Source organism: Arachis stenosperma, chromosome 9 (genome assembly GCF_014773155.1).
Source record: "Arachis stenosperma cultivar V10309 chromosome 9, arast.V10309.gnm1.PFL2, whole genome shotgun sequence".
Classification (NCBI taxonomy): Eukaryota; Viridiplantae; Streptophyta; class Magnoliopsida; order Fabales; family Fabaceae; genus Arachis; species Arachis stenosperma.
In genome coordinates this window covers 16,181,862-16,326,040 of record NC_080385.1, presented here as the reverse complement: position 1 = coordinate 16,326,040, position 144,179 = coordinate 16,181,862, and the positions used below count along the sequence as shown (strand labels likewise).

The 144,179-nt window shown below is 32.0% G+C and overlaps 3 protein-coding genes, 1 long non-coding RNA gene, 1 other non-coding gene and 2 pseudogenes across 6 annotated transcripts; 4 read left to right on the top strand and 3 right to left on the bottom strand.

The window, feature by feature from the left end:
• The first annotated feature begins 24,153 nt into the window (after nt 1-24,153).
• On the top strand, nt 24,154-25,170 carry LOC130949153 (serine/threonine-protein phosphatase 7 long form homolog). The gene is made up of 3 exons (XM_057877955.1): nt 24,154-24,824; nt 24,918-24,999; nt 25,078-25,170. Exons 1-3 carry the CDS (start codon nt 24,154-24,156, stop codon nt 25,168-25,170), a joined length of 846 nt encoding a protein of 281 aa, XP_057733938.1.
• Nucleotides 25,171-52,992: 27,822 nt separating this feature from the next.
• LOC130950753 (myb family transcription factor PHL5-like) lies at nt 52,993-56,292 on the top strand. Of its 2 annotated transcripts, none has more exons than XM_057879333.1 (6): nt 52,993-53,849; nt 54,107-54,302; nt 54,391-54,507; nt 55,154-55,205; nt 55,525-55,594; nt 55,742-56,292. In XM_057879333.1, exons 1-6 carry the CDS (start codon nt 53,199-53,201, stop codon nt 55,919-55,921), a joined length of 1,266 nt encoding a protein of 421 aa, XP_057735316.1. In that variant the 5' UTR covers nt 52,993-53,198; the 3' UTR covers nt 55,922-56,292. The 2 variants fall into 2 exon arrangements, with proteins under 2 accessions (XP_057735316.1, XP_057735315.1); XM_057879332.1 differs by having other exon boundaries at nt 55,112-55,205.
• A 7,016-nt stretch (nt 56,293-63,308) lies between these two features.
• Nucleotides 63,309-72,912, top strand: LOC130949152 (pentatricopeptide repeat-containing protein At1g03540-like; annotated as a pseudogene).
• Nucleotides 72,913-85,786: 12,874 nt separating this feature from the next.
• On the bottom strand, nt 85,787-85,890 carry LOC130952346 (small nucleolar RNA R71). The gene has a single exon (XR_009074526.1). It is a non-coding gene; the product is annotated as a small nucleolar RNA R71 (small nucleolar RNA).
• Nucleotides 85,891-109,109: 23,219 nt separating this feature from the next.
• LOC130948802 (uncharacterized) lies at nt 109,110-113,952 on the bottom strand. The gene is made up of 5 exons (XR_009073270.1): nt 111,784-113,952; nt 111,169-111,255; nt 110,828-110,914; nt 110,495-110,574; nt 109,110-109,878 (listed from the first exon to the last, which is right to left on the bottom strand). It is a non-coding gene; the product is annotated as an uncharacterized LOC130948802 (long non-coding RNA).
• Nucleotides 113,953-114,591: 639 nt separating this feature from the next.
• Nucleotides 114,592-116,314, bottom strand: LOC130949151 (uncharacterized). The gene is made up of 4 exons (XM_057877954.1): nt 116,026-116,314; nt 115,871-115,955; nt 115,482-115,549; nt 114,592-114,784 (listed from the first exon to the last, which is right to left on the bottom strand). The coding sequence occupies exons 1-4, from the start codon at nt 116,199-116,201 to the stop codon at nt 114,592-114,594; spliced, it is 522 nt and encodes a 173-aa protein (XP_057733937.1). The 5' UTR covers nt 116,202-116,314.
• A 10,892-nt stretch (nt 116,315-127,206) lies between these two features.
• On the top strand, nt 127,207-129,876 carry LOC130949150 (uncharacterized; annotated as a pseudogene).
• Nucleotides 129,877-144,179: the final 14,303 nt, after the last annotated feature.

Sequence of the window (144,179 nt, the reverse complement as noted above, 5' to 3'; positions counted from 1 at the left end):
CGATAATTAAAAAATAAATCTAAAAATAAAAAATGATAATCAATAATTAAGATAAGTTATGATTAAAGTAACCAACTAACATATCAATATAGTTGAGTGAATACACTTATCTCAATCTCAGTTTTATACATGATATATATACACACTAACACTAAGTAGAAACTATTAACAGAATTGTTCCACAGACATGAAAGCAATACAATTCAGACTCTGCCAGGACAGATTATTTCTGATATTGCTATTCTTCCTTCTCAATGCTCGAAAACTTTTGTTTCAACCACTTTACCATATGAAAGCTCAGCACCTACTTCATTAACATGCAAAACAAAGTCACATTAGACATAAACACTTACATTTATTTTTCTTCAACTTAGGAAAAAATATATCATCAAAACATATATACATTACACATATACTAAAAATTAAAAACTTTTGAAAGTTTAGACAAGTATTTAAAAATTAAAAAAAATTGTAAAATTTTATAATTCTTTTGAAAGTTTAAATGTCCTTCAAGCTAAGAATTACTCTAAATTAGTATTTGGAAAAATAAAGTATCAAAACACAAAATTCGTTATTAAACCATAAACTCAACTACATTTTTCTTTTCTTTCATGGTCATAATATATAAAGTAATAATACTTATGTATTCTTTTTTGTCTTGTATGATTCACAACACATTTTAAACTCTAGATGAAGTATCACAAGAATAAAACCTAATATAAGAAAAACAAAGAGTTTGAAATGAACTACTATATCAATAGTTAAAGGATGGTGGGAGTGACAAAAATGGTAAAGCAAATATAAAACCCAAACTAAAATAACTAATTCACATGTTAGTATTCAAAGCACAAGGTTTCTTCTTTCCCTTTAACACAAAAAGTGCACAAGAAAGCCAAAAGCCACTCATAATAACACACAAACGATTCCAAACCCAACCTTAGTTTCATGACAACATAAAAATAAAAAGAAAAATAAAAAAGAAGCAGAAAAGTTAAGCTAACCTGTGAAGGGAAAGCTTATTTATTGCAAATTAGGAACATATGTCACTGAAGCAATTGTGAAAGAAAGCCAGCTCCATTTGCTACAAAAAAATTCTGTTTTACTGTAATTGAAATACATAAACAGAACAAGTCAACGTATAGATAAAGTTGACTTTTATTAAATTAACTCTTATTATACTAAATTTCTCATATTAAGTTAACTCTTATTAGTTTAATGTACTTTTTTTGTACTTATTCTCTTTATTTAATATAAAATTAATTCTACAAAAACTTAAATTTATATTACCAAAAATAATATAAGACCAAAAATCAACAGAAAAGAATTTGCTGCTGATTTAGTAGTTACTTTTTCAATCATGTGTACTTGAAAAATTATTTCTATTCAAAACAATTGAAATTACTGCACTAAAAAAATTATTTCAATCATGCTTACGACTTATGAATGAGATAAGTTAACTACACACAATATGGCACTAACAACCAATGTACATGTGGTAGAGGGTTAATAAGAGTATAAGACATCGCACCTATACATTCAAAAATAAAATTAGTTGTGGTAGAGGGTTAATAAAAGTATAAGACATCGTGTCATAAAATACCAATAATCATCAAAATTCACTAAAATTTGCTGCAGATTTGCTTCGTTAAGATCATCACCTTACAATAACAATGCAATAACAATTCATCCACCTTTTCTCAACAATTACCAAATAGGAGATTCTTAATCAATCAGAAAATTCACAATTCGCAATATTTAACAATTCAATCATAACCCGCAATTTCCATACAATCCATCAATTCAACTTCCATCTTATCAATTCATAACTAATTTTCACTTATCATAGAATTCTTTCAAAATTAAACTCAATCAACTAGTATTTCGAAAATCAGCCTTCCATATTTTTAAGTCGTTTATTTATTAGCAACGTTACTATTTTAGTATAAAAATCAGATTTCAAGAAAATAATTCAGTAATCAAACTTCAATCTTTTAGCAGTTCTCAAACTTAATTCTAATTAATCATGATTAACATTAACAACCATCAAAACCAATTCCAACCAATTCCAAGTCAGTTTTACAGCTATTCCGATACATCAAATATCTAAAATCACAACAACAAGCACTTATTCTCAATAATCAGAATACAGCCACAACTCAACCAATTCAGCATAATCAAATAAAGTTAGGATTTTTAGCAATTACAAAACAATCTGAAAACCAATAAGAATCACAGTCTCCAACCAAAATCAATCTCATTAGTTAATCACTCACAGCAACAAAACCAGTCACAATCACAGCCATAATCTAAACTCAATTTATCAATTATCCATACGATAGCTTTCCAATAATTAACTCAGTGTATTTCAATTTAATAAACCACACTAAATTAATTATTATTCACAACCGCATCTAATTCCAGCCACAACCCAGAATAATCACAACAACTAACTATTTTCAAATGCATTTCAAGTCGTTCATATCGACTAAATAAATTTTAACTATTATTAACCATTTGCACTTGTCCAATTAACTTTGTAGGCATTCTAGAATTTAAACCATTAAATTTTAAAAATAAATCTCCTACCTCAATGATGCATTAACAATGAACTCAAGATAGCAGCAGCGACATCAATCGAACAGCAGCAGGAGCATTAACTGGAATAACAACAGTCTCAATTTCTTAAGGTAGCGACGATGGTTGCAATAGGACAAAGGATTTGAATCGAATAGGAAGCAAGAGCAAACACAACTCTGAAAAATTCAGGACAACGAATATACTAAAAATCAAATCATATGGCAATGACAAAGGAAGTGTGTAAATGGAACAGGATCAAATAAAATAATAGACCAGAGCCAAAACAACAACTCCGGTGGTCTTCTTTAGCAACAAGGACGACGGTTTGGCTTACCATCTTCAGCAGCGACGTGGATTGACGGCGATGGACCTTCGGTGGCAGCGAGACAGCAACACCCGTGGCAGCTTCGTCGTGACTGGCGCTTCGACGGTGAGGCGTGGCAGCGATAGCTCTTCCCTCTAGTTCAACGACCACGCAACGGCGGCTCAATCCCTACCGGCGATGCGCCACCCTCTCTCGGTCTCTTTCTCTTTGTTTTCTGTTTCATTTATGCTGTTGGGTTTGGGGATGGGATTTCGGTGGCTGGGTTAAGGGTTTGAGGGTTAGGATTTCTATTTCTCAATTTGGGAATTAGGGTTTCTGATTCAATTTGGGAATTAGGATTAGAAATTAAGGATTTTATAAAAGAATATGGATAGATATGAATATATATTTTGATAAAATTGAAGGGTAGAGTAATTTTAAAATCAAATATACTCTATAAAAAATATTTAAGAGCATTATTTATCAACATATTACTAAATTTAATTAATTATTTCTAATTTAAGTTATAAAATAAACATATTAATCACATTTTTATAAAATATAGTTTAAACTCAATATTAATTATTCAAATTAAATGATATAACTTTTAATTATTTTTCTATCACCGAAAATTTAATTTCAAATTATAAAATTACCAATTATAATAAAAATTGTATATAAATAGTAATTAACTTAAACTTAAGGTATTTATAAAAATCATTTTTAAATCACTGATGGTGGGTTAGTTTTTCATTCGTTATTAAGTTATTAAATCATTTTTATATTATTAAGTTCTAAATCATTTTTTAATTTTAAATTAATAATATTTAACTTAATTTTTTATTTATAAAATTAGATTTAAAATTTTAATATTTAAAGTAAATTATATAAAATTATTATTAGTTTTTAATTATTAAAATGTTAAAATTTTAAAAAGATAAAATATTTAAAATTATAAAAAATACATAAAAATCTTAATTAATTAAAACTCAAATGATTAAAACTGTGACCATAGATCCTTTTAGGTTACCCCCCAAAATTGTGACTATAGATTCCTTTAGATCACCCCCCAAAACCGTGACCATAGACCCTTTTAGGTCACCCTTTTGAAAAACCGTGACCATAAACTCTTTTTGGTCACTATAAAAAATCATGACCATAGACCCCTTTAAGTCACCCCCTAAAACCGTGACCATAGACCCTTTTAGGACACCCCCCAAAACCGTGACCATAGACTCTTTTAAGTTACCCTCCAAAACCGTGACCATAGACCCTTTTAGGTCACCCTTCCGAAAAACCATGACCATAGACCCTTTTTGGTCACTATAAAAAACCATGACCATAAACACCTTTAGGTCACCCCCAAAACCGTGACCATAGACCCTTTTAGGCCACCCCCAAAACCGTGACCATAGACCCTTTTAGGTCACCCTTCCGAAAAATCGTGACCATAGACCCTTTTTGGTCATTGTAAAAAACTGTGACCATAGATACCTTTAGGTCACCTCCAAAACCGTGACCATAGATCCTTTTAGGCCACCCACAAAATCGTGACCATAGCCCCTTTTTGGTCATTGGAAAAAATCGTGACTATAGACCCTTTTAGGTCATCCCAAAACCGTGACCATAGACCCTTTTAGGCCATCCCCCAAAACCGTGACCATATACTACAAGAAAATAAGCTTTTTGCCACCCTTGAAAAGCATGCCGAAAAGTGCTAAAAAGCGTGCCGATAGCTTTTCGCCACGCTTTTTGAGCTAACGGTACGCTTTTGAAAGGGTAACATCTGCTAGCGTACCGGTTGCTCTATCACCACGAAAAAAAGCGTGGCCAAATCACAAATCAGTGGCCACCCTCGCAAAAGCGTGGCCATAGACCACTTTTGGGCACGCTTTAAAAGCGTGACAAGAAAAAAGTGTGCCGATAGACCTTTTTTCTTGTAGTGATAGACCCCTTTAGGTCATCCCCCAAAATCGTGACCATAGACCTTTTTAGGTCACCCTTTTTTGAAAAATCGTGACCATAGACCCTTTTTGGTCACTGTAAAAAACCGTGACCATAGACCCCATTAGGTCACCCTTTAAAACCGTGACTATAGACCCTTTTAGGTCACACTTTTTTAAAAAACCATGACCATAGGTACTCTATGGTCACCCTTTCCAAAAAAACCGTGACTATAACTTTTTTTGTCACCCTAAAAAACCATGACCATAGAGGGTCTATGGTCACGATTTTTTACCGTGACCAATAAAATTGTGGCCATAGATCCAAAATGTTGTAGTGTATTATCAAATTTCATATCAAACTTAGCTAGTTTGTGCCATGTATTTTCTTTTATAAAATATTTCAAAATCTATATTTACAAACTCACCATCATAATCAGATTTTATGGTTAAGATTGTAAGATTCTCTTAACAAAAAACTTTCTTAACATATTTAGCATTGTCCAAAAGTCTCATCCTTAGAAATTAAGAAAATAACTCTTGTATCTTGAGTAATCATCAACAACCATAAAAGGAAAGGCATATCATTTACCATTTAGACTTATAGTCATAGATAGTTGGATAAAATAAATTAAAATGTAATAGTTTAAGATGCTTTAATATGTGTTTCGAGAGAATACTTGAAACTAATATGACATGGGTCTGTTAATGTTGCAAGTGTGAGAAGTGTATGAAGTTAGTCTCACATCAAAGGAAGCAAGGAAGAGTGAGGAGTTTATAAGATGAGAAACCCATTAACTTCCTATCTTAAGGTTTTGAGTTGAATGTGGTGTCATCTCATCATATGTTCTCTCGTTTCGGTTGGCCCAAGTTGAGTCCGTGTCCCGAGCAGATCTATTGAATTTTTGCTCTATTTATTTATTTAAACTTTGATTTTTATCTTTAGGTTAGGATATGAATAATATGTTTTCTTATTTTTACAAAAATCACAAGGTAAATATATTTTAAAAGAGACTTTAAAAAAATATTTCACAATTTTTTTTAAAATGACTTAAAAATAACCTCGTAAGACGAGCTTTATTTAAAGGTTTGTTGCATGCATAAGACAAGAATCAATCTCCTGACACTTGGTTAAGCATCAAATGAGTGAACTGACTATTCGACTAAGCCAAATAGGTTCATTTGTAAACTTAACTAAGCCACTACTTTTGGACTGATGAATTGAATTAGATTATGAGAGAGTAGTTTTGATATATGTTAATGTAAACATTTATATTTAATCAGATATTCTTCTAAAACTAGTAGTTTGTAGTTAATTAATTAATTAGGTCAAATAAAAGTATAAATCTGATTAGGGGTGTTCAAAACCGATCCGGACCAAACTAAATCAACGAACCAAACTGAAAAAACCAAAAATCAAATAAAACCGAAGAAAATGTGTTTTGCTATTTTTTGCGGTTCGGTTCGATTTTCGATTCTGGCTATGAAAACTCAAATCGAACCGAACCAAATTGGAGAAGTAAAAGCCATAAAAAAACTAACCTAACCCCACCACCAATTCCCCAAATGAGCGCTGCGGCTGCGCGACCTAGCCCCCACCCCCAATTGAAACCTAGCGCTCTCTTGAATCACTTCTACAATCTCGCTCTCTGCGCCCAGTCACCCAGACCCAGTCACCCACGTTCTTGAGTCTTGAGGTCGACGGCGAGAGACCATTCTTCCTAGGCTCCCACCACCTCGAAACCTTCCTCTCAACGCCAAAGCTGTTTCACCCACTGCTCCTAGGACCTTTTCACCCACCAGTGCACCACAATCCATGAAGCTCCAACCACAGCCAGCACCACCATCACAGGCTCGCACCCAGCAATTGCACTTGCGCAACACCACCTAGCGGACAAAGCACCGTTTCTAGCCACTGACGTAGCAGTAGCACAGCACGACGCCACCATCCACTTATCCAGCAGGCCAGTATAGCACCACGTCAGTGACGCCACTAGCCAGCATTGTTTCTGGCTACCACTCAGCAGCGTTTCATAGTCCTCCACCCAGCCATTGATTCAAGTCATTTAAAGTCAATATGGAGCCCGAGCCACCCAGCCAGGTATGTAATTAAACTAATTTTTGTTCAATAATCATTGATTCATTGTTGCGGTTTGTTGGCATTGTTTACTTTATTGTTGGTATTGTTGTTGTTGATTCATTGTTGCTGACTTGTTGTTTGTTGATTCATTGTTTACCAATTGCTGTTTATTGATTCATTATTGTCATACAGTTTTGATTTGATACTATTGCATTGGGAGGAGAAAGGTTCCAAGGTAATCAAAATGGCTAAAATAGGAGAAATGTTAGAATTAACTAATTGATTTTGTATGATAACATGGGTTAGATTTGAGAAGCTAAGAAAAGATTCAGTATCTATCTGAAATTTTAATTTAATTTCAAATTGTATATTTGTTTGTTTTGTAGATCTCAATTAACTTAGAACAATTTGATTGTTTGCTTCTTTCACCTATGCTTAATGGTTCCACCCTGGTGAGTTTCAAAAATTCGATGCCAATTATATTGTTGTTTTAATTTCAATGTTATTTCTTAGGTAATTGAAATTCTGCAAGCCTTCATGAGCTCCCTGATTAGTTAATGTCTCTCGCTTCAGATATTTGTGGCTTTATTAATCTGTTTGCAGATTTTATGCATTCAGTTAAAAAGAGTTCATATGAATAACTTTGGAGAACCTATCAAATTTCAAGTATTTTTATTGGTCAGTGAATCATGATGTTTATGGGCTGGAAATATCCTTTCTGATTTGTTTAAATTTGCAGAAATTTATAGGATACGAAAAAATAGCATATAAATGATCATGAAAGAATTTTTGTGTTATGATGATGGATTGAATCTACAAGCATAAGATCTCCGACTGCATTGCTTGTTGCGCTAGCTCCTCGTAGAAACACTGGAAATTTATATTTATTTTTGTTGTATTGACTATTGAACTTTTAAACTTCTTTAATTGTCGTATGTTAATTTCTTTTGTTGTTAAATTTCATTAGATCAAGACTTTGTTATTGTGTATTTGTGTTCGTTGATTTCAAGATTATGACTTTGTGAAATAGTATGGTAGTATTTTTTTTGAATTGATTGAAAAACCGAACAAACCGAATTTAATTGGTTTGGTTTGGTTCGGATGGTCTTGGTAAACAATCGAACCAAACCGAACTGCATACTAATTAAACGATTGGATTGGATGACTTTTTTCTAAAATACCGAACCAAATCGCACCGCAAACACCTCTAGATCTGATATAGAAATATATTAAAAATAAATTTTAAAAATATTTAATCACATATTCTTCTAAAACTAGTAGTTTATATAAAGTTTTTACCACCAACAATGAGAATGTATTAATATTAAATTTTTAAAATTGATAACTTCAAAATTAAATATTAATAGTTATGTAATTACATTAGAAATTGTTTCTATCATTATTTTTAATTAATGTTGAAAGGCAATAAAATAACCTTTGTCAAGAATTTCACAAAAGAAAATTGTAAACAAATAATTAAATTGAGTACCGTATATATGTTCCTTGTCTAATATAATACAAAGTAAACAAATAATATAAAGTAGTGGGGTTTGTTACTGACTTGAAGGGATGAATAACTGCATAAGTAAAAAAATCAAAGTAAGAAACACACAATTGAACGATAAACATGACCTTAGTTCTTTTTGGTGTAAATTAAAAACATTGACCTTAATCTAACCTTATCGGAAAAATATCGTGCTATTACTTATTATTAGTACCAGAAAACAAGAAAGGTTGGACTTTGAGCGACAAGAAATTGACTAAAAGTTAATGGTACAAAAAAGGTTGACTGGTTAAACACCATATAAAATACATCATGACGATATGCGAAAGCAATAGATAAATGATGCCTTCACCTTATATGCATCAAAGGTGTACTATTTTTATATGTATAGTTGTCTTCTCTTATTATTAGTTACTTTTTGGTCCAAGATAATGCTGACTAAGCTGCCTTTAGAGATTATCTAAACCCCCTTAGAAAGAAATTACAAAGAAACACAACTCGCTTGGCAAACAATAGAATTTTTTTTGAACAAATAAAGTTCAATACAATAAAATGGAGCATGAAAAAGTACAAATTACAACTCAAAATACAAGACAATAAGGACAGATGAAAGGTATTATCCGTCGTTATTTTCGGCATAACAATCAACAACCAAACAGATCAATACAACACCATTTTCTGTTGTTCAAAAACGACCTATTTATTATATCATTAACACATGTCTCTGATTTTTGGAAAATTCTATTGTTCCATTCCAACCAAATGTTCTAAATAATCGTAAAGAAACCTACCAGCCATTTCTTATGCTCAGAGTTACGATCAGGAACTCCAATCCAACTCTCAAAAAATCCTTTGACAGTCCCCGGAATAACCCACGCTCTATTAGCACACATAAACCATGCGCACCACACCTGTCACGTAAACTCACAGCCAAGAACTAAATGATACACAAATTCGACATCCTTTTTGCACAAAACACAAATATTATCACTCTGGTGAATTATCCCTAGCCTACTCAATCTCTCTTTCGTGTTAACCCTCTCTACTAAGACGAACCAAGCAAATAGTTTCACTCTTGGAGGAACCAATCCTCTCCATATGGTACTAGTAAAGCTATAACTTGTGATATTCTCTGAGATAGTCTCTTTCTGCATTACCTGCATAAATGAGTTAGTAGAAAAAATAACTGTTCGGTCAAATTTTCATATAATTGTATCCTCTCTATCAGACGATAAATTAACTAGCCTTAACTGGTCATAAAGTTGATTGAGGAGCTCTAATTCCCATTGAAATAAATTTCTCCTCCACTGAAAGTTTCATACCCATTCTAACCCATCCCAAAATCCATAGTCCCTTATGACAGATCCTTATTGATTTAAGACAGAGAAGAGCCTCGAAAAATTTACTTTCAGAGAGCCACCTTGTCCCAAATCATCCTCCCAAAAACGAATATGTCTTCCATTTCTGACTTCCATAGACAGACCACTGATAATCTTATCTCTCACCTGTTGATCCTGAATATTAAGCTGGCAAATATCTTTTCACGGGTCACCTCTTGTCGATAATGACTGTTTTGATAACATTACATTCGGGTTCAACTGATTACAACAACATACAATCTTCTTCCACAGCGGGCAGTCCTACTTTGAAAAGCGCTACCAACACTTGAACAGAAGCGATGTATTTCTGATCAATGCATGTAAGACCCAAAGATTTCAAAAAAAAAAATTATTATGAGCTGATTTCAAATTTTATTTATTTATTTATTAGAGATTTTATTTTCATAAATTATTTCATTGAAATTAATTAAAGCAGGTTTTGATAATTAAATTAGATTTTTATCTTATATGTAATTATTGGATAATTTTCATATTTAAATTATAAAATTTGGTAATTGTGAAATAATAAAAATTTTACACGATCTAGTTTAAATAATTGAGATTTGGAATTTAAAACTTTTTTTTTTATGAACAAAGAAAATTACGCATATTATCTTGTGTTTTAAATTAGACTACTTATTTAAAAATAATTTGTAATTCTGATAAATAAACAATATTTTTATATATGATTATTGTTTGATTAAATTGGTTTTCAATTACTAAATTATCCTTAGTTTTATATAAAAGAAATATATATCTATATATACAAAATTAGCCAAACGATAAATCCCCAAATCAACCTACACTAACCCTAATTTCAAGCACCCACGGTCTCTTATGTTTCCATCAGCGCCGCCACTCATTTTCCCTTTTTCCCCTCTTCATTGAGTTCACATACATCATCGAGAGAGGAAGAGAGATCAGCGAGAAAGAAGAAGACGCGCAGTTATGCCACGCCCAACCGCGTCACTGGTTGCTGGCTGCGCTTGCTGTTCGCGCCATGCCGCTGCCCAATCGCCAAACTGCTGCATGTGAGAAGCTTTTCCATCGTTGCTGTTGCAGTCCCATCCATGGATCCCGAGCCCGCACCTTGCCGCCGCGTTGTTGTCAGTGGAAAAGGGAGACACGATGATAAGGAAAGGGAGGAGCTACAGCCGCCGTGCCTGGTCTCTGTTTTGTTGCTGAGCTTCGACCGCTACCGTTTCTGCCGCCGTTAAAGCCACGGTCGCCGTCGTATTTGAGTGCCAGAGAAAGAAAGAGAGCTCGAGGAAGAGAAGGACGCGATAGAGGTGAAGAACGTTGTTTTGCCATGCATCGTCGCCGTTCTGGGCTGTACCGCCGTGGATGTGGCCGCCGGAAACTGCCGCAAGAGCCTTTGTGTTCTGGGTAAGCATTTTTTTTTTGTTTTCGGAAGCTTTGAAATCAGTATTCCTATATAAGTTGTCACAAGTTCTAAGTTGTTGGTATTGCAGGGTTGCGTTCCGATGATTTCATGTCAAAATTAAGGTTGCCAATGAACCACCGGAGTTTTTGGCCGCTGTCGGAGCTGCTGCCAGCCCGGGAATTGCGGCTGCTCTATTCTGCTATTACTATAAGTGTACCTTATTTCAAACCATCGCCGCTAGTTTTCCATTATATGTTATTATGGTTTCCACAATATTTATGTTTTAGGATTGAGCTATCGAGATTTTCTATTGCGATTAAAGTTGTTTCTGCTGTTGCGGAAGTGAATAGACCCGTAGTTGAATCTGCAGTTGATTTCGAACTGAGAGAAAGGGTTCTTGTGATGCATTTAGTTAATGGGTTCAACTTTTTGATGTAGGAATTTTTCTTAAAATCTATTTTACATTACAGAGTTGTGATAAATAGATATTGATGCAAAAAGATATATTTCTGTGATTATATTTGTCTTGTGGATGTGATGGTTTGATGGACTGGATTATTGGGTGTTTGATTGCGTGAGTGGTGTGTGGTTGTTGATAAAAACCGGTTTGAGCTGTTATTTACTTGATTATTATGAAAGGTGGATTTTCTTGGTTTTGGAGTTTACTTAGTAATATAAATGAATCGATTTTGGAAATAATTTGAGATATGAAAATAAATTGATTTTGGGAGTGGTTTGATTTTGAGTTTGTCTGATTTTATAAATGATTTAATATTTGAGTTGATTTTATTTTAAAAAGAGTTTTATTGTTGGAATTGGTTTGATTTGAAAATAATTTGATATTGAAACTGGTTCAACTCTAGAAAATGTTTGAGATTTGGAAATAGTTGAGAAAAGGTTTGAGAAATGTTTGGATGAAACCCGAAAAGAGTGGCATTGTCTGAGTTTTAGAGGAGATGTTGCTGAAATTTTATTAAATTGGAAGTTTTATTTGAAGTAATTAATTAAAAAAATTTATTTTTAAACATTATATGCTTTAAGATTGATTTACGTATCAAAGAAAAAATTATGTTTTGAATTGGGATTGTTAATGGACGGAATGGAAAGAAGTATGATGAGAATTTTTTTTGAAATATGGTTTTTTGAATGAATTTGGAAATGAGATTTGGATTGATGAATGATTATGATGTTGAGAATGTTGAGATATCGATTGAAAATGTTGAGATATGATCTTTGAATTATTCATATGGCTTATGTATTTGAATTATCTGAGATACGAGGTTCCCTGGATAAAGTTCCATGACTTGCCACCACGTGTACCAGGTTGAAAACTCGATACTCTGTTGACCCTACGACGTAAGTGTGACCGGACACTATATAAATTTTCGGGAATGTAACCCCCATTGAGCAATATTGATTATTTGAGAAAAAAACTATGCATAGACTCTTGGGATGCACGTCGGGGGACAGTCTAAGTATTTTCAGACTTATCGGGTTGGCTGGATAACCGACAGATGAGCCTCATCAGCCATAGGACAGGCATGCATCATATGCATATTACTTGAACTACTTGCTTGTGTTTTAATTGGGTGTGCCACTGTGCCTATATGTACTTGCCATGTTAAATGCGTATCTGCTACCTGTAGTAATTGTAACCTTCTTTTGTTTGCCTTTATCTGTCTATTTGTCTGTGTAAATCTTGTACCCAATCCTTAAAGTCTTCTGCAGAAGCCGGTAAAGTAATAGTGCCTTTCCTTTCTTCTAATCGTAGTATCTCATTAAAGTCACCCATAAAGCAAAACAGAACCTAACATAAACTCACAATATAGCTTAACTCTTCCCACATCACCAGTTTTTCATTCCGTACATGAGTTCCATAAACCAAACAGAATGCACATTTAAAGTTATTTTTTGTCAACAAACCTTCAACGCACAGCCATCCATCCCCCTTATAGCAATTCGAACGTTTAAACAATAAGTCATCCCACATTAACAATAAACCTCCAGAGGCACCTGCCGATTCTACATAATTCCAGCCCAACGTGTCACAACTCCACAATCGTGCTACATCAAACTTAGTCATAGGGCTGCACATGGATCGGATAATATCCGCATATCCGCGGTAATTATCCGCATCCGATCCGAATTTTGCGGATATTATCCGATCCGCAGAGTCATCGGATCGGATTGGATCCGATCCGCACTATGGTCGGATCGGATTGCGGATTCGGCAGTGATATCCGCGGATCCGATCCGCAAATCCGCATATCCGCACATCACATATAAATAACATAGTTTAAGACAGTAACCCCTAATGTGATATGAATTTTAGTATGTTATTTTATGAATTTTATGATATTTTGTTTTTAATTTTTTATGTTGTACTTCAACTTAGAATAATTAAATTTAAATCTTGTGTTATTATTTTGTTTTTGTTATTCAAAAGAACTATTATTGATAATATTCTAGGAGTAGATAGGTTTAAACAGATAAAAAATGAATTTTCTGAATATTTTTTTGTAAAAAGGCCAAACAAAATCTTAAAATAAATTTTTTTAATTATGCGGATATACCCGATATCCGATCCGATCCGATCCGCAATTATGCGGATCGGATCGGATCGGATCCGGCCTAAAAAATTGCGGATATTGTATCCGATCCGATCCGATGAATGCAGTGCGGATCGGATAGAATTTTTGGCCATATCCGATCCGATCCGATCCGTGTGCAGCCCTACTTAGTCACAACCTCTCACTTCGTTTCAATAAGACCTAGCATATTCAACTTATATTTTTTCTTCAATTCTTTTACCATTCTCAACTTTCCAACCCCCTCCTAAACCTCTAATATTCCAACAACTATAAATCATTTTAATAAAGCTTTACACACCTTGGTCTGTTTCTTGGGCCTGCTCCTCCTGGCTTTCTCTTTCTGTTTCGCCAATCTTCTTTTTGCCGCAATAACTTCGTTTTGACTTTATAAAATTGCCATAATATCTACATCTTCATCATACAAAACTGCACCAAACTCCTCTTTTTAAAATTGTATTGATAATAATAATCTCTTTTATGAAATAATATTATAAGAATATCAATTTTTTTAAAATTGTATTGATTTTATTCTTATATTATAGATTATGGCAGAGAATATTTATAAAATTAAACTATTTTATGAAAAAGTCGTAGGTAATAAAAATTTTTGTCGAATAAGAAAATCAGGATTTCTATAAATAAAAAAATAAATAATAAATTTTTAGTTATTATTTTCATGTGAAAGAGATTAATTTTTTACTAAAAATTAATTTTAACATTTATTATCTAAAATTTGAATATATATTTCACTAATTTTATAACTAAAAATATGCCACATATATATCACTTTCTCTCTCTTTCTCTCTCTCTTTCTTTCTCTATCTCTCTCATTTTTTCACCTACTATACCTCTCTTATGTATTATTATAAATGACTAGCTAATTATAAATTAACAATCAAAATGTGCAATATGACATTCTTTAATTGTAATTAAAATTAAAATTAAAATTTAACTATATTATATTACCAACTTAACAATCAAAATATGCACATGATGTCGCTTTCTCATTAAAATTGAGATGAAATATTTCCTTTCAAAATTAATAAACTTTCTTCTTCTATCCTCTTATCTATTTATCCCCTTTTCTATTTCTCTCTACTCTCTCCACTCTATATATAACTTATAATTTATATTTTAATTTACTAATTTGACAAACCAAAATGTGTCACGAAATATATTTTTTCATTACAATTAAAATAAAATTTTTCTCTCCAAAATTAACAACCTCTCTCTTTCCTTCTTCATCTTTCTTTCTTAAATAAATTCATATTTTTATAAAAAATACATTAAATTTATAATTAAATACAATTAAAAATATTTTATTATTATATGCATATTTTATTTAGTTTTAATTTTACGCTATTTATATTTTTATTTTTTTTAAGTATTTATTATATATAATTTAGAGAGAATACTAATATTATGATTAATAATTAGAATTAACATTTAATTATTTCAAAAAAATTGAGCAAATTTTATAACTATCAATATAATTTTTTTATACTAATATCTAATAATATTTTTATATATAGAGAGAAATAAATATTTTTTAAATTAAATATAAAAATTAATTATTTTTATTTAAGCAGCAAACTTAACAGCTGATTAAATGTAAAAGTATAAGTAATAAATTCTTTCAAGTTTTACAATGTTAGCATTAATTTTTAGTAAAAAATTAAACTCTTTCACATGAAAATAATAACTAAAAAATAAACTCTTTTACATTACCGGTGGATTCTTCCGACGATATTGTTAGCGCTAAAAAATATTGTTTTGCGCATTATTACCGTCAAATTATTTCTACGGTAATTTCGACGATAATGTCAACTTTTTTTTTAATTTGAAATATATGATCAATTTTAATTTTAAATTTAAAATTTTTTCACACAATTAGTGGTCCATTCATAAATAATAAAAAAATTTTATTTAAAATAAATAATACAATGTGAAAATAAATTAAAAGTCAAGTACATCAAATAAATACAATGAAATAATAAAACAAAAAACTAATAACTACATATCTAGGTAGTTGTCGTCGTCATCAATCCCATGGTCCTGAGTTACCGGCGCAGAAAGTAGTAATTTCCATATGCCACCAGCAAGGTCAATGCTGGCGACGCGTATTTGGGCCTAGTACACCTCTATCTGAGTTTTCATACACTGCATCCGCTCCAGCAACTCCCTCCACTCCAGCTTGAGCTCAACAGTAGACGTCACGCGATTGAGGATCTCCTAATTCCTCTCCCGATAATCATTAAGCTCTTGAGCCTGCTGCTGAAGGTTGCGTTGGAGTTTCTGCATCTGCAGTCTCAAATCCAATCTTTTCTCGGACTCGATAACTCGACTAGTGGCAGAGCCTGACGACGGCCTCAATTTGGATGTGTGGAGGCTGCTGGCGAAGAACGATCCTATTCTGTATACACGATTCTTGTACGGCGCTGAGGTGGTCCTGCGCCAAACCGCATCAGGATCGACGACTGCAACTGCAGAGCCATCGGCGGTATACTCCCCACCTTGTTGAGACGTGGCCTCTAGTCTCTTTGTGTAGGACTCCTATGTAATTAACACAAGTTATTATGATTAGTACGCCGACAGATATACAATTAATCTCTAATAATTTAATAGCATAAGATAATCAGATGTATGTTTACTCACATAATGGTCCTGAGACTGCTGATCAGCAAATATCTCTTTATTCTCCTTCAGTGTGTGGGAGTACTTGAACGTCTCCGCCAAGGTCGCCTCGCGATCCAATAATTTTGAATACACATGTTGCATTGAATCAATATGATTAGGATGTTAAGTATTGATACGCGGAAGAATATAACTAAGTTATTAACAAAATTTAAGTCACTTTACATACCAGCCTGTCCTTCGTTTTCATGAAGGTCGCTGAGCTACCAATATACTTGGACGACCTAGCCGAGACTCTGTTAGCTTTGTTGGTGAAACGTCAATGCCGGAACCCCTCATCAGACTCTCAATGAACAAATAGAGCCTTCTTTATGTCCGGTCAGAGCCACTGTGTTTGGTGGTCCTGCCCTTGACAAACATCATCCAGCATCTGTTGGAGCCAACCATTCTATGGTCAAACATCTTCCTGGTTGTAAAGTCGCACTCAGCATCCCACCTAAAGTGCAGCTGCAACAATGAAACTTTAAAATTATTTAAGCAAGACAGAAGATAAACTAGTTAAAAATGTTTGAACATAAAAAAATATTAATTACTGCCTATTTCTTAAACCATCGCTCCTTGGTCTCAACAGGGATCTTCGTGTAACTGGGCCAGGGATGGTTGTACATCAACTTGATGACATTGGTCATCTCCTAAATACACGCATTGTTGTTTGGCGCAAAGCCGCAAACCTAACAACCCACAAACAAGAATCAACCTAAATCTACTAGACATGAATCAATTAGCAAAAACTTTCATCAATAAAGTTAATCACAATCATTGAAACTTAAAAACACATGACAGCCAATCAAATCAACCTAAATCCATTGAAAAATAATCTATTTTCAGGAATTTTCAGTAACAACCATAATTATTGAAACATGAAACAATAAACAGGCAACCAAATAAATCTAAATCCACAAGATAGGAATCAATTATCAGGAACTTTCATCCATAAAGTTAATCACAATCATTGAAACTTAAAACCACAAGCCAGACAACCAAATCAACCTAAATTCACTACAAAAGAATCTATTTTCAAGAACTTTCATCAACAACCATAATCATTGAAACAGAAAATACTAAACAGACAACCAAATAAACCTAAATCCACTAGAAATGAATCAATTATTAGAAACTTTTAGCAACAAAGTTAACCATAATCATTGAAACATAAAAATACTAACCAGCATTCAAACCTAAATCTACTAAACTAGAATCAATTTTCAGGCACTTTCAGCAATAACCATAAACAGAAATTACATGAGACTCAACTTGATACTTACCCCGTGCTGGCATCAGTCAATCTTCAACTGTACGATGGGAGATGGTGGTGGGACATCAGTTGCTGGCTCATAGCCATGGCTAGACTCCGGGGTCGTGGCATCCATCATTGGAGGCGGCATCGACGTGGATGCCGGCTGTTGAGTGGTAGGAGGCGGCGGCGTCGTCGTAGACGGAGGCACGTAGTTGGGGTTAAGGATCATGATGAACAACTGGTTCGCTAAACCCACAACCTATGGTGCCAACAGGGTGGTCGGAGTAGAGGGAGAGGATCCATAAGTCCCAGGGATATCGGAAGACACCCTCCCTCTACCCCGACCACAGCTACGATCATGACTAGTAGCCTGATCTGCAACACCTCTACCTATCGATATGTCTGTGAATATCAAATTATCAAACAATCTCAGCAATAATTTCTCAGCAAAATAGTCATCAACGCAGTAATTAACACAATTAGACAATTCCAAACACTTCAAGAATTCAAAATTGAAAACTAAATCCGTTAAGATTAGAAAACTAAACTGAAATAACTTTGAAACTGATTGAAATTTAAAATTAAAATTCTAATCAAACTTAAACTAAATTAAACTAAAATTATACAAATCAAATTCCATAGGGTAAAGTATATCAAACTTGCAATATTAGATAAGAAATATCGAATATTCAAAATTCAGAAACATCGGTCAATGAAAAAAACAAATCAAATTCCATCAACGTAAATAGTTAAAACAAGAGGAGAACAAGCAATCATTTAAAGAGATTGACCAAAATTTTCAATAAAAAGCTTTTTAAGGCATATTTACAAATATTTGGCATCCAAAGTCATAAACAAAGTAACTTAGCATTAACAAGTAATCTGTGCAACACCAATTCACAAAATTCAATATCAATAACACAAAAAAAAAGCCAGCAGAATTGACCATAAATTCATTAGAAAGTAATCTAATTAATTCAAAATAGCAAAATAACAAAACAACAATTAATATAGTGAATGAGCACAATGAAACAATGAACTAAATAAACTTAACAGCAATTTTTTCATTAATTTAATCAGCAAACTCAGAATAGTTCTAGACACTTTCAGCAACAATTCAGAACTTATAAATTTAAATTAAACTATCCTAACAACTTAAATCTACTAAAATAGAAAATTAAACTAACTAAACTAATTAAACCAATCTAATGAACTAAAACTAACTAACATAATTTGAAAAAAAAAAGTTAAAAAAAACCTTGAATGCAACGTGCAGAAAGCAACGAAGAAAGAGCTAGGAGGAATGCAATGACACTGGGTTATTGTTAGTGCTAGAGGTGGCAGCCGTGAGCCGTGAGAGTAGGGAGCTGCAGGCTATGGGCTGAGATGGGCGAAAGGAGAAGGAGGAAATGACTACAACGGTGCTAAAGAGGGAGGAAAATAAGGAAAAGAAGGAGGCGTCGGCAGTGGGAGTTGACGGCTACGGAAAGGGGGTGGCGACGGTAGTGGTCTCGGCGGCGGCGGCTGGAATGCGAGAGAGAGAGTAGGTGGTGATGGTGATGAGGGTTTGAATGAAAAGGAAGGGGTTCGTGATTTGAATTTCCGCCACTTTACCATCGGATTTACCGTTGGAATTTTCCAACAATAAATCATTGCGGATCACCAAAACGCATTGTTTCACTAAATTGAGTTAATCCGACAGTAAATTCAATGTTAAAGGATGCGCCAATTTAATTTATTTTTCCTCCAAAAATTACTAGCATATTTACTGTCAGAAAATAGAATCTGCCGGTAATTAAAAAACTTTACGAATTCGACGTGGTTACTGTTGATAATCTGACGGTAAATCTGTCGCTACTTTACGACACAAAATCCAATGGTATTTAGCATTCTTGTGGTAAATGATATATAAAAGAGGTAGAGTGAGTAAAGGAATGAGAGAGATAGAGAAAGGGAGAGAGAAGAGGAGAGAACTCATTAATTTTGGAGGAAAAAATTTAACTTTAATTGCAATTGAAAAATGACATGTGACACATTTTAGTTGTAAAATTAATAATATATAATAGAGGAGTATTTTTCATTACCTTGGTTACTTTATTCTTTCTTATTTCTCTATGTTTCATATTTATAAGCAATCCCTCTATGTTTCCTATTTATAAGCAATCCTCAATGAAAGATTTAAATAAACTTTATAACCATGAAAGATTTACTCTATTTGATATTTCTAACCAAATGTCAAATTGTGTGATGCATTGTTAGTTTGGGTTCCCACGTGGTAAGTACTCTTTCAACTTGGCGTAATGCACATCCTAACGTGACATTATCTCTTGATTTTATCATAACGACCTTATGTGCTTCTTCTTCATAAGTGTGTGTGTGTTCTTCGAAGATTTGAAATCCTAGACATCGAAGTCTAAGAAAACTGTTTTGAAGCAGCTAGTTGGAAAAATGTCTAGGCGTCGAATCACAAACCTAGTAACATCTAATACGAGTTGCAACAGTTCTAAAAGTGCTGGATCAAAGGGGAAGAAGGCTAAAAATCTGGATGGGAGATGTTACTGTGGGAAAGTAGTATTACTAGAATCTAGTACCGTGACAAACCCTGGAATAAGCTTCATCCATTGTCTAAGGCGGGCGGTAAGTAAAATCCGATTTTAAAAGTTTTGTTAGAAGTGGAGATTTTTTCATGTTTTTGTGCATATATTCACTACTTCTTGTTATTCGTATATTAAAGGGATAAGACTGCAAGTATTTTACTCGAATGGATAAAATTGAAGGTGAATGGGAAGTTTTGGCGAGATCTGTGATTGGGATAAACAATGAACCTTATTTTATCGACACTATGACTATAACTGAGTTGTTGAAAGAATCTAACTTGAAAGTAGTTATGAAAATAGAGAAGATTAAGGGAAAATTTAAAGAAATTAGGATATAAATTTTGCCAATAAATATAGGACTTGTGTTATGTTTTTCTTATAATTATGTTCCTAGCATTTAAATATAGAATTGAGATTTGATTTGGTCCCGGAATTGAGATGAATTGAAATGAAAGTGGAATTTTACGTTCGAATGATTTGTGTATGTTTTGCTATTTTTTTTGACAAAAATAACCTAACAAGTTTGCATATGTCGACAAATCTAACCTTTAAAAATAGAAAATTTGACAAAAATAATCTTAAAAAAATTGAAATTTGACATAATTACTTATATTTCAAAAAACAAACACTGATCCAACAATGACTAGCAATATATATGAATATTTTATATTTATCTTTTTTAACTATTTATATCAAATTCAAGTATCAAAATTTAGTCACCTCGTAGATATGAGATCCATCCACATGAATGCATTTATTTATAAGAATAGGACATTGAGACAGGAACTTAGAAACATAAAATTATGTTTAGTAGATGAGATATGAACAGAAAAACATTATATCTAAAAATACTAAATTTGTATATATTTTATGTCCATCTTAATGAAAAAAATTGAAATACTAATAAGAGATATAATTTATTTTTTATTATTTTTATTATTTTTATTAATTTTTTAATTATATTTTTTATTATTATATATTTTTTTAATTTTTTAAATAAAAAAATAAAAATAAATTAAATTTTTATAATTTATTTTAATTTATTACTAAATAAAATATAAAAATATTATATTTTAGATTTTTATTCTTTATATTTTATTTTCGATGTCAAATTTTATCTTATTTTCAAAACCAAGGGCAACCTATAAAATTGGTGTCTTCGTGGACATCGAAGGAGCTTATGTCTTTCCATTTACTGAACCAATAATTTCATGGAAACTGCACAGTACATCTACACATTTTTCTTTAAGACATAAATACCCATTTTGTCTTATATAAAAATAAACGAACTGCTAATAATCATGGACATTTTTTAAATTTTATTTTATTTGAATTTACTAATTTTATAATTAATATTTTTATTATCTATTAATATTTTTTCTTATAATAACTTTATTAGATAATTAATTAGAGTATCAGTTAAGTCTACCAATTTTAATATAGGATTCAAAAAATTCATTAACACACAAAACCATTCCATCACTTTCAACCACACTAATCTTAACTTATTTTTTCACCTTCAGAAACAGTAAAAAATGCGATTCAACCACACATTACTTTCCTCCCACTCCCAACTACGTACTGTTAGAGTCTATTCAGACGTGCCGCCATCTCCCAGCTAGTTTCGACGACACCGCTGCCACACCAAGAAACCACGTGCCAACTCGACAGCGCCGCAAACGTAGCCCCCGTGAAGGCACCCGTCGCCTGCCGCGCTGCCTTCGCCGAGTCCATCTCGCGCGCTGTTGCTGCCTCACCGAACCAGACTCCTTGAGTCGTCGTTGTCCCCGCACATTCCATTCCTCGCGCCATCGCTACCCCTGCGCGACCCGACCCTGTAACGTCAACCTGGTGCCGAACGTGCTCTTCACGAAGCCATTGCCCGTATTGTATTGTAGTTGAATGTTTCTTAATATAGGTTTGCGGATGTTTCTTTTTTATTAATAAAGGTTTCTTTACTCTTTAGATGGATGTTTTTTGTTATAGGATTGCTTCTTTACTCTGAGTTGGATGTATAAGATTTAGAATGTTCTTTTTTGTAGTTACTAGATGTTTCTTTTTTATATATTAGTAGATGTTTCTCCGATAACCTACAGCTGCGACCATGGTGCCAATACTACGAATGGCGACGCAGCAACAACAACTCCACAGGAGCGACTAATCGCGACGAGGAAATACACGCGGAGCTCAACGTGAAGAATCTGCAGGTGCCACTCACACAAGAACAACCTACAACGGTGACGATGCCGCTCACTCCGGAGACACGGCGACAGCACACCACTTGCGCAACGGCTCGAAGACGTTAACGGCCTGACGATGCGATGAGAGAGCTCCTAACGTCTACGCAGCAATTACGTTGTTAAGTTTTTTAATACGTGTTTAAAGAAGAGTTATATTACTTAATCAAAATCTTATTTTTTCAAAATTATTTTTTTAATTAGTTATTTAGGTTAGCTGGTAAATGAGTTGGCCTCTATATTTTCACTTATAGTAATTATCACTTCTATTTCTCTCTCTTGCTTGCACACATGGCAAACATTTTTCCCCCATTTTTTTTATATAACCATATATATAACGGAAATTATTTTTTGTATGGAAACATTGTTGGTGTATTAGTCCAATATGGGTGAGATGGGTGTTTTGCGTGGGGGTGGTGTCAGGGACAACACGCCGGAGGCGTGATGGCCATGCAAAGCCGGCGACGTGGCGGAACCCCTGCAACACGCGGGGGGCGTGATGAAGTGGCGAGACTGACAACACGGGGGGGCGAGAAGCGTTGAAGACCGTGAAGCTTGCTGAGTTCCGAGGAAGGGCAGAATCACGCGGGGGGCGTGTTGCAGGCCTGCCTGCATGCAGGGAACACCCCCTTCCCCGGTAACCAGTGGCCAGCCCTATAAATTCATCTTCTTCTTCCATTGAAGATGGGAGACTGAGGCATGAAGTTTTGAAGGAAGAAAGGGAAATACAAAAAAAAGAAGGCAGTGTGGGTCGGTTGAGTGAGTGAGTGTTAAATTAGAAAGTGGGTAGTTTGAGTAATAGTAGTAGTAGTGAAGGTGTAATTAGTTAGGGTGTTTGTAGGAAAAAAGAAATTATAAAAATTTAAAAAAATGGTACGTAATTATGCGGCGGCTGAAGAACATATTATCAACTATTTGGAGCATCCAATTTATGTAAGTTGATAAATTTTAATTTTTTATATGCTGAAATTTTTTAAATATTGTTGTTGTTATTATTTTATAAATATATAGAAAAAGGCCCATTTATTTTTTTATATACTGTGTTAGAATAAAATTTGAATCTGTAAAATATAATTATATTTTTTTGTATATAAATTTTTTTAGTATTATCATAATTTTTTTTGAATATATAAATTTTGTTGTGGTTATTAACAAAGTAATGCATAAATAATAATTTTCAGTATTTATAAAAATTAATTAAAATAAATAGATAAATAAATATGTATGAAGTCGGCTCTGTGAACTATCTATGAAAAAAGAAATATTCTTACAAATACGTATTTTGACAAATAAATAAATAAAATAAAAAATATTATTTGTTTATGTTAAAAAAAAAGAATTATATATTTATTTATTTTTAAAAATAATGTTTGGCAGTAAACAAAGAAAATTAGTAGTTCAGTGAATTGTTTAATTTAATTTATTTATTAATATTTATTTATTTATTTATTTATTTTACAGTAGGTAAGTAAAGAAATAGATAAATGTTAATATATAATTTATTTAATTATTTTTCTTAATATTAATAATTTGAATATTAATAATTATTAATAACAAATTTTTTTTATGCAGCCTAACAGAAATTTATTGGTGTGTAAACTGGATCCGCCACAGACGTGGAATCCGATGGTAGAAAACTACCTACGCGCCACGGGATTCTACCACGTCTCTAAGATTGGGATAATACGTGGATTTCACCCATTATTAGCTGCTCTGGTCGAAAGGTGGAGGCCAGAGACTCACACCTTCGTGATGCCTGTGGGTGAGATTACAGTGACGTTGGAAGATGTCGCTTATATATTTGGCCTACCCATTGACGGAGAGGCTGTGAGTGGATGGACAGACAGTAGTGCCGACTTCGTGCGAAGCCAGAGCTACGCCATATTCGGTCGGGAGCCAGAAGTCAGTAGTTCTTCAAAATCCTATATAAAGCTGGCTTGGGTAAGACGTGTCAGAGATGCGGAGCCGTTAGACACTGAGGATTCCATTAGGCGATATGTCAGATGTCATATCTTCTACTTGTTGGGGTCGACCTTATTCGCGGATAAGTCGACCGCATACGCCCATGCGAAGTATCTACCTTTGCTTCGAGATTTCGATCGGATCCATACTTACAGTTGGGGTTCAGCATGTCTTGCACATCTTTATAGAGCATTGTGCCGTGCATCACGATTTGATACAAAGGAGATGGATGGACCTCTCAATTTGTTGTTTGTTTGGGCTTGGGAGCGAATGCTATGTCTTGCGCCCGTACCGAGGAACACCCTTCCACCCGCTGAGATACCAGTTGCAAAGAGGTAATAATTCTTATTTTAGTCTTGTGTTATATTCACGTTGCATGTTTGATTTAGGGTTACATATGTAAATCTTTTCAATGAATCATGTTTCAGGTGGAGTCATTCGGCGCGCCCCACAGCGTGGTCATCGAATACTGTAGTGACATTTAGGCATCATATAGACTACATGCAGGAGGTAAACATTTATGTTTCTTGTGAATCCTATTTCCAAATAGTAAAGTTAGGGTTCTGACATACGAATTATGATTGGCAGTTTGAGTGGCGGCCGTACGCCGGATTGATCGTGCCCGACGCCCCCCGTGCTGAGTCAACACGCCCCCAGCGTGATTCCTTCTCCAGCCAATGACATTGCGCCACGACAGCACGCCTTTTCCGTGCTGTGGCAACACGCCCCCGGCGTGATTCGGGCTTCAACCAACGAAGTTCCGTCACGTTTCTTTATGCCCCTGCGTGTAGCAGGCAACACGCCCCCCACATGTTGACTTTACATTACACATGTCCACAATACAGTAATACACATAGTTCTCCCATTTCTAGCCAAATCACCACCAACTTTTTCATATCCAAATTATTGAGCCCATATATAACACGAACTATTATTTGAGGAGGATAAGAAAATAATGCTGTCATAAATCACCAGCCAAAAGGGGCAAGTGAGTATTTTATTAGGTCCTTTAATCACCTGGATGGCATATACTAATCATTCTTTTGAATAGAGAGCTACATGGCAGACACACCTGGATGGCATATACTAATCATTCTTTTGAATAGAGAGCTACATGGCAGACACATTTGGATATATATATATATATATATATATATATATAATTGAATATTATTAAAAGTTATATCTTGATTGGTGTAGAATTTATAATAGAATTTTTTTAAGAGAGAATTAGAAATGAGAACAAAAATATTGATTAGGCGAGAAAAAAAATTAAAATATGTAGTTATTATTACTTTATTATTAAAGAGCGTAAAATAAAGGGCAATTTACTTAAATAAATAGAATAGAAAAAACGTTTACCCAAATGTGCAAAACTGATTCTTGTTATCTGCATGTGCAAAAAGCCATTTCTATGTAATCCGTGGCAACCTACCACGGTTTCAAAACGTGCATAAACCGTGGCAGGTCCTAGCGGATTATGGCCAAAAGATATAGAGTGTAAACCGTGGTAGGTCACCACGGTTTACTAAGGAGAGATGGCGTGCATAAACCGTGGAGAGTCACCACGGTTTATGAAGAAACTTGTTTGCACATAAAACCTTGTGGGTCACCACGGTTTATGTGTAATAATGGCCAGAAAACCTTGTTAATTTTATGTCCAAGAGACACAACTTATTTTTTATTTTTTTTTTATTATTCTTGTTAATTTTTTATAATTATATTTTTTATTATTATATTTTTCATCTCAAATTTTTTAATGAAAAAATGAGAATAAATTAGATTTTCATAATTTGTTCTAGTTTATCACCAAACAGAATTACAAGAACACAAAATTTTGTGTCTCTATCCATCAGTGTCTTGTCCTGTCCTATTTTCAGTGTCTTATCCTATTTTGTTGTTGAAAACAAAGGCAGCCTAATAAATACACACTATATAGTACATTTTATAAAGAAAAAAAAATCATCTATTTCTATTGAATATTTATAATAAAATTTTTTCGTTCTCTTTATGTATTATTGACTAATATACTATAAAATTTTTACATGTATTATCAATTAGTTTTTCATTATGTTTATCCCTATTTTTCATTTTACACTATATTTAAATATTTATTATACTATAAAAAATATTAATGAACATAATAAAATAATTACTTATTAATATTTTTTAGAGTACTCATTAATATTCTTATAATATAATAAATATTTTTATTTTAAATTTAACAAATACTAATGTATCAATATACACTTATATGTGAATTTATTAAATCTATATAAAAGATTTAATCAATAAGCATGTTAATGAATATTAATATACCAATATTAACAAGTAATTATTTTATTGTACTCATTAATATGTTATAGTGTAATAAATCTTTATTTTATAAATGAAAAAATAAAGATGAATATAATGAGAGAGGTCACCTTAAGCTTAAACGAACTTTTGAGTAGTTTTTATAAGTTCGCCTAAGATTTTGAAAACTTCATAAAAACTCAAAATAAAAAATAAAAACACAGATTCCAAACATTAATGTTAGTGTAATTTATTTTTAAAAATATTTTTTTATTTTATAATAGAAAAAAATCCAAAAATTTCATGGTGTTTATTATTAGAGTCTAATTTTTTTCTAATTTATTTTACATAACAAATTTTAAATATTTTAAATTTATTAAATTTCATCATTTTAAATTAAATATTAATTTTTTATTTTTTAGTAAATAGACATCAATTTTTTAAACACTATAAAAATCATTTTCTTAGTATTATCTGATTTTTTTTTATTGTACTCTTTCTATTATAAAAAGCTGTTGTTGATAAGACATAATTTAAGATTCTGCTAATAAATTTATTGTGCTAATAAATTTATTTTCTATTGGACATAAAATTAACAAGGTTTTCTGGCCATTATTTACCACACATAAACCGTGGTGACCCACAAGGTTTTATGTGCAAACAAGTTTCTTCATAAACCGTGGTGACTCTCCACGGTTTATGCACGCCATCTCTCCTTAGTAAACCGTGGTGACCTACCACGGTTTACATTCTATATCTTTTGGCCATAATCCGCTAGGACCTGCCACTGTTTATGCACGTTTTGAAACCGTGGTGGGTTGCCACGGATTATATAAAAATGGCTTTTTGCATATGTAGGTAACAAGAATCAGTTTTGCACATTTGGATAAACGTTTTCTCTATTCTATTTATTTAAGTAACTTGCCCTAAAATAAAATTAGAAAATTACTCCCAATTATTAGTAGGTTCGGATAAGACAACGGTGGGTATTTATGTTAGGTATCTCCGATAAGTAGAATGTCAGATCAATGTACTATATAATAATTAATAACCCGATCAATTATTTGATTATTCCTGTCCGTGAAGAATTTTTAATGGTCTCGTTTTCAAACCCTCATTTTCTTTATTAAAAATATTATTTGTATATCAAAATTACTATTAAAATTTGTTATTATATATATTTATATATAAATATATATAATTTAATTTATTTTTAAGTATATATTTTATATTTTATTATTTTATACTAATAGTTAATTTTAATATATATCTAATATGATTATTTTTTTATTTACTTTTTTCTGTGGCGCCTTTCAATAACCACATTTTGAACTTGACATGAATAATGAACTTGTTAAGAAAATGCTTCATCAATATACTTATTAATGATAATTTTCTGGAGACCTAACGAACATATTTTGACATTGGTAAATTCTTGGGTTTGAGGGTGGTGTTTTGGGTTGTGAAAGTGAAAATTCTGAAACTAAGGGTATCAAAATGAAATTTATCAAACTTGAGAGGCTATTATGTAGAGCTGAATCTGGTAGCGATGGGTATAATAATACAAGTAAAACTTAAAAGAGTTCATGCGGCAAATATTTTGCTTGGAAATCGAATTTGTTTCAATATTAACGAAGTGAAATATTTTTCTAAGAAAAAAAAAGAAAGCAATAAAATTATATTTCAGATCTTTTAGAAAATATTGTATCTTACTAGATATAGAATATGTCAATTGCTACTTGTTTGGTAGCTAAACATTGAAGCCAAATATCAGCATTTAAGTTAGGTGCTTGGAGATTAACCATTGGCATGGTGTGTTTAATGGGAGCCGCTTAGGTAAAATGTCAAAAATGTCTTTTTTTTTAAATATTTTTTAATAATTAAAATTTAATATATATAATAAGTTAAATTGTGTTATTTTTATTAAAATTAGACAGAACAAATCAGTTTTCTAACAATTTTTGAAGATAATAAATTGTAAAATAAACAATAAATAAATTTTTGACTTTTTATCTAAAAAATAAATAAATTATTGATTAATTAAAAATATAAAAATATTTTTTATTTTTTAAAATACGAGATATTTAAGTTATTCTATCTAAAATATTTTTTTATTTTTTATTTTTTGACTTTTTTTTAAAATCGATTTATTTTTATATATTTTGGACAGAATAACTTAAATGTCTCGTATTTTAAAAAATAAAAAATATGTTTATATTTTTAATTAATTAAAAAATTTACGTATATTCAAATTAATTTTTTTTAATTTATTTATTTATTTATTTCTCTAAATTATATTTCCATCGGTCACTTCTCCACACAAGTTAACTGAAGTGGTTAATGACTTTAGATCAAGTCAACCCATCTCTTCTCTTCACTACCCCATTAAAATTAAAAAGAATAAATAATTATCGTCGTTTCTAGCTACAATACAATGTAACTTTAGCAACAGAGACAAAGTGCATTTATAAGGAGGGTTGTTTTTGTCCCCTAGTCATTTTATTTTTATTTGTTAAAATATGAAGTCATCTTAAGATGACTAGGAACAGTTTGAAACGTTTGATAAGATAAAGATTTATAATAATAATAATAATAATAATAATAATAATAATAATAATAATAATAATAATATATAATAATGGACGTACTATATTTTCGTATAATCTTTTATTATAAATAAAGAGGTAGCACATCTTTTTTTTCTCTCATTATAAATCTAGAAATTGGATTTTAATATTTAAAATAATAAAAATGAAAATATATTTTACAAATATTTATTTTTGTTTCAATTTAATGTTTTAATAAAATTTTTATTAGTCAATTTTTGTCCGTCAATCTTATTCTCCTTGCCGAGCGGAAGTCTCAGACACACCTACCTACATTTATTTTCAGTTAAAGATTATTAACTTTACGGTTTTGTTTGGATGTAGAAAAGAAGATGAAAGAAAAGAAAATGAAAGAAAAAAAATAAGTGAAAAAAATAAAGAAAAAGTAGAGTTATTTGTATATTGTTTGGATTAAGAGAAAATAGATGAAAAGAAAATAGAAAAAAAATTTTGTTTAGATGAAAAAAAAATGAAAAAAAAATTATAATAGTATAAAATTATATTAATACCCTTATATATATTATATGTAAATTATAATTTATTAATAATAAAGGATAAATATGTAATTTTATTCATATTGCCTCCATTTCTCTGCATTTTCTTTTGTAAGTAAAATATCCACACTTAATTGGCCATAGGATCACTCACTCATATAAACGACGCTATTATATTTTTCATCTCTCAAACTCATCACTAACACTCATAATAATAAGGAGAGAATTTTTTTGAAACAAACACTGAGTATTTTTGATTCATGGAGAGATAATTAACAACATACATATGAAGCCTTTATATACGCAAACCTTCATAATAAAATAGTAATTTTTATAACAACTAAGCACTAATTGTAATTATTCAAGAAACAAGTAGAAATTTTACTAGTCAAATTTCTTGTTCAATTTTGTTTCAAATTCTTAGTCATCAATCTTGAAGCTTCCAATTCATGATTCATCATTCTTCTAGTATGGAGGTGATGAGTACAACTTGTTCATGATTCTTCCAACTTGATTTATAGCCTTTAATTTTGACTAGGAGATAAAGTTTGATTTGTGATTCTTCTAGCTTCTAATTTCATCACTTATAATTCTTGTAACTTCTAATTTCATGATAATTCTAGTATGGTATAGTTATACTACTCTCTTGAATATTCTTGATTTAATTATCTAACATCTTTTCATTTGTGAAAAAAAAAATTTAACAGATTCCATACTATTTTTTTTTCTATTTTCTCTTTTCATCCAAACAACAAAAATTTATTTTTTCATTCATTTTCTTTCCTTTTAAAATTCCTCAATCCAAATAATGTGTACATGAAAATAAGTAGACTTAAATTTCCACGCACCTTCCTTCCTTTCAAGTTCCCTCTCACACCAAACAGTCATGGTGACCATGCATGTTGACATCGGGCTCCAACGAGGTCAACATAATGGAGAGCCTCTCTGCTCATATGCATTACTCTAGTTTGTTTTCTATGTCATTCATCCAACAAAGGCGTTATTGATATAGAGCTATCAATATAATAAGTCATTCTCATCATTATGTCACTTGGTGGAATGTTGTGTAATTTAATTAGCTAATTAATTATTTCGTGGAAAAGTCATCACCACGTGGTTTAAGCTTTTGGTTCTACTTCTCTCAAGTATATGAACGTTAAAATTAAAATGTTCCCATAATTAAATAAATAATCGAAAAATATCTATCAACGTAGCGAAAGTAGTTAAAAATATATATTTGTAATTACAGTTAGAAAAATACTAGAAAGCGATCAGAATTTATTATTTTATTTTGACTATTAATTTTAAAAATATAAAAAAAATATGTTGTTGAATTAGTATATTAAAAAATTTAAACTAAAAAAATTAAATTAATAATAAATAATAACAAAAAAATAATAAATTTTAATGACTCCCTAATATTTTTTATTTTGGGCTGTTTGCCATTATGTCAAAAAACGCACTAAGCAGAGGCCAAACTAAATCTTCAACTTCTTCATGCGTGAACGTAGTTTTAGTATAAATTTATTTATTTTTACTTTTTAAACAATAATTTTATGATATTTGCTTCGGTACGACAATAAATTTATACATACCAGTACAATAAAAATATGAACAAATTAAAACGTGACATATAAATTATGTTTTTTACGTCAATAATTAATTTTTTTAAATACATATCGTATCAATAATTTTACTAAATCACCCTTATACTTTAATAAAAATAAAAATAAAAAAAATTTATTTAATTTTTACAAAAAAAATTAAAAAAAATTTTTGTATTGGACAAAAACAACCCTTATTCTTTAATTTAATCAAAATTCAATTAACTTTAGTTTTATAATTTTAAATTTAAATCAATTTAAAATCAAAATCAAAATACATTTTATTATTCATATACACTAAAAAATTGTTTGATTTATCATGAACTCTAAAATCCTAAATCCCCAACGCAGTCCATTCCCACTCCTAACTCCTCTCCTCTCGGAAACTGAAAAGTGAGAAGGGAACAAAAAACTCTAACACCACCAGTCTCCTGCAGCCCCACAACCACCGCAACTCCCGCAGCCACCGGAGCCCCCGCAGTCACCGCAGCTCCCGCAGCTCCCGCAGCCCCACTTCGTTGTCACCAAGGTAATTAATTTGTCACCAATTCCAACATGCATGCTTACTGTTATATAATGTTATTGTTGGTTAATTGATGATTATATGGTAAAGCAATTATATGATGTCGGAACAAAAAAAGTGTGGGTTCTGAGTATATTGCCATTGGAGTGTTTTACCTGGAGGTAGAACTGCAGCAGGAAAACCTTTAAGATTGTGTTATGATATTGTCAATGAAGAGAAGTCAGGGGCTACGGTGGCTGCGGGGCTGCGGGAGGTCGGGGTGCTAGAGTTCTTTGTTCCTTTCTCATTTCTCAATTTTCGAGAGGAGAAGAGTCAGGAGTGGGATTTGACTGCGTTGAGAGATTTAAGATTTTAAGGTTTATGATAAATCAAACAATTTTTTAGTGTATATAAATAATGAAATGTATTTTATTTTTTATTTTTAAATTGATTTAGATTTAAAATTATAAAACTAAAGTTAATTGAATTTTGATTAAATTAAAGAATTAGGGTTATTTTTGTTCAATATAAAAAAAATATTTAAATTTTTTTGTAAAAATTAAATAAAATTTATTTTTATTTTTATTAAAGTATAAGGATGATTTAGTAAAATTATTGATATGATATATATTTTAAATAAAAAATTAATTATTGATATAGAAATCATAATTCATATGTCATGTTTTAATTTGTCTATATTTTTATTGTACTAACAGTATATATAAATTTATTGTCGTATCAAAACAAACACCTAATTTTATAGATATTAATAAGTTAATTATAATAAAAAAGCTAAAGCTAACGCTAAAAACACTACTGTAGATTTTGAAAAAGACATTAAAATTATTTATAATAATAATTTAGTCTCCGTAATGTTAGAATTTGCACTCTTTTAAGACGCAATGGGATGTGATAGGATTGGTCTTATAGCCAGTGTTGAGAATGTTGAATGTATATATATATATATATATATATATATATATTTGAGTCTATATCGAAATATTTAATAGTTCAATTCTTGTTATCTCTATTATTAATCTTTTGAATAAAGATAAAATCTCACTACAAGACAAAAAAAAGATCTTTGAATAATAATAATAATAAAAATAAAAAAGGCTATCTTATGTAAAAGAAAAAAGCGTGTTAAGTACATGCTCATTTTTTGGGAGCTATTTAAATAAAAAGATTAAAAATATTTTTTTTAAAGATATTTTTTAAAAATTAAAATTTAATATATATAATTAATTAAATTATATTATTTTATTAAAATTAGATCGGACAAATTAATTTAGCAAAAAAATTAATAAATTAAATTTTGAATCGATATAAATTAATATTTTTTATAAAAAAATTATTACAATATCCCTATTATAAAATACAATTAAAATATTCTTATTAATTTTAAAAACTTTAAATTCTAACTCTATAACGACAAAGAAAAAAATGACTAGAATTTAGGATTTTCAAAATTAATATATATAATAAGAGTATTTTAGTTATTTTATATAATAGGGGTATTATAGTCATTTAAAAAATAATATTAATTTAGATCAATTCAAAATTTGATTTACTATTTTTCAGTCAATTTAATTTATCTTGTCTAATTTTAACAAAAATAATACAATTTAAATGATTATATATATTAAATTTTAATAATTAAAAATATTTTAAAAAAAATATTTTATACATCTTTATAGGAACGTCCTCCTCATTTCTTTATCTCTACCTAAATTTTAGCTTTCAAAAGGGATAGTTTTCATGATAGAATGAAGAGGTGTTTCCTTGTACCAACATATTGTCAAAGAGGGTGAATATGACGAGCGAGGGTAACACTTATTGCAAAAACGAATGGTGTATGTGTCTATAAAGTGATATTTAAGTGGTTGGGGGAACAAGATGTTTAAGATGGAGAAACCAAAAGTAGTAGCATGAATCCTTTTGCATGCTTGTGGTTGAATCCATACCCAAGTTTAATGATTTACAAAGCTGGCCCATGCGAATATCAAATTACATTTTAGGAATTGATGAGTGGCCAAAATTAGATTAGTATGCGTTAATGGGAAACTTTTTTTTATTATTATTAGACCATGGGCTGGACGCCTGGACATGTTATTAAAAAACATATGGCGGAAAATAAACCCAAAAATTATTGTGGAGAAGCAACAATCCTGCCCTACTTGAGCTTGTTGACAATGATGATATACATACATTGCTACATAACAAAAACAGTTTTGTTTTGGGCTTAGGCCCCGGAATTTTACCCAAAAAAAAAACACTATAAGTTAATGTCACAACAAAATTAGTTTATTGTTGTCTATATTTTTTTTTGGTGTCTCGTATTTTCAATCCGGGAGATTAAAGACTACTCTGCCGTGGTATATATATATAAAAAGACTAATTTATTACGGATCTGAATTCTATTTAACGATTTATTGGTCAATGAATTGTTGCATGTACAAGGCGAAATTCAAACTCTCAACATTTATTTAAACCGTAAGCTAACTAATCAGGTAATCAACCAACCCAAGTTCATTTATTTTGTTAGTTTATTTTCTACTGTGTTTCCTAATTATCAAATCCCTTGGAAAAAAAGATCAGACTCCAAATTATCAAGAGGTTGATCCTGAGAAGATGTGTTAATAGGAAAGATGTGGTAGGAAGCATCATGGATCTTAAAGAAAACTTCTTCTTAGTGTGTTTCAGCAACAGGGAAGACTATGTTCATTTATTATGGTTTCTACAATTGATATTGAGACATTCGGGTAATTCTTAATATAATTTTTCTGTATTTTTATTATATTTCAGAATACCGTTTACCTTTGCTATCTTAGTAATTAATTGTTCTTGATTGAGAGGTCATTTGCCATGACATGCACTGTGTTTAATTTATAGCTAGAACTAGATTCAAAGGCTATTCCGAATTTCCGATTGCTATATTCTTTGTTCCCGCCTAGAGTTAGTTGCTTGACACATGGCAAAAGTTATTTTATCGAAGTATGTAACTTTAAAGTAAGGGAGATTTTACAATGAGCATTTTTAGAAAACACTCGTGAACATATTAAACTTGTACATATAGAGAGGGATACTCGATGAAGATCTAGATAGGTCTTTAAAAAAATTTTAATCAAATATTTTTATTTTTTAAAAAATTTTATTATGTTAATTTTTTTTTAATTTTATAAGAGTAAGACATATAAATCTCTATATTAGTCAGATTTATTATTTTCACGTGAACAAATAACCTATCAAAAATGTGATACTTATGTCTTTTTTTTATAAAATTTGAAAATTTAAAGTAATAAAATTATTTTACAGATCTATATATATATATATATATATATATATATATATTCTTGTAAAAAAAGAAAAAAAAAAGAAGAAGGACCTACATAATTTCTTCTCTCTTTATAGAGGCACACTTGAAAATATATATATATATATATATGAGTAAATACTTACTTTATTGTAGAGTGACCGAATCATTTCATTATTGCGCATGTTCTCAAAACTGGGAACTCCAAAAAAGTAATATTGGGATTGAAATTAAATTGAAATCTATTATATATGATATAAATGGAGACAACATAGTAGCTTGGCCATGCAATTAAATTTTTAGAAATTTGAGGTTTAAAAATAACGTTCATGAGGAGAAACTGTGAATTAGTTTTCGAATTAGTTAAAATAGAATTTTCACTTTGATATATAGAAATACCTTCCCCATATGATACATATGAGAAACTGAACAAAGTAGTTATGAATTAGAGAATGCAGAGAGAAATTGAACTGAGAATTATTTTGTAAGAATGATATTCACTTGTGTTATTATTTTGTTATACAAGGCTAGTATTTATGCATAAACACTTCTATTGCTGATTACGTAAGCCAGAGTTAGCTAATGCTAGTGTATCACTCTTAACGGTATTAACTATCTTAGACTCTGCGAAGTGCTAATAACTAATTCTAATTCTTGCTTATCAGTACTACTCTTTACAATTCTTGATTAAGTTATAATGGATTCCAAATCTTGCGCAGGTACACCCTCTCTTGATGTGAATGCCAAAAGGCTAGGAAATGGGGTTACTAATTAATGTTTGCACGAAGTTGTCGTAAAATTACTTTTTTTTTTTTTCAAAAATTTAAACGGATACAAAAAGATATATTAATGATTATATCTTGTATTTTCTCAAATAATTTTTTTTTTAATTTGTTTGATTTTTCTGTATTGACTTTTTTTTTTCTTTTACTTGTTTTTTGCATTGTGCTGAAATTCATTTTCTTTTAAAATTCATAAAAATTGAATTTTATAGACTTTTAAATATAAAAATTTTGATACTATGTTATAAAACTATTTCTACCATAAATTTAAACTAATAAAAAAAGATAAATGAATGATTATATATATTTCTATCAAAAACGGAATCATGAGCTGCATGTGGAAGCATTTCAATATAAGGAGGATGATTGGATTGGAGGTGACTTGTTATATATATTCAGGGACGGACATACATGTTATTAAGTATGATTTAATTTTTTAAAAAATTTATTTAATATTTAATCTAGTATAAATAAAAATCTAATTCAACTTAAGTATTAATGATTTTTAATATCTAAAAAGTAAGTAACAAATTAATATATTAAAAAAATTTAAAAAAGATATTACTATTATTAATATTTTTTAATTAAATAAAATTTTTTAAATTCCATAAAGTAGATTCTTTTTCTTCTTATGATCGTCTTTTTTTATTCATTTGGTATTAATTCTTTCTGTTTCAACGGCTACAACTGAAAAATCTTTTTCAACTATGAATATTGTGAAGAATGACTCAGAAAAAAAATAAAAGATGAATATTTTACTAATTGTTTTTTAATTATATTAAAAAAAAATTGTTAAAAAATTCGACATAGATTCTATTATCGAAGAATTTTATGATATTAAGAATCGACCACTTCGTTAGTAAAAAATACACACATATTTTTTGCACTTTAAAATATATTCTCTATCAATATATTTTTGTAATACATCTTATATTATATATTTTTTATATAATTTTTTAATATTATATATGTTATTAGCCACCCCATAATAATATTTCTGGATCTGTATATATTGTTAGTATGTAGGATATGGTATATGTATAGGTGTTGCTCTGATCTTTGATATTTAATTTAGAGATTTTTTTTTATTTAATTTTGCCTTAGTTTGAGTATCTTTTATACAACTATGTTGAACTCATGTCCATGAGCTACCCTTTGCTTCTTGATTGTTCATGCTACTTACCAAAAAAAAAAAAAAAAAAACCTTAGTGGGATAAGGAATAATAAGTGGAATAAGAGGCACTTACCACCACAATTAGATTGCATTTGATTTTTTTTTTAATAGGTTGAGTCTATTATTGTAAATAAGTGTATTTTGAGGTAAGTATATAATATAAATTTGAGAATTTCCAACCGTGTAGTTGCTCAAGCTAAGTAATTAGTAGTAAATGATTGTTCAGCATTATTGAGAAATTAATCTGTAGAAAGAATTGAATTATGTTATTTTGCAACATTAATTACAAATAAGAAAAATTAAGGTGCATTTGATCCGACAGATCCATTATTGCTACTTATTATGCTCCTCTTGGCTGGAGAAAAAAAAGAAAAATATAAGTAAACAATAAAAATATTAAATAATATGAACAACAGCTATATCATATGTTCATTTTATTAAGTGTGTAAATGATTATTCTAATATTAAGATTTAAGTGAATAATTTAAAAGTGTAATGTGTTTTGATTTGATTGGTAGTTGTTCATGTTCAAAAAAATTATTAATTATCTAACATAACCCAAAAAAATTACTTGAGAGTTCAGACATAAAATATATAAAAAAAACTTTTGGTAAATTAAATTAAATATTTTGTCGTTAATTATTAACTCATTTTCGGGGTCCAGCCGAATAATGTTGGTTCTGAATTATGTTATTCTTCCTCATCCGCTCCCTAATAATAGTAACACAACAAAGAGAGTTGGGACAAGAGAATTAGGGAACAATTAAAAATTAAACGACCCTTCGAGATTTTGGGGGTCAATTTATAACATAGGACATCATGTTACAAAAAAAATAAAATAAAATATAACCTCTGAATATATAGACAGAAGAAAATTAAAATTACATCTTGATATAACATTGCACCTAAAATAGTTGTACGTGAACAATTTTTTTAGCTGTCTCCGATAATAAATAGTAAAATCCTTATAAATATACTAATTCAAGTTCAAATTTATTGGCATGTGAAAGTTTATAAGATATCTTCTTCAACAACTCTTTTTTTTTTTTTATTTGAGTATATTTGTTTATCTTTTGTGCTTGTTCCTTACCCATTTGGTTATATATTAAACATTTCCCCCTTTTTTTAAAAAAAAAAACTATTTGGCCTTAGTTTATGTCAATGCTTTGAAAAAGTACACGAATAAAACATAATTCACATATTGGGAATTAATATTTTATATGAATAATAAATGCAATAATATTTGTTTCTAGTTATTAGAAGCGGCATTATTATAACGAAAAGATAAATAAATAAAATGTCAATTCTAGATATGGGAAAACAGCAATATTGCTTACTAAGTTTAGATAATGTGTGTCATCTTTGATTCTTACTACTTTCTGTGGATAAGTTGAAGAAGCATTTTTCTCTTTGTTTACCTTCGATTATTCTAAAGAAGTAATTAATTGAACATTATCGGATCTCCACATTTCAAATGACCGTTTCTTGTTTATTCTCTTAATTAATTAAACATGATAAAATGAAAATTAGAATAAAGAAATTAAGAATGTTTCAAATTCAAAACAAATAAAATAAAGTTCGAGACACTATTTAATTTGTAGCCTTCTAACTCTAATCTTAGCTGTTGCTGAGAGATTTATAACTATAAGATGTGTATTCAATTCTCTCCATATACGTCTACATGCAGATTTGGAGAACCCTTGCTTAGATAACCTAAATGCTTAAAAAAAAAGTTAATCATTATAAATGATAATGTCGCTAATTTTGGTTTTAGATTCAATAAACATTTTAGGCCTATATTTAATTAAAATTTTTATAATAATAATAATAATAATAATAATAATAATATATTATTATTATTATTATTATTATTAGAGTAAAGTGACAAATAAATTCTTAAGAATTTATATAAAAAAAATTATCAATAAAGTTTTTGATAATAACAGATGTAGACATACTATTTTTAAATTAGTTCCTATATATAATTATGATAAAAGGTCTTAATTTAAACTAATTTATCCATATTTGTTATTTTAAAAAATTTTATTAGTATTTTTTTAAAGATTAATCTGTCTACAATATAAATACTCAAAAATTTAATTATTATTATTATTATTATTATTATTATTATTATTATTATTATTATTATTATTTGATTCCTATATAGAGAATTGGGTGAGTTGTTTTATTTCTCTCACATGTTTGTTCTTACACATTACATGTTACATATTTGGTAAAGTGAGAAAGTTAGTAAAATAGTAAAGTGAGAAATTAATTATTTTTAAATTAAGATAATGAACTACAGTACATTTTATAAAAGTTGAAAAATTAATTAGGGTTGCAGACGGATCAGATTGGATACGATATCTGTATTTTTTTGGGTTAAATTTGATCCGATTCGATCCGCATGCATAATTAAAAAAAAATTATTTTGAGATTCTATTTGCCTGTTTTTACAAAAAAAAAAATATTCAGAAAATTTATTTTTTACCCATTTAAGCCTATTTACTCCTAAAATATTATTAATAAAAGTTCTCTTGAATAACAAAAACAAAATGATAACACATGATTTAAGTTTAATTATTCTAAGTTGAAGTACAACATAAAAAATTAAAAATAAGATATCATAAAATTCATATCACATTATGGTTTACTTTTTTAAATTATACTATTTATAATTTTATATAAGATGTGCGGATATGTGGATTTGAGGATCGGATCCGCGGATATCACGGCCAAATCCGCAATCCGATCCTACCATAGTGCGGATGGGATCCGATCCGATCTGATAGCTCTGCGAATCGGATAATATCCGCAAAATTTGAATCGGATGCGGATAACTACCGCAGATATGCGGATATAATTCGATCCATGTGCAGCCCTAAAATCAATGATGATTAATCTTTTACTTTATTACTTTATTAACTTCTTTATTTTAGAGGATGTAAATTCTACATATATTTACATGAATTTTTTCTCTCTCTAAATAATAATTGTAAGAGGTAACTAGAAAAAATCGAACTTTATATGCTTAATTGGTGTATGACGACTAAAAATATAAATATTAAGACATAAACATTTAAAACATTGACACAATATTAGTGTCACTATATTAAGTTTGGCAAACCAATAACAGACATGACACTATAAAATTCTAAAAGGTCAAAATAACTCAATATTAAAATAAATTAAAAAAATCACATTCATCATCATCTTTAGCTCCTTTTCTACCACTACAAAAAATTGAGATTAAAATGGTGGATTTTTATGGTAATTATAGTAGTAGTTGTAACTGCCGTTATTATCTTGAATGGAGGTAAAAAACAATCGTAATAAAAAATTAAACCATTTAAAAACCCATCCCAATCATCCTTTTAAAATGACGGTTTTTGAATAATTGGTTTAAAACGATAGTTTTTTTTTCGTTTAAAAGGGTTATTTGTTGCGATCATTGTTTTCGTTAATAAAGACAAATTTATTTCACGTACTCTAATCAATTTTATCACCATTTTAAATCTTTTTGTGACGTTTTTAAATTTTTGAGAAATATCTTTGGTCATTTAAATATATATATATATATATATATATATATATATACATGCGCGCCAGCTAAAAATATCACTATGTATTTATGTATTGTTATGCACATATTTTTTTTATAAAGTAATTAACCAAATAAAATAATCAAATTTTTTATGAATACAAAAAATCATCTACCATTATATTTTTATAATTTTATTCGTATTTTAATTATTATAAATGTAAAACTAGTTCAATTATGTTATTTATGTAGTACTATGCAGCGTTACCTCTTGATGTAACCTAATGCCATGTAATAGTTGCTAGTATGATATTTACGTTTATTAGAGAAATAATATTTATCTTTTTACTTTTTACCAATCACTTTTAATATATATATATATATATATTCACCAAAACCCATAAACTTTGAAAGATGTAGACAAAGTTGATAAACTTTGACCAACTTTGTTTACTGAAATTAGGGTCCTTTGTCCACGTAGATAATATTATTCCTTTGAGAGGTTGTTGAATAAGCCGGACTTTTACCTAGGAATCTTGCTTTGTATACTTTAATTTAATTGCAAACTGCTAAACCCCACTGATTTGGGGAAATATCTATATATTGTTTACATCTTTGGGGAGGTAATTCAATGGTTTTAATTAAACTTGAGTTTTCTTTAATTCACTTACAGAATTATAAGAAATCTGTAAACCTGAGAATTATAAGAAATCTTTTAAGACAAAGTGTGTCCGAACATGTTAGAATAGTTGACATTATTAATTATACTTCCAACAACGATTACTCTCTATACATACTCAGAATTCAACCCCAAAATTATTGGTTAAAAACAAAGAATTATATTCCACCATATTCACTCATGTATGTGTTGGTGACGAGTGTACTTGATAGATAATTATTAATTACGAAATATTTAGGACCGAAGGTAGTTTTTTTTAATGCCGTGATATTTTTTAATTTGGCAAATCAACGGTGAATTTAAGTTTTATTTAAAATTTTTTTTATTAATTAATAAATATTTACTTAAATAGACGAATGAATTGATTAGCCACTTGACCAACTTAAATTAATTGATCAAAAGTAGTTATAATATGTCTTTCGTAACTTTTGTTTATATTCATTAATTAATACTAAAATAATTATATAATATTAAATATAATAAATATATAATTATAAATATTAAATTAAATAAAATAATTTTTGTTCATATCCTTATCCCTAAATATATAGTTAAGTTCAAAAAGAATAAAAGTCCACACAAAAGAATGAAAGATCATGTCTCCTTCACACTGTCCTGACCTCATAGAGGTTGAGGTCGGGCGTGACGACGACAGTTCAGTTCTACTATCTAAACAAGTAACTAAATTCTAAGGTATCTCTTATTTATCTAAAAAGGATATCTCAACAACTTTCCAAAAAAAAAAGGGAATAATTATCCATTAGCAAAGGTGAAAGTACTCTAAGAGGTGGTTATCTTCTCTATTATAAATACTAACAATCTCAGATATATTCAAGTCCAAATCTACTAAAATCCTGCTTAAAATCCTTGCTAACTTAAGCATCAGAGTCCTTTGCAAGTACCATCCCCACCTCGTCATGAGGAGCTCGGACGGCAACACCTCGACACCAATACAAGTCGGACGCTGTCTCAAAAGGGATCTAGATCTCACGTCTAAGCTTATAAGTACCCAGTTTCAGGTAATTCTCAGAACATTGGCGCCGTTGTCAGGGACCTAGAAGTCTACACCCAATCATGTCGTCCGATCATTTTAAAGACGGACACACTGCGTCTGAATCGGAACCAGAACCCATAACGATGACCGAACACTCATGATACATCTACGGCATGAAGGAACAAGTAATCCTAATGGAGAAGGAACATAAAAAAATCCACAAACCTGATGACTACAATGGAAGGTACATTCACCTGAGAATGAAGTGCCTCCGCACCTAACTGAAATTATAGGACTCGTACACGGGCATCACGACCAACTGGAATAACTCGAGCAGGAGATAGAGTGACAAAGAGAAGTGAAAGAGATTTGCGAAAGGAGGTACGATGTTGAAGAGAACTTGAGGAAAATCACTTTTGGAGGAGAAGATTCATTCATAGAAGAGATCATGCGGGCCAGAGTTCCTAGGAATTTCAAAAACTCCGACATGGGCCTCTATGATGGCACAATCGACCCAAGACATTATCTTAACAATTTCAAAAGTCGAATGTATATGGCCGAGGCGTCCGTTGTGACTCGTTGTGAGGCATTCCTGACAACATTAACCAAAGCAGCAATGAAGTAGTTTGATGACTTAGCACCTAGGTCGGTTACTTGTTTTGATGACCTGACTAAAAAGTTTTTTACCCGATTTTCAATTTAGAAAGACAAAGTCAAACATACTCCAAGTCTCTCAGGGGTAAAACAAGAAGTCAGAGAGACTCTCCAAGATTACAAGAAAATTTTCAACAAAGCTTGTTTAGAAATACAAAATTTGTCTCTAGAAGCAGCAATAATGGGGTTAGTCAATGGCCTTAGAGAATGGACATTTTCTCAATCCATATCAAAATGGCACTCGATGTCTTTGTACGAAGCACATGAGCGGGTAGAGAAGTACATCAACATAGAGGAGAATTTTCAACTTAGAGATCCAGTTTCAAGGCTGAACCCTCCCTATCAAGCTCGGGATAAGGATAAAGAGACAAAGAAAAAGAAGAAATATAGCTTGAAAAAGTGTCGAAGATACCACAACTACACTTCGCTCCGAGTTTCTCTTATTGATATTTACAGAAAAATCTGTCACACCAAAAATTTCCACCTCCTCTACCCATTGAGCACAAAAAAACTGGAAGTCGGATGGAATATTATGAGTATCACAAATTATATGGAAATTCTACCAACGATTGTTATGATCAGAAAATTATTATAGAAAAGTTGGTCAGAGAAGGTCGGCTAAAAGGATACCTCGCGAAAATGTTGGACGATCTAGGAAAAAGGAAGAGAGGTGGTGAAGATGGAGGTCGGCGAGATCGGCCATCACAAACCCCTAATAGACACATACACATGATAAATGGAGGATTTAGGATTTGAGGTTTAGGATTTGCAGGAGGAGAAATTACTAAGTCCCCTCGCAAAAAGCATCTTAAGGAGGTATATCAAGTCGGTGAAGATTGTGACGCTCCCGATTTACCTACAAATTCATTCACCTAAGAAGATGTTCAAGAGATAACACCTGATCACGACGATTCCGTTGTAATTACGATGATCCTTGTTAATGCAAACCTCCATAGGACTCTGGTGGATCAGAAAAGCTCAGCTGATATATTGTTCAAATTTGCTTTTGATAAACTTAGGTCAGAAGAAAAGGAATTGAGGGCTTATCCAAAAAACCTCTTTGGGTTAGGCAATACGCCGATCCGATCTCTTGATTTCATCTCATTGTATACTAATTTTGGCAAATGCATAAAATCAAGAACCTTAAGCATTGACTACATTGTGGTTGACGTGACATCAACCTATAATGCCTTGATAGGTTGGACTATACTGAACTGACTATCTACGGTCGTTTCTACACCTCACATATGCATGAAGTATTCAACCGCAGAGAGAATTGCTACTATAAAAAGAGATCAAAAGTTAGCGAGAAAATGTTACAATGAAAGTTTGAACCTAAGGGGCAGTATAAAAGATAAAGAAGTCAATACTATTGAACTCGGCGGCATCCGAACGCGGGAAGAACTACATCCACAACTCGAAAAAAATTAAAAAGGTTCAAATTGGAGATCAGGCAAAAAAGACAACGAGCATAGGGGGTAACTTGGATGAAAAATTAAAGGCAAATCTCGTTTGCACTCTTACAACAAAACTTCGACTTCTTCGCCTGAAAAGCTTCCGACATACCTGCCATACATTTTGACCTTATGTGTCACAAGCTCGCCGTTTATCTAGATTTTCGACTTGTTCAACAAAAGCGATGGAAGCTTGGCCTTGAGAGAAGACAAGTCATAGAAAAAAAAGTGCAAGCTTTACTAGAAACCAAGTTTATAAAGGAGATAAAATATCTTTTATAGTTAGCTAATGTGGTCCTTGTAAAAAAGAAGATTAAAAAATAAAAAATGTATATTGAATACACCGAACTCAAGAAAGTCACAAAAGTAGAAAAATGTTGAATAAGAAGGGAAAGGAGAAAATAGGAAAGAGAATAATTGCTACATACAAGCTCAGTCGTCAAAATCTCCACAAGCTCAGTCGCAACAAATTAATATTTGTTGTTGAAATGATAATAGAGGTGAAATTTTTGTGATGTTAGGGAGATGACAGGGTGGGAGAAGTAGGAAGGATTGGGGTTGGGTTGGTGAGGAAGGGCTACGAGTGAATGGTCGGTGTTGATAGGTGTATGTGTTAGAGTGGCAATTGGAGGTTTACGGTCAGTCAGGGGTGGATGCCATTGGGGGTTAGGTGGTGATGTTTTAGAGTGGAATAGGTCCACTTGGTATTGTCAAGGCTAATGATGTAATTAAGTACTATTGCTCTTACATATAATTGGTGCATTAGACAATTTGATTTCGATAATATTTTTTTTTAATACAGAATTATCAAAAAATTGTCTATATGCAACAGCCAAATGGGTACAATTCACAGCAAGTTAGCAACCATCTAAAGTGTGCAAACTACAAAAAGTCATATATGACTTTGAGCAAGCTCCAAGGAAGACTTAGTCTCCTATAACACAGCATCTGATATAGCTTTGTTCATTAGAAAATTTTCTAACTCGGTTATGTATATGTTGATATATGTTAGTGACATAATTGTTACAAGATCTAATTCGAATGAAATTGATGTATTAATACACTAACTGAATGCTATATTTCCATTAAAAGATCTTGGCTTGTTTCATTATTTCCTGGGGCTCGAAGCACATTACCTTTTTAACAGGAAGCTATTGTTATTAACTCAAACAAAATATGCACATGATTTGTTAAGAAGAGCAGGAATGGAGAATTGAAAACCTATCCCAACTCCGATCCTATATACGATGACTTCTCTTAAATTAAGTAAGAATGATTCAAAATTATTTGAAGATCCAAAGAAGTATAGGTTAGTATTAGGAGCTCTACAATATCTTACTATTACAAGACCTGATCTATCATTTGCAATAAATAAAGTCTCTCAATTCATGCACTCACCTACAGTTCAACAGTAGAAAATGGTCAAGAGAAAACGCAGAAAGGTGTATGTAGTGCATATTTTATCATTAGACTAAGTAGTAAATTTATTCACCAAATCTTTGGACATTACTCTTTTTGAAAAATTCAAGAGCAAACTCAAATTAGAGTCTAAACTTTCACCAAGTTTGAAGAGAAGTGTCAAAGATAATGATGTAATTAAGTAGTAAATTAGTTAGTGAAAGATAGTTAGAAAAGAATTATATTGTTCTGTTGTGTCTTGCTTGTGTGGCAAGGGTCATCACTGCTCAGCATACTTTTATATATATAAATATGCTGCAGCTTAACTTGGGTGAATATATATGTGCTAGTACAATTAATGTGTAAAATACTTAGATAAATATTTTCTTCTCTTTAATTCTTATCTCAAGTATCTTTCTCTGAAGTTCTGTATTCTTCATCCTTAGTTACTGTTCATCTTCTTCATAAGAATTTCAGGAATTAGTATAAATTATAACAAGTATGCAAATAAGGTGGAGAGATAATTTCTTTTTATTTTATAATTATTTGCACTTGGGTAAATTGGTTAAAAAAATATTAAAGTTTGGTAGAAAGAGTCATTTTAAAAATAACTATAATGTTAAAAATAAATTAAAAATATTAGAGATAATTTTGATTTTAGATAAAAATTTGAAAATCAAAATAATACTTTATTATTCTAATTTTAAATGTATTTGACAACTTTTTTTAATATTTTTTTTCAAAAAAATATAAACGTTTGATTCTATCTTATAAATCATCTTTAGAAAGAAAATTCATGTATCAATCCATAATTTTTTTATATCTTTTATATACTTGACAATAAATATAAACGTAATATATTTTTTTTAAAGTATAGATAAACCAAAATTTTGAGTGATATAAAATTTTACTACAATTGCTATTTAATTTAACTCTCTCTCTCTCTCTCTCTCACACACACACACACACATATATATATATATATATATATATATATATATATATATATATATATATATATATATATATATATATATATATATATATTCATATTCGTTACCGAATGAAAAACCGAGACTATAATCTTATTATTAAGATCCTAACGAATTAAGTTGACCCAACCTAAATAAAGTCCTTAAAAAAGTAAAAGTCTCCCAATGAGAATCTTTTATGTTAGAAATCTATCAATTAATCAATGAACTATAATGAACTGAATGATATAGATGGATATATATAAACTCTACATTACATTGATATCTTACAATAAAATATTAACAACGAAAACAGTAAATATAAATAACCCTAGCTAGTAGCGAAATTCTATTACATATAGCATAGGATCTAGGCTAATTGTCTAATATACACCGCAGCTTATTATGAAGCACAAAAACAAATTTATGCTTAATTACTTTTGTGGTATACACATGCATGTCAGCATGTGCCTAAGCTATGAAAAGTTTTTCGATAAATGTGCATTAGCGTTTTCACGCACATCCGGTGATCGCTCTTTTAAATTTTTATATTAATATAATTTATTAAATTTTTATTTATTTATTTATTATCAAACACTTTTAATATAAAAAAAACAAAGAATAAACTACTAAAATAATACTTAAAAATTTGTAGTGCTGATAAAACGAATTCTAAAAGATATTAATAACAAATAAGTTTTTCAAAAAATGTAAAAATAAGACAAAAAAATAAATATTAAATATATATTTTAAAAAATAATTTTAGATATCAAATTTTGATATAAATTTTTGTAATTATTATTAAAAAATAAAATATTTTTATCTTTAAAATTTAGTATTTTTTGTCAAGTAAATTAAAAAAAACAATTATTATAAATGACTATATTTTTTTGAAAAATAAAAAAATTTAGAGATTATATTTTATTCTGAATTTTTGTATGGACTTTTTAAATATTTATTTAAATATTGCCACAAAAATTTAAATTTAGTGGATAAATTATTCGTTAAATATAAAAATTTGTTTGTTACATATAAAAAATATTATTTATTAATTCTTTTTGTCGTATTTTTAAATTATTTAACCAAAACTAAAAATATGTAAACAAAATAAAAATAGTACGTATTCCGAAACGTACTTAAAACGGACTTATGAGTAATGAATTTTATTAATCAGGTCGGAAGTAGAGTGCATATACCCAAAATAATTTCACGTCAATTCTGGAATAACGGGTGGGGGTAAAAAATTATGATATTTAAGTTAGCAAATATTTAAACAAATTATATGTAGAATGGATTAGATAATACATGAATTTGATAAGGTATTTATAGAAAAGAGTGATGATTTGATTATTATTTTTGAATCTTTCCTATATAAGTAGTGGATGATTTTCTTTTGTTGATGCATGAAAAGTTGTTGAAAAAATTCCACTTCCTTCCTTTATAAGATGCGCTAAAATGATATTTTCTTTTTATTTATAAAATGTATATATTTTTTTTTATAATTTTTAAAATTTTTTTTCTTTAATTCATTTTAATTTTTTGTGTTAATTAATGTTAATTTTATTCATTTTTCAAAAAAAAATTAATTTTTATAAAAGTACCCTTTAACAAAAATTTTATTTTTTTATTATTAAATTTTACTTCTCTAAATACCTTTTAATAAATTATTTTTTATTGATTAAATTGTATTTTTATCAAAATATTTTAAAAAAATTAATAATTAAATTATTTTTTTAAAATACCCTTCAATATTTTTTAATTATTAAATTATAATTTTACTAAAATTTTTGTTAACATTTTTTTATATTTTACTATTAATTTTTTGATATCAATATATATTATTTTAATATTAAAAAATATTAGTAAGATTATTTTTTAATATTAATATCAATGTATATTAATTATTGTACATATTAATAATAGTAAGATTTTTTTATTTAATGTTAGAAAAGATTCAAAAGAAGTTAGAAAAGTTGGAAGGACAACTAGAAAGGCCAAAAAGAAAAAGCTGAAACAGAAGAGATGAAATGAGGCTTATATTAGCTATTATGAGAAGGTTAGAATATCAAGTAGTTCTAGTGTTGTTCCACTACCACCGCCACCACCGCCACTCTCAATCTCTTTGGATGAGGACTATGATGATGATGAGGATGAAGATTAGGGTTGTTAAACGGGCTAGCCCGACCCATTTAGCCCAGTTCGTTAAGCCCGTGGGTTAAATGGGGCTGGACTGTTTAAGTCCGCTTCATTCGCAAACCATAATTTTTTAGCCTGGACCATTTTTGGTCAGTCCGATTGGTTAAACGGGTCAACCCGTTTATTATTTTATTTTATTTTTTGAAAAATATTTTGATAAAAATGATCACTTTTAAGTAAAAAATCTTTTAAAAAATATTTTTTTAGTTAATGGGCCGAATTTTCGGGTTGGATTGGGAGAAATATCGACTAAAAGTACTACTTTTTTTGAAAAAAAATGTAAAAAAATTAAACGGGCCACCCATTTAGCCCGCAGGTTAGCCCGATTAAGCCGTCATTTTTTCGAGTTAATCGGGCTAAGCCCATTTAGCCCAAAATTCAAACGGACTTAATTTTAGAGGCAAAGTCCGCCCATTTAAATGGGTAAACAGGCTGCCCCGATGAGTTTGGCCCATTTTGACGGCTCTAATGAAGATGACACTGAAGCCTATAGCTGATAGTTTTAGTATGGTTGAACAATATACTGAAAATTATAGTTGATGATCAATATACTTTGTTTATGTTTTGAATTATACTGACTTGCTTGTTTATAGTACTTTTCTTTTAGTTTGATAATACGATGAATTTGTTTATTTTTTGAAATATTATAAATATTCGAATACAAAAATAGATAAAAATTTGTATTAAATTTATATTTATTTTGTATGAAAATAAGTTTATTTTGCAATGGAAAAATCTAAAAAAATTCTATTTTACCTTACTGACGGATTTACAGACAGATTTTCTGTTTGTATTCAGAGAGTGGGATGATTTTCCAAGGTTCAAATTACAGACGAAAAATCCGTCAAAAAATTTGTTTGTAATTGCCGACGAAAAATTCGTCTGTAATTACCGACGAAAAATTCGTCGGAAAGTTTGACGTTTCAGGGAAATAGAGGGGAGAATTTACCGAAGAAAAATCTGTCGATAACTGGTAAAAATTCATCGGTAATTTTCTGACAGAAAAAAATCCGTCGATAAATAATTTTCGACGAGACTTTTATAGGGGACAAAATCTGTCAGTAATTTTATCGATAACCAAAAATCCGTTTATAATAAAGACTAAATCTGTCTGTAAATTTATCTGTATTAAGCAACTTTCTAGTTATAATTTTTAAAATTATCCATAACAGTAAACTACATCTGTATTAAACTTTTTTTTTTGTGTCTAAAAATATCCATTATACTTCGTTATGTTAAAAAATATATTACAGTATTGATTAACATACTGCATGATTGTTATATTCTATTATCTTATTTTAACATAGCAATAATCTTTTTGTTATCGGAATATTAATATAATATATATATTATTTTTATTCAACATATTTTAATTATATCTTAATATTTTTTATTTAAAAATTTTAAAAATACATAGATCTCGTGCAGTTCCATAGGTTATCATGCTAGTTATATATATATATATATATATATATATATATATATATAGAAAATAGTTATAAATTTTTTATTATTTTATTAAAAAATATTATATGTACTACTTTTGTTAACAACTCTTTTTGTTTTTTATTTTTTAGTATTTAATGTGATTGATAAAAAATAAATAAATAATTTTTTATATTATAAAAAAATATACACAAAAAATATAAAATATCTTTTTTTATAAAGAGAAATAATTTATTTTTGTCTTATACACTAAATTGATAAAGATATCTTTTATCATTGTAATAAGATGAAAACCTTCAATGTGAATTTCATAGTTTATCTATTGAAGAAGAAATACGTGCTAGAGTTGTAAACATTTGTTAGTGGAATTTAAGATATGTATGTTTTGAATGTATCTCTTCATTTTTTACTTTATTTCTGTAAGGAGTCATCTCTAATAGTAAATCCTTGGGTCTGAAGAGTTATCACTAATAGTAAATGCTTGAATCTGAAGAGTGCATAAGTAAAAGATAAATGACTTGTTATCAAGAATACCAAGAAATGCACCAAATTAAAATAAAAACATAAAAAAAAATTAGAGCATCAGCACTAAAAATAATCCTTTCCATAAAGAATAAAAATAGGGGAAAAAATTGTCCATGTGATTCAAGTGATATAGGATCCAAGAATGACAATGGTAAACAAATATGTCTAAAGAACAATCAATGGCAACAAGGAAGTGACATAACATAGAAAGCTGAATATTTGTATCCATCTTTTTTTTTTTAGCTTTTGATAATGGAAAATCTATTATGGTTGCTGAACACTATATAATGAGAATTTTTGTAGTTAAAGTTCCATTGTGCTTTAAAGACGAATATTAAAATTAGTTAAACTTTCTGGTAATTTCTGATACCCCACTACTTTGCAAGATGCAGTGCTATAGGTATTGAGACAATAATTTTTAGACTTGTAAAATATTTTTTTCTTTTTGGGGAAAGAAAGATTCGGCCATCTATCTCTATATATTTATCATACCTATAGGTGGCTAAAATATTTCTTCCAAATCCATTGTAAGAATAATTGCAGATTTATTATTATGTGAATTTATGCTGGTATCTTTATCTAACATTATTATATTATTTCACACTCTAGATGGCCACAACAAGAAGATTCTACTCCAACTCCTAATATGATTAATAATTAATAATTATATTACTACTACGTATTAATTTGTTTGAGGCCAGTTGTTAACATTATCCGTCAACCTTGCAATTGTTGTCCCTGCTTTGACATTTTTCCCTTGTCTTGATTAAATTGTTGGCATCAGAATTTTATTTAAGAGAATTTGATTAAATCGTTTGATCTCATTTAATTCTAATAAAAGAGATAGAAGTCTTTTCATGATGATTTTTTCTATAAAAATGTTTAGAAGAATATAAAAAATTAATCTAAAATAATTAAAATTTTTTATTTTAATTTCTATTTATTATAATAAATATATAATTATAAATATTACATACATAAAATTATAGATATTAAATTAAAGAAAATAATTTTAAATTATTATCTTTCTAACACTATAAAGCACGGACACTTCGCTGAATTGCTGTGTCCGCGTGTCGGACATATTTTGGATACGACACTCACCGACACTCGTCCGACATGCGTGCCTGCTGTGTCCAACTGTGTCTTAATAAAAAATAAAAAATTCTTCTCTAGACATATTTGGACACATCTAAATACCATCACGTGTCGGTGTGTTCAGTCTTATTCTTAATACATATTCTTAAAATAAATTTAGATATAATATATATTATTATTTATTAAAACAAAAAATATTTTAAATATTTGATATAATTAAAATAAAATATTAAAAATAATTAAAAATTAATTTATATTTTAATATCAATAAAATATCAAAATATCATTATCATTTGTCTAAAAAATGCTTTATATTTTATATATATGCGTATTTCCGTATCTTATAACATCTTAAAATTCACGTATCAATATGTCTTGTGTCATATCGTATCCCATATTTGTGTCAGTGTCCGTACATCATACCTCTAACATTATAGTTTTACCAAGTTGTATAACTTGTGGTTGATTTTTGAATTTTGATTTAAATACATTTGAAGGCAACATTAGACCATAACCTATTTGTTTGTTGGCAAGAGAGCTTTGTTCGTTTCGATGTTGTGTACTTTGGTAATGTCAATTTAATTATATTATTCATTTCTATCCTTCCTTTTAAGAATAATAGGCTAAGGACATTGCATGGTAGCATTTAGACAAATTAGATTCAAATCTTATTCCATAAGCCATCAGGAATATAAAAAAAGAATTTTATGCCATAAGGCTTCCAATTCAGCACTACTATTCTATTAATAATTTTCATTTTCCCACTCTCTCCCATTCTTGTTCTTGTTATTCTCTTTTCTTTCCTTTTTTTTCTTTACTTCCCCTTCTACCACTTGTTGCTCCTTAAGAGTGATGATCAACCTTTCTTAGAGTCATTTATTCTACCTAAGAAAATTTGAAAACATTGGAACGAATTTTTTTTTTTCCTTGAACCTTTTTCTTGCTATCCAAGTTCAACTATTGAAGTTTTTTTTTTCTTGTAAATGAATGAGAACAAGCTTGATTTTCATTCTGAATATGGCAACCGTTCTTCTTGTCAATATTTTGGTATTAGACAACAACCTTGGAACATGGGACCATGCAATAACCAACCCCTCAGCGCGACTTGCGTCAGCGTTGGAGTTGGGAGAGGAAGAGGAGGAGGAGGAGAAGAACAAGAAGTAGTACTACCATACTCGGCTCAAGCCAAACCATCTAGCACCATCATAAGCCGATTCGAGTCGCCGGCTTCGGCCTTTTACGCGACGGAAATCTTCATGGGGTTCCCACAATATGATTCCCATCAAGTTGGTAATCCATCCAATTTGATGCCTCATCAACTCTCCATCAAGAACATTAATAATGATATGGAGTTCCCTCTCTATCAATCTTCAAAGGAAAGCCTCTTCTTTGATTCATCAGTTAATGACCAAAATAGCCCCAACAACTTTGAGTTGCCAAACACCTTGCAAGCAATAAAATCTCAATTGAATGGTGATCAATGTAATGGATCACCTGAAAAATCTAATAAAATTCCATGTGGGAATTTTCCTGCCAGCAATTTCCTTCCTATTGAACAACATAAGTTGTTCAATGATGATGCTGCCCCAGTCACTAGGAGCATATCAATTCCTAAAGCAAATCAAGAATCTACGGTAAGTGTTTTTCATAAATATCTTATTTAATTTTTTTTAATAGAAAAGATAGACAATCAACTTTTAATTAATCAATGATTTTAGAATTTAGATTTATAATTTAAGATTTAGAGTTGAGCATTTATAATTTAAGATTTAGATTTAAGATAAACAAAATAATTTAAAAATAGTTGACTGATGTTGGCTGAAAAAATTGGTTACCTAACATTACTCGATTTTTTCCGCCTTTGGACTCATTTTCAAATACTAAAATACAGGTTGCTTGTGGGTCATTCAATTCCCCTGTTCAACAGCTGAGTTTCTCTTCTCCCCAAGAGAAGCTTTCTCCGACAATTTCCGCCGGAAACCTTGTCGGTAATGGACCGATAGCATCGAGTAAGACGCGTATAAGATGGACTCAGGATCTTCATGAGAAGTTTGTTGAATGTGTCAATAGACTAGGAGGCGCAGAGAGTAGGTTATTCTAAGTAGATTTTATCAAATTCAAAGTCATGTGTCTAAAGTCTAATATCTGAATGTGTTCTTGGTTTCTTGATTGTAGAGGCGACGCCGAAAGCGATACTAAGGCTGATGGATTCAGATGGATTGACAATCTTCCATGTTAAGAGTCATTTGCAGAAATACAGAATTGCAAAGTATATGCCAGAATCAACTCAGGGTAATTTCACTTTCTATTTGTTAACCTAACAGGGGAAGACATGAATCTAAATTCCTTCAATTTGAATCCTTGGTTATATTGATGTCTTCGTACTTAAGATAACAGAGGAAGCAGCAATGCAAATGAAATAAGTTGAAAATTGAAATCCTTTCATTTTTGGTCCAATGTAAATTAAAGCATTTGTCATTTTTAAGTAACTTCAATTGCTCGAGCAGGTAATTAACTCGTCTGCTTAAGTAAGTAATAGCTCATGGTCACAGACTCCTAAATAGAGTTTTGATTCATAATAAATTTGACATTAACTTGTCAGAAGGTGAAATATGATCGGAAAATACTAAAAGCATTTGGCATTTGGGCAAGAATAACTACCCTTTTGGTTTTAAGTTGGTCAAAATATCCATAATAAATGTCAGTTAGAGTTAGTTGTTACAAAAATACCATAATTCTTTCTAAAATCGCCATAACACTTGGCATTTTCAACTTCTCTTATGTAACTTATTTCCCAAGGGAGAAAACTAAAAAAAAAATTAAAGAAAAAATCTTTTGAAATTAATATTTCAATTCAATGAATTGATGTCACTATTTAATATCTTCTAATATGCAGGTTCATATGCTTTGCCTAAAAAGTACTTCTTCCCTTTTTCAGGGAAATCTGAGAAAAGAACCAGTGCAGAGAATGTGCATCTTGATGTCAAAGCGTAATGCTACTTCTTTTCTCTGAAACACTTTTTATGTTTGTATAAAGTTTTATTTTGAATAAAATACACATAGAGAAATAAGACATTGAAATAAACACAATGAAAATAGAAATATTAGTATTTTTTTAAAAGATATATGCTAAAATAGTGTATATTAATTTAACCGTGTCTAACCAATTTTATTAGTCTGCTTAAAGAAATATCATTGGTCTGTTTAAACAATTGTCGAGAATTCAAATTAAATCGCATTATTGGCATAATGTGGTTACTCTATAAAGTAGTAAAGTACTTAGAAACTTTTAATGTTGTTGGTTTGCAGTGGCTTGCAGATTAAAGAGGCACTTCAGCTGCAATTGGATGTGCAGAGGCGTCTTCATGAACAGCTAGAGGTATGATTCATGCTATCTTCTTCTCTAGTACTTTATGAATTTAAATAAAAGAATTATATAAAATTATATAATAGTTGTATATAGTAGCAGTATTATTATAATATTCTCTGACTCTAAATTTTCTTTTTATTTGAATTATTGATCCAGATTCAGAGAAAATTACAATTGCAAATTGAAGAACAGGGAAAGCAGCTGAAGATGATGTTTGACCGGCAGCAGAAGTCAAATAATAGTGAAAGAAGTTCTAAAGATAATAATAATGATGATAATGAGGTTACAATTTTAGAAGGGACTGGAATTTCCCACTTCCCTTCAAAGATAAGTTAGCCCAATTTCAAATCCCTTAATTCCATAATAATAATAATAATAATAATAATAATAATAATAATAATAATAATAATAATAATAATAGTAATATCTATACATACAGAATTAACTATTACATTGTGCCAACAAATCTTGCTCCTCAATCTCTTTGTAAGTGACAGTTAAAAAACATACACCAGATCATGCAATTTTGTTATTATGTGAATTATTAAAGCACTTTTGTTGAATCCGGCAAGTAGTAAATTTATTAATTTATTATTGTACCCTACAAAACCAATCAAGAATCACCGTGTTACAGAAAAACATTGTAATTGTATTCCCCACCCCCCATCAAAAAGAAAAAAAATAGAGGCAGCTTTTAATTTGCATCTTCTTTTTTTTTTTCCCCATGTAGAGATGCCAATTAATTTACATATATAGGGTTTATGTATTTTGTTTACCATTAGATGGTGCATCTAATATCATTAACATTAGTTTATATATAGTCCATCACACTTTCTTTTTAACTAAAGATAAAGAAATTCGAATTCTTAACTTCTAAATGAGTATCAAAAATACTATGACATTTGAGTTATAGTTGGTTGATATATAGTCTACCACACTTTACTTGTTCAAGTAGTTTTAATTTTATTAGGATAAAATATACTTTCTTCTTCCATAATAATATTTGGCGAGAAGTTTTAAAATTATTTTTAATGTTCAATTTATATTAATTTTATTCTCAAATTTTTAAACAAAATAAAAAATTTAATTTTGATGTATTCAAATTCTTTTGGAAAAAATCTTTCTTCACTACTCTCCCTCCAAACCCACCTCATCACACCACCCCCACCAAAAAAATGTACCAATGTAACTTAAGTAAATACTAATACATAATTGCTTAATTAATATCAATTATGCGACAATATATCCTGATAAGTTTTTTTAAAGACCACGAATTCTCTAACAAAAAAATATCTTTTTTTAATTTTTAATTTATATAATTAATTGACAAAAATATTTTTATTTGTTGTATTTATTTTAGATAAAATATTGTATCAATTTTTTATTATTTATTATAAAATAAAATATATATTTTTTTAATAATAGTAAATTTATATGAATTATGATGGTTAATTTAAATTGAATACACCTAAAACTTAACATAATTCTAATAATATAATATCTTAATAATTTTTTTAAATAGCAATAAAAATATTAAAAAATAAATCATTTATTTAATTTCTATAAATAAAAAAATTTAAAAATTAGTAATATTTTTCAGTTTTTATACAATAAATTTAATTAATTTATATAAAAAAGACAAAAAAAAAATTTAGTCTCATAAAAATAAAAATTAAAAATTAAAAAGATATTTTTTTATTGAAATTTATTATCTTTTAAAATAATTATAAAAAAATGTGTAGAGTTTTTTTTCTCTCAAACAAATTATAGCCGTCCTCCTTGAAAAGACTGGAATCTTTCCGCCTTGATTTGTCCAAAACTGATTCGCTTGAATGAAGATCACTGTCTTACCTTGTTGTTTAGTTGTTGGAAACTTGTAATTAAATAAGGTGCACTATTTATCTTTTTATTTATAATAATAATAATAATAATAATAATAATAATAATAATAATAATAATAATAATTGTTTATAAAATGAGCTAACACACTGATTTGTTCATATTTTGCTTGCTGTTATCCAGCAAAATATGAGAGAAATACTTGTATGTTGTATTTCACTGGCATACAAGTCAGTGAAATATATGTAAATTAATCTCGGTGAACATCCAATAAAATGCTTTAAATATAACACACAGATATGTAAATATTTTAGATTTTAAATAAAAAAATCACCACCTATATGTGAATGTTTTATGCCGCGAAAACTCCAGCAAGGTAATAAGGAGTGCTTTAGCCATGTTAGAGAGAACCCATACCAAAAGTTGCAAGTGACTATGATGAATTTGATGATTGACGTATGGAATTCGCTCAACGAATTGGAAGTGTTATTGAACTTGGTGAGTGCTTTTATATTTTTTTTTCTAAAATTTTATAAAAAAATAAAAATAATAAAATTATGCTTTCACTATTTTTTTCAAGATACTCAAATAAAAAAACTTATGAAAAAAAAAAACATAAAAAGGCTGCTGATAGTTTTCACAAGTAATACTCCAAATCAATTTTCAAATTTTTTTTAACACATTTAGTTAGTTTCACGTCATATTCTTTTAAAAGATAAATTAAACCATTTGTCATCGAAATTTAATAAAGAGTTGAAAGTCTCTTAGAATTTTTTAAAATTCTCATCTCAATCTTTTTAAGTATATGTGTAGATTAATTATTTAATTTGAGTTAGTGGAGTGTTAACTCACTTATTTGTTTAAAGCAAATATTAAGAGTTTAAATTTTATTTTGAGCATGCACACCATCTTAGTATCATTCTATTTATCGTAGATTGTTTTCGTTAAGGAGAGTTCTATGGTGTAGAAGGAAGATTCCTTCTATACCTATATATTTGTGTTGTCAAAAGAATTGTGAGACAAGTGTACAGAGAGAGTGTGGCTAAAAACAAATTCTATCCATGATAACTGACATGCTTTATGTTGACATCAATGTCAGTGATATTGGTATATAAAGTAAGCTGGTTAATTGTATTTATTATGAGTAATTATTAAAAATGATATTAGACTGGTTGTAATTGTATTTTTTATTTAAACTATTTTGAGAAAGTAAAAATAAATTTTGATTATGAACTAATCTATTGATCCCAATATTTTTTTGTCCTATGAAATTTTGAGCATGTATTTTTGTGAATTGTTAAGCTTGCAAAAAAAAACTATATGTACTTATTAAAGTAACTCCACTAAACTCACATAAAATTCAGACTCTTTTTTTTTATGAATTAATTTATTTTCTTCACATATAAAAAATTAAACTTAACTCCCAAACATTTATTAATAACTACCTATTTTAATATGTGTATATAATTATATATTCATATATAAATATATATTTAATTATTTATATATAAATAAATTAAATTATGTATATACATTAACGTATATAAATAAATTAATATTTTTTTTAAAGTATATATTACTAATTAAAATTTTTATTATTAAGTAATTATATTCTAACTGTATCTTTAATAAGTTTTAACAATTATTTAAAAAATATTTAAATTAGTACTTTAAATACTAAATACATATGGCCTAAACGGTAAATATTCATATATAAATATTTAGTTAAATTTTACACGGTACTCCCTAAAAGTTAAATTATATATTTTAAATTCTAATTCATAAATCTTAAACCTTAAACCTAAATTCTAAATTGTAAACCATAAATTTTAAACTTTTAGATTTTTAACCTTAAATTCTAAATCTTGTAGTTAAAATCAAATTGTGATCCTAGAAACAATACTTCAAAAAAGTCTGATTATTTTCATGTATTTTCATATGAAAAAATATTGTTTATACCATTAATTATATCTATATAATAAAGAAAAAATTTAGGGACCAGCACTTAACCAATAAAAAAAATAAGTAATTCAATACCATTAAATATAATTTCACATTATTAAAAACACTAATAATTATTAATTAATAATTACAAATCACAAAATTTACTACCCTTAGCACTCCTCTATAATAAAACTATTTGAAAAATATATATTTTCAAAACACGAAAAAAATGCCCAACAATAAATATATATTTTTAAAAAATGCCTTAGAGATTGGATTTTGATGTGATTTTTTGTAAGTAAAATTATAAAAATGAGATATTATTATCCTTAAAATTTGATCTTTTTTTTAAGTATATATTTTTTTGTAATTTTTTTATTAACAACCAATAATATTTTCAAAAAATCACAAGAAAATATATACTTAGCAAAAAAGTCACCAAATTTTAAGAATAATAATATCTCATTTTTCTAATCATGATTATAAAAAATCACATCTAAATTCAATCTCTAAAGCATTTTTTGAAATACATATTTACTGTTGAACATTTTATAACGTTTTTAAATTATTTAAAAGTATTTTTGTCGGAATACATTTTTATCAAAATTTGAATAACTCGGTAACTTTTTGGTGATTAACTATAATACATGTGATATATTTTTCTAGTATATTATTTTTACATATACCAATTTTATTAACGTGACACAATGATATTTATTAATAATAATAATAATAATAATAATAATAATAATAATATTTTTTTTCAAGAAGCTATAAAAGATGTTGAATGAATTTCAACTATTGATTGAGTATATATAAGAAACATGCTTAGTTGATTAATATGTCAATGAATATATTTATATACCTCGTTAAAATATGATGATATTAAATTTTTGATATACCAATTTAACAATTATGACATGTAATTTGAATGGAATATATCAAATAGTTTTATTATAGAGGAGTGCTAAGGACATTAAATTTTGTGATTTGTAATTATTAATTAATTATTATTAATATTTTTAATAATGTGAGATTACATTTAATGATATTGAATTACTTACTTTTTTTTATTGGGTAAGTGTTGGCGTCTTAAATTTTTTATTTATTATATAGATATAATTAATAGTATTGTTCATACCCTGACCCAACAGTAAAGGCTCAGATCCAAACAAAGGCCTAATCCCACGGGTTGAGCCTCACTCGGCACCGACCTGCCTAATCCCATGGGTTGAGCCTCACTCGGCACCGACCTTCGTCTTACGAAGTCGGTGCTCACCACGACTTGTTCTAAAGAAGTCGGGAACGAGGGTTAGCTGGCAGATAAGCACTCATTCAGATGAGTAACTGCCCCTAAAATCTCTCTAACCACTTCCAGTATCCATATCTTAACCTCCCCAAGATAAAGGGACGGTTAACACCCTAAAAAATGGCACTACTCTAACGGTGATTATTAGTTCACCACTATAAATACACTGACATTCCTCAGGTATCTCTAAATCCCAATACTCCCCAGACCTGCTCACACTCTTGCTGACTTAGGTATTGGAGTGTCTTTGCAGTACTATCCCCCATTCTTTCACGCACACAAGTCAGACGGATGCCCCCTGGTGCTGATCCACACGAAGGTCTCCTCTTTCCAACAATTGGGCCAACCAACGCCATCCAATCTATTAATCTCCGGTTATCTACCGTAACAAGTATAAACAGCATTTTTCCACATAAAAATACATGAAAGTAATAAGATTTGTTCGAAGTATTACTTTTAGAGTTACAATTTGACTTTAACTACAAAATTTAGAATTTAAGGTAAAAAATTTAGGAGTTTAAAATTTATGGTTTACAATTTTAAATTTAAGTTTAAGGTTTAAGATTTATGAATTAAGATTTAAAAGGTATGATTTATGATTTAGGGTGTACGGTGTAAAATTTAACGTTGAATATTTATAAATGAATGTTTATCGTTTAGGCTGCTATATGTGTTTAGTATTTAAAGTACTAATTTAAATAATTTTTTAAAAATAATTGTTGAAACTTATTAGAAACACAGTTAGAATATAATTACCTAATAATAAAAATTTTAATTAGTAATATATAATTTGAAAAAGATATTAATTTATTTATATACGCTAATGTGTATGCATAATTTAATTTATTTATATATGGATATATAATTATATATACATATTAAAACAAGTAGTTATTAATGAATATTTGAGAGTTTAGTTTAATTTTTCATGTGTGAATAAAAGAAATTAATTCATGAAAAAAGAGAGTCTGAATTTCATGCAAGTTTAATGGAGTTATTTTGATGAGTACATAACTACATATAGTCTTTTTGCAAGCTCAATTCACAAAACACAATTTAAAATTCGATAGGACAAAAAAATACTGGAATTAATAGGTTAGTTTACAATCAAAATTTATTTTTACTTTTTTAAAATAGTTTAAACAAAAAACACAATTATAACCAGGTCCAATATCATTTTTAATAATTAATCATAACAAATACAATTAACCAGCTTATTCTATATACCATCATCATGCAATATTGATGTAACATATGAAGTATGTCAGTTACCATAAATAGAAATTGTCTTTAACCACATCCTCTCTCTATACACTTGTCTCACAATCTTTTTGACAACACAAATATATAGGTATAGAAGGAATCTTCCTTCTACACTATAGAACTCACCTTTTGTTAAAGGGTGAGTTCAGAAAATTGTAAAGGAAGAGTAGAGAACCCTCATAAAGCTGAAATTTGTGACTAGAGATTGTAATCTTGAATCTCAGTCTTTGTTCTTGTTACTTCTCTTCTAAATACACTTAATTATTAGCACATTTATGGTCACATCAATCTAATTAATTATAGTTAATTTAACTTCCTACAATTAGTCTCTATAATCAGTTATTCAGAAAATACATAGAAAAACTAGCTCATAAAACATCCCACTCAAGTTAGAATGATCTTCACTCATCATTATTCTAAACTTAGAATTGCACTGCTGAAACAAGTCAGGGGTTATTGTCTTGATCAGAATATTTGTAATTTGGTTGTTTGTTGAAATTAGCAGCAACTTAGTTGTTTGTTTCTTCTGCTTATCTCTTACAATGTGACAATTCATTTTTATGTGCTTTATTTTCTCATAAAACACTGGATTTGCTTAATAAGTAGAGTAGATTGGCTGTCACAATAAATGATAATTGGTCTTCTCAACTTCACTTTCAATTAAGTCTTGCAAAATATAGGTGATTCATTGTGCTTTTCGAGTTGCGATGGCTAGAGCTCTATACTCAGTTTCACAGGATGAGCAAGCAACTATATTTTATTTTTTACTCTTCCACGATACAATTGAGTTTTCCATAAAGAAACAGTAATCCGATAGAGATCTTCTTGAATCGAGACATGTCCCTAAATCACCATTTGAAAAATCAGTTGGCTCAAGGTCAAATTCGGTTGAGAATATTAGACCTAGTGTTGGATCTCCTTTAAGGTATTTTAACACCCTTACTGCATCTTTAAAGTGCTTATCAGTCGCAAAAAATCTAGGTACTGACTTAATTTTCCAACAGCGTAGTTTATCTCTGGTCGAGTATTGGTGAGATACAATAACCTGCTGATCAGCCTCTGATATTTTGAATTCAATTGAAGTAGTGTGCTTGAGTGCTTTGACAACTTGGTGGTGTAGTCCATAGAAATTATCACTGCTTTTGTCCATCAACCTATACTTCTTTAATAGATCAATGTAGTATTTTTTTGCACACATAGAACCCCCTCTTGCTTCGAGCTACCTCCAAGCTGAGAAAGAATTGTAATTCCACTAAATCTTTAATTTTGAAAAGTTGATGGAGATGCTGCTTGATGAATTGTATCTCCTTGCAATCATCACATGCTACTATTAGATCATCTACATAAACTAAATGGAGATGTTGTTTGATGAATTCGTTTGAACCAGATACTGTGTGCTGGACATCAGTTATTTCAGCGCTTACAAGAAATGATAGGTTTAAGGAGGCTGTGGAGTTGTTCTGTAAGATTCATAGAGGTTGCAGGTTAGCACCGGATGATTTCACCTTCGGGACATTGTTGGCTGCTTGTGGTAACTTGGGGTGGTTGAGACACGGGAGGGAGGTGCATGCTAAGGTTGTTACTTCTGGGATATGTGGGAATGTGGTTGTTGAGAGTAACCTTTTGAATATGTATGGTAAGTGCGGTTTGGTTGGCCAATCTAGGATTGTTTTTGATAGGACGAACAATAAGAATTCAGTGTCATGGACTGCTATGCTTGGCACGTATTGTCATAATCAAGAGTATGAGACTGTGCTCAATCTTTTTAGGGAGAGTGGGATTGTGGATAATTACAGCTTCAGGACTATTCTTCGCGCGTGTTCGGGATTGGCTGCTGCGAGACAGGAAAAGGAGGTTCATTGTATGTGATACGTAACATATACATCGGCCAAACAACGCATATCTCAGCACAAGATAAAATAATAACAAACCGCATAAACCGGACGAGCTATGCACAGCTCGATATCTCAACTGACAAGGCTAACGTTAGCAATAGGATAACCTCGACAAAAGCGGAGAATCTTGAGATACGCTATAACCGAACAAGCCTAAAAACGCCTATATAATCATATAAGTAATTTCGAAGTAAGACAGGTCACAGAACTCACTCCAATTCATTTCTTTTATTTTCTCTTAACTCACATTCTTACTTGAGCGTTGCAGTGCTTTTTGCATGCGCTCCCGCCGCGGTGTTCCAACTTAGCCGACGTATAGATCCTCCACCCGAACTCGATCAATGCCAGGGGAGATCACCATACCTCGGCAGCATACGAACAGAACAGTATGTATGTGAGAAAGGGTGGTTGGAGAGACATTATAGTCGAGTTAGCCTTGGTTGATCTATATGCAAAATGTGGGTGCGTTGATTTTGCATATAGGTTGTTCCTGAGTATGCAAATTTGAAATCTGACAACATGAAACTCAATGATTGGCGGGTTTGCACAGAATGGAAGAAGGATGGTAGCATTCGCCTTGTTTGAGGATATGATCAAAGGAGGGATGCAGCCTAATTATATCACTTTTATTAATGTTCTCTTTGCTTGCAATCATACTGGTTTGGTTAATGAAGGAGGAAAATATTTTACTTTAATGACAAAGAAATATGAGATTCAGCCTGGATTTGAGCATTACAATTGCATGATTGATCTTCTAGGTCACGCCGAACTGATAGAGGAGGTTGAGATTTTGTTGGAAAATTCAGATTGTAGAGACGATCAGTCACTTTGGGCAGTGCTTTTTGGAGCTTGCACTAGGTGCTCAGACTATATCACTGCAGAAGCATTGCCAAAAAGATGATTGAGCTGCAACCAGGATTCCATTTAAGTTATGTTCTGTTTGGTAACATTTATAGAACAGTTGGTAGGTGGAATGATGCTCTAGCAATCAGGAAGTTAATGGAGGATAGAGGAGTTAAGAAGATGTCTGGCAAGAGCTGGATTGAAAGCGAGAATCAAAAGAGATCTCATTTTGATCTGGCTAACATGAGCAATGCTGGGAAACACAGTACTTTATAGCATGGAAGGATGGATCAATTAACATCATGAACTTTTTTATCTCAGTTCAATAAAAGCTGATGAGCTAGGACTTACCCTTCTAGTGATTTTGAGCTAGCGGATTGCAACACCAGCTTCGTATGGATGGCATATGAAATTTCAAAAGATTCTCTGATGACAATGGTTTGTCTCTAATTTTAACAGCTGTATAACAATTAACAAACGGGTCGCACTATGGTACAGAACAAAATTTATAGAGAGGGAATACGATTTTTTTTGTGACTGCTATTGTGACCCGTTTGTTGTATAGAATGTGGGCGAGTTAATAGTTAAAATCGTCCCGGAAAGATACCTCGATCTCTATTTTGGTCCTCGAAAGACAAAATTAATTGAAATCGTCCCCAAAAAATACACGATTTGGTCACGTTAGTCCTTCCGTCAGTTAGATGATGACGTGTCACATTAAGTGCCACGTGGCATGATGACGTGGTGGGTCAATGTCACGTGTCACAAGATGATTGGTTGATGTGTCAGATCAGTGACACGTGTCTCTTGACATGTAAAAAAGTTATTTATAATCAAAATAGTTCTTGAAAGTTCAGACATAAGTCATTTTCATCCCTAAAATTTTAAAAATTAATCAAATTAGTCCTTATATAAATTTTTTTATTTTTTCTTGATAATATTAAATTTGAAATATTTTTTGATACTACTAATTTTAATAGAAATGTAATTGACAAACAAAAAATAGTAATTGTATCTTTTCTTCTTAAAATTTTTTTCAATAAAATTATCTCCTTTAATTCCTCTCAAAATCTTTCTTATTCTTTTCTATTCTAAAACCTTTTTTCTTACATTATTACATTTTGCTGGAATATATATACTCAAAATTAAAATTATGTATTTATTAACCTAAACAAAGTTATATGCTCAAAATCAAAATTTATGTATGTTAACCTAAACAAAGTTATACCACTATTTTTTTTCTACTACATCTTTTTTTTTCATTACAGTATTACTTACATATAGGATGTAATGATAGTGATATTAAAAGTCAAAGTTCAAGAAGATCCACAAATTTTGTTTCAATTTCAAACTTTACAAAATATTGAAAATTTGTTGCTAAATTATTATTATATATGCTAAACGAATTGCTTCTTAACCGTACTACATACAAAGATCATAACTTTTTTTTGTGTGTTTCATATATTTGAGATAGATTATATAATTTTTCTTTTAATATCACAACCATTACATCCTATATACATTAAAATTTTGAGTATACATACATTTCAAAATCTCTCTTATTCTTTTCTATTCTAAAACATTTTTCTTACATTAATACATTTTGCTAGAATATATATATATTCTAGCAAAATGTATTAATGTAAGAAAAATGTTTTAGAATAGAAAAGAATAAGAGAGATTTTGAGAAGAATTAAAGGAGAGAGATAGTTTTATTAAAAAAATTTTAAGAAGAAGATATACAATTACTAATTTTTTGTTTGTTAATTACATTTCTATTAAAATTAGTAGTATCAAAAAATATTTCAAATTTAATATTATAAAAAAATAAAAAAATATATATATAAGGAGTAATTTGATTTAATTTTTAAAATTTTAGGGATGAAAAATGACTTACGTCTAAACTTTCAAGGTCTATTTTAATTATAAATAACTTTTTTACACGTCACGTATCACTGATCTGATACGTCAACCAATCATATTGTGACACGTGACATTGATCCACGTGACACATTATCATCCAACTGACAAAAGGACTAACGTGACCAAATCGTGTATCTTTCGAGAATGATTTCGATTAATTTTGTCTTTCAAAGACCAAAATAAAAATCGGAATATTTTTCAAAAATGACTATTAACTCGAATGTAGGCCATAACTCTACTAATAATTAAGCTTGTTAGTGGCATTGTCTTAAATCCCTAACTATGACCACATTAATGTCATTAGTAAAAAATATCACTTCGTTTTAGTAAATTGGTCATTTGATAATAAATGTTCATTGAGTTCTTTAGACCTTCGGTAGTGATATTTAAAATTAAATTTTTTTACTCAATTTTTGTATGTTTAATAGTATTTATATATTATATTTTTGGATATTCTATAAATATAATATGGCATAACCATAATAAACAAGCTTCATAAAATGAATTTTGAATAATTAATACTCATTATTAAGAGAATATTTACCAAAGATAAAAACTAAATTAAAATAGTGCAGAAAATACTAAGATTAAGTAAATACATATAAAATAAAGAAAATACTTCAGTCAAATAGAAGAATACTTTTACATAAATTTATTTTTTATTATATATTTAAAATATTAATTGACAATATTATAATTATGTTTCAAGAAAAATTTTTATCATATGAAGTATACATAAAACGAAAAATATAATAAATTTAATTGTGAGGTGAGATTATAAAAGGAGTTAAAGATAAATAAAGTTTAAAAAATTATGTTTATTTATCCAATCACTTAACTATAATCACCTATTATTAAAATAAATTATACTAAATTTTGTTAAAATTGAACTTTAATAAAACTATAACCTACCAACTTAAATGTATGTATGTTATAAAATTTATATGCTATTAATTTTAATATATAAAACAGGTATCTCAAATAATTTTTAATTATATTACATATACAAAGTATATCAGCTATTATAAGAAAGAATATATTTGGTGTTTATAAAAAGTTTAATTATGTTATTCACAGTTACAAGAGAATAATTTTGACATTTTAAAATTAAGGGATAAAATAATCTTATTTAAAATTTGAATACTAGAAGAATTATTATGTCGATTTTGGATATAAAAAATTAAAAAATTTATCTAAAAATCAATAATGCTAAAATGGCAGTACTCATCAAGTTTATTGGGCTAAATGAGGATATAAGAAGCCAAGAGTGCTCTTCAAGTTCATTAAGAGTCATAAATTTAGCATTCATTTTTGAAATTATGTAGTCATATTTTAGTTTGATTTGTTGTTAAAATTTGTGAGAAATTATTTTTAATATGGAAATAGAGATTTGTTTTGGTTGAATATTGACATTTGAAGTGTATTATAATATTGTGGAAATTATTCAACATGCTCTTACGTGTTGCAACACGCCCCCACATGTTGGCTAAGATGTTGCTATGTGTTCAACACGCCCTCGCGTATTGGCGAGAATGTTACCACGCGTTCAAGACGCTCGTCACATGTGGCAACACGCCCCCACGTGTTGACTTCCCACCTAAAAAATCTATCAATTTGTAATTACACCAAATACTCATATTTTCAACAAAAACACCAATATTTTTTATATAAAAAAATTAGCCAAAATTTATTAAAAGACTTGATTTGGTTTTAATTTGTTTAGTAGTATTTTTAGATATTTTAAATTTAAATCAAATTTGATCTAATTTAATAAGATCATATTAGATTTAAATTAGTTATCATATCTTTTAGTATCTTTTAATTTAAATCATATCTTATTTAAATAGATAGGATCAATTTTAGAGTCATATTTCACTTTTAGGCTAATCTGTTAGAGATAATTTATACAACTTTTGATGAATAAACTTTTGTGATTGTTTTATGCACTTTTTTTTTATGTGTGATCAAGTGAAGTGAATAATTTGATTTACTTATTGCATAAAGAAATCGAAGGATCCAACCTAAGATAATTCTTAATGTTAGTTCTTTCAATTTTCAACCCTCTAATTTAAGTTCTTTGAAGGTCTAGTAAAAAAAATCTAAGTTACTAAGAATAGATTTCTTAGAAGTCTAGTAAAAAAACCTTCTTTATCTATCTTTTTTATATTTTTACTATATCTTTTCTTATTGTTAATTCTTCATTCTTATTTTCTTATCATTTGTTATAAAAAAATTGATTTTGGTGATTGATTATTTTATTAAAAAATTGTGTGAAGCATCTATATATAAAAATACATAACTATATTACTCAAATAACAAAATTTTATCAATATAATTAACAATCAATTATGTTACATGTATATTAAAAATCAATTATCCAAATAAAAAATATTTTAAAAAATAAATACTCATTAAAAATGAGTTAAATACTATATGTATTTATATACAAATATATTATTATTAAAGTATCGTTTTTGTCCCTAACGTTTGGGGTAAGTCTCAAAGTTGTCCCTAACGTTTCAATCGTTCTATTTAAGTCCCTAACGTTTCAAAATTGACTCAATGTTGTCCTGCCGTTAGGGATCCGTTAATAGAATTAACGGCGAGACAAAATTGAGACAATTTTAAAACGTTGAGGACAAAAACGATACATAGAAATAAATTTTAATTTTATCCTTCAATAATATTAATTTTTACTGTACATAATATTCAATCGTTTTTTAAATTACAGTTAATCACATTACTTTTATTTTAAATAAATTAATTTTGTTATAAGTTTATTCTTAAAGTAATGTAATTTTTTTATAAATAAATAAATTTTACACTTTCATTCTAAATAATGTAATTTTACTTTCATTATTTAATCACATTACTTATAATTTTTTTAATAATTTTACACTTTCATTCTAAATAAATTAATTTTTTTATAATTTTACATTTAAAGTAATGTAATTTTTTTTTATAAATAAATAACTTTTACACTTTCATTCTAAATAATATAATTTTACTTTCATTACTTAATCACATTACTTATATTTTTTTTTAATTTTACACTTTCATTCTAAATAAATAAATTTTTTATAATTTTATGATTAAGTATTGTAATTCTTTTTTAAATAAATAAATTTTATACTTTCATTCTAAATAATGTAATTTTACTTTCATTACTCGATCACATTACTTATATTTTTTTTTTATAATTTTACACTTTCATTCTATTCATATTACATTATTTATTTAGAATAAAAGTGTAAAATTTATTTATTTATAAAAAAATTACATTACTTTAAGTATAAAATAAAAAAAAAATTATTTAGAATAAAAGTGATGTGATTAAGTGTAAATGTGATTAAAAATAATTAAATACTATGTATAGTAAAAAATTATTATTATTGAAGAATAAAATTAAAATTTATTTCTATGTATCATTTTTGTCCCCAACGTTTTCGTCTTATTTAAGTCCCTAACGTTTCAAAATCGTTTCAATTTTGTCCCGCGTCAATTTTATTAACGGATCCCTAACGGTAGGACAACATTGAGTCAATTTTGAAACGTTGGGGACTTAAATAGGACGATTGAAACGTTAGGGACAACTTTGAGACTTACCCCAAACGTTGGGGACAAAAACAATACTTTACTCTTTTTTTTTTGTGCACATAGTATTTTTTATTAATGATAAACAAAATTTTAATTTAATGATAAATTTTATAAATAAGTACTCTAATAAAATTTATTCAATCTTGTAATATTTATTTATTTAAATTTACAATGAAAATATTTATTTCTTCTATTAATAAGAGAACTAACCAAAAAAAAAACAACTAAGAAGCAATTAAATGAGAAAATAAAATCGTTGTACACAACAGTGACATTTACATGTGTGTATGTGTGACTATTCAATGTTAACAATGATGTTAAAATCAATCTGTTGCTCCACAAAAATTACATATGACTATGTTAAAATCGATTTTTGTGTGAATATCAGTGCATATTATAGTATAATTTTAAAAAACTAAATTAATTCACTAATAATATAAAAGAAATTCAATTAATATCAAATTAATATTATCTTTTTCAATTATATATTCTTTTTAAACTGTTCAAACAAATTTAAATAATTTCTTAATTTTATTTTTAAAAAATTATACTATATGATCACCAAGATAATAAGCACTTTGCTTTTTTAACCAATGGTCTTGAGTTTAAGTTTTAACAATGAATATTTTGTTCTTTAAATGTGAAAAAGGGGATTTAAAGAAAAAAAATAGTTGGAGACTATGAAAGAAAATTCCTTAATCCCTATATATATGATAAATTATTATCTGTATTTGTTTAATTATTTTTTATATTTTAAATAAAAGATGTAGCTTTTTATAAATAAAAGATGTAGTTTATTTAAGTTAAAAAATAAATTGGTTTTACTACTTCATGATCTTTATAGCAAGCATACAAAAGACAATAAAGCTTTAGAGAAATGTTGTACAGTGAACAAATTATTTTTATAATTAAATTTTAATCAAGTCTTTTTTTTAGTTGGATGAGTTGATCATTCAACGAATTTAAGTTGATTATTTTTTTTCTTTTTATATGTCACTTTCTTTTCTTCCTTGTTCCATTAAAATTTCTGATTATTAATCTTTAATTTATTGGATCAACTTAATTAGTTAAATTTAATTACTAAAATAATTTGATCATATAAGATCACCAAAAATTTTATGAAAATATAGTTTAAGATTTATTTCTAAATCCTAAATTATAAACCATTGTTATATTTTGTAAATGAGAAATGAAATTTCATTATGATCCTTAATTAAGAAGTTAATTTTACATTCGAATTCTTTTTCTAAAAAAAGTAAATAATAGAGATAAAAATATATATTTTATAACTAGAAGGAATAAGAGTGAAATTAAACTATATTAAAAAAAAGAAAACAATATGTTCTCTAAATTTTGTTATATGTATCATTCTATTTTATTTATTTTAAAATTAATGTTTTATTTTTTTATAATAATTTGGTGAGATTTAAATTATAAAATATAAACTAATAACTATTTTTTTTTAGATCAGGTTAAATTTTGTTCTTAAAATTATATTTTTTTAGAATGATATTATTTATGCCACAAATTTCATATAATAAACAATTTATTCTTATCAAAAATAATTTCTACGCGTATATATACACGTAGTTAATAATAATAATTATGCCATGCACTACCTATTTTTGTTTTATCTAATAATAATAATAATAATAATAATAATAATAATAATAATAATAATAATAGTAATAGTAATTTTTTTCTTATAAATTGGCATCCTTTAAAGTATTGAAGAATCTCTCTATAACTTCCTTCCGTAATATACTTGAATTCGGCTTTTTCATATAAATAAATAATAAAAATACTTTATTTACCAAAATACGCACGAAGAGAAATACTTTAAAAAAAGTGCAGGGCCGATTCAGGGAGGACGTCTGTAAAATGAATTTTCACTCCAACACAGGTGTGATGGCCACGAAATGAGACTCACAACAGTAAGTGACAACTCTGGCTCGGCATGCACGAAATGGTGAGGAGGCCATCTTGTTGTTGGCGCCAGCAAAATAGCCATTTCAGGTGGGACATCCACGAATTAGAACCCAACTCAGTAGTACTACATGCGAAATGGTGCACTTCATGTGTATTGCCAACGAAGTTTGCTGCAAATTTGCTATATAAACGGTTGGGCACCATTCACGGAAGGAACCATTCTATCTGTACTCTCTTTCAATTCCGAAATTTCTCTCAACGCCACAACCTTCTTTCTCTCTAAAATATTGTGGGTGTTGATTTCGTTTTGCTGTGTGTATAGCTTCGGAAAACGTATATATGATTATATACTCTAATGGAAAAATCTCTCATACGACAAAAGGTATTATGTTTGTTTGTGACGATCCACTTTGGATAATGATTCCGTCACAGACATCGTTGCAAGATATGAAGAATTTGATTCTCATGAATACCGGAATGGTTGGAAAAAGGAAATCACAAAGCTGACTTACAGGATGCCAGTTGCAGTAGTCAACTCATTTGCATATCAGAAAATGCAGATTAAATCTGATCAGCATATTTCGATGATGTTTTCTTATCATCTCAGTATTAGAAGCATCTATTCGTTGAAACTTTGTTTGAATCTTCAAGATATTGGTGGAAGCTCATCTAGTTCTAATAATGTGGAGGGTGGTAAAAATCTCGGATCGGCAGATTTTGTTCCAGGTCGGGATACCGGTAGGGCCCATAGTCCAAGTTTTAACGCGGTTGTGATGCGGGAATAGAATACAGATATTTGTCAAGCACGCCCCGCCACTTCCAGCCTTGTTGGGATCGATATATATTCTGATGCTGGCATGGCAAAAACGTCTGATGAAGATGAGATCGGAGATTTTAGCGGTGATGAGGCAGAAGTTGTTCCCGAAATACAGTCGCTTTATCGCGAGACAGTTCCTCCAATTCATGTCGAATCGGGGGGAGGTGGTGTATCCAACAGCACGCCAGCACACTACCTATCTTTTAATCTTGGAGTAATACCTTCGACCACCGTAAAAGACAGACCGAGTAGCTACGCTTTGTCAGGTGAGATGGAGTTTGAGATTGGGTTGAAGTTTCTCAATAGAGAAATAGCGATGCTTGCTGTTAAAAACTATAACATCCACAGGAGTATAGAATACAAGGTGGTAGAATCAGACCAAAGTAGGTATGTATGGCGATGCAAGCAGTTTGGGGATCAATGCCATTGGATGGTCGCAAAGACGAGGTCTTCCAAAAAGGTAGTCTGTAGTATATCCATGATATAACTCGATATAATCAACAAAGAACGAAACTACCCCAACTGTAGGTACTGATGGCATCATAATCAGCTAATAACGAAAGATATCAAACATGGACCGTGTTATTGGCTGTTGAGTTAAGAAATTAACTAAATTAATTAATAATGACAAACATTATTTTATTGGGCTAATTAACCAATTAGTGTTGATTATTTCTGATTAAATGTTGCAAGCCAAAATTTATTGTTGCAGCAGCCCAATACGAAACAGCTGAATTTATTCTTGTGGGCAACAATTTCAAACAAAGTCCAATTGCATATATCAAAGAAATCAAACGGACTGAATGAATCATAACCAACCCAAACCCGAATTGATCACTCAAAGCTGATCCCTCTAAAGTGCATTCCACAAAGGCTACGTTTACTTTTTTCTCTTCGGTTAGAACTCAGAGAAAGAGAGAGAAAGCTTAGTTTCTAAGCTGTTCACCAAAGAAGAAAGAAAGAGAAGGATTAAGCAAGAAAGACAGAGGTCTAATCACCCAAATCAAACCACATCAAGCTAAGGCAGAAGTTAAAGGTAACTTATTTCCTCTTGCATGCATCGTGCTTTCTTCTCCTCTTTTCCAACTCTCTGCCACTCCAAATTGGGATAAATGAAGAAAGTAATCTATGTTCAGCTCTGCTGCAAATCTATGGTCAAATTTGTGCCTTGGGGACCAAGTAGTATTTCAATGGCTCAGATATGGGTTTACCATTGAAAATGTTTTTCTTAGCTGTCCTGAGGCTTTCGGTCAAGAAAGAAGGTCAGAACCAAAGTTCCTAATTTGAGGATTAATGGAAGAAAGTGAAAAAGTGAGTTGGTGAAGCACACAGCTCGAGGATTGACTTGGAAGAGAGCAAAATCAGCATCATGCAAGGAGATACAAAAGAAGATTTTTCATCCTTCAGAAGCCAAGGAGAGAGAACCAGTGTTTTGATGTTTATGTTCTGAGAAGAGTTCTCTGAAGAAGTTCATCAACTTGGACAATGCTTCCTAGTCAAAGAAGCATTTCGCCAGAATGAGGAACTAAATCAGAGGCAAGCAAATTTGGTTCATCACATAGCAAAGAGGCTGTTGAAGTATCAATCTCCTTCATGTTTTACAGATTGTAATTTTTTTTAATGTTTATCTTTCTGTAATTTCTTGAGGTGAAAGACAGAATGAGGGAGCTCAAGTAAAAGCCTAAGAGTGGAAAGAGGCAGAGAAAAATACTTGAGTGAAAAGCCTAGAGTGATTTCAGATTTCTTTAGGTTAATTCTGTGTCTTGTATCCTGTACCAATGAGGTACCCCTTTCTTAGTTGGATAAGCACTAAGAGTGAAGAGTTAGGTATTAGCATAACCAAGTCAAGTTAGGTTAGAACTTGAGTGTGAAAGGATTGTGTCAATCCTGTGGAATTGGTGTATGTAATACTTTAACTATAGTGAAAATTCCACCACTGTTGTGGTAGAGACTGGATGTAGATTACATTGCACAAGGCAACCAAACCAGGAAACATGATGGTATCAGCTTCTCTCTTCCCTTCTTTGTTCTGTTTTCTAATATTCATGAGACAAAATAAAATTGTCTCATAAATTTTTCGTTGTTGAGTTCAAACAGAATTAGACTGAAAATTTATTTTAAAAGGTTATTTCACTAACTTAAAAGAAGGTCATAGATTCAACTCCCCTTCTCTAAGCCTTCTAAAACCTTCATTGGCCTTGTCCAGTAGTAGCACACCTCCCAACAAGTAAAGTATGTAATAACGTACATACTGCATGAGGGCATCGTCTTGTAAATCAAGCGGCATCTGCTGAAGACGATTCCTGAGCTACTTCAACTTGATGTTGAATTTCGTTGTTCCTATGTGTCCAGCTGGAACCTCACCAAGAAGTTCGTGACATCATTCTCAAATATCTCTTTGGTGGAACTTGCTCCATGACCTCAAAGTACCACTGACAGGCTCGCCATCAATAGGTAAACCTAATTGCATTGCAATATCCTCTAGGGTTATGGTACACTCACACCAAGGGAGGTGAAATGTGTGAGTCTCGGGATGCCATCGTTCGACAAAGGCACTTATAAGTAGATTGTTATACTCGAAGCGCTTTATCAAAGAAGCATGGTAAAATCCTGCTCGTCTTAAATAGGACTCAAGCCTCTGCTGCCTAATTTTCATGCTTGAATCTATAAGATCCGACATGAAAACATCGACAAGTGTGCCATGAAGAGTGAGAACACGTGTGGGCTGCAACATAAGAAAAAAAAGAAGACTATAACTAAAAATACTCTAACCAATTTTATTTGTCGACAAAATTAGTTCCAACAAGATTACTAACAACATCAATCACCATAAAGACTTAAACTAACCTTATGAAGCAAATATGCCGCAATATGAAACTTGTCCAGCCGATTAAGGTTATCTTCCACATTAACGCCACCCCCACTCATGTTAAGTTTTTTTTTTAAACACAACACAACACCTTAAAACCTCAGCACAAGTTTCTTTTACCACCACCACTTTTTTTTACAACCCCCTTTCCCTTTCAACCGTGCATGAGGTCCCTCCCCTACTCCCTTTTATATGTGTCTGAGGTCCCTTCCCAAGTGTCCCTTGCCACCCAACACAACCAATGCATGCCTCGTACGGGTACTGGTGTTTGCTAAAAACCTGTAGTTTTGACCCAATTCGTGGATGCCGCCAGCACATTGGCTCCATTTTGCAGTCGCTGCCCCTGAATTGGCCCAATTTGTGTGCGCCAAGACTGATTTGAGCCATTTCGTGGATGCCAGGAACTAATTGGGTTTGGAGATGATTCTCGCCTACTGCTATCAGTCCCATTTTGTGGCCGCTACACCTGGGTTGGAGTGAAATTAATTTTATGTGTATTCTCAAATTCAAAAACGTTACATGGATGTCTCGTTGGATGTTTTAATATAAATTGAATTCATTAAATTCGAATTAGGTTTCATAAAACTACATCGAATCTACTTGATCCTGTCATCTTGAAGCACACTGTGTTACCTTCTCATGTTGGTGATATATCGATGGGGCTGCACAACGATAGCAAATTTTTTTACAGCCATAACAAAATAGTGTTCGATTAAAAAAATTCTAAAAATGCTAAACGTTGCGTCCTAATTTAAAAAAATTATTTACAATATCCATGAAAAAATATAGATGAACCACAACAAAACGCTAAATAATGTATGACCTAATTTCAAAAAAAAAACTTTAACCCAAATATATAATCTCACATGTTCAAACAAAAAAGAAAATACTAAAACTAAATGGGCTTAAGTACGTGACTACTCTAAAAAAAATTCTCTTTAACGTATAAAACATATCACAGTTCTCTATAAGTTTGGAATCAAGTGCAACTGTTGGGTTAAAGTGAATCCTAATCCTAAACTACTTCTCGTTGAATATAAAACTAATAACTTAAAAGTCTAACAAAGCCTACAATCATTATGCTAACAAACATTTTTAAGTACCATTTCACGTTCTTAAAATCTAACCAACTAACAGCTTATTACTTCTAACCAGCAATTATATTGAAACAATTAATTTTTCAATTTCTAACTAAGGACGGTAAACAACTACTCCAAAAAGTATGTTAACATTACTAGCATGACTAAATAAATTATGTTGAAAACAAAAATTTTCAATCACTAACTGATGCATGAGCATCTTTCCTATTTTTTATTAGTGAATTTGCATCTAATTTGTTGAGTTTAATAAAAAATTAATTATCTTTTAGCCAATAGGGATGCTACTTTGAGTCTTTTGCAATTTTGTTTATTTTAGGTAGTATTTGGCTGGATTTGCTGGAGTTTCTGCAGCACAAGAACAAAAGGAGACGGCAGCGAGGAGCGACGCGTACACGTAACTGATGCGTGTGCGTGATTTGGAGCTTTCCATGGCGACGCGTGTGCGTGACTGACGCGTACGCGTGATTTGAAGAATTGCACAGCGACGCATGCGCGTGATCGACGCGTCCGCGTGACTTGTGGAAAAAGACCATTGACGCGTATGCGTGACTGACGCATACGCATGCCATGCGCCACGAGTAGAAAACGCAGAAAACGCTGCGGTGATTTCTGGGCCCCATTTTAGCACCCAAATTAGGCGCGGATCCAGTAAAATCAAGTGGTCCCCACGTTACAAGACGCGGAGTAGTTAGTTAATTCTGATTTAAATTCAAATTTGATTTTAAAATAGGAAAAGATATTATTTTTAATTTTAGATAATTAGATTTTAAATTAATTAGGATTAGTTATAAAAAGGGATTTCATTAGTTAACTTTTTAGGCCATCAGATTGGAACTTTGTACATTTTACCAGAATTCTTATTTTCTTCTCTGAATCATGAGCAACTAATCCTCCATTGTTAAGGTTAGGAGCTCTGTCTATTTGTATGGATTGATTTTATTGCTTTTTATATTTTAATTCATGTGTGGATTTATAATTTAAGAATTGTTTTCGCTCTTTATCTTATGAATTTGGGTGGAACAGAAGTATGACCCTCTTTATATTTGAGTTCTTGTAAAACTTGGAAAAGCTCTTTACTTGAACAACAGTTTGAAAATATATTCTCCTAAATTTTAATTATCTGGATTTAACAGGATACGTGACATATAATCCTCTTATTTTTGGGTAATTAGAATTTTTGTGGCATATAAACTGGAATTTGAACTCCACCCTCTAATTGGAATTAATTGACCAAGGCATTGGCAGTCGATGAATTTTAGAGGAGACTAGAAAGGTCTAAGGAATTAGGGTATTGTCACATATAGTTTGCCATAAATTAAATCCTACATGATTAAAATAGTTAGTAAGAAAAGTTAATCCGGAAAAATAGATAACTCTAAAGGCTTAACTGTTTCTCCAATATTTTGTTTTTAACTTATTTAATTGCGTGCCTGCCTTCTGATATTTTTCAACTTAAACCTTTTGAATATCTCAAAATCATTTTCTGCTTGCCTAACTAAGTAAATCATTTAACCATTGTTTCTTGATCCATCAATCCTCGTGGAATCGACCCTCACTCACTTAAGGTATTACTTGGTACGACCCGGTGCACTTGCCGGTTAATCTGTGGGTTATAAAATATCGCACCAAGTTTTTGGCACCGTTGCCAAGGATTGATAGTGATTAACAACTATTAGTTGTTTGATTGCTTAGATTAGGCATTTTATTTTTAATTTTTTCGTAAAAAAAAATTAAATAAATAGCACCAATATTTTTCTTAATTTCTGAAATTAAGTTTGGTGTTTCCTAGTTAGTTTTATTTTAATTCTTAGAATTCTGTTCTTTCTTCTTTGCTTTCCTATTTACCACATTTTGTTTAATTCTGTTTGGTATTTTGTGCAAAGGAAAAATAATGGAGAGAGATCACATGGGTTACTACTCACACCCGAGTAGTGATTCATATTATGGTGGATGGAGGAACTATCCAAATTTTGGTTGGCAAAGTAAAAATCAAAGAAACTTTAATGCTCCATATTCCAACTATCAAGAGCCACCACCTCCATATTCATACCAAGAATCACCATCTCCATATTCATATCAAGAACTATCATCTTTCTATCCATATCAAGAGTCACCATCTCCTTATTCATCTCAAATACCTTCAGATCTTGAGCTTCTCATGAAAGAATTCCTACATGATATAAAGACAAGTGTCAAAAATGTAGAGAAATATGTGTAGACGATGATCAAGAACCAGGAAGAAGAACAAACAAATTCCTCCCAAGAGATACAATGCAAGATCCTATGGAAGAAAGTGAGGAAACCAATCAAAGGAGTTTATACTCCAGTGAATTAGAGAACTTTCCACCCTCACATATGGAAGAAGAGGAAGATAGACAACCTCCCATGCCCTTGGTAAGCAATGAAGAAGAGATTGAATTAGAAGAAAGCTACCAAGAGGAAGAGGTTAAAATTGAGGAAGCTTGCAAAGAGGTAGAAGAATTCAAAGAAGAACACAAGGGAGTGGAGCTTGCAAGACCTCTTCCAAAGCCATCACCATCCAATACAACATTCAAGTGAGTAAAATTCCTATCCTTAACCCTTACTTTCCCACTTGAATATGGGCTACTAGAGACGAATGGTCAACTTAGAGCTCTTTGTGGCATTAAGAGTAAAAGGATAAAAGTTGTCAAGCAAGGTTCAATATGGTTGCATGCTCCAAATTGAAGTGCAAGGATTGGTGTAGAGCTCAATTGAATGGGTCTAGAAAGTTATTTGGATGTCTCTGTGAAAATTCAGATTGCTTGCCACCTGGTGGGAACAATGGTGATCCACAAGAAGACGGGTGTAAAAGCAAGGTTTGGGATCATGGAATTCACTCCCACAATCAACACCCTTTGGGCCTTGTCACTTGCTTCAACTTGCTCGAAGGCGTTAGGTGCCTAGTTTGGGATCCCCTTAGCTATTGGAATTACAAACATTGGTAGAAATTTCTGGATCAGTACAAGCACAAGCCACCATGACAAGGGGCTCACCACATGTCCAACTTAAGGACTTTAACTAAAAGTGCTTGGTGGGAGACAACCCACCGTAGTATGATCGCTCCTTTTCATTCTTAGATGTTTTTCATAGTAGTAGTTTTATTACTTATTTGATTTTTATTATGTTCTTACTAATTTTCTGATCATGCAGCTATTTTAAAACAGGAACCGGAAAAAAAGAGAAGAGGAGCACATGACGCGCAAACATCGCTGATGCGTACGCGTCATATGCATGTGCGTGAAAAATAAAATTTGACAGAGAGTTGAGCTGGAGTAGCATTGGAAGCATGCTGGAAGCACAAGTCGCATCACGCGTGCGCGTAACCCACGCGTGCGCGTCGTTTGCACTTTTCGCCTTTCACGCGTGCGCGTCAGTGACACGCACGCGTGACCTGGAAAAATAGCGTAAATATGTGTTTGGGTAAAGAGTTGTACTGGCTTGGGGGTGGAAATGTGCTAGAAGCACAAAACTTGTTCACGCGTACGCCTGCGCGTGCATGATGCGCACGCGTCGTATAAAAATATTGGTGCCCAAGCCACGCGAACAGAGAGTTTGTGCGTGCACGCGGCTGCCTTCGTGCGAACAGAGAGTTTGTGCGTGCTGTACGCGTACGCGTCGCCTGCGCCACACCCAGTTTTAATTCTCTTTTTCCCTTTCCCAATTCCTAATTCTCTCTCGTTCTTTTATCCTTTTTTTTCTTTTTCCATCTTACTATTTGTTTTTGTTTTCAGTTCTTCTTTGCTTGAGGACAAGCAAACCTTTAAGTTTGGTGTTGACGCTTTGCTTAAGGGTTTTCTGTTTATTCCTTTGGCACTAAAAGGGAGGCGAATCATCTTTACTGAAGAGCACAACCTGAAGAATAAAGCGACCGCTAGGATAACTAAGGTGGTTGAGTTCCTTTCATTTTTTATTCCTCCCCTCTTTTTCTATGTTATGTTCTGGTTTTTTGCTATTTTGCTTTGTTTGTTGCATGATCCTTTATTAGTTAGAATCCTAGGACTAGTTTAGTTTTCTCTTAATTACTTTAATTCTGAAAAGATGTCTCATGTATTACTCACTGAGCTTGAATTCAAATAAAAAATACAGAAGTGATGTATTGCATGAGAAATTGAGTTATATTTAAGAGTAGTCTTATTTACTTAAATGTGGGGGTATTTTCTGTGATTCTGAATGCATGATATGAACAGTGCATATTTGAATTTGAATCATGAAATGTTGATGTATAAGGAATAGGAATTTAGAGAATTATTATGACTTCTCTGAAATTAATGAAAGTTTAATCCTTGAAGCAAAAGAAACAGCAAAAGAAAAATAAAAGCAAGGTCTAAGACTCTGAGCATCAATGACTAGGGAGGTCAGACATGATTAAAAGCTCAAAGAGTTGTTTTCCTAGTCACATGCTTGTGGTATTCTTGTGTCAAGTAATCCTTGAGACAAAACATTTAGAGTCAAGATCAATTGTAGAGTACGCCAAAGGCTTTGAGCACCACTGTCTGAGAAAAAAAAGAATAGGTGAAAGTATTCCCCAGTTAAGTGCTTGTGGTGTTTCTGTGTCAAGTAAAACTTGAGACAAAACATTTAAAGTCACGGCTAGGTTCAAGGTGCAAAGCACCAAAAAAAATTGCTGTGTTCAAGGATTAAATTGAGCTACAAAAAGATCAGAGAATTCATAATATTATCCGGATTCTAATTCCAGATGACAGTGACATCCTTCTGATTCAAAGGAGAGTGAGATGCTAAAACTATTCAGAATTGCAGTTGTAAACCCCACTATAAGAAGAGACATGAGCTTAATCGAACTCTCATTCTCATGCAAATTCACATCCTAAACCTATGTTTGTTATGGTTGCTTGAGGACAAGTGATGAGCGGATAATTTATACACTTTTTGGCATTATTTTTAGTATGTTTTTGGTATGATCTAGTTAGTTTTTAGTATATTTTTATTAGTTTTTAGTTAAAAATCACTTTTCTGGACTTTACTATGAGTTTGTGTGTTTTTCTATGATTTCAGGTATTTTCTGGCTGAAATTGAGGGACCTGAGCAAAAATCTGATTCAGAGACTGAAAAGGACTGCAGATGCTGTTGGATTCTGACCTCCCTGCACTCGAAGTAGATTTTCTGGAGCTACAGAAGCCCAATTGGCGCGCTCTCAATGGCGTTGGAAAGTAGACATCCTGGGCTTTCCAGCAATATATGATAGTCCATACTTTGCCCAAGATTTGATGGCCCAAACCGGCGTTCAAAGTCACCCTCAGGAATCCCAGCGTTAAACGCTGGAACTGGCACCCAAATGGGAGTTAAACGCCCAAACTGGCATAAAAGCTGGCGTTTAACTCCAAGAAGAGTCTCTACACGAAATGCTTCATTGCTCAGCCCAAGCACACACCAAGTGGGCCCGGAAGTGGATTTTTATGTCATTTACTCATCTCTGTACACCCTAGGCTACTAGTTTTCTATAAGTAGGACCTTTTACTATTGTATTGAGATATCTGGGTAGCTATCTTCGTGTTTTATGCTATCTTAGATCATTGGGAGGCTGGCCATTCGGCCATGCCTAGACCTTATGCTTATGTATTTTCAACGGTGGAGTTTCTACACACCATAGATTAAGGTGTGGAGCTCTGCTGTACCTCGAGTATTAATGCAATTACTATTGTTCTTCCATTCAATTTCGCTTGTTCTTGTTCTAAGATATCACTTGTTCTTCAACTTGATGAATGTGATGATCCGTGACACTCATCATCATTCTCACTTATGAACAAGGTGACTGACAACCACTTTTGTTCTACAAGCAACCAAGGCTCTAGTGAATATCTCTTGGATTCCTGATTGCACGATGCATGGTTGATCGCCTGACAACCGAGTGCTCGCCTGACAAACGAGCCAACCATTCCGTGAGATCAGAGTCTTCGTGGTATAGGCAAGAACTGATGGCAGCATTCAAGAGAATCCGGAAGGTCTAACCTTGTCTGTGGTATTCTGAGTAGGATTCAATGATTGAATGACTGTGACGTGCTTCAAACTCCTAGCAGGCGGGGCGTTAGTGACAGACGCAAAAGAATCGATGGATTCTATTCCGGCCTGACCGAGAACCGACAGCTGAATTCCGCGTGCTGTGACAGAGCATATGCAATCGTTTTCACTGAGAGGATGGGAGGTAGCCATTGACAACGGTGAAACCCTACACAAGCTTGCCATGGAAAGGAATAAGAAGGATTGGATGAAGACAGTAGGAAAGCAGAGAGACGGAAGGGAAGGCATCTTCATGCGCTTATCTGAAGTTCCTACCAATGAATTACATAAGTATCTCTATCTTTATCTTTTATGTTATTTTCGTTCATCACCATATCCATTTGAGTCTGCCTGACTAAGATTTACAAGATGACCATAGCTTGCTTCATACTAACAATCTCCGTGGGATCGACCCTTACTCGCGTAAGGTTTATTACTTGGACGACCCAGTGCACTTGCTGGTTAGTTGTGCGAAGTTGTGTAATGCCATGGAATTGAGCTACCAAGTTTTTGGAGTTCATGACCGGGGATTATGAGAGTTGTGAAAAAGTATTGTTCACAATTTCGCGCACCAAGTTTTTGGCGCCGTTGCCGGGGATTGTTCAAGTTTTGAGCAAGCTCTTTGTCCGGTAACATCAGTGCCAAAATCCGGCAACAGCACCAAGTTTTTGGCGCCGTTGCCGGGGATTGTTCAGTTTGGACAACTGACGGTTCATCTTGTTGCTTAGATTAGGTATTTTTTTTTTTCGAAATTCTTGAAGATGAATTCTAGAGTTTCATGATGATTTGTTGAAGTCTGGCTGGCTGAGAAGCCATGTCTAATCTCATTGGACCGAGGTTTCAACTTATCATCACAAGAGCTTGTTGATTTTTATCAATTTTGCTTTTGAAGCAGTGATCTGCTAAGGCTTGGCTGGCCTTTGGCCATGTCTAGTGTTTTGGACCGAAGCTTTCTTTGAAAGCTTGGCTGGCTGTGAAGCCATGTCTAATTCCTGGACCGGAGTCTTAGACTAGCATTGCACTGATTCCTGGAATTCTCATTAAGAATTTTGATACCTTTTTCCACTTAATTTTCGAAAAACACAAAAAATCAAAAAAATCATAAAACCCAAAAATTTCTTGTTTGAGTCTAGTGTCTCATCTTAAGTTTGGTGTCAATTGCATGCATTCATTCATGTGTCTTAGTGATCTTCAAGATGTTCTTGATGATTTCCGTGCTCTGATCTTTGAATTCTATTGACTTGAAGTGTTTTGTGTGTCTCATATGCATTCTCATTAGTGTCAGTAGTATACAAACTACTAAGTTTGGTGTCTTGCATGCATTGTTATTTGATTTTAGTTGCATTTTGATTATTCTTTATTATTAAAAATCCAAAAATATTTTTTATTTGTGTCTTTTCAAGTCAATAATACAGAGAATTGAGGATTCAGAACATACAGCAGAGAAATTGCACAGAAAAAGCTGGGCGTTCAAAACGCCCAGTGAAGAAGGACAGACTGGCGTTTAAACGCCAGCCAGGGTGCCTGGTTGGGCGTTTAACGCCCAAAAGGGTATAGTTTTGGGCGTTAAACGCCAGAATGTGCACCATTCTGGGCGTTTAACGCCAGGATGGCTAAAGGGGGAAGATTTTGTTTTCAATTCAAATTTTTTTAAGTTTTCAGAATCTTTTCAAAATCAAATCTTTTTCAAATCAATTTTTCAATCAAATCTTTTTCAAAATCAATTTCTTTCCATTTTTTAAAGATACTTGCTATCAATTAATGATTTGATTCAACATCTCAAGTATGTTGCCTTTTCTGTTGAGAAAGGTTTAATGTTTGAATCATATCTTTTCTTGATAGCCAAGTTATTAATTTCTAAAATCAAATCTTTTTAAAATTGTTTTCAAATCATATTTTCTCAATCACATTTTTTTTAAAAAAAAAAAAAACCAATCATATCTTCTTAACCACATCTTTTCCAAAAAAGTTTTCAATCAAATCTTTTTGATTTCTAATTTCAAATCTTTTTCAAAAATCTTTTATTTCTCTCCCACTTTCATTTTCGAAAATTAAGTAATGTTTTTCAAAAATGTTTTCAAAATCTTTCACTTAATTTTCGAAAATTACTTTCCTTCTCCTCACATCCTTCTATTTATGGACTAACACTATTCCTTAATGCAAAATTCGAACTCCATCTCCTTTGATAAGTTCGAATTTTCCACTTCTGTCTTCTACTCTTCTTTTCCTCTGACACTTCAAGGAATCTCTATACTGTGACATAGAGGATTCCACATTTCTTGTTCCCTTCTCTTTCTTATGAGCAGGAGCAAAGACAAAAGCATTCTTGTTGAGCCTGATCCTGAACCTGAAAGGACCTTGAAGAGAAAGCTAAGAGAAGCCAAAGCACAACCCTCTTTAAAGGACCTGACCGAATTCTTCAAAGAAGAAGAACACATGGCAGCCGAGAACAACAATGCCAACAATGCAAGGAAGGTGCTGGGTGACTTTACTGCACCTACTCCCGACTTCTATGGGAGAAGCATCTCTATCCCTGCCATTGGAGGAAACAACTTTGAGCTTAAGCCTCAATTAGTTTCTCTAATGCAACAGAATTGCAAGTTTCATGGACTTCCATTGGAAGATCCCCATCAGTTTTTAGCTGAATTCTTGCAAATCTGTGACCTGTCAAGACTAATGGGGTTGACCCTGAGGTCTACAGACTTATGCTATTCCCTTTTGCTGTAAGAGACAGAGCTAGAACATGGTTGGACTCTCAACCTAAAGAAAGTCTGGACTCTTGGGAAAAGCTAGTCAATGCCTTCTTGGCAAAGTTCTTTCCACCTCAAAAATTGAGTAAGCTTAGAGTGGAAGTCCAAACCTTCAGACAGAAGGATGGAGAATCCCTCTATGAAGCTTGGGAAAGATACAAACAATTGATCAGAAAATGTCCATCTGACATGCTTTCTGAATGGAGCATCATAGGTATTTTCTATGATGGTCTCTCTGAACTATCCAAGATGTCTTTGGATAGCTCTGCTGGAGGATCTCTTCATTTGAAGAAGACGCCTACAGAAGCTCAAGAGCTGATTGAAATGGTTGCAAATAACCAATTCATGTACACTTCTGAAAGGAATCCTGTGAACAATGGGACTAATCAGAAGAAAGGAGTTCTTGAGATTGATGCTCTGAATGCCATTCTGGCTCAGAACAAGATATTGACTCAACAAGTCATTTGATTTCTCAAAGCCTGTCTGGAATGCAAAATGCACCAAGCAGTACTAAGGAAGCTTCATCTGAGGAAGAAGCCTATGATCCTGAGAACCCTTCAATGGAAGAGGTGAATTACCTAGGAGAACCCTATGGAAACACCTATAATTCTTCATGGAGAAATCACCCAAATTTCTCATGGAAGGATCAACAGAGACCTCAACAAGGTTTCAACAACAATAATGGTGGAAGAAACAGGTTTAGCAATAGCAAGCCTTTTCCATCATCTTCTCAGCAACAGACAGAGAGTTCTAAGCAGAATACCTCTGACTTAGCAACCATGGTCTCTGATCTAATCAAAACCACTCAAAGTTTCATGACTGAAACAAGGTCCTCCATTAGAAACTTGGAAGGACAAGTGGGTCAGCTGAGCAAGAAAATCACTGAACTCCCTCCTAGTACTCTCCCAAGCAATACTGAAGAAAATCCAAAAGGAGAGTGCAAAGCCATTAACATGGCCGAATTCTGGGAGGAAGAAGAGGCAGTGAACACCACTGAGGAAGGCCTCACTGGACGTCCACTGGCCTCCAATGAGTTCCCCAATGAGGAACCATGGGAATCTGAGGCTCAAAATGAGACCATAGAGGTTCCATTGGAATTACTTCTGCCATTCATGAGCTCTGATGAGTATTCTTCCTCTGAAGAGGATGAGTATGTCACTGAAGAGCAAGTTGCTAAATACCTTGGAGCAATCATGAAGCTAAATGACAAGTTATTTGGAAATGAGACTTGGGAGAATGAACCTCCTTTGCTCACCAAAGAACTGGATGACTTGTCTAGGCAGAAACTGCCTCAAAAGAGGCAGGATCCTGGAAAGTTTTCAATACCTTGTACTATAGGCACCATGACCTTCAAGAAGGCCTTGAGTGACTTAGGGTCAAGTGTAAACCTCATGCCCCTCTCTGTAATGGAGAAGCTAGGGATCTTTGAGGTGCAAGTGATGAGCGGATAATTTATACACTTTTTGGCATTGTTTTTAGTATGTTTTTGGTATGATCTAGTTAGTTTTTAGTATATTTTTATTAGTTTTTAGTTAAAAATCACTTTTCTGGACTTTACTATGAGTTTGTGTGTTTTTCTGTGATTTCAGGTATTTTCTGGCTGAAATTGAGGGACCTGAGCAAAAATCTGATTCAGAGACTGAAAAGGACTGCAGATGCTGTTGGATTCTGACCTCCCTGCACTCGAAGTAGATTTTCTGGAGCTACAGAAGCCCAATTGGCGCGCTCTCAATGGCGTTGGAAAGTAGACATCCTGGGCTTTCCAGCAATATATGATAGTCCATACTTTGCCCAAGATTTGATGGCTCAAACCGGCGTTCAAAGTCACCCTCAGGAATCCCAGCGTTAAACGCTAGAACTGGCACCCAAATGGGAGTTAAACGCCCAAACTGGCATAAAAGCTGGCGTTTAACTCCAAGAAGAGTCTCTACACGAAAATGCTTCATTGCTCAGCCCAAGCACACACAAGTGGGCCCGGAAGGGATTTTATGTCATTTACTCATCTCTGTACACCCTAGGCTACTAGTTTTCTATAAGTAGGACCTTTTACTATTGTATTGAGATATCTGGGTAGCTATCTTCGTGTTTTATGCTATCTTAGATCATTGGGAGGCTGGCCATTCGGCCATGCCTAGACCTTATGCTTATGTATTTTCAACGGTGGAGTTTCTACACACCATAGATTAAGGTGTGGAGCTCTGCTGTACCTCGAGTATTAATGCAATTACTATTGTTCTTCCATTCAATTCCGCTTGTTCTTATTCTAAGATATCACTTGTTCTTCAACTTGATGAATGTGATGATCCGTGACACTCATCATCATTCTCACTTATGAACAAGGTGACTGACAACCACTTTTGTTCTACAAGCAACCAAGGCTCTAGTGAATATCTCTTGGATTCCTGATTGCACGATGCATGGTTGATCGCCTGACAACCGAGTGCTCGCCTGACAAATGAGCCAACCATTCCGTGAGATCAGAGTCTTCGTGGTATAGGCAAGAACTGATGGCAGCATTCAAGAGAATCCAGAAGGTCTAACCTTGTCTGTGGTATTCTGAGTAGGATTCAATGATTGAATGACTGTGACGTGCTTCAAACTCCTAGCAGGCGGGGCGTTAGTGACAGACGCAAAAGAATCGATGGATTCTATTCCGGCCTGACCGAGAACCGACAGCTGAATTCCGCGTGCTGTGACAGAGCATATGCAATCGTTTTCACTGAGAGGATGGGAGGTAGCCATTGACAACGGTGAAACCCTACACAAGCTTGCCATGGAAAGGAATAAGAAGGATTGGATGAAGACAGCAGGAAAGCAGAGAGACGGAAGGGAAGGCATCTTCATGCGCTTATCTGAAGTTCCTACCAATGAATTACATAAGTATCTCTATCTTTATCTTTTATGTTATTTTCGTTCATCACCATATCCATTTGATTCTGCCTGACTAAGATTTACAAGATGACCATAGCTTGCTTCATACTAACAATCTCCGTGGGATCGACCCTTACTCGCGTAAGGTTTATTACTTGGACGACCCAGTGCACTTGCTGGTTAGTTGTGCGAAGTTGTGTAATGCCATGGAATTGAGCTACCAAGTTTTTGGAGTTCATGACCGGGGATTATGAGAGTTGTGAAAAAGTATTGTTCACAATTTCGCGCACCAACAAGCAACAATTCAAGTTTGGTGTTGTGATGCGTGAGCATCTTTTCTATCTTTTTCTAGTGAATTTGCATCTAATTTGTTGAGTTTAATAAAGAATTAATTTTCTTTTAGCCAATATGGATACTACATTGAGTCTTTTGTAATTTTGTTTATTTTAGGTAGTATTCGGGTGGATTTGATGTAGTTTCTGCAGCACAAGAACAAAAGGAGACGGCAGCGAGGAGCGACGCGTACGCGTGACTGATGCGTGCACGTGATTTGGAGCTTTCCATGGCGACACGTGCACGTGACTGACGCGTACGCGTGATTTGAAGATTTGCACAGCGACGCTTGCGCGTGACCGACGCGTCCGCGTAACTCGCGAAAAGGACCATCGACGCGTACGCGTGACATGCGCCACAAGCAGAAAATGCAAAAAATGCTGGAGGGTAATTTCTGGGCCCCGTTTTAGCACCCAAGTTAGGCGCGGATCCAGTGAAGTCAAGTGGTCCCCACGTTACAAGACGCGGTATAGTTAGTTAATTCTGATTTAAATTCAAATTTGATTTTAAAATAGGAAAATATATTATTTTTAATTTTAGACAATTAGATTTTAAATTAATTAGGATTAGTTATAAAAAGGGATTCCATTAGTTAACTTTTCAAGCCATCAGATTGGAACTCTGTACATTTTACCAGCTTCTCTGAACCATGAGCAACTAATCCTCCATTGTTAAGGTTAGGAGCTCTGTCTATTTGTATGGATTGATTTTATTACTTTTTCTATTTTAATTCATGTGTGGATTTATAATTTAAGAATTATTTTCGCTCTTTATCTTATGAATTTGGGTGGAACGGAAGTATGACCCTCTTTCTATTTGAGTTCTTGTAAAACTTGGAAAAGCTCTTTACTTGAACAACAACTTGAAAACATATTCTCTTAAATTTTAATTATCTGGATTTAACAGGATACGTGACATATAATCCTCTTATTTTTGGGTAATTAGAATTTTTGTGGCATATAAAATGGAATTTGAACTTCACCCTCTAATTGGAATTAATTGACCAAGGCATTGGTAGTCGATAAATTTTAGAGGAGACTAGAAAGGTCTAAGGAATTAGGGTCTAGTCACATATAGTTTGCCATAAATTAAATCCTACATGATTAAAATAGTTAGTAAGAAAAGTTAATTCGGAAAAATAGATAACTCTGAAGTATTAACTGTTTTTCCAATATTTTATTTTCAACTTATTTACTTGCGTGCCTGCCTTCTGATATTTTTCAACTTAAACCTTTTGAATATCTCAAAACCCTTTTCTGCTTGCCTACCTAAGTAAATCATTTAACCATTGTTGCTTGATCCAGCAATCCTCGTGGGATCGACCCTCACTCACCTGAGTTATTACTTGGTGCGATCCGGTACACTTGCCGGTTAGTCTGTGGCTTATAAAATACGCACCACTAACCTCTTCATGGAAGGCACCAGTAATATGCATGACTCCATCTAATAGATAGATACGATTTGGATCATCCTCCATGTGTTCAGATTTGAATTTTGTTAGAGTTTTTTACAAAAGTTTTCGAGGAGGGTAGTTTGTGGTGGGGATTATTGGCGTTAGGAATTCTGAATTGTAATTCGAATCAGTTGAATTCGAATTCTATATATAGGTCTAATGTTAGTAAATCAATTCCATGAGCATCGATTTACTAGAGACTCTCAATGGTACTAAATCGAAGCCATTTCATTTTATTTAGTATGGTGATAAATCGAAACCGCTTGTTTTGATTTACTATGGGCAAAATTTGAATCAATTCCAGTCCATTGTAAATCGAATTCAGTCCATTCGATTTACTAAGAGAGCTAAATCGAAACTTGTTGAGTGTAAACTCCGTTAGATTAGTAAATAATTAGTCAATAAATTAGTTTTTAATAAAGAAGCTTAGAGATACGAATATTATATCAAATTAGGATAGAGCTCATTGAAACAAGAATTTTGACACTAATTTCAAAGAAAACGGTCTAAGATTGGACCAAACAGACTGAACCGGTTGAATCAAACCCAAACCGGTCCGTGGGCCCAACCGGGCCAGCCTTTTAAAAGAGCTCAATGCCATTCTCCTCCTTATTTCATCTGAACGACGCTGAAGGCTTTAGGGAGAAAAGGAAACGCCGAACTCTTACGGTAAATTCGGTTTGCCGTAACTCCTCCGTCTGAGCTCCGATCGCTGCATCGTTTGCGGCCACGCGTTCATCGCGTTGAGCTCTAAGTTTCTACTAGAATAATTTCATAGGTAACTTGCTATTTCATCTCAGCCTCTTCACCCCCAATTTTTGGAGAATTTAGTGGAGATATTGAATTTCTTTGTTCTCTGATATTTTAGGATCCAATTAGTTTGAGAAAAATGTTCACTCTTGCTTGTGTGAAGCATGGGTAAGGTGAGGATACTATAATTCTATTTTAATTTCATTGAATTTGAACTTTGAGTATTAAATTGGGTATATATGTGTTATAAATGTGTATTAGGTTGTGAATAAATAATTGGAGCTTAAAATTGTGAATATTGGAACTTGGAGGAAGCTGAGCTTAGAATTTATTGAGCTTAAAAGGGCTGTCTTAGTTTAAATTAAGTTGCTTTGGTCGCTACGTGGAAAATCGGGCAAGGTATGGTTTAGTTTTCTTGCATTTAATATGTAAGGTTCTGTGAAAATTTAGGCTAGATGACCACAGGATAGGTTGGAATGAATGTGTATATAATTATTGCTTAGTATCTTGTCAATTAGTTGATTTGGTTTGGTGTTTGTGTGAATTGAATAGCTTGATGATTATGGATTTGAGAATGTAAGTTTATAGTTGATAATGCTTGATGATTTAGTGGTGATTTACTGAATTTGTTGATCATTTGGACTATGATTATGGTGATGATTGCTATGGTGATGAAGAAGGGTATGTAGTGTTGATTTGGTGGGTTTGAAAGTGTCTAAAATGAGACTTTTGAATTGAAAATGAGGTTTATGAGGTTTTGTTGCACTTTGGTTTTAGACTGAACTTTGCTGGGCTATAACTTGGCTTCTGAAACCCCAAATTAATTTCAATTGGTTTTAAATGAAAATTGGGTCCGTAAACTTAATACCGTTCGAAGAACGAAAGAAAAACAATTTAAAACGATTGAGTTATGCCTGTTGAAAATTTTGATGTGGAATATGTAATTTATTGTGACTATGCAGTATACTTGTTATGATTCTGCAACTCTGCTACTGATCTATTTTTTTAAGAGAATGTATGTCCACGCGTACGTGTAGCATGGGTTTTGGTGATGCGTACGCGACTAGTCCCATACGTATGCGTAAGGGGCTAACAAGCATGTCCACGCGTATGCGTGACATGAAGTTTTCACTAAGGGTGTGCATGGGTCGGGTGAAACCGGGTTTGATGTGACCCAGACCCGACCCGAAATATATAACGGGTTTATTTATTATACCTGAACCCGACCCTAGACCCGATGAAACCTATACACTTTCGGGCCACGATTATACCGGGTAAAAACCGGGTGAAAATCGGGTCGTTAACATTACATTACCTTGATACCTTCTTATAAGTTAGCATATGAAAATATCCAAATTTCCAAGGCTCCAACTATTATTTGACATCGTAAAATTCACTTAGAAAAATATAACGAGAACCAACTCTTCTCTAAAATTAAAGTATAACCATAATCAATACTAATATTGTACAATAACACCAAATATTTAAATCAATACAAATAATACAATATTATGCATTAGTCTAAAATTTTATGCATTTTAAACATAAAACAGTAACTTATAGTCTTATAATAACTAATAACACAAAATATTAAGGTTTACAATACTTAAATTCCACATAAGAATAGCCATCATCCATCACTAATAACACAAAATATTAATTGTGTATGATGACCGGGCCATCGGGCCGACTTCGGGTGACCTGAGCCATGTCCCAGACCCGACCCGAAATAATGATCAGGTCTATTTTTGAGACCCATACCCAGTCCTAAACCCGATGAAATCACACCAAATTAGTCCCTAAAGTGTTTAGGGCCGGGCCGGGCCAGGTCGTGCACACCCCTAGTTTTCACCCACGTGTACGCATGAAAAAAGGACACGCGTGCGAGCTGCAGTTTTACATTCCGCGTGAGCCACGCGTACGTGTGGACCCTATTTCAGCAAAAATGGTTTTTAGCATTCTAAACTCTATTTCAAACTTCTAAACCTCTATTTTCATTCCTTTAGTCATAAATAATAGTGTTAAACCTGATAATCAGATGAAGTTAGGAAAAGAGGATAACTTGGAGATAAAGTAAAGCTGAAAAGTGATGAATTGGCTATGAAATGTTACGGATGATCATGTATAATACTTGGCTTGAAAATCAAATGAATGATAATGTATGATGCTTGGCTTGAATGATTAAATGATCTGAGATACGAGATTCCCTGGGTAAAGTACCGTGGCTTGCCACCACATGTACCAGGTTAAAAACTCGATACTCTGTTGAACCTACGACGTAAGGGTGACCGGACACTTATAAATTCCCGGGAATGTTAACCCCCATTGAGCAATATTGATTATTTGAGAAAAAAGCTATGCATAGACTTTTGGGGATGCACGTCGAAGGACAGTCTAAGATTTTCGGACTTGTCGGGTTGGCTGGATGACCGACAGATGAGCCTCATCAGCCATAGGACAAGCATGCATCATATGCATACTACTTGAATTACTTGTTTGTGCATTAACTGGGTGTGCCTAAGTGTACTTGCCATGCTAAATGTATATTTGTTACCTGCGGTATTTGTAACCTTCTTGTACTTGCCTTTATATTTTTATTTCTCTGTGAAACACTAACGGAGATGGAGGTATGGAGGAATAGCAGTATGGGACTTAGATTTAAGATTAAGTTAAGTTAGGTTTAGATTCTTTTAGTAAACCACATTTTATTACTTCTGTTTAATACTTTAAACTCTATAATCTGAGTGTCCGCGTTCTAAGATTTTCTCTGGCATTCGCAGGACCTTATATATTATGTGTGTGGCACCTTTACCATACTGAAAACCTTCGGTTCTCATTCTATACTATGTTGTTGTTTTTCAGATGCAGGTCGAGAGGCATCTCGTTAGGCATCTGGGCTCCTGAAGCGAAGTGGTTACTGGGTTATTTTGTACAGAGATGTATATATATGTACTTAGTTTTCTCTCCGCATAACTCATTCCTTTTGATCCTCTTAGAGGTTTATGGAGAGACATGATTTTGTTTACGTACATTTGGGTTTTGGATGTGTATATATGTATATATATGTATATATTCTTCGGCCAGTTTTGACTTCGCAGGCTGAGTTAGGAGCTTGTTACTTTGTATCTTTGACTCTCTGTTTCTGTTTTGGGTTACATTATATTTAACAGCTATAGCTTTCTTAGTATGCAGGTTAACTTGTTTCTTGAACGTTGCGCTTTTATCTCGCGATTTTTGTTTCCTTTATTCTTCAAGACTCCTAGCATATTGTAATCCTTCAACTATTATATGTACACATTTTATTTTAGTGGTCGTAATACCACACCCCCTTATATTTTATGACTTAACCGTAAAGTTCAGTGTGGTAGGGTGTTACATTGAGTCGATTTAGTAGTGACTGTATAAATCGAAACTCATTGATTCGATTTAGTAGTACTTAGCCTAATTCGAATTCATTTAATTCGATTTACGTCCAAACTCTAAATCAAGTAATTCGAATCAAGTAGATTTAATTTAGTGCTATGAAGCCTAATTCAAATTCAATGAATTTAATTTACATTAAAATCTGCAATGAGACATTAGCATAACGTTTTTTGATTTAAAAAAGAGGAGTGCGATGTTTAGTCATCAATTAGCCATTATTAATATTTTTAATGGTGTGAGATGACATTTAATAGTGTAGGATTAATCATTTTCCTTTTGATGGTTAAGTGCTAACCAAATTTTAACAAAAATGATGACCTCCTAAACTTTCTCTTTAAAAAATATACATAAAATTGATTTTTGTTTGATTTATAAAGGTCATTCACCTTAAATCCTATTATATTTAAAATATCCCTATTTATTAATTATTATCGCTTTTAACACTAAGATTATAAAGCTAAACACGATTGTTTTTTTTAAAAAAAAAAACAGCTTGCATCATTACGAAGTCATTACAAGTTTACAACAGAAGGAAGAAGAAGAAAGAAAGAAGAAAGCACAGAAATGGATCAGAAACAGAAAAAGAGACTCATACCTCTCTTGCTCATTCTTCAAAGAAGCAAGCATATATCAAACAGCCAACAAAACCCCACGAAAAATCTGAAGGAATCCAAGCAACTAAAGGGACAGAAAATAACCCCCACTCTAAAAGCCACATCAAGCAGTAAACCTAACATTGGGAATCAACAAACTTAAATGCAACCATCATTCTTTCTCTTTCATCAGAGAATAACGGACACGACTCCCCGCGTACCCAAAAATTTAAAACACTGAACCATCTTTTAATGAAGTAAGTTGATCTGGGGGCTCATCCACTAACACACGCAAACCGAGTTATAACTCATCAAAAAATAAAAAATAAAGCTCAACCTGCTTCATTAAAATCCTCCTCAGGCTAAGCTTGGGGGCTGTGATATGGTCACCATTAATACGAATCATAACTCGTCATTTGCCGTTATTATTCGGCCCTTATGAGCTATAACTCGGCAAAATCAATACTATTATAACCAACGCCTCAAACGGCAGGGATAGGGTCGGTTACGAAACCGATCATCAGAAACGGACGAATAATCATCAAAGACGTAACGGACGAGTAAATATCTATAAAAGAGAAGGTAAAGTATCTTTTTGGATTATTCTGAACTGGCTATCATTACTGACTTAAGCATTGGAGTGCCTTTGCAGGTACACTCCGCCTCCTCTGTATTGCTCGCACTTTCATATTTACAACGAACACAGGAAGATCGGACCTTGAAGGACAGACGTTCAACCTGGTAGCACATAGCTCGGCTAATTTCAAGGAGTTAGAGCCGACCTATTTACCAGGCAAGATCAATTGGCGCCCATCGTGGGGCCGAGGAAATCATATTTTTTCTTTTGGTCCCATCGCTTCCATCTGCATCCATGGCTGACGTACCGCCTCCTTCACTGTCCGAACTCATGCGAATGGTAGCTGAGCTACAACAAGCTAATCAACGGATGGCTGACGAGAACCAAATAATGGCTGCTCAAATTGCCGAACTAAATCATGATCGGATAGAACACAACGATGCTCGTCAGGCGGAAGACGAGGAGCATCAATCCCAACCGACTCATGTTTCAGAAACCGCTCGACACGAAGAGCAGCAGCCAGAAGACGAGAAAGAAGAGTCCGAGGACTCTGTAGGCCCTTTTACAGAAGAAGTAATGAACTTCGAATTACCAAAGAGGTTCACCCTGCCGTTGACCCTCACGCCTTATGATGGACTCGGTGACCCGAAGAAGTTCATAAAGAAATTCCGATCAATAATGATCGTCAATGGTGCATCAGATACAGTCTTATGTCGTTGTTTTCCGAATTATTTAGACGGTCCTGCACTTGATTGGTTGTGTGCTTTGCCTGCAGGTTCCATTTCGCGCTTTCGTCAGTTGGCGAAGTTATTTGAAGAACATTTCGCCGGATCCGCAATATATTTGCACGACTCCGATTACCTGAACACTATCAAGCAAGGGACAAACGAAAGCTTAAAGGACTATATGACTCGCTTCACCAAGGTCGCAATCAGCATACCAGACCTCCACCCCGAGGTCCATCTGCACGCAATTAAAAACGGCCTCCGACCCGGGAAGTTCCAGGAGACGATCGCAGTGGCAAAACCAAAAACTCTAGCAGAATTTCGAGAGAAAGCAAAAGGGCAAATTGACATCGAGGAGCTCAGACAAGCTCGGAAATCCGACAAGTCACATTTCCGTGAAGAAGATAAGAGCTCATCCCTTAAGAAAAGTTTTAAACTAACACCTCGATTCGATTCTTATACGCAGTTTAACACCAAGAGGGAAGACATAATCAAGGAAATCTTGAACTCCAAACTAATCAAGCCACCGAGAAAAGCCGGCACATACCAAGATGCAAAGAACGTGGACAAATCAAAGTACTGCACTTTCCACCAGAAACACGGCCACAATACCGATGATTATGTGGTCGCCAAAGATCTTTTAGAACGACTGGCACGACAAGGACACCTTGACAAATACATTGGTGGTCACATCCAAAAGCGCGGCCCTAATTCCACAACAACCGACCTCTCTGAACAACACCGAGGAAAAGAAAAGGCATCTTCAAGCCAATATAAAAGACCACGAGGTATAATTAATTGCATTTTAGGAGGATACGCAAGTGGAGGATACTCAAACTCGGCAAGGAAAAGATCGTTTAGAGCAATATACTCAGCAGACGGACCGAAACAAAATGTAACAACCTCTAATCCACAACCAGAAGTCACTTTCACACATGCCGACTTCAACTCCAACATACAAAATTTGGACGACCCTGTGGTAATCACCCTTCAGCTAGGAGATCTATTAGTAAAGAAAGTACTCTTAGATCTCGGGAGCAGTGTCGACGTTCTGTTTTACTCCACGTTTCAAAAGATGAAGCTCAGCGACAACACGCTACAATCCACAGGAGGAGACTTGGTCGGCTTCTCAGGAGAACGGGTTCCAGTCCTCGGGTCAGTGTGGTTACAAACCACACTGGGTGAGCAACCTCTTTCAAAAACTAATGATATTCAATATTTAGTAGTTGACTGTTTCAGTCCATATAACCTTATCCTTGGCCGACCTTTTTTAAATAAGTTCGGCGCCATTGTATCTACAGTTCATCTCTGTAAAGTTCCCACTGCAGGACCACCAGGTTGTCACAATCCATGGAGACCATAAAGAGGCAAGACAATGTTACAACATCAGCATGAAATTCCAAAATCGCTCAACGCAACAGGTCAACAACGTCGGCCTAAACCAAAAGGAGGACACGCTAGCCGAACTTGACCCAAGAGCTGATTTCCTCGATCGCCCAAAACCCTCTGATGACCTACAAAAAGTGTATTTCAACAATGACTCTAATAAATTCACATATGTAGGTACCTCACTCAATGCATCTGAGTTGCAGGCTATAACAACCTTCCTACAACAACATGCCGACCTTTTCGCATGGACACCATCAGACATGCCCGGAATCGACCCACAGATCATCAGTCATAGACTAGCAATAAACTCGACAATCCGACCAGTACAACAGAAGAAACGCAAACTCGGCGAAGAAAAAAAGAGAGCGTCACTGGAAGAAACACAAAAGCTCATCAACCCCGAATTTATCAAAGAGATCAGATTCACCACCTGGTTAGCCATGTGGTAATGGTAAGAAAACAAAATGGTAAGTGGCGCATGTGCGTCGAATTCACTGATTTAAACAAAGCATGCCCAAAAGACTCTTATCCTCTGCCATCCATAGACTCTTTAGTAGACAATGCATCAGGCTACGCTACTCTAAGTTTTATGGATGCATATTCAGGGTATAACCAAATAATGATGCATCCCTCTTATCAAAATAAAACAGCTTTTATCACCGATTTCGGTAACTATTGTTATAAAGTTATGCCATTTGGATTAAAGAACGCAGGTGCAACTTACCAACGCCTTATGGACAAGGTGTTCGCCAAACAAATCGGCAGGAATATCGAAGTTTATGTCGATGATATGGTCGCCAAAACAAAAGTCGGAGATAACCACATCAGCGACCTTACCAAAATATTCGGCCAAGTCCGCCAGTACAACATGCGCCTCAATCCCGAGAAATGTGCATTCACAGTTCAAGGGGGCAAGTTTTTGGGTTTTTTACTCACATGCAGGGGAATAGAGGCAAATTCAGACAAATGCCGAGCAGTGCTGGACATGGCCAGCCCTAAAACAGTAAAAGAAGTTCAGCGCCTCACAGGACGACTCGTTGCCCTTTCCAGATTTGTTCCTTGCCTCGCCTCAACTTCTATTCCTTTTTTCCAAACAATTAAAAAGAAAAATAAATTCGAATGGAACGACGATTGTGAAAAGGCATTTTCAAAATTAAAAACAACCCTCTCACAACCGCCGATTTTACAGAAACCCCTACAAGGGGAGGATTTATTTCTATATCTGTCAGTTACTGATTGGGCGATAAGCTCGGCCCTTGTTACAGAGAGAAACAAAGTTCAGCATCCAGTATACTTCGTCAGTAAGACCCTCCAGCACGCCGAACTCAACTATCCAAGGATTGAGAAGCTCGCACTTGCACTGATATTCTCGGCACGACGTCTCCGACCTTACTTCCAGAGCCACGTTATCCACGTCAGAACCGATCACCCACTAAGACAAGTGTTACACAAACCTGAAATTACAGGTCGACTCATAAAATGGGCAGTCGAACTATCTGAATTCGACATCAGATACCAATCTCGAGGACCGATCAAGTCACAATTCCTCGCGGATTTCATCGCCGAACTTACAATACCATCAGAGGAGGACCATGCAAAACAGTGGATCTTGTATGTGGACGGCTCTTCAAATAACGAAGGCTGTGGGGCTGGAATTCGTCTGGAAGCCGACGATGGATTCATATTGGAACACTCAATACACCTCGCTTTCAAAGCGAGCAACAACCAATCTGAGTATGAAGCACTACTCGCCGGGCTACGACTCTGTTTAGATCTTCAGATCTCGACGATCAAGGTATACTGTGATTCATTGTTAGTCGTACAGCAGGTAAATGACCTTTTTCAGGTAAAAGATCCCCTACTCTCTAAATACTTGTTATTAGTAAAAAAGTTAACAAAAAAATTTTTCAAATTTGAAATAGAGCATATACCACGCGAACAAAATCAAAGAGCGGATATCTTATCTAAGCTCGGTAGTACACAATCCGATCTATCCACACTACAACAGTTCACAATAACATCACCCACTGTTACTCTAACAACCGTGTTAAGTGTTTCACAGGAAACAGATTGGAGGAACGACTTTATATACTATTTACAAACAGGTAATATACCAGAAGGGGTCGAGAGCGATAAAAAGTTCCGACGGCAAGCATCTTCCTTCACAATACTCAATGGAACGTTGTATCGACGAGGATATACTCGCCCTCTACTCAAATGCCTCAACAAGTCAGAGGCAGACATAGCATTAGCAGAAGCACATGAAGGAATCTGTGGCATGCATACAGGGGCTCGAAGCCTAGCAGCAAAAATCCTCCGAGCCGGATTTTTCTGGCCAACTTTGAAACAAGACAGCCAACAGAAAATAAGATCTTGCAACAAATGCCAAAGACACGCACCACTGATACACATCCCTGCCGAGCAAATGCATCATTCAGATATCAGCTGGCCATTTAACCAGTGGGGTTTGGATATACTCGGACCGTTCCCTACGGCACCAGGCCAGGTAAAGTTTCTTATTGTCGGAATTGACTATTTCTCCAAATGGGTTGAAGCCCAACCCTTAGCCAAAATAACATCACAACAAATAATTTCATTCATATGGAAAAACATTATTTGCCGTTTCGGCATACCTCAACATATCACAACTGACAACGGCCGCCAGTTCGCCGATCAGAAATTTCATTCTTTTTTGCAGAATCTCAAAATAAAACAACACTTTGCCTCTGTTGAGCATCCTCAAGAAAACGGACTAGCTGAGGCCGCAAACAAGGTCATCCTGCATGCACTAAAGAAAAAGCTAGATGACGCCAAAGGACTGTGGGCCGAATTAATTCCCGAGGTACTCTGGGGATACAACACCACCCCACAAACATCAACAAAGGAAACGCCATTCAGACTGGTATATGGATCGGAAGCCATGATCCCTCTGGAAATCTCCCAGCAATCCATCCGAACATATATCGATAATCAAGACGAAGCTCGGAGATCCGAGCTCGACATCATCGAAGAAGTTAGAGACATCGCCGCCTTGAGGCAACGCGCAGCGCAACAAGCCATAGCTCGACAATACAACAAGTCAGTCAGAAACAGATCATTCGCTAAAGAAGACTTAGTCCTCCGCAAAACAGAAACTGCTCGGAAGCCACCAACACATGGAAAGCTAGCCGCTAATTGGGACGGCCCATACCAAGTATCCGAAGCACTCGGACAAGGAGCATACAAGCTAGAATCACTAGATGGTAAACTCTTGCCTAATACATGGAACGTGTCTTCCTTAAAGAACTTTTATAGTTAAAAGACAGGGACAGGCTGGTACTCTTTTTCCTACTACCAAGATTTTATCCCAAAGGATTTTGCTTGGAGAGGTTTTAACGAGGCCAGCCTACCTGCACCTTTGTATGTAAAAGGTTCAAAACAACTCCGAATATAAATGAGACGAACAATGTCTTATCTTTGCTACTCTATCAAATCGATCTTATCAATCTATCAATACAGCTCGGACAAATGCCACTACTCGTCTAAGCTACAAATCAAATAACATACAAAACCAATAAACTCGGAAAAACATCCGAACAATCACAAAACAGCTTTTATAAAAAGCAACAAAACAAACATTCAAACAAGTCACTTCAACACAAGTTCAAAAAACAAGAGCCATACTGTTATCAACATACAATAAATATTCAAACTAAACATATGTAAAACAAGTTCAAAAGAACTTTTTTCCTAACACCCTAAACATTATCAGCCTCGTCTTCTGCATCCCCATCATCTTCAATAAGCTGACCATCTCAAACAATCTTCCCAAGATCCATGCCAGAGAGATCGGCATCTGGAACCAAAAACTTAACCTGCAACCTTGCCCTTTCGAAACCTTCAACAAATGAATCCAAAATTTCATCCCCCTTCTTCTTATCCATATCCTTAAACTGAGCAGTCACCTCAATCAGACGACTTTGCACGTTCACCAGATCGCTTTCCTTTTTCTTCAAGTCCTCAACATCCTTAGAATAATTTTCCTTAGCCTCTTTCAGCAACTTCTCGGTCTCAGTCAAACGACCTTGAAGCTCAGCAGCAAGTTTCTTATATTTAACCAACTCCTCCTTCAAAACAGACACCTCCCCCTTTTCCGCAGCAACTCCCTTATATTTCAGCTCCTGACTTCGCCCAAGACTTGCAAGCCGCAACCCAACAACCTATAGAACAAAATAAACTCATAAGACTACCAAAGGAAAAATAAGGAAAAATCAATAACTTATTACCTGCATATATTGACCAATAGCCATATCCCCGACCTCCTTTGCAAGAGTTACATCAGCCGACGATTGGCAATACTCGTCCACAACAGCCATGAAAGGATACTCCTTTCTCCACACTGAAAAAGCCTCACTCTCTTCAAAAATTTCGTGAAGCCTTTTTTGATTCCCCATAAAGGCATGTATCTCTTCCAGAGGGACAGCTAACTCTTTTTCATCAGAATCATCTGATAGCTCCACAAGGTCAGACTTTTTTCTCTTCTTCACAATCACCTTCCTCCGCCCTTGACGAGGCTGCGAAACTTCGCCCGTCCCAACAACCTTCTCAACATTTGACGAAGATACCTCCTTCTCCAGATTCTTACTCTTGAACCGCATCCTTAGCGATGCAGCAGAAACGCCTGGATACTTTCCACCTACAAAAAACAATTTGTGTTAAACTTCTCAGAAAAAAAGATGGACATTAATGTAAACCCTAAAAACTCACCTAAATACTCTACAACAGCGCCTTTATCATCCTCCCACTTCAGCAACTCATACATTGATATCAAATTTTTCCGATCAACATTCTCCACCAAATACTCTATCAGACACTCATTCCTCGGCGATATCACCTCTGGGCCGAGTATATTTTGCGGCTCCGAGCACCAAAAGAGAGGAAACTTCTCAGCAAGATTTTCATCAATATAAAACGGGAATTGCTCCTCCGAACTCCTGACCTTAAAATACATCTCTTTGAAGTCTTTAAAAGAAGACTTGTAAAGTTTGAAAATTCCAAAGCCCGGAGTACTATTGAAGTTCACCCACCCCCCCTTCCACACTCCTTTAGCTTGAAATAAAGAAAAGAATAAAGCAACAGACGGCACTTCCTCTAGAAATTCCATCAAAACTTCAAAGGATCTCAGGAAAGCCCACCCATTGGGATGAAGCTGTGAGGGAGCACAATTGAGCTGCTTAAGAATCTGACACTCAAACTCTGTAAACGGAAGCCTAACCCGTAACTCTTCAAGCACACAACTATGCATGTAAAAGAAGCCAAACCCCAACTCTCGGTGATAAATCCTATCATCCACGCTACATGGTAACAATTCCACCTTCACCCCGGAACCCGCCCTCACTATTCTATTCACATCAACCTCCCTCACCGCCGCTTCATCAGAGAAGAGTGACACCCGTGATTTAACATCTTCACCTACCCAATCATAAGACCAATCCACCTTATCCTTTTTCTCTTTTTCAAAACCCATTAGTTCGAACGACAGTATCAGAACAACAGAAGGAAGAAGAAGAAAGAAAGAAGAAAGCACAGAAATGGATCAGAAACAGAAAAAGAGACTCATACCTCTCTTGCTCATTCTTCAAAGAAGCAAGCATATATCAAACAGCCAACAAAACCCCACGAAAAATCTGAAGGAATCCAAGCAACTAAAGGGACAGAAAATAACCCCCACTCTAAAAGCCACATCAAGCAGTAAACCTAACATTGGGAATCAACAAACTTAAATGCAACCATCATTCTTTCTCTTTCATCAGAGAATAACGGACACGACTCCCCGCGTACCCAAAAATTTAAAACACTGAACCATCTTTTAATGAAGTAAGTTGATCTGGGGGCATCCACTAACACACGCAAACCGAGTTATAACTCATCAAAAAATAAAAAATAAAGCTCAACCTGCTTCATTAAAATCCTCCTCAGGCTAAGCTTGGGGGCTGTGATATGGTCACCATTAATACGAATCATAACTCGTCATTTGCTGTTATTATTCGGCCCTTATGAGCTATAACTCGGCAAAATCAATACTATTATAACCAACGCCTCAAACGGCAGGGATAGGGTCGGTTACGAAACCGATCATCAGAAACGGACGAATAATCATCAAAGACGTAACGGACGAGTAAATATCTATAAAAGAGAAGGTAAAGTATCTTTTTGGATTATTCTGAACTGGCTATCATTACTGACTTAAGCATTGGAGTGCCTTTGCAGGTACACTCCGCCTCCTCTGTATTGCTCGCACTTTCATATTTACAACGAATACAGGAAGATCGGACCTTGAAGGACAGACGTTCAACCTGGTAGCACATAGCTCGGCTAATTTCAAGGAGTTAGAGCCGACCTATTTACCAGGCAAGATCACTCATCATTAAATATTTTTTATTAACTAAACAAATGCTGTATTTTTTAATTAAATAAATATTAATTTTTTATTTATTATATTTTATATTAATAATTTTGATTTAGAATTTAAAATTCATAATTTAGAGTTTAAAATTTAAGCGTATTAAACTATTAGTATTATTTGTAACAAAATTTAAAAATAAATAATTATAAGTATTTCTAAATATTATTAAATGTATTTTAAGATCGTGTAACCAGATTTGTGTAAAAAGCTCAAATAATAGTTTTGGAGGTGCTGTCACACGCACCTTCATGTAGAAAACGTTTTGACTTGGATGATGGTGATTGGTGAATAAAACATAGGCCATATCTACGTTGTGGGCATAATTAGTTTCTAAGAAAGTGCCACTCCTTTAAAATTGGGCAAAGGGTGTAAGCATGCAAAAGAATGCAAAAAGTCAAAAATAAATTATAATGATTGACATTATAATTAAGTGGGTCTGATGAGCGATCATGGTGCCACTAATGTGTGATTGGTTTAAGCGATGTAATTATAAAATCAAATAAAATGCTCTTTAAAGACGGTCACAATGCAAGCATAAAAATTTAAAAGGTATCTTATAAAAATGTGGGTCAATCTTGTTGTAAGCTATGAAAATTTTGCTAGATGATATATATATATATATATAATAATGTAATATATTTTTTATTTCTAATGCTTATGTTTTTTTTTAAATATTTAATTTGATTCAGTTTTATTTTTAATGTTTTAAATTTATTTAATTTTATTTTTGATATATTTTATTTGTGTCAAAATTATTTTTAAATGCTATTAATTTTGTTTTTAATGTTTTAAATAAAATTAATATTTAAAAATAATTTTAACACAAATAAAAAATATTCAAAATAAATTTAAACAAAATTAAATATTTTAAATATTTTTTAAAAAATTATAAATATTAAAATAAATAAATATATATATATATATATATATATATATATATATATATATATATATGTGTGCGCGCGCGCTATATATATAATTATATATATGTGTGTGCGCGTCTTTGCGTGTGTGTATATATTTATATTGAATTGATTGACTAATATTAAACCTGCCTAAATCTTTTATCATCCAAAAGAAACAAAATGAAAGGCTTTGTCACTGTTCCTCTATTAAGCCAATAACATCCATCAATTGTTTATATTTAAGCACTCTTTTTCATAGTCATTCAAGACTCCAAGTAATTTATCCATTAAAATAGAGAATCATTTTTTACTCAAAAAATATTAGTTAATCTTTTATTATAATATTTTGTTAATTTTTATTTTTTCAAAGAGTTTAAAATTTAATACTTAAATTTTAAAATTTAAAATTTAAAATATGAGTTGTGGTTAAGAAAAGATACATGGTGCAATATAACATTAACAACGAGAGTTAAGACAGAAAATGCAAGTGAAGATTGAGATAAGGAGCGATGATAACAGATAAATGGTGCAACAACAAGAGAAGATGCGGTAAGAACAAAGAGGGGAGATGGGAGCGGAGGCCAAGGAGAGATACAAGGTACTGATAGAAAATGAAACATGCGATCGGAAGAGCAAAATTTATATAATTGACACAAATGAATACTAAATATTTTACTAAAAACATATGATATAACAAAGTTATTAAATTGGATAACCACTTTATCCTAATCAAATCTTTGACACAAAAATATAAAATGGTAATTTATGATATTCCACTCAAGACTATGTTCTAATTACATCTAAAATGTCAAATTAAATGGTATAAATATTCAACTCACACTACCACAAAAATGGTGTTTAGCCACCAAATTTTAACTACGAACATTAAATCGTAATAAAAATAAATGAGCGTGTCTTCTACTTATCACGAAACATTACGACAGTAGCTAAAATTTAATCTTTTGCTACAAACCATATTTTTCGTAGCTGTATTTCTTGCTTACATTAACGTACCATGGCTATTATGTCTTGAATAAATTAATTTTTTAAATAAATTTATTAATGTATAGTATCATTTTTTTAATATTCTAACATTAACACATATTTATGAAATTAAATCTAAAAATATAAAAAAATGAATTTAGATAAAATAAAAAATTATAAAAATAAAGATAATATTCTAATATTTAAGTTAATTATAAAGATAAAATTTATTTAACTAAAATAATATAATTTGAATAGATAATAAAAAGTTCAATAATTTGTAAGTATAAAAATTTTTTTAGTTTTTATTAAAAATAAATTATTTATCATTTTTTGAATTTAAAAAAATGAGAATAAGTTAAAAAAATTAGTCTTTATTTATATGGTTTAGTACATACTATAAATTTTTGTGAGTACTGTACTCTTATTATATGTATAATTATCTTTTTAAAAATTATTTTGTGAAATTATGAATTAAATTTTTTATTTTTACTATTATTTAATTGGTATATTCCATTAATTAATTATTTTACAATTATTTTCAGTTATAAAAAAATTAATACTAATTAATTTATGAGTCACTTGTATAAAAGTTTGAAATTTTATTAAGTAACAAAGAAATTAATTTATAAAATTTCTTATAACAATTTTATCTGATAATTAATTTGTCTAATGTAATAAAATTTTAGTAACTAATTTAGTAATTAAAATTTATTAAACATTAAAATTTTCAGGTAAAAATTATTTACAAAATTTACTTAATGTATAACTCTTGTTATATTGTTTCATGTATAATAGGTAAATAATTAAATAATAGTATATTGTTTAAATCATCAACTGCAAGAAATGAGAGATTGTGATGGTCATATATTTATTAAAGTAGTTTTTTGGTTATTTATTGTTATTGTAATAAAAATTAAAGATAAAAATATTACAAAATCAAAATTTAAATTTAAATTTTTTATTATATTTGATCATTAAAAAATAAATAAATAACTATTGTATTAAAAATAAAATAATTTAAGGTATATTTAGTAGATAATAAACAGTAGGATGAAAGAAATATTCTTAAGATTAAAGAAAGTTAAAAGACAATTTAAACAAGTCAAGTTGAATTTTTTAAATTTAAAATTTTAATATGCGCTTAACTTCTGAAGTAGTTTTTGGCGGAAAGTTAAAATAATCACGGACAAATTTTAATATAACTTCCCATCATTCACGTTGTCTTTTAACTCCTACTTTTCTGCAGCACCTTAAAAGCACTCTCTTTAACCATACTATATGAACCCTATCATATGACAGGATATCCTCCAAACTCAAAATACCGATTTTTTCTTTGTTATTTGTTAGTTTTTTTAGTAGATTTTTTCGTGAAGCAAAAACATAATAATTCAGAAGAGACCATTTTAGCAGAATTATGATAACACAGAATATCAACAACAATGAAGAATTTGCAGAAGATTTGGGTGAAATAAGTCTCAACCAACTGTACCTACCAGAAAAGATTATAATGACCCTTTAGTTATGAATGTCAAAAGGTATATGAAATTTCAATTTTTTTACGTGATTTTTTTAATTCTAATATTTAGTTTATTTTTTTATTCAATTTTATATTCATTGCAGACACTTCTATGGGAGAAATTACAACTGGCAAAAGGACGACAATTCAAGTTTGGCATTTGAAAATGGATGAAAAAGACATTATGGAACTTGATGGGCATGGACAAAATCGAGATAATGACGTAAATTTATTGATACGATAAATGGGTGTAATGGCTCGTAGAGCAACGCTGTAAATTGGAAAGGTTTTTGGTGTTGAAAATGTGTGATGTGTGATAAATTTAGAGAAACTGGATGAAACTTTAAAGAAAAAGCTATAGATATGACAGCTATGTACAAATTTTTGTTATCAAAATACAGTGATAAAGTGCCTAGTTTATCCAGTAATATGTTAGACATTTAATTGATATATTTAATAAGTAATAGTTGAAATTTTAAATATATTTAATCTAGAAGGGATTAGAATTTATTTTATTTATGTTAAATTTTTTTATTTCTATTATATAAGTTTAGACTATATTATTATTATTATTATTATTATTATTATTATTATTATTATTATTATAATTATACTGAATTCTTATTATATTTTTTTATGGAAAAATGTTAGATATATATATTTAAAAAGTTTGATTTTTGTTATTAATGTAATATATATAAATATAATTTTAATTTAATAAAATTATTCAATTAGAGCAAATTAGCACAAATTAGTCCTGAATTGTATGTGAAAAATATAGTGAGTTAGCCACAAAAATAGTGTGATTAAATAATCCAACATTAGCCACAAAAAAAATGTGGCTGAAAAACCCGGCCTGCACAAATTAACTACGGATGAAGTGTAGTAGAATTATACTTTTTTATTTAATTACTCTTATTTAGCCACGGCATTATGCGTGGACAATGATATACAAATCGTGGCTCTTTGAAGGTCTCCACGATGTTTAAAATTGTGGCTAATAACGCTAAAATCGTGGCAAATTAAAAATGTAACCCCCCGATTAGCCACAAATATTCTTTCGTGGCCAATATATAGTTGCTACGGTTATCTTAGAGTTTAGTCACAATTTTTTTCGTGGCTAAACCCCTTATTTCTTATAGTGTCAAATACAAAGTAAAAATACCAAAATAATACAAGACAAATCTTCTCTAAACAAAGAGTAATTAATAACTTGGTACTCAAAACAAATGTGAAAACATAATATACAAAGAAAAATCTAATAATTTTCTCTCTAGCATTCACTAATTATGAATCATAACTCTTAAAAAAAATGATATACATGCATAAACTTAAGACCAAACTACTTATTTATAATATTATTGTAGAAGCAAAACAAAAAAATCCAACCAAACAACTTGCAAACAAGTTGTCATAATGATCATAATATAAAGATTAGTCAACTTTTTTAACTATATTATAATATGACACTTGTAACTAGACACTTGCAACTTGGTTCATGATAATTCTACTATGTTTTTTAACTTAATATTTGTGCAATTTGATTTTAATATTTGTTCAACTTGTGGACATTCATTTTTAATATATTAAATCAAAATTAATTTTGACTTCTTTACAATTTCCACCTCAAAATCAATTTTGATAACACATTGACAAATCAAAGTTAAATTTTGACTTCTTGAAAATATTTTATCTTACACTGGCTCTTGCAACACTCTGCTAATTTCACTCTTCATCTTCTTCTTCCCTATGCTATGTATCTTCCGTATGTGGTAGAGTTTCATGCAGAGCACCTCAGTCTCGGTTCATCTTTCAGTTTCAGCATCTTCACCTAACAAAACTATATTCTAGATCAAGAATTCTGGTATCATAGCTTGCCTCAGATTTCATTCATGCTTCTTGTTTGCTTCAGTTGGTGGTTGATGTTAATTCTTGCTTATTTTTTATAATACTGATAAGCATATTGAATGTGAGAGTTTTATAATTCAGTGAATTCATACTTTTCATAATAATATATAGTGATTAGACTTAAATTAAAAGTGTGCTAAGAAACACTAACCCTATGAATAAATGTATTCAATCACAGTTACCCTTGACCTTAATTTTTCTTTTTTACTTTCATATAGTGTAGAAGTGGCCTATAAAGCTGAAAATGCTGCTCCTCAATTGGCCTGCCATTGTGAAGCCTGGGTGAAGCCCACTTCACTAGGTACTGCTCCAATAAAAAATAGGTAAAATAATAAAAGGCAAAAGGAGAAAATAAAATTTTAAGTGCAAGCCACTCTCTTGATGAACAAGTACCTATTAGGTTAAACAATATAACAATATATATTAACATAATAGTAAAACTAATATTCTAAATACTATTAAAACAATGAAAAGTATATTAAATATTTGAAAACGATATAAAAATAAACTGAAAGCCAATAGACAGCCAGTGGTTCAACTAATAAATAGATGATGGAAGGTTAAAAAAACTTTCCCAAAAAGTGGGACAGCTTGGTAATATTTTCAAGTGACTGAGTTTCATAGAGATACTAGACAAAAAAAGCTAGACTATTAATTCCAGTGAAATGAAGAACAAACATTAACATGTTACATAATTATAAGCATGCCTTCAAGAGAGAGCAAAGCAAAGAAGCATAAAAATGACAATGAAAAACCAGAAGAGTCCTGATAAAAAGTTGCACTAGGACCATAAAATTATAAGCATGCCTTCAAGGTTTCTCCTAGCAGAACCACAAACAAGAGAGAGCATAGCAAAGAAGCAACGGCCCCAAGGAGCAAGAGAGTAGAATAATATTACAGCTATTACAGCTAGGATTTACCTCCAATTGTTCAATTTGTTTCCAGGGAGTTTAAATTCAGGTCACAATACTTCAAGCTCATCTATTACAGTTAGCAATCTCTGTTATTAAACAAAGACATGCAAGACACAAAATCACTAAATACCAAATACATAAATTACTAAATTAAAACAGAGCTTATGTGTGAGGAGTGAATAGAAAATAGAGAAGAAGTTTCAAGATTTTGCTATGTGCAAAGAGAGATCTCAATCTTCTATTCTTGCCACTAACTAAACTAACTTCTAGATAAATGTGGAGCTAACTATATTCAAGGTTTTTTTGCAGAAGAAAAAAGAACCAGAAGCTAACCATTACCTCGTCAGGTGCATCTTCTCTTTCAGATGCACCGCTTTCAGCAGCTTCACAGCTCTCATCTTTTCCTTTGTTTTCATGTTCTTCATTCTGGTTATTTAACCAAAGCATGGTGTCACTTTGTACGAATAAAGCAACAATCTTATATCAACATTGAAAAACGCAGAAATGAACAACAGAGATAAGCAGAAAAAACACAGGCAAGCTGCTCGACTGTCTCTGTACTAAATATTAGATGTATTCATTATTCAAATTTAATTTCCATAATATAGTTAGCATATTGAGAAGTTGACACATATCTACTTTTCACCATCTATTATGTCAAAATTATCCTTTTTATATACCTGAAGAAGGATTGATTCATTCAGGTCTTCCACTGAGTCAACTTCACTATCTGAATTTGTTTCAGCCTCTGCTCCACCTTCAATGAACTTCACATAAATTTGAAGAGCATTAAGGAACAATCAAAAGCTTGACAAATTGACACTCATTCGTATAAATAAAATAGGAAAAGTCAATCCACCAGTATGGAAGCTGTAACATCCTACTACACAGAGCTTTACGTTTAAGTCGTAGAACAGAGGTAGTGTGATGTTACAGACCTATAATCATAAAATACATACGTAAACTGGTGGGAAAATATAATATACTAGGAGCCTTGAAAAACGGGTAAAGTAAAATCGCAAAATAAAAAGCGCAACACTCAGGAAACGGAATTACTTGCGGGCTAAGAAACCTAAAGATAATAGATATGAATAAGTGAAAGAGTGGATAGATAGCCAAGAATACAGCATAACTAGCTCCTGACTCAGTCTGCGAAGCCAATGCTGGCTGGAGAATATTTACATACATATACAAGTATCCCAAAATACCCAAAATGCAGAAATAAAACCTTAACTCTCCTTTAACCTCTATGAAGGACAAAAGCAAGTTTCTTGGAGAGAAAGCTAAGTTCATACATAAACTGATAATCAAAAGAACTCAGGGACTACTCCGCTTCAGGAAATCCAGACGCCTAGCGAGGAGCCTCTCGACCTGCATCTGAAAACAACAACACAGTATAGGGTGAGAACCGGGGTTCTCAGCATGGTAAAGGTGCCACACATATAATATATAAGGTCCTGGGAATGTCAGAGGCAATCCTAGAACGCCAACACTCAGTTATGAAGCTTAGATTCTACACATAAGCCATAAAGAGGTAGGTGTCCTACGGAATTCAAGACTTATCTACTTAACCCTAACCTTATCATCAACCCGTTCCACCTTTCCTCTGCTCCTCCATCACCAGTGGTTTAGCAGAGACAGACAACCAAACATTTTCAAGCACAAGTAGAAAACAGGTAGTGCAGGTAGCAAATATAACAATTAGCATATTATATATTTAGTTAAACAATCCCAAGTAATGCAAAGCAGACAAAGTGAACAGAATGCACATGATGTATGCCTGTCCTATGATAGTATGACTGATGAGGCTCATCTATCGGTTATCCAGCCAACCCGACAAGTCTGAAAACCTTAGACTGTCTCTCGTCGCGCTACCCATGAGTCTATGCATAGATTTTCTAATTCATTCATAATTCATATATTCATTCATTCCTTTATAACTCACTCAATGGGGGAATCCATTCCTGGGAATTTATAGGTGCTCGGTCACCCTTACGACGTAGGGTCAACAGAGTATCGAGTTTCAACCTGAAACACGTGGTGGCAAGCCATGGTTCGGTTACCCAGGGAAACTCGTATTTCAGATATCATTAAATTCATAGGCCACATAATATTCAAACCATCAACGTTCATCATATAATCATTCATCTTAGCCATAGCGACATGTATTCATTTAGCTTTCACATTATTCTCTTATAATTCATCACGTTTACCCTTTTCTTCATCCTCAAGTTACCTCAATTTCCTAGCCTCAACTAATTACTAAGCTTATTAATAAGATCTAGGGTTAAAAAGATAAAATAGAGGTTTAGAGGTTCGAAACCATGTTTGAATCATAAAAATACAAGTGTTGAAAAAATAGAGTGTGTGCGCATAGTTGCCAGGAACTACTTAGTGTGCGTGTGCCTCACCTATGCGAGCGCCACCAACAGAAAGCATACCCCGGTGTGTGCGTGCGTACCATGCCGTGCGTACGCACATTTTCTGTAAAACACCAGGTGTGTGTGCGGACAAAGGCGTGCGTACGCACAAGTGAAGTTGTTGTTACTGCTGGGTGCGTGCGCACCTCAGTGTGCGTAGGCACACACCAGAAATTCTGGTTCAGCTGTATTTTAAAAATTTTTAGTTTTTACACTAGATTTTTGGTGTCCATAACTTCCTCTACAGGATTCAATTTTCCACAAAATTTATATTGTTCTCAAGCTTATAAAACCCTCTTTGATTTGAAACAAATCTCATCTTCATCCAAAATTTGAGGTTCGAGTTACGGACTACCAAAGTTCAAAAAAATCAAGTTTTCGTTCAAAACCTCAAACCTCCATTTTCTTTAAAATTCAATTTACCATACCTACTTCTTGTCCCAAATAATCAGCACCAATACATATATAGCATTTCAATACAAGTCCACCACCTATTCATCAAATCACAAACTCTTCAAACTTTACTTTTCACCAAATCACATACTAAGTTCCCACCTCCATCAATATTAACATCATCATTATAATAGCATACATATGTACATATTTAACCCACCTTATCAATTTCTCAACTACAACCAAGCACCAAGAAAACATCATAGATTCACCATGACCATGTTCATCAACATATGCTCAACTCAAATTATCAATCAACATCATAGAGACTAATCATTCAATATATTCAACCACTTCAACTTATCCTATAGTTCTCTAGCCTAAGTTTTCTCAGAACATGATATTTTAAATACACAAAACCTAAACCATACATCGACCGATTTCCGTGTTTGGTCCAAGGCAACACTTAACCCACACACAAACAGCTCCACAATTCACAAAATCACCAAGAATTGACACCAATCCAAGGCCTCCAATGTCCACAATTTCAAGTTCCAATTACATGCACACTACCTAATACAAATATACAACACATATATATATATATATCCAAACTCAATATCTGTTGCACAAAATCAGAACTTAGGTAGAGTTATGGTTTTCTCACCATACCCAAGCTATGTATAAGCAAGAGTGAACGTGTTCCTCAAGCTAATTGGATCCTAATACATCAAAGAGTAAAGAAATTCAACACCACTCATAAATTTTTGAAAATTGGAGGAAAGGAGAGGCTGGAGTGTTAGAGTAACTTACCTAAGAAATTGTTCCAATAGAATTGTAGAGCTTGACGCACTGGACGCATAGCCGCAAGCGGTTCGGTGATCGGAGCTCAGATGAAGAAGTTATGGTGGATTTAAATCATGATGAGGGTTTGGAGTTTTACCACAAGTTCTTCCCTCTGTGAGTGTTTCCCAGCGTGAATGAAGAAGAGAATGGAAAGAGGAAGCTGGGTCCTCACTTAATGGATAGGCTCGATTTGACCTTGGGCTCATTTTGGGTCCGGTTCAACCGGTTTGGCCCGTCCGACCCTATCTTGGGTCAAATTCTTCGAAATTAGTGTCAAAATTCTCGTTTTGAAGAACTCTATCCTATTTTAATATTAGATTTACATTTCTAATTTTTTTAATTAAAATTTGATTTATTAACTAATTATTTACTAATTTTAGCAGGGTTTACAGAAGCAATTTCACAAATGAAAAATAAAAAGGGAAAACATCTTGCATTTTTCATTTAAAGAAAATGCTTCCATAATTTCCCCTTCCTATATAGAACAAGAAAATCATTAAAGCCACTAGCAGCAAGTTCCTTGTCTAAAAAACCAGCACTTCTTTCTATTTCAGAAAAGCAGGGCCTTCCGTTTTCATATTTCCCTTCATCAGAATCATCATTGTCATCAATGCTTTCTTGGAAAGAAAGATTGAACCTGAAATAGAGAAGTGGAGCTAAATTGTGAAAAAAAGCCTGATTGAACATCAAAGATTAGATCCAAAATATTTATCTTCAGCAAACCAAGTTTGTGTTTGATGTACTATCAAATTACGAGATGCAGTTTGGTGAAAAGAGATGTATAAAATAAAAAAGTGAAGAGGGAAAAAACATAATTTTTTTAAGTAAACTATGGCACAAAACAGTGACATATATTAAGTAGAAACTTATTGTCTCTAGATATACCAAGACAAAAGTTATAATTAGATGAAGTACAAAAAGGGCAACGAAACGAGCTCACTCTTATGGACAAACCACATTGCATCGACATGGACAAGATCTTCAAGTATTCACAAATGAGAATGAGATTATCTAACAAAAGAATGAGATCCCATGTATATCATTTGTAGTATAAACCAAATATAAACAAGTATTTGAAATATCTCACAACATTAATGCGAGCTGAATTTAATGTAAATGCATTCTACATAGAGAGAAAAATCAAAATTTTCCAAGACACTAACCTTCCAGCACCCAAAAGTAAGAAGGTATGGTCAGCTAAGTTTCCCTAACTAATTTTAAGGAAGCAAGCAATCCTGCTAATACCACATATGTTGTGCCCTGAATATAAACCAAAAAGATTAGTAATTAAGTAACCTCAAATTAGAATAAACAACTGCATTAACATTTGCTACCTAGATATCATCATTGAAAACAAGATAAGATGAACTGTATTTTGCAAGCAGATCACGAAGTCTTCAAACTGAAGAAGAACGAGGAAAATCAGGAAAACATTTGAAAAGAATCTAGAGATTGGAGTGTTGAATCTGATATACCAACAGTCATTGAACTTTTTGACCGAAGATTCACGAATTGGAATGCAAACCATACAATGCTTGATTTAATTCTAAGATCTAAAATGTCTTTCAGAGGCCAATGTCTTAATTTATAGATTTAAACCCTAAATTATGAATTCAGTGAGAAGAAATTTATCCAATCGTGAAAACACAGGGTTGATGTTTAGATATTAGAATAGCGAAATTGAAACCCTAAAACACCGATGACAAGAATAAAAATCAAATACCTTGTCATAAGCAGTTTTTGTCCATCTCTGCCTTTTCCTTTTCAGCTTGCTGCTTCTGTTTCTCTGACCTCTCTCTCTCCTATTTCTGCACATAAAAAAAATCATCAGAATCGGGATTTGAAGAAGGAGAAGGAGAAAGGGAAGGGGAGAGATACCTTGATGTAGACGTTCTCTTTGGCCTGCTCCTCTTTGCTAAGAACCCTACCTTTGTCGCTGTAGAAGTGAGAGAAAGCACCACGAGATGTTGAGTCCAAAAGACAACGGCAACGGCGCCGAAGCTAGAGAAGATGACGATGGTGGCTGCGAGTCTAGAAGACGATGGTGACGGCATCGAGATTGGAGAAGACGACGACTGTTTAAGGGGAAGAAGTGTAGCTCAGTAACTGTTTGAGAAGGTGAGAATGGTGACTGGTGAGGGTGAGTTAGGTTTAGTGAGGATTAGAGTAATTCAGTAAATATTTTAAATTAGCGATCGATTAGTTATAACGCTATTATACCATGGTCGTTAAATCGGTCGCTATCTTAATGATTAGCAACCGATTTAGCGACCACTAGCTTTGCGACTGAGTTAGCGACCAATTTTTTTAGCTTATTTTTTTATTAGTTGTAAAATTAGTCGCTAAATTAAAAAGTAGCGATCGATTTTGTGACCAACAATCTCAAACGTTATTTCTTCATTTCAGTTGCTAATTCAGTTGCTAAGTTAAAAAATAGCGACCGATTTTAGCGACCAACTTTATGTTACTTGTATAAAAGTTTTATCGGTCACTAAATTGGTCATTATTAGTGACTAAATTCTTTGGTCACTAATATCGGTCGCTGATTGTAATTTAGCGACCAACATTTTTCTGATCCTTGAAATCCTATTATCGGTCGTTAAATTAGTCGCTATTAGCAACCATTTTTTTCGGTCACTAAAATCGGTCGCTATTGAAACTTTCTTGTAGTGTAAGTACGTGACTACTCTAAAAAAAATTCCCCTTAACGTATAAAACATATCACAGTTCTCTAGAAGTTTGGTATCAAGTGCAACAGTTCGGTTAAAGTGAATCCTAATCCTAAACTATTTCTCGCTGAATATAAAACTAATAACTTAAAAGTCTAACAAAGCCTACAATTATTATGCTAACTAACATTTTTAAGTACCATTTCAAGTTCTTAAAATCTAACAAACTAATAGCTTATTACTTCTAACCAGTAATTATATTGAAAAATTAATTTTCTAATTTCTAACTAAGGACGCTAAACAACTACTCCAAGAAGCATGTTAACATTACTAGCATGACTAAATAAATTATGTTGAAAACAAAAATTTTCAATCACTAACCTCTGCATGGAAGGCACCAGTAATATGCGCGACTCCATCTAATCGATAGATACGATTTGGATCGTCTTCCATGTGTTCAAATTTGAATTTTGTTGGAGTTTTTTACAAAAGTTTTTGAGGAAGGTAGTTTGTCGTGGGGATTATTGGCGTTAGGAATTCTGAATTGTAATTCGAATCAATTGAATTCGAATTCTATATATAGGTCTAATGTTAGCATCGATTTACTAGAGACTCTCAATGGTACTAAGTTGAAGTCATTTCATTTGATTTAGTATGGTGATAAATCAAAACTGCTTGTTTCGATTTACTATGGGCAAAATTTGAATCAAATTCCAGTCCATTCGATTTACTAAGAGAGCTAAATCGAAACTTGTTGAGTCGATTTAGTAGTGACGGTATAAATCAATCGAAACTCGTTGATTCAATTTAGTAGTATTTAGCCTAATTCAAATTCATTTAATTCGATTTACGTGTGAACTCTAAACCAAGTAATTTAAATCAAGTAGATTTAATTTAGTGCTATGAAGCCTAATTCAAATTTAATGAATTTAATTTACATTAAAACCTGCAATGAGATATCTGCATAACGTTTTTGGATTTAGAGAATATACATAAAATTGGTTTTTCTTTGGTTTATAAAAGTCATTTACCTTTAAATTCTGTTATATCTAAAATATCTCTGTTTATTAATTATTATCGCTTTTAACACTAAGATTATAAAGCTAAGCAACGATTGCTTTAGATAAAACAGAACAACATGCATCATTATGAAGTCATTACAACCACGTGTCATCAATAGTTTAGAAAGAATCTCTGTATCAATTGCATCTATATCTGCCCTTAAAAAACTTGAGTTTCTCAATCCATTAATTTTATAGAATCATCAATTTATTGAGCTTCATGACATTAGTATCAGTATCTGTTAATACCATCATCTTATTAAAAATATAACTATTAATGTTAATTTTCAATGCAATCAAACTCTTTGACAATAATCTTGATCTTGAATAAGTTTTTTGAGAGTTTGGAAGACCTCGAGTCTGAAAACACTCCAAATGGAGTGGGCTTGGATGACTTTGCCCCAAATGGAATAAACTATGATGACTTGGGGTACTTGACTTGATTGATCTCAATTTCCTATAGTTCTAGTTCTATCAGCCTCACAATCTTTATGTTACATATGTTTTTTGGTTCAGAACACAGGTTCTATCATATTTTTTTATTTTATGCTTTTTCTACGATACACATAAAACACATCTAAGGATAGCGATTAGACAGAGTCCCATGCACGAATAATACAAGCAACTATATTATGATTTATGTGCTCAGCAAATTAAATCCAGTTTTAACCCAACTATATAATTACTTTCTGATTGGTTCATTGTATGAGGTACATTACCTCTTTCCGGTTCTTGGAGTTGCTAATACTAATAGTGCCATTATTATTGTTGTTGCATTCAACTAATAAAAAAAAGTGAATAAATACATATTTAAAATAAAAAATAAATTTTATTTATTTATTTTAAAAAGAGAGCTAATGGTTAGAGAAGCTATGAAGGTATTTGAAAATTTTAAAGAGCAGATATAAACTAATACGGAGATAGTCACTAAAAAAAATATGGAGAAGTGACTTTTTTTTTTTTTATTAACTTGTTTGTTACCTAAGTAGACCTTTTCTCGGAAGCTATCTTCTTGGGTTGATTAGAAAAACTAAGAAAATAGGTAAAAAGAAAATGTTATTTAGTTCAGAGAAAGGAAATGATCTATTATGATTCCCAAGTAATCTTCTATTACATCCAAGGAAAGATTTTGATTGTTAGTTGAATGAATTTTTTTTTTAAATTTTGGCTACAAAGTACACAATAAGAAGAGTAAGATCTTAGCATTAAAAAAACTTCATGCATTGATAAGAGGATGCATGATAATCAAAATAAAACTAACTTGAGTGGATTGATAAAAAAAATTACATCGTTGATTAAAAGATGTTAGAATTTTTATTTTATTTTTGCTTCAATTTATTAATATAAAAATTAGTCTAAGTAGTATTATAATAATTAATTAATTATATTAGTAGTTAGTTTGTTCTTTGAACATTATTGTTCATGAAAATTTATAAAATTTAAATTTCTAATTCTAATGATCACAGCAAACAAATACATTCTAATTTTATCTGATTTAGTGATTCAAGAATTAAAAGTTTTAAATTAAATTAAAAAATATAATAATGACTAAAAATATGTAAATTACTGGTTTTTATAAAATATTTAATCGAAGAAAGCAAAATGTGAGGATAGAGAACATAATGAAATGAGAATATCTACGGGGTTTTCATTGAGATTTACATGAATGTTGCGTGAGTGTTGTTACCTACTTTGTAGAGTGAAATGGGATAGAGGTGTTTGGGTTGTTATATTTGGTAGGTGACACATTTGTTTAGTCATTAGTGGTTGATTTTGTATTGTATTTATATATGTCTAAAAATACATAATTATATAGTAATTGATTTGATAATTAAATTTATATATATATATATATATATATATATATATATATATATATATTGTATTTTGTTAAATTTTTGTTTTATTTAAAAACGTAGAAGAAAAAACATATTATCAAGAGGTTTTATCATCACTACAAGACTACTTATTATAAAATATTAAAATTCAATAATATGCGCCAACAAAGCTGTCCTTTTCATCCTTAGATTCTCTCCAACGACCAACTGAACCTAATATATTTTCAATACCGAATTTCTACCTATCCTTAACAATGGGGATATGCTTATAAAGTGGTGGAGATTCACAAGCCTATTGGACAAGCAAAGATTGGTGCATGCTGATAACAAATATTTAATACTTTAGTTATAATATTATAGGCTCATCGTTAAATATTTTTTATTAGCTAAACAAATGCTGTATTTTTTAATTAAACAAATATTAATTCTTTATTTATTATATTTTATATTAATAATTTTGATTTAAAATTTAAAATTTTAGAATTTAAAATTTATAATTAAAATTTAGAATTTAGGATTTAAAATTTAAAACTTAGATTTTAAAATACAATGAGTGAGTGCTATATTGCTTTTTTTTAAGCGTATTAGATTATTAGTATTATTTGTAACAAAAATTAAAAATAAATAATTATAAATATTTCTAAATATTATTAAATATATTTTAAGATCGTGTAACCAGATTTGTGTAAAAAGCTCAATTCATAGTTTTGGAGGTGCTGTCACACGCACCTTCATGTAGAAAACGTTTTGACTTGGATGATGGTGATTGGTGAATAAAACATTGGCCATATCGGCATAATTAGCTTCTAAGAAAGTGCCACTCCTTTAAAATTGGGCAAAGGGCGTAAGCATGCAAAAGAATGCAAAAAGTCAAAAATAAATTATAATGATTGACATTATAATTAAGTGGGTCGGATGAGCGATCATGGTGCCATTAATGTGTGATTGGTCTAAGTGATATAATTATAAAATCAAATAAAATGCTCTTTAAAGACGGTCACAATGCAAGCATAAAAAATTTAAATTTAAATTCTACTGTATCTTTTGTATCTTTTTTATAATAACATGTAAATTATTTTTTGTGACATATTAGTTTTTAATTGGTTATTATGTTAATTATAATTAATTATTTTTAAATTAAATTATAGCCCAAAATGAATAATTGTATAATTTACTAAAATATTAAAAATATAATCTTTGTTTCTTCTCTAAATCATACTTCCAGAGAACCTTAATTCAGGGAAGGTATTAGTTGATGCAGTAGAAGCAACAGAACCAACTCTAGGACCTGCTGTACTTTCAATGAGTGAATATTTGATGTCTAGCTTTAATGAATCCTATCAATCTAAGTTCGTAAACTTCAATTTTTTGGTCCACTCTTGGCTAGTCATATTTTAGAATTGTAAGCATTTGTGATAAGAAATTATATGAGACTTGGAAAGAAATGTATCATTAATATGGTAAGAATGGCACAAAATAGGAGGATAACAGGCCTGTCTTATAAAAGGAAAAAAAAAAAAGAGAAAAGACAAAACAACTAGTGAATCATAGCCTTTCCATCTCACAATATATCTACGCAGGGAAGTCCTCTAAAAAAATGCTAGTCTTTGCACGGTATAGAAGCTAAATATCTAGTTCTATCCCATAAAACTTGTTTAACCGAAAATCTACCATTGAAGGTGTATAAATTGCGTTCCAATCAAATACATGTATAAATTTTCTAAAATAACTAAAATGAAAAAAATTAAAAAGGCGAAAGCGAAGCTTAGCAGGAACGAATTTGAGTAGGAAGAAACAGTAGAAGGGAGGAAATGTTCTTCACTCACAAGGGAGGTGTTCTTCAATGGAAGGGTGGAACGAATCAAATTAATATTGATTTGGTAAAAAACATATAAATTTACTTTTTAATATTTACAAAAATTATATAATTATCTATCTTAAAAAATATTTAATTACAAAATGACTCTACTTTAGTTAAGATGTTAATTCTTATTGGGTTAAATTAACTCAAATTAAAACTAAATATCCAATTAAAATGTACCACATCATAAAGGGTAATTTACATGTTGATTTAGAAGGGGTTGGGTAGAATTCACCAAATTTAAAAGGTATCTTATAAAAATGTGGGCCAATCTTGTTGTAAGCTATGAAAATTTTGCTAAATGATATATATATATATATATATATATATATATATATATATATATATATATATATATATATATATATATATATATATATATATATATATATAGAATACAAATATAGAATACAAATGGGGAGCTCATATGCTGACGTGGCGCTCATACGTTGATTCTGAGAGTTTATTTGCTTAGGTGTCATCACTAGAAATTTTTAGATTTATATTTATAAATTATAAATTATAAATTATTATTTGCTTATGTTGTTATTTTCAAATTTTAAATTATTTGTTTGGATTGTTTTACTTAGGTTGTTATTTTTTAAATTTTAAATTATTTTATTTGTTTGGGTTATTTTATTTAGGTTGTTATTTTTTAAATTTCAAATTTGATTGACTTTAATTTAAATTTAAATTAAAGTCAATCAAATTTAAAAAATTTTAGTTATGAGTTAACTATAAAAGTATAAGTTATGAGAGATGTAAAATACCACAATTTAAAGTACATCAATCCCTTTTCTTTACATATATTCAAAATCTCTCTACTGGTTCCAATGACCGGTATTCACAAAATTACATATATCAATCCTATCGTCAACAATTTGTGTGTACGTATACGAGTGATACGGTTATAAACACTATTAAGTTACGAAAATTCTCCATTGTCATACTCAATTGAGATGGTTTGGCTCGATGACGTGAGTTTTTTACTAATATTTTTCTATTTTATTTTAAATTTATATTATTTATATTTTAAATTTATTTATTTATTCCCACCTAATCGTTCTTTGATTTTTGTTCATCAATTCTATTTTATTTTATTTTGCATGTTTTGTAGTCTTTGACAATGAGGCAAAACAAGTTCTTGGAAAGAGCTGTGTAGAAATACTTGATCCACTCCTATTAGTAAGTTCTAACCAATATTTATTTCTAAAAACATTAGTGAAGATATTTTTAATGGTAATTTTTATATTATTTATTATTAATATATTATATAATACCCTGCAGAAAGGAGATCTATCGGATACACCTACACTTTTTCTCAACCTAATTGATAAGACATTTATCTTCATCGTTGAAGTTCAAATATCTGATAATCCACATTTTTCACCTTCTTATAAAGTTAAGATGACTGATAATGTGGATCTCATAAATAAATTCAAAGATGCTCACCCTATTCAAATTGTGAGTATAATTATAAGTGTACTTTTTATTAAAAATCAGTTTATTTTTTGCTTCTTTGATCATTAATAGTATCTAATTTATAAATAATAATTAATAATTAATTATAATTTTAGGATGTTGACTACACCGGTAGTTTGTTTCCAATTTCAAAGGTAACCTCAATCATTAAAGGGGAGAAAGTAGCAGGAGTTAAGGTATTTGTTCAAAAAATAAATTTTTTGTTTGTTTGTTCTCTCAAAATTAGATCTTAATTTTATTCAAAAAATATTAGTGAGATAAAATCAAAAGTTAGAAAGAAGTCTTTAATTTAACGTGGTAAAAGTACAGAATTTGTTGCTTGAATTCTCCAATGAAATTACGGCCAATGGTAAATCTGAAGTGTTGAAAAATGTTATATTGTTGAATATTGTTGAACTAATAATTTGCTCAGGTGTTATCACTAAAATTTTTAAAATATTATTTATAAATTATAATTTATTATTTGCTTAAATTGTTACTTTTTAAATTTAAAATAATATTTTCTCTAGACCGAATACAAATGAGGAGACTTTTTGCTGACGTGACGCTCATATGTTGGATTTCGAGATTATTTTCTTAAATATGGTTATTAGAAATTTTTGTAATTTTATTTATAAATTAATAGATTATTTGGTTAAATTGTTTGATAATAATAAGGATTTAGTTTTTGAGTTTATTAGTAAGGTAGTTAGATATTTAAATCTTAATATTATTAAACAAATTTTAAAAAAATTAATAAATTATTTGGTTAGATCGTTAGATATCAATAAAGATTTAATTTTCAAATTTATTAACAAGGTAGTTAGATATTTAAATCTCAATATTATTGAACTAATTTAAACAAAGTTATTTATAAATTATTTTAAAATTAAGACGGTTGTTTAATAATGAAATAATCAACAATTTAAAAGTAATAACAAAACAACAAAAAGCAAGTAATAGTAAAAAACAAGTTCGAAAATAAAATAATAAGAGCTTAAATTTGAAAACAGAAACAAAACGTCATCTTTAAAAGAGGTTGTTATTTTTTAAACTTAGTTATTTCTTTAAGTTATTTTGCTTAGGTTGTTATTTTTTAAATTTTAAGTTATTTTGCTTAGTTTGTTATTTTTTTAAATTTTAAGTTATTTATAAATTATTCTTTTAAATCATAAATTATTATTATTTGTTTAAGTTGTTATTTTTTAATTTTAAGTTATTTTCCCATAATTAAATTTTTAAAAAATTAAAAAAAATACATGTCTCAGTTAAGAGAGCTCTTATGACTTGATTCATGAATTTGCTAAGAGAAATCGATGATGGATAATCAATTATTATTTTTTAAATATAAACACTTACACATAATAGATGAGTAAAATAAAATCTATGAATTTTAATATTAACTTCATTGTAAGTCTATATATTTGAATTTATTTATTTTAGTATTTTATATTTAAATTATTAATTTAATTTTATTTTGTTAAAAAAAATTTATAATATTAATTTTGTTTGTACTTAAAGGATTTTAATTTATTAAAAATTATTTTTTTTAAATAAATATTTTTTCTATCTTTTTATTTAAATAAATATTATTATTAATATGTTAATATTAAAAATATAAAAAATAAACATACTTTTAAAAAAATACTTTACATCGTTTTATCTTATAAAAAAATAATTAATTAATTATTAATTTTTAAATTGTAACTATTTCTTTAATAAAATATAATTTATAAATTGTGTTTAAAATTTTTGAATTTTTTAATTTTTAATTTTAAAAATATAAAATACATATGTATATAATGATTACAATTTTTTTGTTGTTATTTTTGAAGTTATAATTAGTTTTTTTAATATAAATACTTACACGTATTAAATGAGTAAAACGAAATTTAAAAATTTTAATATTGACTTCAATGTAAATTTATTTATTTAGATTTATTTCAAGATTTATTCTATAAATTTAAATTTATTTATTTTAGTATTCTCTATTTAGATTGTTAGTTTAATTTTATTTTGTTATAAATATTTTTGTAATATTAAATTTTTTTGTGCTGGAAGGATTTTAATTTGTCGAGAAAAAAATTATTTTTGGTGAATAGATATTTTTTATTTTTTATTTAAAATGTTATTATTGGTATGTTAATATTAAAAATATAAAAGATAAAACATATTTAAAAAAATGTATAATGAGATCAAATAATTTTATGATTGTGGGTATTTATCTACACGAAAGGCTATATGGAGAACTTTGGCTTATGATATTCAGTTATGAGATTAATCTTTTATTTACCTAGAAAATAAAATATCATCTTTAAAAACAATGACAATCTTGAGAAAATCATTGATTAAGAGAAAGGGAAAGGTACAATGTTCTTAACATGGATGGGAGGCCAACAAAGAATTTGAAGCATGTCAAACTTTAACGTATGCTGAGTTTTCAAATCAATTTGTTTATAAAATAGAAGAAAAGGAATGATATCTACGCAAGAGAGAGTATTTTATCGGGAGATTAAACTATGTTCCACCAGGTATATCTGATATCTACTATATGATAATTTTGTTAATTATTCAAAAAAATCGCATAACATATGAGTCTATTAAGATAGTTAATGGGATTACATATCCTAACTTCCAAGATATTTTCTATTTTATGGGCCTACTGTGTGACGATAGAAAATTCATTGCAGCTATTAACGAGGTTTGGTCATCAATTGAGAAAACTGTTTGTGATGCTATTGATATCTAATAGTGTTAACAAACTAAAACATATTTAGAATGCAACTTAAACATTATTGGTTGACGGGATACTATATATGAGGAGAAAAACATTGAAACCAACGTATTTCACTATGTGGTCAATCATTATCGCATGTAGGACTTTACTTGCCAAAATCAGTGTTTATCAATGGGCATCTTTACGTTATTTTGTCAAGAATTAAGAGTTGCAATGGTTTGAACATTCTAATTCTAAATAAAGACAGTAATCCAAACTCATCAACAACAAATGTCGCGTTCAACAAAATTTTTAATAACATTTAGATAAGAAAATAGTATTTTCATTTTAGTAACATGTTATGATTTGCACTTTTATACAAATATTTGTCATAGATATAACTAATTTATTAACTATACTTTCAGACTTGAAATAAAATGTATAACATGAAGCACAACATCATATTCCAATTACCTTTCTAATGAGGTTAGTAAAATACTAGGTTGTTGATAAATTTTCATTAGTCTTATAATATACAGTTTAGTGTAAAATTAACTTGCTATTATTACAGTTATATATGTTCTTATTTTTTCAGGTCTCTTTTCTTATGGCTCAAGAATATTATAGACTTCAAACTGTTCCATTTGTATTTTACTTTAAATAAAGATAAAATAACATATTAAATACGTTTATTATATAATGACAATGATAATGTTATACTAAACTTGAAAAATTTATAATTATAAAATATTATTTTTTATTTATCATGTGAAATTAAAATATAAGCCCGTGCATCGCACGGGTTTAACACTAGTATATATATAGAGAGAGGATAATGTAATATATTTTTTATTTCTAATGCTTATGTTTTTTTTTAAATATTTTTAATGTTTAATTTGATTTAGTTTTATTTTTAATTTTTTAAATTTATTTAATTTTATTTTTGATATATTTTATTTGTGTCAAAATTATTTTTAAATACTATTAATTTTGTTTTTAATGTTTTAAATAAAATTAATATTTAAAAACAATTTTAACACAAATAAAAAATATTCAAAATAAAATTAAACAAAATTAAATATTTTAAATACTTTTTAAAAAATTATAAATGTTAAAATAAAAAAGAATATGTGTGTGTGCGCGTGCCAATAACATCCATCAATTGTTCATATTTGAGCACCCTTTTTCGTAGTCATTCAAGACTCGAAGTGATTTATCCATTAAAATAGAGAATTAATTTTTACTCAAAAAATATTAGTTAATCTTTTATTATAATATTTTGTTAACTTTTATTTTCTTAAAAGATTTAAAAATTAATATTTAAATTTTAAAATTTTAAATTTAAAATGTGAGTTGTGCCTAAGAGAAAATACATAGTGCAATATAGCATTAACAAGGAGAGTTAAGACAGAAAATACAAGTGAAGATTGAGATAAGGAGCGATAACAGATAGATGGTACAACAACAAGAGAAGATGCTGTGCCAACAAAGAGAAAAGATGGGAGCGGAGGCCAAAGAGAGATATAAGGTACTGTTAGAAAATGAAACATCCGATCAGAAGAGCAAAATTCATATAATTGACATAAATGAATACTAAATATTTTACTAAAAAAATATGATATAATAAAATTATCAAATCGAATAATCATTTTATTCTAACTAAATCTCTGACACAGAAATATAAAATGGTAATTTATGATACTCCACCCAAAACTAAGTTTTAATTACATCTAAAATGTCAAATTAAATGGTATAAATATTTAATTCAAATACAAAATAAAAATACCAAAATAATACAAGACAAATCTTCTCTAAACAAAGAGTAATTAATAACTTGGTATTCAAAACAAATGTGAAAACATAACATACAAAGAAAAATCTAATAATTTTCTCTCTAGCATTCACTAATTATGAATCATAACTCTTAAAAAAATGATATATATGCATAAACTTAAGATCAAACTACTTATTTATAATATTCTTGTAGAAGCAAAACAAAAAAAAATCCAACCAAACAACTTGCAAACAAGTTGTCATAATGATCATAATATAAAGATTAGTCAACTTTTTTGACTATATTATAATATGACACTTGTAACTAGACACTTGCAACTTGGTTCATGATAATTTTACTATGTTCTTTAACTTAATATTTGTGCAATTTGATTTTAATATTTGTTCAACTTGTGGACATTCATTTTTAATACATTGACAAATCAAAATTGATTTTGATTTCTTTACAATCTCCACCTCAAAATCAATTTTGATAATATCTTCAAAAATTCCACCTAAAATAAAATATTAATATATAAATTTAGTTAATATAAAATTTTAAAATAGAATCTCCACAAAGAATCAACCAATGAGATCGATATCTAAAGAGCATTTCCACCATCTTCAATAATATTTGTTGAAGCATTTGAATTATATTTTTTGAGGTAAATACTAAATTAATATCCAAAATATTTTGATGCTGATAAAATAGTACTTGATTTTTGTTATTGACAAAATGATCCTCAAAAATTTTAAAATTTAACAAATATAACCAACTGCCAATTGAGTTACCTGGAATTAAAATTTAGAGGTGACGTGTCAAGTTAACAATTATCATATACAAAATTAACTCATTTTTAATTTTTATAATTTAAAAAAACTCTAATTTCAATTTTTTAAAAACCCTAATCCTCTTTTTTTTTTCATAAAACTCTCATCTTTTTTCTAAATCATCATCATTTTCTAAAACTCTAATCTCCTTTTTTTCTTCTTCTTTTTTCTCTTAACGATGCTATTTTTGGGAATCAGATAGTGATTAACGAGACTTTGGTTATAGTTGTGGTGGTGATGGTGACAGCGACAGAGGGGGTGGAATCTTCTGCAGAGGCATCGCATGAAAGACCCTGTGTTCTTGAGACAATGGTTCAGTTTGCGATTGGCAAAGCGTGTTAAGAGAAAAAATGGGCGGCGGAAATTCGCGATCCAAGAAAAGGTGTTCGCGTTTGGCTTGAAACCTTCAACACCACCAAAGAAGCCACCAGAGCCTATGACAGAGAAGCTCGTAAGATTCGCGGAAAGAAAGCTAAAGTGAACTTCCTCAACGAGGATGACAAACACTCCATTCAACAATCTCGCAACATTATTCCAAACCTTTCTCCTCCTCCTATTTGAAGATCGAGTAATCATCCTCCTCTATATCAATATGGTGATGTCAACAACAACAACAACAACAACAACAACAACAACAACAACAGCAACAGCAACATGAACAACCAAGCAAGGATTCTGAACCTCAACTTAGAGTTTGGTTACGATCTGAATTATGGATGAGCTATTGGTGTTGGTGGTGCCATCAACGCAGACCCATTTGTGAGTTGTATTGATGATAATTCTGAGTATGGGTCTGGTTTTGGTTTGGCATTGGAGGTGGTAGGTGGGTCAAGTGGTGATCAATAACATCAAGAGGAGAAGAAGAGCTACGAGTTGGAGAAGCTTTTGGAAGAGCTAATGACATATGCGGAAAAAAATGAGAAATGAAAAAGGAGTTGAGTCTTGAGAATAAGGGATTGAGTATCAGAGAAGCATCTTTGGTTAGAAGAATAAGAAAAAGGAGGAAGGTAGAGGCAATGACGAATAACAATGAAGAGGATTTAATTGGGAAAGAAAATTGGTAGATGATGATAAGGAAGGGGAAAAGATGACAGTTTCAGAAGAAAGGGGATTAGGATTTTTAAAAAATTGAAATTGGGATGTTTTTAAAATTATAAAAAATTAAAAGTGATTAAATTTTGTAACTATTGTATTTGTTAACTGACACGTCACCTTTAAACCTCAACTTTAGGTAACACAATTGACGGTTGGTCATTTTTATCAAATTTTAAATTTTTTCGGAGATCATTTTATCAATAACAAAGATCAAGTACCATTTTATCAACGCCAAAATATTTTGAGTATCGATTTGGTATTTACCTCATTTTTTTTAGTATAGGACAATATCTCTTCCAAGTCTATACTTTTCTTGGTTGTTGTATCTTTTCAGTTATCTCTACTAACCAAAGCAATTGCTCATAAATTCATGATGGTCACTCCTATTATGATCCATTTTCATGACTTAGAAGCAATGATTTAAACTCATCAATATTTACATGTTATGTTTATGGATGGGTATTATTTTACAAAAATGCTTGTAAGTGAGGTAGTAAACAAAGTAATATTATAACTTGTTGTTCTCCAAAAAAAAATTCACCCAACTCTATCACCAAAGATGTAAACTCAGTAATATGCAGTTTCACTAAAGTTCCTTTTGTCATACAAAGCATATAAAGACATTGTAATATACCGAGATGGTTGGTTATTGTCTTGTTCATGTATAATGTCTCTAACTTGGTTCATAGAGTAGTGGTTGTTTTTTCTAAAGGAACTTCTTGCAATATATAACACCATACCACACAGAGCTTTACGCCTAGAATATAAACTAGAGGTGGTGAGGCGCTACGACCACTAAAAATAAAAATACTAATGTATATAATTGAAGGAAATTGTAACTAAGAGCCTTGAAAGAGAAGTTAATAAAAAACGAAACAGAAATTGCATTCCTCACGAAAGTTACACATAGATGGATAAGCAAGTTCGAAAGAAAAGTTTGAAATATATACATATAGATCAGAATTCCAAAATACAGATAACAAGCTCCGACTCGACATGCGAAGCTAAAGCCGTCCAGAGTATGTTTATATATATATATATATATATATACATATATATATATACATATATATATACATATATATATATATGTATATATATATATATGTATATATATATATACATAACCTAAAATACAATCCCAAACTATAAAATAAACTCCTCTTTCTCCTAGTCAACCTCTAGGAGGGACTAAGTACAAAATACAAAGAGTAGAGAACAACTATGTAAATATATATACAAGCAGAACATAATGCTAAACCCAAAATATAGCTCTTCACCTCCATAAGGTCTTTAGAATGCTCATTGTGATGCCTCCCGACCTGCATCTGAAAGAACAATATATGTATCGAATGAAAATCGGAGGTTCTCAACATAGTAAAGGTGCACACGTACATAAGATATAAGGTCCCGGGAAAGCCAGAGGCGATCCTAGAACTCCGACACTCAAATATAAAGCTTAGAATTAACTTTTAAAACCATAATACAAGATGACCTATCTAAGATTCCTAAGTCTAACTCAATTCTACTTATTCCCTCAGCGTCTCGCCTTCCTCCAATCCTCCAAAATTTCAGTGCACAGACAAGCAATACAGACAAAACAAACACAAGTAGGATACAGATACAGCAAGTAAGCATAATAATCACATAGGCAAGTCCAATTAATGCACAATCAAACAAAACACACATATGCATATGATGTATGCCTGCCCTATGGCTAATGAGTCTCATCTGTCGGTTATATACCCAACTCGACATGTCCAGTAGCTAACCCGGACATCATCCTCTTAAAAACTGGTAAGCGGTATAGTACCACGATCCTCACTTAGTGAGCGGTAACCCACCTCGATCTCTGCCATCTGTGGGCGATAAACTATCTCGATCCCCACAAACGTTTTCAATTAAAAAACAACACACACGTGGGTGGTAAATAACTACGATTTCCATAAAATAATTTTATATCAAATCTGGTGGTCGGTAAATAACTACGATCCCCACAAAAACAATTTCAAATCAAGTTCATTCTCATCATCATATAGTATTTTATTTCATGCAAAATCATTCGTTGTCATTATCCTCGTTACTTCATACCCCATTTCATTATCTTCATTCATATAATCTCGACATTCAACACTTCCTCAACCACAAATCATTATTTTTAAACCTCACCATTAAGTTAACTAATTCTCTAGGTTTTTTCCCCTCTCTAAGATTAAAAACTAAATTAGGGACTTTAGAAAGTAACTATAGAGCAAAAAAAGGGTAAAAATTGAACTTTTTTTCAAAAATAGGGGTACCGCGTACGCATGCATGATCTCACGTACGCGGAGTGCAATTTGCCCCGCTCGCGTATGATGCGTGAGCATCTTTCCTATTTTTTCTAGTGAATTTGCATTTAAATTGTTTAGTTTAATAAAAAATTAATTATCTTTTAGCCACTATGGATGCTACTTTGAGTCTCGTGCAATTTTGTTTATTTTAGGTAGCATTTGGCTGGATTTGATGGAGTTTCTGTAGCACAAGAATTAAAGGAGGGGACAGCTAGGAGGGACGTGCGCGCATACCTGACGCGTGCACGTGATTTGGAGCTTTCCATGGCGACGAGTGTACGTACTTGACGCATACGCATGATTTGGAGATTTGTGTAGCGATGTGTGCGCGTACCTGACGCGTACGTGTGACACACAAAGAAGACCATCGACGAGTACGCGTGACTGACGCGTACGCGCGACATGCGCCACGTGCAGAAAACGCAGAAAAACGTTGGGAGTGATTTCTGGACCCCATTTTGGCACTCAAGTAAGGCGCAGCTCTTTGCCAAGTAAAGCATGGATCCAGTGAAGCAAGTGGGCCCCATCCATCAATTGAAGACTTGCTGATTGCTATAATTGATTCTGATTTAAATTCAAATTTGATTTTAAATTAGGAAAAGATATTATTTTAATTTTAATTTTAGAAAATAGATTTTTAAATTAATTAGGATTAGATATAAAAAGGAGAAACTTTTCTTTTAGGAGGGGGAATTTCCATTAGGGAATTCTATTCAACTTTACATTCGGGATTCTGACGATTGGATTTTTGATGGTTTAGAATTTCTCAAGTAAAACCTCGTTGTAAAGTATAGTTTCCAAACCAAACAATAATCCTTTCGTACAAAAAGTTGTTTGTCACTAGTACAAACCCCTAAATTTATAAACCGAAGTATTGGAACCTCGGGTCGTTCTCCCTAGGAATTACAATAGAGTGTCTTGTTATTGGTTTGAGTTATTTTTGGGGTTTTGATAAGAAGCATGAAAGATAAATGGCAAGAAAGTAAACTAAGGCCTAAAAAGGTCTTGGCAAGGGTTGGTAGTCAAGGATCTCTATCCTAATCACTAACCACAATATGAGAATTGGCAAGGATTAATCCCATTAAATCATCCTTTAACTAGTAGTAAAGGAAAGTCAAATGAGCTATATCAATCCTAGTCCATAAGTCCTAACTCTCCACCAATTCAATTAGTGAGAACTAGAGTCAATGGCTCCCAATCATCAATCACTTGGACATTAGTAACTCAAGAGTTCCTAAGTTACCTTTCCAAGCCAAGAGTATAAAATTCTACTCTAAAATCCAACCAAGCATTTCATCAAACACTTGGAAGGCATAAAAGGAAAGCATAGTAAATTGCAAGAAAAGTAAATCTACACTACTCAATTACAAGGAATTAACAACAACAAATCAAATGAACACAATTATTAAGAAGTACCTTTTATTGAATTGAAAGAGAGTAGAAGAAACAATTCTAGATCTACAACAAAATCTAAGAAAAAACATAAAGGAAATTACAACAAAAGAATAGAGGAAGATGAATGTAACAACAAGGAATTGAAGAGTAGAAGTAGAAGAAAGCAAAGATTAAAACCTAGATCTAAGAACTAATCCTAATCCTAATCCTAATTCTAGAGAGAAGTGAGAGCTTCTCTCTCTAGAAACTAACTTCTAGAACTAAACTAAACTAATGGTTAAAAGTTCTAAAGTGTGAAGTATGAAAAAGTATGAAAGTGTATCTTGATTCCCCTTCAATCCTTGGCTTAAATAGCATCAGAAATGAGTTGGATTGGGCCCACAAGGCTTCTAAAATCGCTGGCCACATGTTGCTTTAAGTGAACTAGGTGGCAGCAACGGCGCGTGCGCGTACTTTGCGCGTGCGCGCCACCATACGTGAAGCAACTATGGCAAATCTTATATCGTTTCGAAGCCCCGGATGTTAGCTTTCTAACCCAACTGGAATCGCATCATTTGGACCTCTGTAGCTCAAGTTATGGTCATTTAAGTGCGAAGAGGTCGGCTTGACAGCTTTCCGGTTCTTTCATTTCTTCATGAGTTCTCCAACTTTTCATGCTTCTTTCTTCATTCCCTTGATCCAATCTTTGCCTTCTAAATCTGAAATCACTTAGCAAACATATCAAGGCATCTAATGGAATCAAGGAGAATTAAATTTATCTATTTTAAGACCTAAAAAGCATGTTTTCACTCTTAAGCACAATTAAAGGAGAATATACAAAACCATGCTATTTCATTGAATAAATGTGGGTAAAAGGTTATAGAATCCCCTAAAATCAATACAAGACAAACCGTCAAATTGGGGTTTGTCAACCTCCCCACACTTAAACCAAGCATGTCCTCATGCTTAAGCCAAGAGAAAGCAAAGGGCATCAACATTTATTCAATGAAAACTAACTAAATGCAATCTACCTATATGCAACTATCTACATGAATGCAATTGCTTGGTCAAAATAAATCAATTCCCAAGAAGCATATATGCACAAGGGCTAAGGACTAGCAAGTCTAATCCACAATTGAATTGAGTTATTAAATACTTTTACAAACTTGCATGAAAGGAGATGATCATTGGTGGAAACATGTAATTGAGCATCAAACCCTCACCGGATGTATTTGCACTCTATTCGCTCAAGTGTTTAGGGTCGATTCTCTCAATTCTCTCCTAATCATGCTTTCTAAGATTTGTTCTTCTTCTAACAATCAACAAATATTTTATGCATGCATACATATATCATGAGGTCTTTTCTTTGGTTGTAATGGGGCTAGGGTTAAGGTAGGATGCATATATGGTTAAGTGGGCTTGGAGTTTGAATCTTTGATAAGCTTAAACTTCCCACCTAACCTATGACATCCTATACAATTAAGTTCTAATCTAACTACCCATTTTTCACTTTTTCACATACTCATGTATTCCTTTTTAATTTCACAACACCTATGCATTGATTTTATTAGACTATACTTTGATTTGGGGCATTTTGTCCCCTTTTTATTCCTTTCTTTTTTTTTTTCTTTTTCTTTCTTTTTCTATATATTTTTTTTTTCTTTTCCATATTATTTTTTCTTTTTCTTTTGCTTTTGTTTTTCTCATTTTTTTATATATACAAGAATCTCAATGCATAAGGTTTTACATTTGATCAATACATGAGTATGTACCCAATTCCCAATGTTTTCAATAACAATACAAAATTACCCTTTTATTCACCCAATGTCCCAAGGTTCCCACACTTGAATGATACTCACACACTCTAGCCTAAGCTAATCAAAGATCCAAATAAGGACATTTATTGTTTTTCGCTTTAAGGCTTGTAATGTGCTAAAATTAAGAACAAGTGGGTTAAGCGTAGGCTCAAATTGGCTAACAAAGGAATATAAAAGGGTTGGCTATTTGGATAAGTGAGCTAATGAAATGATGGCCTCAATCATATAAATGCATGTATACACAAAATAATGGACATAAAGAATCAAACAAATCAAAGATTACAATCATAGAAAGAGAATAATGCACACAAGAAGGAAAAATAAGTGGTTATAAGATGTAACCACACCATTAGGCTCAAATCTCACTTGCTTGTGTTCTTAGCTCAAAAAAACATGATCCACAAGATATATATAATTCAAGCAAGTTCTATGAAAAGTTTTTACTCAAATCAATTGGTGCCCTATAGATAGAAATCCTTGAAAATTTTCATTATTTTGACTAAGCTTATTGTGTATATATATGCAAAAATAAGAAAATGCAAGTAAAAATCCTAAAATCCTAGAATGAAATGCAAAAGTGTTGGGATTAGAAACTTGTCACCCAAAATCGCCGAACGGTCGGACGACCTCCCACACTTAAAAGTTTGCACCGTCCTCGGTGCACGCAAAGGAGAGCTAGGTGGACGGGTTGCTACAATTGATGAGTTCCTCAAATGGTGGTGCGGATGACTTGTTTGTTGCCCCATTTAAAGCTATTCATATCTCCCTTCTTTGGTGGCCAACCTAAAAGGGGAGGAAAGAAGAACGACAATTAGGCCTACAACAAAGGTATCAAAACAAGTAGAACATAGGCGGGGGCTAATGCCAAATAAAGGGATGGGACTCTACTACATGGTAGCTACAACATGTAGAGGAGGAAACAATAAAAGAAAATGGCATATCAATGATACTTGATGCAAGAGTAAGGTCAAAGCATGAAGAGTGTATGGCTCATCAAGTTCACATAAGAAGGAGTGGGTCATGAGAGACAATATGAGGTCATATCAATGCATAAAGACAAAAGAGTTATACAAGATGAAGCATTGATTTAAAAGTTTCATCACCCAACAATATCAAACAAGTCAAGAAGCACCAAAATAATGCAAGAATTTCTCAACAATTGAGTGTAAGAATCCAACACCATTATTGAAATGACACTTAGAAAAAAAAAACTGAAAACATGCTATAGAAACAAAATGAAAATGGAAAGAGTAGAAGTATGCGAATGTAATGAACAAAAGAAAATGGAAGACGAGAAAAAAAAAACTCTTTTTTTTTTTTTTTTACCGACGCGTGCGCGTCATGCGTGCTTACGCGTCGATGTGCATAATGGTTGAAGGACGCGTACGCGCCAGGTGCGCGCACGCGTGCATCGAGTTAGGCCGGAGGCATAATGTCGGCCCAAGTCTGGCACAACTCTCGGGTAAAGGTACCGGGGGTGCAGAGTGTGCAATCGACGCGCGCGCGCACAGTGTGCGTGCGCGCGCATTGCGAATTTAAGATCATGTGCGCGTACGCGCCAGGTGCGCGCACGCGTGCATAGACTTGTGCCCTAGGCCCAATGTTCGCACAGTGCAGGCCTAACTCTCGGGTTTTTGGCTGGAGGTGAATTTTTTGTATCCACGCGTACGCGTACAGTGCGCGTCCGCGTGGGTGGTCAAAAAATGCTCAGGTGCGCGTACGCGTTAGGTGCGCGCACGCGTGGATGGTGTTCTGTTTTTTCAAAAAAAATATTTTTTTAAGTTCTTACACCAATCCAAGCCTTTCAATCCTCCAAACAGCTACCAAAACACACTAAAACCTTATTCATCATACTATACTACTAACTAAACTTGATAAAACAATAAAAACAAGAAATTAAACTATTTCTGCCAATATGTACAAAGAAAGAAAATGAAAAGATGTTACCATGGTGGGGTGTCTCCCACCAAGCACTTTTATTTATTGTCCTTAAGTTGGACTTATGGGGAGCTTCTTATCAAGGTGGCTTGTGCTTGTATTCATCTTGGAACTCCCACCAATGCTTGGTTCTCCATTGTGCCCCAAGATTTCTCATGGATTGAGCCAAGTGTTGATGGAGTTCTTCACAAGCTTGGGGCTCCCAAAGTTGATCCTCTTCTTGTGATCCGGGGTCCCACACTTTGTTTTCACACCCGTCTTGAGGTTGATCATCATTATTAGTCCAACCGGGTGGTGAGTAAGGCGAATTCTCTATGAAGTGCCCAACAATCCTCCTAGACCCATCTATTTGAGCACTACTCCATCCTTTATATCTCATGTTTGATGCCTCAACCATAATGAGCCTTGATTTGCAACGCCAACCACGAAACATCTTTCGCTTACGCTTCATCCCACAAAGCATCCTAAGTTGACCATCCGTTTCAAGCAAGCCATACTCAAGTGGGACAATAAAGCTAATAGAAATGAATTTTACCCACTCAAGTGAAGGAGTAGATGGCAACCTAGGCAAAGATGCTTCCAAAGATCTTGATAAAGCGTATTCCACTCCCATCCTTCTATTTCTAAGGACTTCCACCTCTTCACAAGATTTCTCTAATTCAATCCTTTGTTCATTAATACTATCTAAGCCTTTTCCCTTAATCAAACTATAATTGGGAGGGTGAAAGAAATTTACCTCCACAACATTTTCAAATGCACCGGGAGAAGGTTCTTCAAGTTCAAAGGATTCTCCACCACTAGGACTTGATGCTTGATCTTCATCACCAAGGGAACTCAATTCTTTCTCTATCCCATCCAAGTCTTCATATGGAATATGCCTTGGAAGGTGTGCACTTCCCTCCCTAGCATCAATTTCAATCATCTTGGAGGGGTTTTCTTCAACTCTATGTTCCCATGGAGGCTCCGCATCTCCTAGGTCTTCTACCACTTCTTCCTTGTCTTCAACAGTTAAAGCTTTCTCCAATTGTTCCAATACAAAGCAACTTCCTTCATTTCCCACCGGAGTTTCCAATCTCTCCTTCATGCTATGTTCTTCATTTGATTATCCACATGTAGCCATGAGAGTTCCTTGAGTGTTCAAGCATTGGGAGGCTAATTGATTTGTTACCGCATCCAAGGCGGCCATGAAATTTTGCACATCCCTTTTCATCTCTTCTTGCCCTTGAACAAGAACACCAAGGGTTTCATCCATTAGAGGTTGGGATGGGTGGAAGGGTTCCTCATCTTGGGGGAAGGATTCATAGTAGGAAGGTGGTTCTTCTTGGTAGATTTGTGGTGGTTCTATGTTTTCCACTCTTTCCACTTGTTGCACAACACACTCCATGGTTGCTTGAAATTGATCCAATGCTTCCTTGAGATGATCCCTTGACTCTTGTTCCTCTTGGATATCATGAGTAGGATCATAGGGCTCTTGGATTGAAGGACATAAGTATTCTTCCATGGGAGGTTGTGGTGGAAAGTGGTATTCATCTTGTGGTTGGAAATTTTCATATGTTGGAGGTGGTTCATCTTGGTAATAATATGGAGGGGGTGGCTCTTGAAAGGGTTGATATTGTGGTGGTTCCATATATGGCTCATATGGCTCAAAAGTTGGTTGGTGTGATGGATATGGATTAAGATCATATGAGGGTGGTTGGTAAGAAGGGGCTTGTGAGTATGGTTGAGAGTTATGTTGAGGATATGATTCATAGGCATATGGTGGTGGTTCTTGAAAGTCACAAGGAGATTCACCATAGCCATTTGATTGGTATGCATCATGGAATGGCTCTTCTTCATAGTTCATTGGTGGAGGTTGTTGCCAAGAAGATTGATCATATGCATATGGCTCCTCCCACCTTTGGTTATCCCATTCTTGATACACATCTTCATTATAGTCCTCATTTCCTACAACATGGTTGTAATCACACTCATAGCCAAAATGAGAATTCATGATGAAAAGAGGAAACAAAAATCAAAAGATAATAGAAAACAGGAGAAATAAAATTCTACAACTAGCAAAATAAAGCAAAAGGCAATATATTTACAATATTCACATATATACAATAACCAATAACATAACACCATTGCAATTTCCCCGGCAACGGCGCCATTTTGATGATTGGATTTTTGATGGTTTAGAATTTCTCAAGTAAAACCTCGTTGTAAAGTATAGTTTCCAAACCAAACAATAATCCTTTCGTACAAAAAGTTGTTTGTCACTAGTACAAACCCCTAAATTTATAAACCGAAGTATTGGAACCTCGGGTCGTTCTCCCTAGGAATTACAATAGAGTGTCTTGTTATTGGTTTGAGTTATTTTTGGGGTTTTGATAAGAAGCATGAAAGATAAATGGCAAGAAAGTAAACTAAGGCCTAAAAAGGTCTTGGCAAGGGTTGGTAGTCAAGGATCTCTATCCTAATCACTAACCACAATATGAGAATTGGCAAGGATTAATCCCATTAAATCATCCTTTAACTAGTAGTAAAGGAAAGTCAAATGAGCTATATCAATCCTAGTCCATAAGTCCTAACTCTCCACCAATTCAATTAGTGAGAACTAGAGTCAATGGCTCCCAATCATCAATCACTTGGACATTAGTAACTCAAGAGTTCCTAAGTTACCTTTCCAAGCCAAGAGTATAAAATTCTACTCTAAAATCCAACCAAGCATTTCATCAAACACTTGGAAGGCATAAAAGGAAAGCATAGTAAATTGCAAGAAAAGTAAATCTACACTACTCAATTACAAGGAATTAACAACAACAAATCAAATGAACACAATTATTAAGAAGTACCTTTTATTGAATTGAAAGAGAGTAGAAGAAACAATTCTAGATCTACAACAAAATCTAAGAAAAAACATAAAGGAAATTACAACAAAAGAATAGAGGAAGATGAATGTAACAACAAGGAATTGAAGAGTAGAAGTAGAAGAAAGCAAAGATTAAAACCTAGATCTAAGAACTAATCCTAATCCTAATCCTAATTCTAGAGAGAAGTGAGAGCTTCTCTCTCTAGAAACTAACTTCTAGAACTAAACTAAACTAATGGTTAAAAGTTCTAAAGTGTGAAGTATGAAAAAGTATGAAAGTGTATCTTGATTCCCCTTCAATCCTTGGCTTAAATAGCATCAGAAATGAGTTGGATTGGGCCCACAAGGCTTCTAAAATCGCTGGCCACATGTTGCTTTAAGTGAACTAGGTGGCAGCAACGGCGTGTGCGCGTACTTTGCGCGTGCGCGCCACCATACGTGAAGCAACTATGGCAAATCTTATATCGTTTCGAAGCCCCGGATGTTAGCTTTCTAACCCAACTGGAACCGCATCATTTGGACCTCTGTAGCTCAAGTTATGGTCATTTAAGTGCGAAGAGGTCGGCTTGACAGCTTTCCGGTTCTTTCATTTCTTCATGAGTTCTCCAACTTTTCATGCTTCTTTCTTCATTCCCTTGATCCAATCTTTGCCTTCTAAATCTGAAATCACTTAGCAAACATATCAAGGCATCTAATGGAATCAAGGAGAATTAAATTTATCTATTTTAAGACCTAAAAAGCATGTTTTCACTCTTAAGCACAATTAAAGGAGAATATACAAAACCATGCTATTTCATTGAATAAATGTGGGTAAAAGGTTATAGAATCCCCTAAAATCAATACAAGACAAACCGTCAAATTGGGGTTTGTCAGATTCCATCTCAGACAATTTACTTGAATCCTTATTTTTTCTCTGAACCATGAGCAACTAAACATCCACTGTTAAGGTTAGGAGTTCTATCTATTGTATGGATTGATACTATTATTTTTCTATTTTAATTCATGTTTTGATTTATATTTCAAGAATTATTTTCGTTCTTTATTTTATGAATTTGGGTGGAACAGAAGTATAACTGATGAGCGGATAATTTATACGCTTTTTGGCATTGTTTTTAGTATGTTTTAGTTAGTTTTTATTATATTTTTATTAGTTTTTAGTTAAAATTTACTTTTTTGAACTTTACTAAGAGTTTGTGTATTTTTCTGTGATTTCAGGTATTTTCTGGCTGAAATTGAGGGACCTGAGCAAAAATCTGATTCAGAGGCTGAAAAGGACTGCAGATGCTGTTGGATTCTGACCTCCCTGCACTCGAAGTGGATTTTTTGGAGCTACAGAAGCCCAATTGGCGCGCTCTCAACTGCGTTGAAAAGTAGACATCCTGGGCTTTCCAGCAATGTATAATAGTCCATACTTTGCCTGAGATTTGATGGCCCAAACAGGTGTTCCAAGTCAGCTCAAGAATTCTGGCGTTTAACGCCGGAACTGGCACACGAATGGGAGTTAAACGCCCAAAATGGCACAAAAGCTGGCGTTTAACTCCAAGAAAAGTCTCTACACATGAAAGCTTCAATACTCAGTCCAAGCACACACCAAGTGGGCCCGGAAGTGGATTTTTATGTCATTCACTCATTTCTGTAAACACTAGGCTACTAGTTCTCTACAAATAGGACCTTTTGCTATTGTATTATCATCTTTTGATCACTTGAGATCTGAGGATCATCTTTGGACGTCTAGTTCTTAGATCATTGGGAGGCTGGCCATTCGGCCATGCCTAGACCTTGTTCTTATATATTTTCAACGGTGGAGTTTCTACACACCATAGATTAAGGTGTGGAGCTCTGGTGTACCTCGAGTATTAATGCAATTACTATTATTCTTCTATTCAATTCGGCTTATTCTTGTTCTAAGATATCACTTGTTCCTCAAGTTGATGAATGTGATGATCCGTGACACTCATCAGCATTCTCACCTATGAACGTGTGCCTGACAACCACCTTCGTTCTACCTTAGATTGAGTGGATATCTCTTGGATTCCTTAATCATAATCTTCGTGGTATAAGCTAGAATTGATGGCGGCATTCAAGAGAATCCGGAAGGTTTAAACCTTGTCTGTGGTATTCTGAGTAGGATTCAAGGATTGAATGACTGTGATGAGCTTCAAACTCCTAAAGGCTGGGCGTTAGTGACAGACGCAAAAGAATCACTGGATTCTATTCCAACCTGATTGAGAACCGACAGATGATTAGCCGTGCTGTGACAGAGCGCGTTGAACATTTTCACTGAGAGGATGGGAGGTAGCCACTGACAACGGTAAAACCCTACATACAGCTTGCCATGGAAAGGAGTAAGAAGGATTGGATGAAGACAGTAGGAAAGCAGAGAGACGGAAGGGACAAAGCATCTCCATACGCTTATCTGAAATTCTCACCAATGAATTACATAATTATCTCTATCTTTATTTTATGCTTTATTCATAAATCATCCATAACCATTTGAATCTGTCTGACTGAGATTTACAAGATAACCATAGCTTGCTTCATACCAACAATCTCCGTGGGATCGACCCTTACTCGCGTAAGGTTTATTACTTGGACGACCCAGTGCACTTGCTGGTTAGTTGTGCGAAGTTGTGATAAAGAGTTGAGATTGCAATTGAGCGTACCATGTTGATGGCGCCATTGATGATCACAATTTCCTACACCAATGACCCATGTTCTAATTGAGTTCTTGTATAACTTGGAAAAGCTCTTTACTTGAAAAATAACTTGAAAACATATTATCCTGAATTTCTAATTGTTTGTATTTAACGGGATACATGACATATAATTCCATTATTTTTGGATAATTAGGATTGTTGTGGCATATAAACTGGAATTTGATCATCACCCTCTAATTGGAATTAATTGACCAGGGAATTGGCAGTTGATGAATTTTAGAGGAGACTAGGAAGGTCTAAAGAATTAGGGTCTAGTCACATATAGTTTGCCATGAATTAAATCTTGCATGATTAAAATAGTTAGTAAGAAAAGTCAATCCAAAAAATAGATAACTCTAAAGCCTTAACTGTTTTCTCCCATATTTTATTTTCAACTTAATTACTTGCGTCCCTGCCTTATGATATTTTGAAGTCACTTTTGAACATCTCAAAACTATTTTCTGCTTACCTAACTAAGTAAATCATTTAACCATTGTTGCTTAGTCCATCAATCCTTGTGGGATCGACCCTCACTCACCTGAGGTATTACTTGGTACGACCCGATGCACTTGCCGGTTAGTTTGTGGGTTATAAATTACTGCACCAAGTTTTTGGCGCTGTTGCCGGGGATTGACTGTGATTGACAACTACTGGTTGTTTGATTTCTTAGATTAGGCGTTTTTACTTTAATTTCATTTAATTTATTTCTTTAAATTTTCAAAAAAAAATAAATAGATAAATATTTTGATTTATTTTATTTAAATTTTTTTCTTTTTTTTCTTAATTTCTGAAATTAAGTTTGGTGTCCCCTTAGTTGTTTTATTCTTCCTAGTTATTTTATTTATTGAGTTTAAATTTCCTTTATATTTTGTCTTCTTTGCTTTCTTGTTTACCACATGGTGCGTTCAATTCTTTTTGGTGTTTTGTGCTAAGGAAAAATAATGGAGAGAGATCACATGGGTTACTACTCACACCCAGGGAGTGACTATTATTATTGTGGATGGAGGAACTACCCAAATTTTAGTTGGTAAAGTCAAAACCAAGGAAACTTCAATACTCCATGTTCCAACTATCAAGAGCCACCACCTCCATATTCATATCAAGAACCTCCATCTCCATATTCATACCAAGAACCACCACCTCTCTATCCATATCAAGAACCATCATCTTTCTATCCATATCAAGAGCCACCATCTCCCTATTCATACCAAGAGCCATCCTCTTTTTACACTTATCAAGAACCATCAGCTCCTTCTTATTTATATCAAGAGCCACCATCTCCTTATTCATCTCAAATACCATCAGATATTGTGCTTCTCATGAAAGAATTCATACATGATATAAAGACGAGTGTCAAAAATGTAGAGAATTATGTGCAGCTGATTACCAAGTCCCAAGGAAGAAGAACAAGCAAATTCCTTCCCAAGAGATATAATACAAGATCCTATAGAAGAAAGTGAGGAAATCAATCAAAGGAGTTCATACTCCAGTGAATTGGAGAACTTTCCACACTCACACATGGAAGAGGAAGAAGATGCGCCAACAAAGGAGGAGGATGCAACAACAAAGAAGGAAGATGCACCAATAAGGGAGGTTGTAAAGGATGAAAGCAATTATGGGAATCTACATTCCAATGAAGCAGAGAGTGGCATAGAAGGTGAGTCTATTGAACCACCAATTCAAGAAGTTTTTTATGAAGGGTACACTCTAACTATCACACA

Coding starts and splice junctions, on each gene's coding strand:
- LOC130950753 (XM_057879332.1), top strand. CDS start 53,199: ATGAATGAGAACAAGCTTGATTTTCATTCTGAATATGGCAACCGTTCT. Junction 54,303..54,390: donor TAGACTAGGAGGCGCAGAGA/GTAGGTTATTCT, acceptor TCTTGATTGTAG/AGGCGACGCCGAAAGCGATA. Junction 54,508..55,111: donor TATGCCAGAATCAACTCAGG/GTAATTTCACTT, acceptor TCTAATATGCAG/GTTCATATGCTTTGCCTAAA.
- LOC130949151 (XM_057877954.1), bottom strand. CDS start 116,201: ATGCCGTCACCATCGTCTTCTAGACTCGCAGCCACCATCGTCATCTTC. Junction 115,550..115,870: donor CAAAAACTGCTTATGACAAG/GTATTTGATTTT, acceptor GTTCTTCTTCAG/TTTGAAGACTTCGTGATCTG. Junction 114,785..115,481: donor TTTTCAATGATGATATCTAG/GTAGCAAATGTT, acceptor TCTCTATTTCAG/GTTCAATCTTTCTTTCCAAG.
- LOC130949153 (XM_057877955.1), top strand. CDS start 24,154: ATGGTAGAAAACTACCTACGCGCCACGGGATTCTACCACGTCTCTAAG. Junction 24,825..24,917: donor GAGATACCAGTTGCAAAGAG/GTAATAATTCTT, acceptor ATCATGTTTCAG/GTGGAGTCATTCGGCGCGCC. Junction 25,000..25,077: donor ATATAGACTACATGCAGGAG/GTAAACATTTAT, acceptor TATGATTGGCAG/TTTGAGTGGCGGCCGTACGC.